This window comes from Myotis daubentonii, chromosome 21 (genome assembly GCF_963259705.1).
Source record: "Myotis daubentonii chromosome 21, mMyoDau2.1, whole genome shotgun sequence".
In the NCBI taxonomy this organism is placed as follows: Eukaryota; Metazoa; Chordata; class Mammalia; order Chiroptera; family Vespertilionidae; genus Myotis; species Myotis daubentonii.
This window is the reverse complement of record NC_081860.1, coordinates 10,769,342-10,908,225: the sequence shown is the minus strand read 5'-3', so window position 1 is coordinate 10,908,225 and position 138,884 is coordinate 10,769,342. Positions and strand designations below refer to the sequence as shown.

Genomic DNA, 138,884 nt, shown 5'->3' with positions numbered 1-138,884 from the left:
TACAGGCAGTTCCTCCCCAGCCTGCAGCGCGCCCTCTGGGCTGGGCGCCTGTTGGCCACCCTTGCAAACAAGGGCCGGCATTCACCAGCCCACAGAAGAGTTTCCAAGCTTCTCCTCCCTTTGAGGCAGACATGGCCTGGCAACGTGACTTTGGAATGAGACATCGTTAGAGCTAGGAGGGGACTGTGTCCCCAGGTTGGCTCAGGGGATAGAGTGTCGGCCTGAGGACCGAAGGGTCCCGGGTTCGAATCCGTCAAGGGCACCTATCTCGGTTGCAGGCTCCTTCCTGGCCCGGGCCCTGGTCGGGGCGCGTGCAAGAGGCAACCAATCAATGTGTTTCTCTCACATCGATATTTCTCTCTGTCTTTCCCTCTCTCTTCCCCTCTCTCTAAAAATCAATGGAAAAATATCTTTGGGTGAAGATTTAAAAGAGAGAGAGAGAGAGAGAGAGAGAGAGAGAGAGAGAGAGAGAGAGAACACTGGGGCCCAGAGGTTAGGGAACTTGGCCAAGAGGACATATCACATACACAGCCCTGAGCGGGAGGCTGGCCAATCTTGGCTGCTCACGTATTCGTCGAATGAGCAAACCCAGGCCGACACACGTCTGCCCTCAGGGCCCCGCTCTGCATGTTTCTGAGGGATTTGTGTTTGTGTTCGAGGGGTGGCGGCGGTCGCAGGGATACCCCCTTAGAAACTGTTCCAGCGGAAGAGGCAGGAGAGAGAACGGACTCGGGCATGAACAGGCCGCCCTGTGTGCGTGTGCCAGGTCCCTGCACAAGGGCCCAGGGCTGGGAAGGCTGAACGGCCGTGCACTGCTGGCCAAGCCACGGTGTGTGCAACCAGCCAGGCAGGGACTCGTCCTCGTTAAGAGCCTATACGCCGTGTCCTGGGGGTGGGAGGCGGCACCTGCCCCACCACGGACCATTTGGCAACTTATCACCATGTCATGCCCTAGCCCAGTGGTTGGCAAACCGCGGCTCGCGAGCCACCTGCGGCTCTTTGGCCCCTTGAGTGTGGCTCTTCCACAAAATACCACGTGAGGGCGCGCACATACAGTGCGAAGTTGACTTAAAACTTTAAGTAGCCGAAACCGGTTTGGCTCAGTAGATAGAGCATCGGCCTGCGGACTGAAAGGCCCCAGGTTCGGTTCCGGTCAAGGGCATGTACCTGGGTTGTGGGCACATCCCCAGTGGGAGATGTGCAGGAGGCAGCTGATCGATGTTTCTCTCTCATCGATGTTTCTAACTCTCTATCTCTCTCCCTTCCTCTCTGTAAAAAATCAATAAAATATATTAAGAAAAAAAAAACTTTAAGTAAAGTTTATTAAGTTAATTTTAGGGAACGCTGTGGAGTAAAAGATGTAGTGTCGAAGATGGAGAAAGGTGTGTGGAGATGGTTTGGACATACAGAGAGGATGAACGAAAGGAGATAGACGAAACAAGTATACAAGCGAGTGTGGATGGGAGAGTTGGAAGGGGTCGACCTCAGCGAACATACCTCCATCAGATTGAGGACGTTTTTAGCAAAGGCCAGCTTAGGAGCACCCTAATTAAGTGTATAACAATGTACCTACCTGTATAGTTCAAGTTTAAAAAATGTGGCTCTCAAAAGAATTTTCAATTGTTGTACTGTTGATATTTGGCTCTGTTGACTAATGAGTTTGCTCAGTGGATAGAGCAACGGCCTGCGGACTGAAGGGTCCCGGGTTCGATTCCACTCAAGGGCGGATACCGGTTGCAGCCACATGCGGAAGGCAATCAGTCGATGTATCTCCCTCACATCGATGTTTCTCTCTTTCTCTCCCCTTCCTTTCCATTCCCTCTAAAAATCAATGGAAAAATATCCTGGGATGAGGATTAACAAAAAACAAACAAACAAACAAAACAAAAGTCACCAATGCCCCTGGGTTTGTCTCAGCAATCCCCCTCCTGGGAATGTATCCGACGGATACACTCACACTGTTGAGAACTGACTTCTGTTCACGGTTAGTTTGTAAAAGGCAAAGGTTGTGCCCGCTCCGGTTTGGCTCAGGGGATAGAGCATCGGCCTGTGGACCGAAGGGTCCCGGGTTCGATTCCAGTCAAGGGCACGTACCTCGGTTGCGGGCTTCTTCCCGTCCCGGGCCCTGGTCGGGCTCATGCAGCAGGCAACCAATCCATGTGTCTCTCTCACATCGATGTTTCTCTCTGTCTCTCCCTCTCTCTTGCACTCCCTCTAAAAATCAATGGAAAAATATCCTTAGGTGAGAATAAAAAAAAAAAAAGGCAAAGGTTGAAACAATACTATGAAGCTGATAAAAGGAGGGAGAAATCAGAACTCCCGTTTGCACTGGCTTGTTGATGTATGAAGACACTCGACAGCAGTTCTCAACCTGTGGGTCGCGACCCCTTTGGCGGTCGAACGACCCTTTCGCAGGGGTCGCCTAAGACCATCCTGCATATCAGATATTGACATGACGATTCATCACAGTCGCAACATGGCAGTGATGAAGTAGCCACGAAAATAATGTTATGGTGGGGTCACCACATGAGGAACTGTGTTTAAAGGGCCAGAAGGTTGAGAACCACTGCTCTAGAAGGATACCTGAGAGATGGGGAACAGTTATTGTCTTTTTAGGGATCATGAGAACAGATGGGGGACACGGACAGGAAGGGGACCTCCCTGCCGATGTGACTTTCGTCCTGGGTGAAAGTATTACCTGTTCAGACAAGTTAAACGCCGACGATCTTCAGTGCGGTCGGCGATGCGGTCCATGCTTACATAGAGGCTCGCACCAGGTCCTGCCCGCTCAGCTGGTCCCGGTTGTTTCAAGGGCACACGCCCACCCCAGTGGGCACACACTCTCGTACCCGGTGCCCACGAGACGGCACCACGGTGGCCTGTCTGTGGGAGCTGAGGCGCTGTCCCAGGTCCTCACACCCCCCGTGGCCATGTCCCCGCCCCTCACGGTGGCTCTGAGTGGCACAACCCCTTCCTTGTGCCACTGTGGGGTGCAGGACCGGGAACGTGAGCCCCGGCTGTTCTGTCATGTGGGGTTAGACCCGGCTGTACGTGAACCACAGCCGGATGGCTGGGACCTGCCTAAACGGATACAGAGTCGTTCACCCCCCAGGGCAAGGGGGCGGAGGGTGGTCCCCGGCTGGCACGGAGGCTCAGTGACATCAGGGAATGGGTTTGGCATCTCTGGTAGCCCCGGGACTTGAACCTCAGGCTCTCTCTTCGTTTTGTTATTTTAATATATTTTTGTTGATTTGAGAGAGGAAGGGAGAGGGAGAGAGCGATAGAAACATCCATGATGAGAGAGAATCATGGATCGGCTGCCTCCCGCCCAGCCCCTATTGGGGATCGAGCCTGCAACCCGGGCACGTGGCCTTGACCGGAATCGAACCCAGGACCCTTCAGTCCGCAGGCTGATGCTCTATCCACTGAGCCAAACCAGCTAGGGCTTAATTTTTTTTTTTCAATCCTCACCCAAGTTTACGTTTATTGATTTGAGAGAGAAAGACAGACAGACATCAATGTGAGAGAAACACCCACCGGCTGCCTCCATGCACATCCCAAGTGGGGATGGAGACACCGAAACCTTTTGCTGTTCAGGACGGGATGATGCTCCAACCCACTGAGCCACACCAGCCAGGTGAACCCCAGGCTCTCTCTCTCTTTTTTAATTTATCTCTTTTCCCTCTTTTTTTTTTAAAAAAATACATTTTATTGATTTTTTCCAGAGAGGAAGGGAGAGGGATAGAGAGTTAGAAACATCGATGAGAGAGAAACATCGACCAGCTGCCTCCTGCACACTCCCCACTGGGGATGTGCCCACAACCAAGGTACATGGCCTTGACCGGAATCGAACCTGGGACCCTTCAGTCCCCAGGCCGACGCTCTATCCACTGAGCCAAACTGGTCAGGGCAACCCCAGGCTCTCGTAATGCCGTCCCCTCAACACGCTCACCCACGCCTTCAGGAAAAAGCACCAGTGACCCCTGACCCCGGCCACCCTGGCACCACACAGGCTTCGGAAGGCGGCCTGGCTGAGGCGGGGACTGTGGCTCCCATGGCTCCCAGATGGCCTCCCTCCCCCCATGTCCCCCCCAACCCCCCTCCCCGGCCTCGCCCGGAGGAGAAGGGAGGGGAACCCCCCCCCGCATTCCAGGACAGGGGTAGGAGGGGGGTCAGGCCCCCCAGCCCGTTCCCATCCTCCCCAGGAGGCATGAATGCAGGGCCGCTCAGAGTCACAATCGCCAAATGAGGCCGGGAAACACCTCCCGGCTGAAAGGGGGCGTCTGGGGCAGCAGACATCTTCATTCACAGGGTCTGCAGCTCCGTCTGGAGACGCACAAAGCGCCGCGCTCAGCCGGCCGGGCAGCCTTTATGTCGTCCCCCTTTCATCTGGCAGCCAAAGTGTACAGGCCGCCCGGCGCCTCCCATCCCGGGGCCCCCACAGAGGCAGCGCGGCACGCAGCGGCCTCCTGGGGGCTTTACCTCCCGGGGAGACGGGGGTGCCTCACCCAGCGCCAGCCCCTCCCCTCCTGCCAGCCTGGCTGGGACAGCCGCTGGGGGTGGGGGGTGGGTTCCCGGCTCACCCTGAGACAGGGTGGCCCCAGGCAGTCAGGTCTCAGCGGGTGGGTGCACCTGAGGCAGAAGAAGAGGGAAGCTTGCCCTGGCCGGTGTGGCTCAGTGGCTAGAGCGTCGGCCTGTGGACTGAAGGGTCCCGGGTTCGAGTCTGGTCAAGGGCACATGCCTGGATTTTGGGCTTGGTCCCAGTAGGGGGGCGTGCAGTAGGCAGCCCATCGTTGATTCTCTCTCACCATTGATGTTTCTAACTCTCTCCCTCTTCCTTCCTCTCTGAAATCACTAAAAATATATTTTTTTAAAAGGAGGAAAAGAAAGAAACATAGTGTACAGCCCTGGCTGGTGTGGCTCAGTGGATAGAGCGTCGGCCTGCGGACTGAAGAGTCCCGGGTTGGATTCTGGTCAAGGGCACATGCCTGGGGTTGCGGGCTCGATCACGTACAGCAGGCAGCTGATCAATGAGTCTCATCATTGATGTTTCTATTTCTCTCCCCCTCTCCCTTCCTTTCTCTCTAAAAATCAATAAAAAATATTTTTTTTAAAAAATAGTGTACAGCCCTGACTGGTGTTGGTTGGAGCATCATCTAATACTCCAAGGTTCAAGTTCAATCCCCGGTCAGGGCACATACAAGAATCCACCAATGAATGCATAAAAAAGTAGAACAACAAGTTTCTCTCTCTCTCTCTCATAAAAAAAAGCAATAAAAAAAGAAATAAGACTATCCCAAGAAGAATAAGGTGATCATATGCCTGACCCTTTGCAATTATGTTGTTAGTTTCATAAAATTCTCCCGCAATTGTTATATCTAGGATCATAACAAAGCCGGCCTAAATTATATGTAATTATGTGAATTATACCTAAAACCCCACCGCGTTTCAGTATTTGATGGGAAGACTCGATACTGTCAAGATGTCAATCCTCTCTAAATTAAAACACCCAGTCGACGCCGTGCCGTTGAGACGGAATTCAGATGCCGATTCTAAAGTTCATTTGGAAGAGCAAACGTGAAAAGTTAACCAAGAACATTTTGAGCGGGAAGACATGTTCTCAGGAGGCGCAAACACACAAATAAAAGGACGTATTGCCCTGGCCGGTTTGGCTCAGTGGATAGAGCATTGGCCTGCGGACTAATGGGTCCCAGGTTCAATTCCAGCCAAGGGCACATGCCCCGGTTGCGGGCTAGATCCCCCCAGTAGTGGACGTGCAGGAGGCAGCCAATGATTCTATCTCATCATTAATGTTTCTATCTTTCTCCTTTCCTCTCTGAAATCAGTAAACAGTATATATATTAAAAGAAAGGACATAATTTTTTAAAACTTTTTTTAAAATTTTTTATATATTTTTTTACAGAGTCAGAAACATCGATGAGAGAGAAATATCTATCAGCTGCCTCCTGCACATCTCCTACTGGGGATGCGCCCGCAACCCAGGTACATGCCCTTGACCGGAATCGAACCCGGGACCTTTCAGTCCGCAGGCTGACGCTCTCTTCACTGAGCCAAACCGGCTTCGGCAGAAAGGACATATTGTAGCACATGTTTTTGTTGCTGTTTGTTTTTTAAATATTTTTAATTGATTTTAGAAAGAGAGGAAGGGAGAGGGTGAGAAACATCGATGTGAGAGAGAAACAGCCATCCGTTGCTTCCTATAACCGGGACTGAACCCAGAACCTGGGCATGTGCCCAGACTGAGAATTGAACCGGCGACCTTTCGGTGCACAGGGACCAACTGGGCCACATCGGCCAGGGCTGTAGCGCAGGTTTCAATGACACGGAATTGGAAACACCCTGAAGTTCCCTCTCCAGGGGAATTGTTAAGTAACACAGAGGGATGGGTCTCAAACTGGAGCCAGCACTGGGGGCTGGGGAGGAAGGACTCCAGGATTGTGCGTTTTTAACAAGTTGCCAAGTGATGGCGGTGCGGCTGCTCCGGACCACACTTTGCGAACCACAGATTTAGAGCAAGCATGTCAAACTCCAAGGCTAACACGGGCCAAACAAACAAGGTTTACGTTTACGTGGGCCGCCAAAAAACACAAGCTTCAATTTTCTTTTTTTCAAAAAAATATATTTAATTGATTTTTTAAAAAATATATTTTATTGATTTTTTACAGAGAGGAAGGGAGAGGGATAGAGAGCCAGAAACATCGATGAGAGAGAAACATCGATCAGCTGCCTCCTGCACACCCCCTACTGGGGATGTGCCCGCAACCGAGGTACATGCCCCAGGCCGGCATCGAACCCGGGACCCTTCAGTCCGCAGGCCGACGCTCTATCCACTGAACCAAACCGGCTAGAGCTTCAATTTTCATAGAAATCTAGGTTTATTTAGAAAAGTATAGCATAAAATAGAACAAGAGCAATGATAAAATTCGTGTTTTCTGACATACCGTTATATTGGCTGGGCCGCAAAAATATTTGTTGTGGGCTGCAGGCGGCCCGCGGGCCGAGAGTTTGACACGCTTGATTTAGCGATTCTGTTAGCAAATACTCCGAAGCCGATCCCAGGACAAGGCGGATGAGCTGCAAAACCACAGCGTGCAGCCCTGAGGGTCCCCTCCCCGGGCCATCTGCATCCTCCGTGCCTCATGCACCCCGGGGCGGACTGTCAGCTCTGCTCGGAGGAAGGGACTGACTCATGATGGGCGGAGGATCCGATAGAGCTGGATTCCTACTTCTGCTTCTCGCCAACTGGCTGTGTGTCCTTGAGCAAGTCGCCGAGCCTCTCTGGGCCTCACTTTCTCCATCTGCGCAATGGGAAGCCCAGTCCCCGCCTCCCAGGGCTGCTGTCCAGCTTCGTGAGCTGCTGGCTGTGCACAAAGGACAGAGTCGCGTGGCTGGGCCTGGTCCCTGTGGGGAGGCCAGGAGACTGGTGAGAACTTTCTCGCATCCCGAGTCCCCGCGGGCTGTGGCTCTTCCCCCCAGGACCTTGTCACTCCAGTACCTCCCGGGCTGCTCCCACCCTGTCCCATCCTCAGCCCGGCCCCCGTGGGCCCAGGCACGGGCACAGAGAGCTGCCCACTTCACCCTGAAGGAACCTGGCGGCCACCGCTCTGTCCTCTCTTGGGGTCCTCGCTTCCTTCCCCATCCTTCATCTTTTTTTGTTGTTGTTAAATCTCACCAGAGGATATTTTCCCATTGATTTTAAGAGAGAGTGGGAGGGAGGGGAAAAGAGAGAGAGAAAGAGAGAGAGAGAGAAATATCGATGTGTCCCACATCGACTGGTTGCCTCCCACACAAGGCCCAACCAGGGCCGGGGATGGAGCCTGCAACCGAGGTACATGCCCTTGACCGGACCCGAACCTGGACCCTTCCGTCCACAGGCGCCGCTCTGTCCACGGAGCCAAACCAGCCAGGGTCCCCGTCCTTTGTCTTAATAGGCCCTTAAGGACATCCCAGAGCACACCCCCCCAGCTGGAACTTTCTGGAATGCGTGGGGAAAAGCCCCACACTGGGGGGAGGATTCCCAAGGCCCGGGCGCCCGCACCCTCGGCACCTGCACCCCCAGCCTGCCCGCTCCGGGGAGAAAGGTCCCGGTACCTCCCGTTTTCCCAGCCAGGAGGCCTGCGGTTCCCACATTATCACATGAATGGAGCACAAGCCCCCTGTCCACTCGAGCAAACAATTTGGCTAGCAAATTGACATAATTACGAGAGACAGAGGGGGGAGAGCGCCCCCCCCGGGGGCCCCCCCAGCCGGCGGCTCCCCGCAGCGCTCCTCCCGGCCTTTGTGGGCCGGGCGCCCCAGCCGATGAGCAGTCTTGTGGCCTTTTCAAGAGCCCTAAGTGATGGGCCCCCTTAATCTGATTACAATTTGCAGAGCCCTTCCAGCCGGCGCTAAAGGGCCGCTCTCAAGCACCCGGCTCCATGGTGCGTGCACAAGAGCTCACACACACACACACACACACACACACACACACACACACACACACGGCACCCACTCAGCCAGCAGGTGGAGGCCTGCCTCTTTCCTCCACACGCCTGGGACTTCTGAGCGGCCCCCGTCGCTGCCCTAAGGCTCCGCGCCCCTCAAGACGGGGTCCTAGCCCAGCCGGTGTGGCTCAGTGGTTGAGCGTCGACCCAGGAACCGAGAGGTCACCGGTTCCATCCCCGTTCAGGGCACAGGTCCCAGTAGGGGGCGCGCAGGAGGCAGCGATGTTTCTCTCTCATCCATGTTTCTAACCCTCCATCCCTCTCCCTCTCTTTCTAAAAAAAATCAATAAACACATTTTTTTAAAAGGGAGGCTTTAAACCTCAGATACAGGCAGGGGCTGACGCCGCCCCTCGCACCCTGGGTCACCCACGGAGGGAGACACACCGCCCAGGCCAGGGGCCCAGGGGCGCACTCACACCCCTGGGCACACCTCCCCGCCTCCCAGCCCTCCTCAGGGCCGCCCCCCTCAACACCCCAGCGCCCCCCCCCCCCAGCAGCCCTCTCCCCACAGCAGCCTCATTTCAGGGGCCTCTCTGGCGGCAGCTCCCAGGGGATTAGGCCCGGCAGGCGGCCTGTCCTAGACAGGGCTCCGGCTGCTAGGACCAGCCCCCCTGGGAACGCACGCAAGGGCTGCCCCGCCTCCTTATCCATTTTGTAGCTCTTAATCCCCAGGATCAGCCGCAGTGGCCCTGTTTGCCATCCTCGCTTCTGGGGCGCAGGCCCCGGCCCGGCCCCCGCACCCCGAACGGAGGCCTTCAGCTCCGGATGAGAGTGGGGTGGGGGCAGATCTGGGGCAACGCACACAGGGGCAGAAGAGGGGGCTGTGTTAGCTAAGCACCCCCACCCCAGTGACCCCAGCCGGACCTGGGTGTGTATGATGCTCCCCCCCGGGGGCGCTGGGAGGTGAGGGCACAGGGCAGGGCAGGCACCCAGCGTGGCACCCAGCGCATCCTTTGAGTGGGCAACGGAGGGGACTTGGCGGGCAGCCGACAAACAGGCACATGGGGGGCAGTCTGGGGGTGCCCCCTGCAGCCCTGCGGGCAACTCCAGGCTCAGCAACGCTCCGTGAGGCCCTTCACAGCCGCTTTGCCAAGACAAGCTTCCCAGTTGCCAGCATTTTAAAGACTTCATCCCCCACCCTGGCCGGGGTGACTCAGTGGTTGAGCGTGGACTTATGAACCAGGGGGTCACGGTTGCTGGCTTGACCCCCAGTAGGTGGCGAGCAGGAGGCAGCCCATCAGCGATTCTCTCTCATCATGGATGTTTCTACCTCTCTCTCCCTCTCCCTCTCTGAAATCAATTAAAATATTTTATTTTTATTTTTTTAAAAATATATTTTATTGATTTTTTACAGAGAGGAAGGGAGAGAGATAGAGAGTCAGAAACATCGATGAGAGAGAAACATCGATCAGCTGCCTCCTGCACATCTCCCACTGGGGATGTGCCCGCAACCCAGGTACATGCCCTTGACCGGAATCGAACCTGGGACCCTTCAGTCCGCAGGCCGACGCTCTATCCACTGAGCCAAACTGGTTTCGGCAATTAAAATATTTTTAAAAATAAATGAATAAAGACCTCACCCCCGATCACGTGGCCCATAGAGAGTCTGGGCAACAGGGTGAGCCCAGATCAGTCTCAACATAGAGGGGAGGTGACTGCTGGCCCTGCCCTGGGTGCCCTCCCTGCATGGCCCCCAGACCCAGGGCACATAATGGGGGGAAGACCCCCCCTCCTCCCCGCCCCGCAGCCTGGTCTGAGGTTGAGCCTCGTGCTGCTGTCAGGGAGACTGCTGGCTGCCCTGGCATGCGGGCTGGGGGCACCTCCTCCCCCCTGCACCCCTCCTCTCCCCCTGGTCCACAGGCCCCTCCTCCGCCCTCCTGGGCGTGCCTGGAGCCCTATCAGCTGAAATCAAAGCGCCGGCCCCTCCCGGGCGCGCACCCCACGGCGCACCCCGCTGCGCCAGGCGCACCTCCTCCTTTGTCACAATGTTTTTCACTCCGCGGAGCAAACTGTCCAATTAGAGCCGGGCCCTCCGGCTTCCATCTTCGCCGACGTTTAATTAACATGCTCCTCTTGGCAGCTGCTGACAAGTTCCAGAAACAGGTTGTGACGGGTTTTTGTCTTCCCCAGCGTGGAAAATGAGGGTGTTCCTCGCCGGAACATGAATAGGTTGCGTTCCGGCTCCCTCCTCTTCTCCTCCTCCTCCTCCTCCCCCCCCCCCCTTTGGCAAGGGGAGTGAACGCCTGAGTGTGTGTGTGTGTGTGTGTGTGTGTGTGTGTGTGTGAATTGTGATGGGGCAGGGAGGGCGGATTTGCCGGCAAGAGAGACCCTCTCCGCCCTTTCCCCTCACCCCTTCTTTGGGGTCTTTGCGCCTCAAAAGGATCTGGATTCTGCTTCTTAGTCGCCAGCTGCCACACTTTTGCCTCACCTCTCTTTCCCTCCATTCCCATCCCTGAGTCTCTCTCCATGCTGTCGCTTTGCCAGCCTTCTGGTAAACTCCTATTCAGCCTCCAAAACCCTACTCAGGTGACCCACTCTGGGAAGCCACCGGGGCACAGGAGGCATGGCCGTTTCACATGGGTGTGTTTCTGGCATGGCTAATGTGAAGTAAGAAGGGGCCCTTGGGGAAATACCCAAGCCCCCAAGCTGAGCCTTGCCAGGGGGCTCCGGGCAGGGGCCGGCTGCAGCACCCCCAAATTCTTCCCTGGAAGCCTGGGGTAATTTCCCTTGCAGCATAGATGGCAGCTTGGGGTGGGCGGTCACAGGACTGGGGCTGGAAGCCAGTTCTCTGCATCCTGTTCTCCCTCAAACTGTTGCAGTGTTTGCACCCATTTTACAAAGAACACCTAGAACTTTTATTCACAGAGGCCGCCATGGGCGTATGGCACAGAGAGGTCTGGGTGGGGTGGGGCGGGGGCAGGGAGCATGGGTCGTGCAGGCCGAGAACCCAGCAGCTGGGGGCTGGCAGTCAAGTTGTCGCCCGGGAGGGCTTGGGTCCCCTTCCAGGCTCAGCCCCGCTCCTGCCTGAGTGAGGCCACTGGGACCCCTGGTGGCCGGCTTCCTGCAGCCGGAACCTGGCCTGTCCGCCCACTTTGTCTACTCCTCCTCCTTCTCCATGTCCAGGCAGCGAAGGGGAGCGAGGGTGGCGGCACCCTGGGCCATGCCAGCAGGCGGGGTGCTGCTCCCCTTGCCCTTGCGTGCCCAGCTTGGCTAGCACCAGCTCCTGGGCGCCGGGACTGTCTGTGGAGCCTGCAGGGAGAGAGCCGAGAGGAGGGGCCACGGTCAGGTCCTGCTTAGCCTTGTCGGGCACCGAAGCCACTGGTCACAGCCTGGCCTTTCTCTTTCCTTAAACCCCCACGTCCTCTCCTGCCCCAAGTTCATCCACTTGTGAGCTGTGTGACCCAGGAACTCAGAACCTCTCTGAGTCTTAACTCCTTCGTCTATTCAAGGGAGGAGAGGCCCTGGCCGGTTTGGCTCAGTGGGTAGAGCGTCGGCCTGCGGACCGAAGGATCCCAGGTTCAAGTCCGGTTAAGGGCAGGTACCATGGCTGCAGGCAGGTGTAGGAGGCAACCAGTCAATGTGTTTCTCTCACATCGATGTTTCTCTCTGTCTTCCCCTCTCTCTTCCACGCTCTCTGAAAACCAATGGGAAGATTTCCGCAGGTGAGGAAAGATAAGTAAGTAAATAAAAGAATGGAGGGGAGTAATTGCACCCGTTTTGTGGGGGTCTCTGGAGGGATGGATGCAGAAGGCTGGAGAAACGGCTCGGTGCCTCCCCAGAGGGGCAAGGAAATGTGAGTTGACAGAAAGTGGGAAGGAAGGGGGGGGCTTACTCCAGTTGATGGATTGAATAGAGCCAGTCCTGTCCTCCCCACTTTTATAAATGAGACTCAGGCCCGGCCGGCATGGCTCAGTGGTTGAGCGTCGACCTATGAACCAGGAGGTCAAGTTCGCCTCCCAGTCAGGGCACGTGCCTGGGTTGCAGGCTCGATCCCCAGTAGGAGGTGTAAGGAGGCAGCCGATTCATGATTCTCTCTCATCATTGATGTTTCCATTTCTCCCTTCCTCTCTGAAATCAATAAAAATATATTTAAAAATAAAAGTAAGTGAGACTGAGTCCCCAGAGAGAGGAGAACCTCAAAGGCAATCGGCTGTGAAGCAGCAAAGCCATCATTCATTCCAGTCCCGGGCACCTAGCCCACATCCCCGTGTGTGCCACGCGGTCTGACCCCGAGCGTCTCTCCCACCAACGCCAGCGTGCCCACTCCAGGCAGGAGGGCTCTATCCTATTTCTTTGATGCTTTCTCTTTGCCCCTTAGCTGGTGGTATCTGAATCCCAGGGCTGGGCCCCCACTGGGAGAACTGCCCATCCATCCCCCACTGACAAGCCACGCTCCCCTTACCTGCTTCTCACCTGCCCTGGGAGCTCAGGGTTCTGGTGCCTTGAGGGTAGAGTCCTCATGATGGGAGGCAGCATTCTTGGGCTCCTCGGGCACCTGCAGAGAGAGGAGGCAGCTCGGAGGAGGACCCAGAGGGCGGGTGACCCCCATGGAACTAGAACAGCCTGGGCAAGTCGGGAGCCGCAAATGGTGTGTGGCGGGCGCCACCTACTGGTCATCGTGTGGATTGCACGTCGAGGAGCAGGGCAGTCTTGACTGTGCATCACGCCCCTAGGTCACGTCCGCCACTGTCCAGGGTGCTGGGCACTCCAGGACGAGACAGAGCGATGGGAAGGCATTCGAGTGTCCTACATGCACACGAGAGGCTGATAACCCGGCCTGGGGGGATTCCGGTGGTGCCGAACCCACTTGTGTGCTCGGTGAGAGGCAAGACAGCGTGATAAGCTCCCGGAACTGCAGGCAGCTCCAAAAGTGCGGTGAGGGCCCTAGCCAGTTTGGCTCAGGAGATAGATAGAGTGTCAGCCTGCAGACTGAAGGGTTCCAGGTTCGATTCCTGTCAAAGGCATGTAGCTTGGTTGCAGGCTCAATCCCTGGTCAGGGCATGTGTGGGAGGCAACCAATCGATGTGTCTCTTTCACATTGATGTTTCTCTCTCTTGCACTCTCTCTCCCTCCCACTCTCTCTAAAAATCAATGGAAAAGTAAAAAACATATATATACTAAAAAATATATTACTAAATAAATACAAATAAAATAAAATAATTCAATGGAAAAAATATCCTTGGGTGAGGATTAACAAACAAACAAACAAACAAAAAAGTAAGGTGGGGGAGGCCAGAAGTGGATCCGTCAGTTGTGTGGGGTGAAGAGGGCCAGCCCTGCCTTAGGATTTAATCCTAAAGACTGCTATCTCCCCCCTCCCTCTGGGAAGTCATATTCTAGATTAACCTCCCAAAGTCCAGCCCCACAGTGGCTCACTTCCTCGGGCACAGGATTCTACTGAGTGCGGCTGAAGGGTATACAGCAGGGAAAAGGTGTGAACTTAGAGTCCTATATAATAAAAGGCTAATATGCAAATCGACTGAACGGTGGAACAACCAGTCGCTCTGACGTGCACTGACCACCAGGGGGCAGACACTCAATGCAGGAGCTCCCCCCTGGTGGTCAGTGGGGGAGCCTCTCCCACCTCTGCAGCAGTCGGACATCCCCCGGGGGCTCCCGGACTGCGAGAAGGTGCAGCCCGAGCTGAGGGCCCCACCCCCACCCCCAGTGCACGAATTTCATGCACCAAGCCTCTAGTAAATTATAAATATCAAAACAGAGCCTGGAGCGAACATTGATGGTGTTTTTTTAGTTTGTCTCATTAGCATTAAATCCATGTGGGTTGTAACTGTGGTGTCTAAAATAGTTTAAGTTCTGACTTTAAATATGAAGCGAAAATAATTATGCTGCTAAAACAGAGAGTTTAGTAAGAATGAATGAAACCGAACACTTCTGGTGAGAGATAAAGAGAAGGAGCAGGGAACCAAATTGGGTGTATAATACCATCTCGGCTGTGCAAGAAAAATCTAGGCAAATCATAAAAAAAAAAAAAAAAAAAAAAAAAGACTTGAGCCCTAGCCAGTTTGGCTCAGTGGCTAGAGCGTCGGCCTGCGGACTGAAGGGTCCCGGGTTCGATTCCGGTCAAGGGCACATGCCTGGGTTTCGGGCTTGATCCCCAGTAGGTGTTGTGCAGGAGGCAACTGATCAGTGATTCTCTTTTATCTTTGATGTTTCTCTCTCTCTCCCTCTCCCTTCTTCTCTGAAATCAATAAAAATATATTTTAAAAATACAGAACCAAACGAAAGGCCATCATGGGCCGACCCTCATATCAGGGGCCACACACACAGGCTAGGTCCCCGTCTTTGTCATGAGGGGAAGCACAGGCGACAAGGAGGGGCCCCAGCCATCCTCATCATCTAACAAACACAGGTAAACACCTCCCATATGATTCCTGGGGAGGAAGGCCTGTCCAAAGTCACAGGGAGCCCACACCATGGCAGGTTTTAAAAGACATCCCATGACCTTCAGCTTCTAGATTCTAGAATGATGTTTGCAGGTTGGGTTTCTGCACAGGCACCCACAGCAGCCCTGGCAGGAGCTGGGAGGGAGCTTCCCCCGTAGAGGCAGCCCTGCTTCTGGGGGGCAGGGGGCGGGGTCTGCCTTGGGGAACAGGCTCTGGAGGCAGACATGCTCCCCCTGAGTTTCGGATTCAGGAGGGACAAGTTCTCAGGGGATGCTGATCGGGACCCCACTCTCGGATTCTTTGCTCTAGACCAGTGGTCCCCAACCTTCCTGTGGCCACGCCCCACCTAAGCATTTCTAACATCCTGATGCCCCCCCCTCCCCCATGATATAGAATTCTCATTATTCAAACACTGAGCTCCTATTCATGTGGAAGAAGCCTCAAAGGCCGTGAGCTTGGTCTAAACAAGCTTCCAAAGAACATGGCATCCATGACAGAGAAAAATGAAAGAACGGAAGGACAGTTGAAGTACCGAGGAAGAAATCGCTAAGAAATTTTTGGGAAAATACTAGTAAGAATAATATGAAAAACTAGCATATAAAGTTTTAAAACATAGAATAGAGGCTGAAATGCATAAATATATCACAATATATATTTATAGACTGTACATGAGGCCCCTAGAACCAGAAGAAATGCAAAAAGTTCACTGTTTTTTAGTTTTTTATGTAATATATTTTTATTGATTTCAGAGAGGAAGGGAGAGGGAGAAAGATAGAACATCAATGAAGAGAGAGAATCACTGATCAGTTGCCTCCTGCACACCCCCTACTGGGGATCGAGCCCACTACCCAGGCAAGTACCCTTGACCGGAATCGAACCCGGGACCCTTCAGTCCCCAGGCCGACGCTCTATCCACTGAGCCACACCGGCTCCGGCAAAAGTTCACTGTTAATAACTCATTCTCGAATTGCCCCCCTTAAAAATCAAATTGCTCCCCTATGGGGCATGTGCCCCATGTTGGCAACCACTGCTCTAGATGAAAGCCTTCAAGCCCAGGAGACACAGCCTCCGGGGGGAAGGAGCAGGTAGTGTGGGCTCTGTCCCCACCCCTCAGTGCCAGGCTCCCCAGGCCCCAGCTCAGGGGAGAAGGGAGACAGCATCTTGGTGCCGGGGGTGGGGCTTGGGGCGAGACAAGTCCGCAGAACTCACCTCCCAGTAGATCGCATCCTCAAAGCAGTTCTCATCAGAAGCTTGGCCCCAGATGGGAAATTTCAAAATGCCTCCTAAGAAAAGTCAGAGGTCACAAGAGGTCAGGACCCACTTCCTCTCGGCCTAACCGGACCTCTAAATTCTTGGGCTCCCCGACCACCAAGCGTCACAACGGCCCCGCCTCCCCTGGCCCAGCCACTCCCACTCACCCACAATGAGGCCGCCCACCAGGGCCATGGCCAGGGACACGAAGATGCCTGCGGCCTGGAAACTGCCCTGCAGGCTCGCGGACCATTCAGTCTTGAAACCGTCAAGGTTAAAGGCGTGGGCAAGCCTGGGGTGGAGACAGGAGGCAGGTCAGGGCCCCTCAGGGAGGCCACGGAACCCCGTGCTGCCACTCCACAGATGTGAGCGGGCGCCACTGTTCCACAAGCCCCGGGCCTCAGCCTTGCCATCTGCAAAATGGGGACATGGGAGCGATCAGACGGTCTCAGACGTTTCTGGAAGGACAGAGCTTGGGGAGAGAGACCCGTGAAAAAGAGGCGTCCCGTTGGGGAAGGACCAGAAGAGAGACAGTCTTGGTCCCCTGCATCTCCTCCATCTGTACCCTTCATATTTTTTAAAAATATATTTTATTGATTTTTTTACAGAGAGGAAGGGAGAGAGATAGAGAGTTAGAAACATTGATGAGAGAAACATCGATCAGCTGCCTCCTGCACATCTCCCACTGGGGATGTGCCCGCAACCCAGGTACATGCCCTTGACCGCAATCGAACCTGGGACCTTTCAGTCCGCAGGCCAACACTCTATCCACTGAGCCAAACCGGTTTCGGCTGTACCCTTCATTTTTTAAAAATACATTTTTATTGATTTCAGAGAGGAAGGGAGAGGGAGAGAGATGGAAACATAAGTGATGAGAGAGAATCATGGATCGGCTGCCTCCTGCACGCCCCCTACTGGGGATCGAGCCCGCAACCCGGGCATGTGCCCTGACAGGGAATCAAACCGTGACCTCCTGGTTCATAGGTCAACGCTCAACCACTGAGGGAGGTCAGGGCCATACGTACCCTTCCTGTCCATAAACTTGACTGTTGGCACAGGCCGCAGTCACAGCACCCACGATGCCGCCTATGACGCCGGGCATGCCATGCAGGTTGTGGATGCCACATGTGTCCTGGATCCGTAGGCGGGACTCCAGGAATGGCTGGGGAGGGGGAGGGGTGCTGCTCAGGCCGAGAGCTAAGGCTGGGGGCGGGGAGGCCAGGATTCTGGAGGTCTGAATACAGAGACCCAGGATTCCCCATCCCCCCCTTGCATCCCCCCCTCCGCTCCTAGCCTCACCGTCAGGTACACAAAGCCCAGCGTGGAGACGATGCCGCAGATGAAGCCGACAATGAGGGAGCCGTAAGGCATGAGCATCATCTCGGCGGCGGTGCCCACGGCCACCCCTCCGGCCAGCGTGGCGTTCTGGATGTGCACCTGGGCAGGGCGGGCAGGGCGGGCGGGACGTCAGGCCTCCCGCACGCAGAGCTCTGCGGAAAACCAGCTATGCAATCGGGACAGCTCCTTTCTCTCTGCGCCTCAGTTTCTTCATCCGCGCAATGGGTACAACGATCCTTACGCTGCCTGCCTCACAGAGTCCTTGGCAGGGACTGGGGATGTGTGCCCACCAGGCATAGGAGGTTGGAGCTGCACCCCTCCCCAGGTCCCCACGGCCTCCCCCCCCCCCGCCCCCTGCTCACCATGTCCAGCTTGCCCTTCTTGTGCAGGGCGCTGGACAGCGCCACCGCGGTCAGCACGCAGGCTGCCAACGAGCAGTAGGTGTTGATGGCGGCTCGGTGCTGGGCGTCTCCGTGGTTGGACACAGCCGAGTTGAAGCTGGGCCAGTACATCCAGAGGAAGAGGGTGCCTGGCCAGACCAGATGGGGCCGGGGGCGGGAGAAGAGGCGTTAGATGGGTGGGCCATGCCCAGCTGTCTCCCGTCCCTGTCTCTGTACTCCTGCTGGGGCTTTTCTTAAAGGCCCCCCCCCCCCCGCCCGCACCCGCCTACCTTCCTCTCTGCCCCAGGAAGTCTACCCCATCCTTGACTGAGCTACCTGTCCCCCACCTGCTCCCACCACACCACCATGGGGAAGTCTTTCTCTCCCTGGATGGGGGAGGTTATCTCTTCCATGACACTGTGAGGCACTCCCTGAATGCAGGGCTAGGTTTTTGTTGTAGTTGTTGCTAATCCTCACCCGAGGATATTTTTCCGTTGATTTTTAGGGAGAGTGGAAAGGAAGGAGAGAGACAGAGAGAAAGATCGATGTGAGAGAAACACATCGATTGGTTGCCTCCTGTCTGAGCTCTGATGAGGGCCTGGGCGGGGGAGGAGCCTGCAACCGAGGTACATGCCCTTGACTGGAATTGAACCCAGGACCCTTCGGTCCGCAGGTCGACGCTCTATCCACTGAGCCACACTGGCTAGGTTTTAAGAGACCAGAGTGGGTGGCGGACATGTGTGTTCTATGGAATGAATGGGCACAGGGAGGAGATGGAGCACCCCACCTTGGCCCCAGGATGGGAACCACGGTGTCGGCCCCGGGGCAGCCTGGGGAAAGCACAGGGTGGCTGCCCAAAGCATCGGGGATTCTGGAAGGGTCCGTGAGCACCCTCCCTCCCCCCACGGGGAACCGGCAGCGACCACCATGTGGAGATCAGTGTGCCCACAGCGGCCCTCAGGCATCACGTGGGCCCTCAGTCCCTGTGGCAGCCTCACCGATCATGGCAAAGAGGTCCGAGTGGTACACGGCGCTCTGTCTGGCCTTGCTCTGGTACAGGTTGGGCCGGTAGAGGACCCAGGTCACTGTGAGCCCAAAGTAGGCGCCGAATGTGTGGATGGTCATGGAGCCCCCTGCGTCCTTCACCTTGGGAACAAGAGGCCAGTCACGCTCGGATGTCCTCTCCCCCATTCTCCCCCCCCCCCCCCCCCGCACGCCCTCGCCAAGCCACGCACAGACAATGCCCAGCTGTCTCTGACTTCATGAGCCTGGGACTCCCACAGACCAATGCACTGAGCTCAGGCTGTACGCATGCCCGATATATGCCACTGCTCCCACTTTAGATAGAGTTCAGGGGGTTAAGAGACGTGCCAAGGTCGAACGGAATCCAGATGGCATGTCTCCCCAGGCCTCTCTCTCGCTACCCCTCTGCGGTCTCCTCAAGTGTCCCCTCCACCTTCACCCCCATTCCGACCCCTGCTCACATTGAGCAGGCTGAGGAGGATGAACTCATTCACTGAGAACAGGGTCACTTGGAAGAGAGTCATGATGAGCAGCTGGACAGGGCTGACTTTGCCCAGGATTGCCCCGAAGGCCACGCAGACAGAGCCCACGCAGAAGTCGGCGTTGATGAGGCTGTGGGGAGACGGGTCCGGGAGGGGCTCAGGGGCTGCGGTGTCAGGACGAAGGACCCAGTCCCCGGCCCTGGAAGGGAGCCGCTGAGGTGTCCCCGCAGCCTCAGACTTAGAGGGAGGGGGAGGGAGACACCCTTAGAACACCCAGCCATCCTGGAGACTCTCTGATCCGGAAGCAGAGTGTGTGTGTGTGCGCGCACGTGTGGTGTCTGTCACAGGCTCCAGGCTCGGGGTACCCAGGTTGGATGATGAGGAGTGGGCTCAAAGCACCCGAACTCCGAGGCCCCACCCCCGGGCCCACCCTCACCCAGACACCGCCCCTGGACCTGCCTCTTACACAGGCCCCGCCCCATCCCGCCCCTCCCTCAGGCCCCGCCCCCAGCCTGCCCCACCACCCAGACACCGCCCCTGGGCCCGCCTCTCACCCAGGCCCCGCCCCTCCCAGGGGCCCCGCCCCTCACCCAGTTCCACCACTCAGACCCCTGGGCCCGCCTTTCACATGGCCCCGCCCCCAACCGGCCCCTCACCCAGGCCCCGCCCCCAGCCTGCCCACCACCCAGACACCGCCCCTGGGCCCGCCTCTCCCAGAGGCCCCGCCCCTCACCCAGCTCCACCACTCAGACCCCTGGGCCCGCCTTTCACATGGCCCCGCCCCCATCCGGCCCCTCACCCAGGCCCCGCCCCCAGCCTGCCCCACCACCCAGACACCGCCCCTGAGCCCGCCTCTCGCCCGGGCCCCGCCCCTCGTGAGGCCCCGCCCCTCGCCCGCCGGGCCCCGCCCCCGCCGCACTCACTTCTCCACGCCCACGAGAATGTAGCCGTCGTGGAAGGAGTGAAACCAGCCCTGCATCAGCAGCGCCCACTGGATGCCGAAGGCCGCCAGCAGGAAGTTGAAGCCCACGGAGCTGTAGCCATAGCGCTGCAGGAAGGTCATGAGGAAGCCGAAGCCCACGAAGATCATCACGTGCACGTCCTGGAAGCCTGCGGGGGGAGTGCAGCCGCGGGTGACCCAGTTCTCGCTCGTCAGTGACGTTTCTCTCTCTCCCTTCCTCTCGGAAATCAATAAAAATACATTTTTATTTTTATTTTTTATTATTTTTTTAAATGTATTTTATTGATTTTTTACAGAGAGGAAGGGAGAGGGACAGAGAGTCAGAAACATCGATGAGAGAGAAACATCGACCAGCCGCCTCCTGCACACCTCCTACTGGGGATGTGCCCGCAACCCAGGTACATGCCCTTGACCGGAATCGAACCTGGGACCCTTCAGTCCGCAGGCTGATGCTCTATCCACTGAGCCAAACCGGTCTGGCAAAAAATACATTTTTAAAAAATAAAGGCGGCTCTCTCTCTCAGGACACCCCTCTTCTTTCTTGTCTCGTTCTCATTACAATTTGCAGGCCCACGCTCGCTGTGTTCTCTCTGGTGTTCCCCAGCACCTAAGAAAGTGCCACGAAGACTCTCCATAAATATCCATGAATGGCGGGCGTGGCTCAGCGGTTGAGCGTCGACCTCTGAACCAGCAGGTCACGGTTCGATTCCCGATCAGGGCACAGGCCTGGATTGTGGGCTCGCGCCCCAGTGTGGGGCGTGCAGGAGGCAACCGATCCATGATTCTCATCATGGATGTTTCTGTCTCTCTCTCCTCCCTTCCTCTGAAGTCAATATTTAAAAACAAATAAATAGTCCTAACCGGTTTGGCTCGGCGGATAGAGTGTCAGCCTGCGGACTCAAGGGTCCCAGGTTCGATTCCGGTCAAGGGCATGTACCTTGGTTGCAGGCACATCCCCAGTGGGGAGTGTGCAGAAGGCAGCTGATCGATGTTTCTCTCTCGTGGATGTTGCTAACTCTCTATCCCTCTCCCTTCCTCTCTGTGAAAAATCAATAAAACATATTTTTTTAAAAAAACAAATAAATAAATATCCATGAATGGAGTGGTTGTGGTGGGTCCCTCAACAGCACCCAGATGTGCCCGCTGGGCAGAGAAACCCAGGTGGGAGTTCACAGGCAGGTGAGGCAGCAGCCCCGTAAAGGCGGAGAGGCCCTGGTGCCCACTGCAGCCTGGCCACGGCGAGGGGCAGCCACAGGGAACAGGCACACTGCAGGGTAGGGGCAGGGGAGCGGGCACGCAAGCTGATGCAGGAGAGCTGTGGGGCTCTGAGCTCTGAGCTTCTGTGTGCAGACCTGAGTGAGCTTCCACAGATGGCAGCTCGCCCCCCCGTTCACAGCGCCTGCCTCTGACTCCGTGTCTTGCCGCATTTCATGGGTCATCATGTTTCCAACTGCGGTGGGGACACTGAGTTAATGTGTGTGAAGCAGTGTGCCTGGCACTGTGGTTATTCTTGGGAAGGACAGATGGGATGGGTGACAGACCGGAGGAGAGGTGTGAGGCAGGGGGAGGTGACATCTTCAGACCACAGCTCAGGGAGGGGAGCTCGCGGGGCTGTTGATAAACACAGGGAAGTGGGAAGAGGTTGCGGGGTGGGAGGGAGTGCTGGGTCTGGTGCTGGCTGTGGGGGTTGGAGATGACCCCGGGCCGATGGTAGGGGTGGTGAGGGATGGGCAGGGTGGCATGAAGGAGTGGGGGCCTGCTGCGAGGGTGGGAGCTGGGGTCTGAGATTGGGCAGCCTGCAAATAGAGCTGTGAGTCAGAAAGTGAAAGCGATGAGGGGGAGACAGAAGCTGAGAACTGGCAGGGAGGTGGAAGGAACAGAATCTGGGGGCCTTTGGAGGAGAGGGGTGTCAGCTGTCTTGTGGTATGAGGACCCTGGGGGCAGGGGCAAGGCTGAAGAGGAAGGGGGGATGGGGAACCCCACTGGATACGTGTGTGGCTTGAGAGCAGGGACAGGGAGCCCTCTGCTTCCCATGCTTCCCCCTGCCTGTCCCCCTCTCTCCTGTCCTTCTCCCTGCCTCTGTGGGTGCCCTGACCTCCCCCAGACCCTGTCTGGGGCTGTCTGTTCTCTCCCTCCCTCAAGCACATGGAGGCCAGCTCCCCTCCCCCTCTGCCTTGGATACCTCCTCAATTCATTCTCTTGCTCCCTTTCTCTTTACCTCCCAAACTGGTCCTAATTTACAACCCAAACCTACCAGTTTATTAATGTATCTATACTAATAAAAGGGTAATATGCTAATTAGACCAGACATCTTCTGGATGTCCTTTTGGACAAAGTCACGGTGGCCGGGGTTGAGGCAGAGGCGGTTAGGGGCAACCAGGCCAGCAGTTAGGGGTGACCAGACTGGCAGGGGAGGGCAGTTAGGGGTGACCAGGCAGGCAGGCAGAGCGATTAGGGGTGATCAGGCAGGCGAGCAGGCAGGTGAGCGGTTAGGAACCAGCGGGCCCGGATTGTGAGACATCTGGGCCGTCAGACATCCCCAAGGGGTCCTGGAATGGAGAGGGTGCAGGCCAGGCTGAGGGACTCCCCCCCGCCCCCTGTGCACGAATTTTGTGCACTGGGCCTCTAGTGTTTCATAAAGCTTGCAGCTACCTAAAATGTTTTTATCTTTATTTTTGTTTAATCTATATCTTTATTAATTTCAGAGAGGAAGGGAGAGGGAAAGAGAGATAGAAACATCAATGATGAGAGACAATCATTGATTGGCTGCCTCCTCCATGTCCCCTACAGAGGATCAGCTGACAACCCAGGCATGTGCTCTTGACCGGAATTGAACCTGGGACCCTTCAGTCCTTAGGCTGACGCTCTATCCATTGAGCCAAACCAGTTAGGGCTAAAATGCTTTTAATAGCAATGGTTTAAGCCCTGGCCTGTGTGGCTCAGTTGGTTGGACGTTGTCCTGTGCACTGAGAGGTTCCTGGTTCGATTTGGTTCATGGGCACATGCCTGGTTGTGGGCTCCATCCCCAGGAGGGGGCGTGCAGTAGGCAGCTGATCGGTGACGTTTCTCATTGACGTTTCTATCTCTCTCCCTCTCCCTTCCTCTCTCTCTCTAAAACAAAATCAGTTAAAAAATAGTAATGGTTTGAAAGTTCAGTCTGTACGACCTTCAAGGACATAACCTCTGATCTGCTGTGTCTTTCCCCGTAACATGGGGAGTCGTGGCGGAGCTCAGGTAGGGCTCACTGCTCGGGTTTTGGGAGCACATTTAGTGAGGTGATCCAACCAGCGTCCAGACATAAGCCTGGCTCTTCAGCAGTTGCTCAATCCTGTTAGCTACTGTTTCTCTTTTCGTCTTTCAGGACTGACCAGCTTTGCACTCATTGAGTTCGCGACTTGCTGAAGGTCAGCGGAAGTTGGTAAGACACCCCTAATGCCCACTCTTTCCCCATCGGGGGGAAGGGGGAGTGGCGGGAGACTCAGGCAGCCCCGCCCAGAACCCATTCTCTCAACCTGGGGTCCCTGTGGGGCAGGGTGGCACGCTGGCTGCCATTTTGAGAGCTGCCACCAGGGGGCACCAATACACAGCTGCTCTCACTCCGCGTACGCACCAGCTTCCTAGCTCACTCTTCCCACCCGGGATAGTTCTCAGAAATCTCCAAAATCTGAAGACAGAGTTGCCCACCCCAATGGGCCACGGCAGCCCCGTGGCGCCCCAAAGCTCTGCAGGCCAGCCCAGCCTAAACTGCTCTCTTTGGGGACTGCTGGCCCGTCCCTCAGTTCCCCAAAGCTCTGTGCCCATCTCTCCCACACTCAGGGCCACCCGCCGAATCATGCCATTGCTGCAAAATCTCTTGAGGACGTAGCCAGGGGCTGGCAATGCCACAGAGTATGGGGGGAGGGAAGCAGGTGGGCTGTGGGAGGGTGGGGGTGGGCGTGGCTCCATCCCTGCAGGTGCCACTGACCAGTTGAGAGCTTTGGGCAAATCTCTAAGCTCCGTTTCCTGCACCACCACAAAGGAACAAATGCCACACCAGGGAGCATTTACAATGCAAAAGACAGCCCAAAGGAAGTGCAATGCTATGAGTTGAAACCAATATTCAGGGAGCTATGCCTTGGTTACCTCTCGAAAGAGATGTTGAGCCTCCATTTAAATACAGTCAGCGACGGAGCACTCACTCCCTTATTGAGGACACGCGATACCAGCATTTATTGTCCTCTCACTTGGTGCCATGAGATGTGCCCTACGAGGCACCTGCCACCTTCCTAAAGGACCTGTGCATTCAATAACATGCCCATTTCACAGATGGGCATGCTGAGGCTCAGAGTGGCTCAGAGTGGCTGGGGAATGGGCTCACTCCATGTAGTGATGGGCCCAGATCTGTTTCATTCCCAAGTGCAGGCCATACTGCCCTCTGTTCGTGGGACAGCTTGAATGGGGGCAGTCCTCCCAACTCCTGTGTTGAGTGCTTTTCTGGTAATTTTCCATCGTGAAGTGAAGATTCCATGCCCGGCACTGTCCCACCAGCCTCACCCCTCCCCTGGAAGGCCGGTCGGTCTGATTTGTCATCCTCATTCCACAGGTGAGGACATTTGCCTAAAAAGCCACCCATCTGGGGAATGGCAGAGGCCGTGCTAGCAGTGAGGTCTGGTGATGCCAAGGCAGGCTCTTAACCTCGGCACTTGGGTACCTGAGAATTCGGGGGTGCTCCTTCTCCCTCTCCCAGCCAAAGAGGGCGGGGCCACGGACCCACACACCTCTCCTCTCTCCCAGCAGGAGGCCTGGCAGGCCAAGGAGCCATCCCTGTGGCCCTATACAAGGACAGGATGGCACAGCTGGGCAAGGGAGCCGGGGTCACCCCCTGGCTGGTGACCAAGATGGGGCTCGTGTCTTTTGGGGACATCAGGCGGGGCTCTCTAACAAGGAGGTTGGGGGGCGCCTGGATCTGGGGGTTCCCTATAGAGTGGAAGAGAGAGACATCCATGTGAGAGAAACACATGGATTGGTTGCCTCCTCCATGCACCCTGAACAGAGCCCCTCTGGGGAGGAGCCTGCCATCGAGGTACGTTCCCTTGGCCGGAATCGAACCTGGGACCCTTCCATCCGCAGGCCGACGCTCTATCCGCTGAGCCAAACCGGCGAGGGCCCCTATTACCTTTGCCACAGGGAAAAAGGAGGTTGTGCACATCTGGCCAGTTCTCTAGCGTGATTCCCAGAGAGGGGCGAGCGCCTGAGCGGAGCGGGGCCCCGACTGTGAGCGGCATCTCCCGCGCGCTCGCCCTGGTTCCCAGCGCCCGAGCTCTGGGCCGGGTGGGGACCGGCCGGGATGCGCTGGCTCTGGGCCTCCGGGGCGGCGGCACTTACTGGGATAGCGATAGTAGAATTCGTTCTCCAGGTCGCTGGACCGGTTCCCCGGCTCCTTCCCCTCGATCCAATGGGCGTCGGCCTCGGGGCTGTAGCGCACGAACACGCCAAAGAGGACCACCATGGCTACCTGTAGCAGCAGGCAGGTGAGCGGCAGCCGCCAGCGCATGTTGGTGTTCCAGGCCATGTTGCGGGGATCCCTGGGCGCGGCGGGAACCCCTGGCCGGGCGCTGCGGGGACCCCTGGGCGCTGCGGGGACTGGGGCCGGGCGCGCTGCGGCCGGAATCGGGCGCTCGGAGGCGGACCGGCTTATAAAACCCGCGCAGGGTCTGGGCGGGGCGGCCCCAGCGAGTTGTGGAACGGCTGACCCAGGTGCCGCCCCGATCGCTGGCGCCCAGCCGGGGAGGGGACCCGCGGCCCGGATCCCGCCTTCCCCCGCCCTGGCCTCCCCACCCGGGGCCCAGAGGCGCCGGCGCTGGGAAAAGGAACAGCAGGGTAAGCAGGGCCCACGGGGCAATGGGTAGGGGCGCCCTGACCTCTGTGGGGACCCCTTCACATGCCTTCTGGGGTACCCCCCCCTTTTAAATATATATATATTTTTATTGACTTCAGAGAGGAAGGAAGAGGGAGAGAGAGATAGAAACATCAATGATGAGAAAGAATCATGGATCGGCTGCCTCCTGCTCACACCCCACTGGGGACGGAGCCAGCAAACCAGGCATGTGGCCCGACCAGGAACTGAACTAGGACCTCCTAGCCAGCCATGCTGGCCAGGCTAAAAAATTATTTTATAAACAAATCCTCAGATGAGGACTTTTATTTCATTATTTTTTAAAAATATATATATATTTTATTGATTTTTCACAGAGAGGAAGGGAGAGAGATAGAGAGTCAGAAACATCGATGAGAGAGAAACGTCAATCAGCTGCCTCTTGCACTCTCCCCACTGGGGATGTGCCCGCAACCAAGGTACATGCCCTTGACCGGAATCGAACGTGAGACCCTTGAGTCCGCAGGCCCCGCACTGGGGATCAAGCCCACAACCCAGGCATGTGCCCTTGAGCCAGAATCGAACCTGGGACCCTTCAGTCCGCAGGCCAACGCTCTATCCACTGAGCCAAGCCGGCCAGGGCTACACATCGTTTTAAATGGCAGCATAGACCATGCTCTATGGAGCCAATGCCTGGTGTTGGACAGTGAGGTTGTTTTTTATTTGATTGGGATGAGAAATGTCGCTGTCATGAACATCCGGGTACACAAGTCTTCGCACAGGCTTCAGTGAATTCCTAGAGGCAGGCTTCTTTTGAGGCAAATCGTTACATGTCCCCCCAAACAAAGCATGCACCTCATGGCTCAGGTGTGAGAGTGGTACCCATGCCCCCTCGCCGATGCTGGATTTGGAAAAATAAAATTGTTGCCAGTTTGGATCCCAGATTTGTAAAAGCCACCAATGCCACATACAATGCCTGGAGCTGAGCGCCTGACCAGTGTGCTGGGGGCTGGACCGTGGCCCACTGCACCAGCACAGGGGACTGGGGTGTCCCCTCTCCTGTCCCAGGAGAAGCAGCCTGCTTCAAGACACAGCCAGCCCCAGCCAGTTTGGCTCAGTGGATAGAGCATCGGCCTGTGGCCTGAGGGGTCCTGGGTTCGATTCCGGTCAGGGGCACAGGCCCGGGTTGTGGGCTCGATCCCCAGAGAGGAGGTGTGTAGGAAGGAGTCAATCCATGATTCTCTCTCATCATTGATGTTTCTCTCTCTCTCTCCCTCTCCCTTCCTCTCTGAAATCAATAACAATATATTATACTGGAGGCCTGGTGCATGAAATTTGTGCACTTGGGGGGGGTGGGCAAGGCCAAGGGACCCCATCGGTGCATGATCAGGGCCGGGGAGGGACACGGGAGGTTGGCCAGCCGAGGAAGGACCACGGGAGGGCTCCAGGGCATGTCCAGCCCATCTCACTCAGTCCTGATCAGCCGGACTCCAGCAGCAAGCTAACCTACCAGTCAGAGCATCTGCCCACCGGTGGTCAGTGCAGGTCATAGAGAGCAGTTGAGTGGCAATAGCATATCGTTAGCATATTACCCTTTGATTGGTTGAACAGCCCACCCGATGACTGGACACTTAGCATATTAGGCTTTTATGATATAGGATATTTTTTAAAGAGACACAGCCAGACACCACAGAAACAATGCCAGCCAGAGGGGCTAATTATTACATCTTCTTCTATAACAATGAAAGCGTAATATTCAAATCGACATCCACTGGCGCCAGGCCAGCCAAGGCGGGTGTGATGCGATTGGTGGGGGACGTGGGGGGGGGCCATGATCGCCCGCAGAGGGAGGCCCAGGCCACGGGCCAGTGGGGCAATCAATGGTCAATGGGTGGGGGTGGGGAGGACGCTGCAACCGCTCCCAAGTGGCCAGTGGGCGGGGCCTCCCTCTGCAGGGCAATCCATCTTGTGCGCGGGGCCTCTAGTATTCCAATGATCAGCAACCCTTGCAGGGCGTACATTGGAGCCCATCCTGCAGATGAAGAAACTGAGTTCCCAGAGAGGCCAGGGATCATGCTGGAGTCCGACACTGGGCCGTATGCTCTCACTACACAGCGTAGCCCCTCTGGGCAGAGGCAGAAAGAAGGTCCGACTTCAGGTATGAAAAACATCTGAGCGCACAGCAAGGGGAGCGGATGGAGGGCAGGGAGGCAAGGGCTGGACCTTTGGGGGTGCAGTGGGTGGGAGCACACAGGCCTCTGGAGTCACCCACTCCCAGGGGCGCCAGGAGCTGCTTTAGGATAGAGGCGATGTCTTATTTTTTTAAATATATTTATTATTGATTTCAAAAATGAAGGGTGCCGGAAGCCAGTTCCAGCTTGTCATAATGGCAAGAGTTTCATTGAAAGGTTGATGGAACCTGGGGGCTCAACAAGGGCTGGGTCACCTATGTTGTTACCTGTTGGGAATGGCTGAGGGCATTTCCCCAAACCTGGAAAGGGATGATTGCTTGCTGCCAGGCAGCTCAGGGCGTCTTAATCTACATGGTATTGCCTCCTACTGGCCAGACACCTGAACAGCCGCAGGCGAATTCTTCCATTCTGACAATGGACTGTGTGCTGTATATGAAACCCTACCCTTTGAAGTGTATAGCTCCACCTCGCCTCAGCACAAATTGTGTTCATAGAAAGCAAGGGGTCCTGAGGCGAGATCTTAGTTTCTTTGGCTAAGCTCCTCTGACTCCCTATAATGCCTTTCAAAATTATATTTCGAAGGGGGGGGGGGAGAGAAACAGAGAGAGAGAGAGAGAGAGAGAGAGAAACATCAATGACGAGAGAGAATCATGGACCGGCTGCCTCCTGCCCGCCCCAACACTAGGGATCGCGCCCGCAACCTGGGCATGTGCCCTGACTGGGAATCAAACCGTGACCTCCTGGTTCATAGATCAACCCTCAACCACTGAGCCATGCCAGCCGGGCAGGAATGACATCTCATTTATAACTCTCTTCCCTGCAGACAGCACAGTGCAGGTGAGGAACAGGCACTCAGGGCATGTTCTGGAAGGGTGAAGGAAGGGGTGAATGATGTTCTGTGAGCACCTACTATGTGCCAGGCCTGTTCTCGGTGCTGGGATATACCAGTGAGCAAAAGAGGCAAAATGCCTGTCACCATGGAACTTGCATTCATTTTGTGTGTGAGTGGCTGGGGGAGGGAGGGTGACAGAAAGCCAACAGATGGCTAAGTCAAGTATGTAGTATGTTAGAGGGTGACAAGAACAAGGCACAAGTAATTTACACCAGTGGTTAAAGCAGAAGCAAGCATTTTCCTAGGTCGTTGAGGGCTTGGGGGTTGGGGGGGCATGGGGTGATCAAGGTGGGCTTCATGGAAGAGGTGAGTTGATCTGGGCTTTGCAGAGCAGTTAAGAGGTCGACCTTTCCCCTTTGCCCTCTGGCTTTGTTCTCTCTCATCCACCTCCCACTCGAGGATTCTAGGCCACCCTCCCCACCCCAGCCCCATGATTCTCCTGACCATCAGGAGGCTGGAGTTCTGGGTTTGTCCTCTGAGACCGGGGTTCAAGAAACTGGTTGCTCAGGTTAATGAGGCCAGACAGGTGTTTCCCCGGGAAGCCAGCCACTTCCTCCCAAACGTGGGTGCCTAAATGAGCAAGGGGCAGGGCATCACAGCCATATTGACAGACAAGGGGGTTGCGGGGGGGGGGAGGGGCTGTGGGTTGAGAGTCAGGGGATTCAGATTATCATGCTTTGAGGGGAGTCTTCCCACTCCAGGCCTGGTGGCCATAATGAAGTGGACACACAGGGACAGTCACTGTGTCATCCTCCCCTCTGTCCACCCCTCTTGTTAGATGACCCTTAGCATCCGTGGCCTCAGTCCTGGGAGCAGCTGGAGGTGGTGACAGGACTCTAGGCCAGAACTCACAAGTTTTGGGGGTGGCCCTAGCATCACAGATTTGGTCAGAATGCCTAACCTCTCTGGGTTTTATTTCCTCTGTCTGCAAATGACTGTTCCTAGCGGGCCCTGCCCACTGCCCTGATCTGCCATGAGACTCCAAGGAGAACATGGGCCCTGGCCGGTGTGGCTCAGAGGATAGAGCGTCGGCCCGCAGACTGAAGGGTCCCGGGTTCGATTCTGGTCAAGGGCACATACCTCGGTGGCAGTCTCCTCCCCGGCCCGGGCTCTGGTCGGGGTTCGTACAGGAGGCAACCAATCGATGTGTTTTTCTCACATCGATATTTCTCCCTGTCTCTCCCTTTCTCTTCCACTCTCCTCGGGTGATGATGATGAAGAAGAAGGAGGAGGAGGAGGAGGAGGAGGAGAGGAGGAGGAGGAGGGGGAGGAGGGGGAGGAGGAGGGGGAGGAGGAGGGAGAGGAGGAGGAGAACATGGTATGTAGTAATGTAGTACCTGGACACAGAGGCTCTAAGGAGCCAGGGTTCAAGCCCCAGCTCTGCTGGGTGAGCTTGGGCAAGCTGCTTAACCTCTCTGGGCCTCCATTCCCTCATTCATACCATGGCGTGACAGCGGCATCCCCACCTTAGGAGGGATGTGCAGGCTAGGTGACTCTGAGGCAGCTCATGGGCGTGACGCCCAGCTCACGGAATGGATGACTTCATCACCAGTGGGTGCTTTGAGGAATTGGCCGCTCTTATTTGCATGTGGGAATGCATGGGCACGTCCTCGGGAAGGTGTCATAAATAGAACTGGGCTTGTTTCCATGCTGTAGACCGGAGGTTTTCAACCGGCATGTCACAAGAGCCTTTACAACGTGCAGTACCTGACTATGGAGTCAGGGGCCCTGACCTCTTTTCCCTCAGTCAGGGGTGGGGAACATCAGGCCCGCGGGCCGTATCGTTTGGTCTGGCCCTGCCCAGGCAACTGCAGGCGGGACTCGAAATTCAATAAATCCGGGAGCTTTTTTCATAGCAACGTAATTTTAAAAGAATATGTTTTTATTGATTTCAGAGAGGAAGGGAGAGGGGGAGAGAGAGAGAAACATCAATGATGGAGAGAGAGTCATTGACCGGCTGCCTCCTGCATGCCCTACATTGGGGATCGAGCCTGCAACCCGGCATGTGCCCTTGATGGGAATCGAACCCGGGACCTTTCAGTCCGCAAGCCAATGCTCTATCCACTGAGCCATACTGGCTAGGGCCTCATTGATTTTTAGAGAGAGTGGAAGGAAAGGGAGGGAGGGGGAGAGGGAGAGAGAGAAACGTTGATGTGAGAGAGACACATCGATTGGTTGCCTCCTGCACATGCCCAACCGGGCTGGGGAATCTAACATGCAACCCAGGTACGTGCCCTTGACCAGGAATCAGACCCAGGACGCCTGGTGCACAGCTGACACTCTAACCATTGAGGAACACTGGCCAGGGCCAGATCACAGCTTTTTAGAAGAATTATGGAGCAAAGAGACCAGTTTTCTCACCAGTTCTTTCTTCCTTCCTTCTTTCTTCCTTCCTTCCTTCCTTCCTTCTTTCTTTCTTTCTTTCTTTCTTTCTTTCTTTCTTTCTTTCTTTCTTTCTTTCTTCCTTCCTTCCTTCCTTCCTTCCTTCCTTCCTTCCTTCCTTCCTTTCTTTCTTTATTAAATATATTTTTATTGATTTCAGAGAGGAAGGGAGAGGGGGAGAGAGAGGTAGAAACATCAATGATGAGAGAGAATCATGTATCGCTGCCTCCTGCACGCCCCCTACTGGGGATGGAGCCTGCAACCCGGGCCTGTGCCCTTGACGGGGGAATGGAACCCGGGACCCTTCAGTCTGCAGGCCAACGCTCTATCCACTGGACCAAACTGGCTAGGGCAGTGATGGCGAACCTTTTGAGCTCGGCGTGTCAGCATTTTGAAAAACCCTAACTTAACCCTGGTGCCGTGTCACATATAGCCATTTTTTGATCTTTGCAACCATAGTAAAACAAAGATTTATATTTTTGATACTTATTTTATATATTTAAATGCCATTTAACAAAGACATATCAACCCAAAAAAATGAGTTCGCCTGTCACCTCTGACACGCATGTCATAGGTTCGCCATCCCTGGAATAGGGCCTCACCAGTTTTTGCAAACCCTGGGGAGAAATCAAAGGACACTGGGTGCAATGCAGCAGGAAGATCTGGGTTCCAAAGAAGGAAGAAATGAGGGTGAGAACCACGGAGCCTGGGCATGGCCTGGCAGACACAGTTGGGTGAACCCCTGCGGAAATCCTAAACACAAGCACAGACCCTGAATCAGCCGCGTCTATGGGGTGGGCCCGAGCCCAGCCCTGCACTAGAGGCTGCTGCCCGTATAGGACCAGGCAGGCTGGGCGGCCAGGGAGGCAACGGCACACGATGGTCCGGGTGTTACCCCAGCCAAGGCCGACTTCCTGGAGGGCGGGTTCCGTGGAGCAGGAGGGCCGGTCAGGACCTGCTGCAGCAACAGACTTGCCCGTGAGGATTGAGCTCTTGTCCATTTTCTGTTTTTCTTAAAATATATTTTGATTGCCGAAACCGGTTTGGCTTGGTGGATAGAGCGTCGGCCTGCGGACTGAGGGGTCCCAGGTTCAATTCCGGTCAAGAGCATGTACCTGGGTTGCGGGCACATCCCCAGTGGGAGATGTGCAGGAGGCAGCTGATCGATGTTTCTAGCTCTCTATCTCTCTCCCTTCCTCTCTGTAGAAAATCAATAAAATATATTAAATATATATATATATATTTTTTGATTGATTTCAGAGAGGAAGGGAGAGGGAGAGAGAGACAGAAACAGTAATGATGAGAGAGAAACATGGATCGGCTGCCTCCTGCACGCCCCCGGCTAGGGATGGAGCCCGCAACTTGGCCACGTGCCCTGACTGGGAAGTTAACCGAGACCTCCTGGTTCGTAGGTCGATGCTCAGCCACTGAGCCACACCGGCCAGGCCGGGCTCTGCTCTTATGCGTCCTCCTTGGTGGGGGTACCTACTGCTCAGGCCTCCTGGGTTTCACCTGTTCTCCAATCCTGGCCTTCCAGCCTCTCTCAGCTCTGTGAACCCTAAAAGCTGTTGACCCCACAAAGAATATACCTGTCAGCAAGGACTGCTTGTGGGTAACTGGGCCCTAATTCATAATCAGAGTCTTATAGCTGTTGTTTACAGGGACCCCTCATGCACCCTGCGCGGGGCTGCCAGGCCTTCTGCACCAGGTCCCCGCTGTCTGAGCTGACCCTTATAAAGGTGCTCCTGGGATTGTATTTCGACCAATGGGCTGAGACCTACCTGCCTCATCCAATGGGAGCTGCACAGCTTCACCCTCATTTGCATCTTTACTGATCAATCAGAGCGGCTCCATCATGACCAGTCAGGGCTCAAGATTCTGACCAATCAGGACAGTGCGAATCGGACCAATCAAACGATGCACATTTGGATCCTTCATTTGCATTGAAATGGACCAATCAGGGACCAGGGCAGACATGTGCTCTGTATTATCGGGACTCCCCTTTGTCTCAGGGGAACACACTTTCAGTTTCCTGTGGAGGCTTCATTTCCTCGATGTGCAGACTGTTCACACGAATTAAGTGTCTCTCCAGATCGGGGACTCCTGTTGGCTTGATGGCAGTGACCTTTTGTGAACAAGGCCTTTCAAAAACGTTTGCTTAAGCCAGCGGTTCTCAACCTGTGGGTCAGGACCCCTTTGGCGGTCGAACGACCCTTTCGCAGGGGTCGCCTAAGACCATCCTGCATATCAGATATTGACATGACGATTCATCACAGTAGCAACATGACAGTGATGAAGTAGCCACGAAAATAATTTTATGGTTGGGTCACAACATGAGGAACTGTATTTAAAGGGCCAGAAGGTTGAGAACCATTGGCTTAAGCTAACCAGAGCCAGCCTCTGGAGTTCATGAGCAAGAACCCTAACTGATAAAAGCCCCAATTTACATACAAATTTGTGAAGGGGGGATGTCACGTCCTATTTCCCCAAGAAGGCCTCGGTATCTTCCATCCCCCCTGCTAATCTACATGGAAGCTACTCCTTCCATGGAGAAGTAGGTCTACGTCCCCTCTCGGATCTGGGCAGGCTTCCAGAAATAGAGTGTGGCGGAAGTGATGTTATGTGACTTCTAAAATCAGGTCTAGCCCTAACCGGTTTGGCTCAGTGGATAGAGTGTCAGCCTGCAGACTCAAAGGTCCCAGGTTCAATTCCGGTCAAGGGCATGTACCTTGGTTGCGGGCACATCCCCAGTAGGGGGTGTGCAGGAGGCAGCTGGTCAATGTTTTTCTCTCATTGATGTCTCTAACTCTCTATCCCTCTCTCCTCCTCTCTATAAAAAAAAATCAATAAAATATATATTTTTAAAAATAAAACCAGGTCCAAGAGCCCATGAAGCTTTGGCCTGGCCCCTTGAGATGCTTGCTCTGGTGGGGAAGTCAGCCCGCACGTAAGAAATTCAATGCCTCCATGCTGCACAGGCACCGGTAGGTGGTCCGGTTGACAGCCCCAGGCTCCGCCCAGCCGACAACCAGTATCAGCTGCCAGATGAGTGAGTGTGTCTTCTTGGATATCCAGCCCAGTCGAGCCTTCGGATGATGGCAGCCCCACCCAACAACTGCCTGGGAACCCCCCAGCGAGCCCTGCCCAGGTAAGCCTTCCCAAATTTTCGACCCACAAAACCGTGAACGAGAAACTGATTGTTTTAAGATGCTGAATTTTGAGATTACTTGTTTCTTGGCAATAGAAACTAGACACTCTTGCTTGCTTACTTATCTTATCCCACAGAAAGCGATATTTTCTCAGCAAGAGGAAAGATAACAGGTTAAAAGGCAATGAAACCTACATTTATTGAGGCCTACCCTGTACGGATCCTTTTCATGTACCACCTCATATAAAACGCTGATGAGTCTGTGACTTGGGGACAGTTATCCCTTGGCTGAAAAGAGGAATTGGGGGGCCCGGCCGGTGTGGCTCAGTGGTTGAGCATCGACCTATGAACCAGGAGGTCACGGTTGGATTCCGGTCAGGCCACAAGCCCAGGTTGTGGGCTCGATCCCCAGTGTGGGGTGTGCAGGAGGCACCCCATCAATGATTCTCTCTCATCATTGATGTTGCTATCTCTCTCTCCCTCTCCCTTCCTCTCTGAAATCAATGAAAACATATATTTAAAAAGAAATAAAAGAGGAATTGCGGCCCAGTGGGAGACAGGCAGCTAGACAAGTGTTAGCCTGCAGAGCAGGCGTCTTTTCTGCTGGCACAAAGCTCCCAAACGCAAGGATAAAGGAGCAAGTGAGGGAAGAAAGTTTAACAACATGATGTTGTTGTGAGAGTCAAGATGACTGAGCTCTGGGATTAAAGTGTCCACATTGCTTTGCCCCACGCATTAGTCAGATGACAGATGGATCATGTTGCCCGTGAGGTGGGGCTGAGGAATGGGAGCGTTCACAGAACCTTCCTGGTGCACAGTGTCACCAAGCGTGACCTAAGTGACCTCGGGTGCTTATAAACCCCCTCCTTTAATATATATTTTATTGATTTTTTTTTTTTTTTTTACAGAGAGGAAGGGAGAGCAACAGAGAATTAGAAACATCGATGAGAGAGAAACATCAACCAGGTGCCTCCTGCACACCCCCTACTGGGGATGTGCCCGCAACCAAGGTACATGCCCTTGACCAGAATCGAACCTGGGACCCTTCAGTCCGCAGGCCGGCGCTGCATCCACTGAGCCAAACCGGTCAGGGCAAACCCCCTCCTTTAGTTCCCACACCAGCCAGCACGTGGTTCGCCTTGAGATGTAGAGACAAAATGCATTCACATGAAGATGGGAACCAGGTGGCTTAGTAATACCGTGGGGCCCGGCCGGTGTGGCTCAGTGGTTGAGCATCGACCTCTGAACCAGGAGGTCACGGTTCGATTCCCGGTCAGGGCACATGCCCAGGTTGTGGGCTTGATCCCCAGTAGGGGGCATGCAGGAGGCGGCTGATGGATGATTCTCTCTCATCATTGATGTTTCTCTCTCTCTCTCTCTCTATTCCTCTCTGAAGTCAATAAAAATATATTTTTAAAAAAGCAAACAAACAAGACAAAGTAGTACCTCAGTGAGTTCCTGTGAGGAGCCAAGCACTGTATGACATTTCCCTAATCCTGCGAGATTGGCTGTCCCAGGGTGAGAAGTGGTGACACAGTTGCAGGGTATGAAGTTATGTGTCTCCAACATCAGCCAGTGAGGAAGTGCGGGTTGAAGGAGGGTCCCTCTGGGGTGGAGAAGGCAGGGTGGCAGGCGGGGACAGGCAGGGATTCAAGCCAAGGGCCCCCGTGAGCTGTGGGCACAGAGACCAGGCCCTGGAAGAAGAACCAGCAGAAGGTGGGGTCCCCAGAGGCCATGGAGTCAAAGCTGCCGAGGAAGGATCCATGTCCTCCCCCACCTATGGACACCCCACGGACCCACGTCTCACCTTCATTAACTCCCCCTAGAAGGGCACATCTATTCAACCTCTTTTTTTTCATAAGTTTTATTTTTTAAAATAAATTTGTATTGATTTCAGAGAGGAAGGGAGAAAGAGAGAGAGATAGAAACATCAATGATGAGAGAGAATCACTGATCGGCTGCCTCCTGCATGCCCCCTACTGGGGATCGAGCCTGCAACTCGGGCATGTGTCCTGACTGGGACTCGAACCGTGACCTCCTGGTTCATAGGTTGATGCTCAATCACTGAGCCACGCCAGCCGGGCCAACCTCTTCCACTTAGACGAGGCACCTGCAGCCAGAGAGGACTTGCCTAAGGCCCCCAGGTGTCAGCTCCCGACTCCTGGACCAGTCCCCTTTAGAGTCACCTTCCTTTGGTTCTGGGGATCAAACTTGGGCTATCGCCAGGGTGACCCTTTAATGTGTCATCCATACCGGAGCGAGAGGGGGCATTATTAATAATTACACCAGGACAGCAGGTGTACACAGGGCTGCCCTGGGCTAATGGGACGGATGGTCACCCTAGCGTGACAGCTGAGTGCCACCCGCCTGCCCACCAGGAGGGCCTCTCTGTGGCCGAAGGGACCTGAGACCTCGTCAGCAGCCTCCACACCTGGTGAGGGGCTGGGGGACACAGCAGCCGTGAGGGTCCCACCTTCCCCGGGGGGTTCAGGGTGCTCAGGACTGGCCGCTCTGTAACTGGACTCCCTCCCCGCCTGGGGCTGTGTATGCACAAACAGAGCCTGTGTGTATGGTCCCCACCCATCAGGGGCCCCGTGTCCCGCCCAACCCCTAGAGCTCCGGTTTCGGGTGCTTCCCTCTGGTGCTGGCCACTGACCCGGAGCTGTCCCCACCACAGCGCTGTGACACGGGCCGGCCGTGGGCCACAGGGCGTCCGTCTCTCCCGGCCTGGTAGCCGGGTCCCAGCAGAAGCTTCTAGGATGCCGGGGCCTGGGCTAGCTGTGCCCTTTGCTCCCCCTCCCTCCCACCTCTGCCCTCTCCTAAGAGTCACAAGCACCGCAGACTTCAGGGGTCTTGTGAAATGGCAGGTCCGGTCCTAACCGGTTTGGCTCAGTGGATAGAGCATCGGCCTGCGGACTGAAAGGTCCCAGGTTCAGTTCCGGTCAAGGGCATGTACCTTGGTTGCAGGCACATCCCCAGTAGAGGGTGTGCAGGAGGCAGCAGATCGATGTTTCTCTCTCATCGATGTTTCTAACTCTCTATCCCTTTCCCTTCCTCTCTGTAAAAAATTCAATAAAATATATATTTTTAAAAAAATGGCAGGTCCGGCTCCTGCCAGCCTGGATCGGGGCCCAGTGGCTGCCTTTCTAAGGAGTCCCAGGCAATGCCAATGCTGCCATTGCAGGGACCACTTTTCTTTTTTAAAACATTTTTTACAAATATATTTTATTGATTTTTTACAGAGAGGAAGGGAGAGGGATAGGGAGTTCGAAACATCCATGAGAGAGAAACATCCATCAGCTGCCTCCTGCACACTCCCTACTGGAGATGTGCCCGCAACCAAGGTACATGCCCTTGACCGGAATCGAACCTGGGACCCTTGAGTCCGCAGGCTGACGCTCTAGCCATTGAGCCAAACCGGTTAGGGCTTTAAAACATATTTTTATTGATTTTTAGAGAGAAAGGAAGGGAGTGAGAGACAGAAATTTGTTGTTCCACTTGTTGATGCATTTATTGGGTGCTTTTTACAAAATATATTCTTATTGATTTCAGAGAGAAAGGGAGAGTGAGAGAGAGAGAGAGAAACATCAATGATGAGAGAGAATCATGGATCGGCTGCCTCCTGCACGCCCCACACTGGGGATCAAGCCAGCAACCCGGGCATGTGCCCTTGACCTCCTGGTTCATAGGTCGACGCTCAACCACTGAGCCACACCGGCCGGGCTGGTTGCTTCTTATATGTGCCCTGACCAGGCACCTAACCCAAAACCTTGGCGTACTGGGATGATGATCTAACTAACTGAGCTGCCGGCCAGGGCCAAGACTTCCCATTTCAGAGGCTGCGGGATTCTGTGCCCTGTCAAAGCCAAACCCAGGGGTTCCTGCTCCCCACTCCGCTCTCCTCCTCTCTCCTCAGCTATTGGTTTCGTCTTGATCTTCCCTTCCTCCTCTCAGCGGAACGGTCAGTGGGACTCTTTCCTGACTGGGGACAGGGCTGCCAGTATTTTTTTTAAAAAATATATTTCTTTATTGATTTTAGAGAGGAAGGGAGAAGGAGAGAGAGAGATAGAAACATCAGCCAAAACTGGTTTGGCTCAGTGGATAGAGCGTCGGCCTGCGGACTGAAGGGTCCCAGGTTCGATTCCGGTCAAGGGCATGTGCCTGGGTTGCGGGCACATCTCCAGTGGGGAATGTGCAGGAGGCAGCTGATTGATGTTTCTCTCTCATTGATGTTTCTGACTATCTCTCTCCCTTCCTCTCTGTAAAAAATCAATAAAATATATTAAAAAAAAAAAAAAAAGAAAGAAACATCAATGATGAGAGAGAATCATTGATCGGCTGCCTCCTGCACACCCCCTACTGGGGATCGAGCCTGCAACCTGGGCATGTGCCCTTGGCCGGAATCGAACTTGGGACCCTTCAGTCCGCAGGCTGACGCTCTATCCACTGAGCCAAGCTGGCCAGGGCCTGCCAGTATTTCTAATAAAAGAAAAAAGAAATGCTTACATAGACCCCTGTCACAAACCTGACACTCCAACCAGGACACCCCCTCCTGGAAGGCAAGGATCTCGGGGAGTGTCTGGCCCAGCCCCCCTCTTTCCAGATGAGGAACCTGAGGCCCAGAATGAGGGCGGGACTGGCCCAAGGTTCCCAGCGAATGAGGCTCAGAGCCTGGGACGGAACACGCCCCTTCTGGTCCCAAGCCCATCATGGTCCCTTCCCCGTCCCCTTCCCCCTGACTCGGTTCCCTGGGGTGGGAAGGAGAGGACTCCAGGCAAGGACCTGGCTCTTTAAAACCCTCCCCCATGTCCAGGCCGAGCAGAAGGGGGCTGTGCAACGAGCCAGCCCTGGAGGTGACCTTGGTGGGGTGGGGGTGGGGGGAGGCATGGCAGCAGAGATTCGATGCCCGAGATAAGGGAGATCTGCGGGGGAGGGGAGGCAGCCAGCTGAGACTATCGCTGGGCACAGCAGCCAGCCCTGTTCCCAACCACCTACCCACCCAAGGGGGTAGAGAGAGGAGGGTGGGGTGGGGAGGGAAGGGGAAGGCATGGGGCAAGGACCAGTAAATGCATATCGCCTTCCCAGGCCTCCCCACCGCAGGGGTCCTGGGCTCACAGAGAAGGTGACCAAGTGAAATCATAGTGCTGCCTGCCTCTGGCTCCCTCCCACCTCCCTAACCCCCCTCCCCCCCTCCAATGACACCACCGCCTTCCCAAGATGCCTGTTTTGTTGTGGTGTTTCTCAAACTTCATCGTGTGTTCGCGTCCCTGGGGCTGGTATTAAACGCAGATTCCGATGTGGCAGGTGTGGGCTGGGCCTGAGGGTCTGCCTGTCCCATGATTCCATGCTGCTGGGCCAAGGGCCACACTTGTACTTTTATTTTTAATTTTTTAAAATATATTTTTATTGATTTCAGAGAGGAAGGGAGACAGAGAGAGAGATAGGAACATCAATGATGAGAGATAATGACTGATTGGCTTGCCTTCTGCACGCCCCCTACTGGGAATTGAGCCCACCACCCGGGCATGTGCCCTTGACTGGAATCGAACCTGGGACCCTTCAGTCCTCAGGCTGACGCTCTATCCACTGAGCCAAACCGGTTGGGGCTACATTTTATTTTATTACTAGGGACCCAGCACATGAAATCGTGTGAGACCCAGACCCGGCGCCCTGTGGGACACAGTGTCAAGTCCCCGCCCACCCACACCCGCCTTGCTGTGCACGCAGCCTCCTGGTGACCAGTCTTGGGTCGTTACAGTGTGACGGCATGACAACCAAGGAGTTTATATAATAGAGATCATGTTTTGTTTTGTTTTTTGTTTTTAATATATTTTATTGATTTTATACAGAGAGGAAGGGACAGGGATAGAGCGTTAGAAACATCGATGAGAGAGAAACATCGATCAGCTGCTTCCTGCACACCCCCCACTGGGGATGTGCCCGCAACCAAGGTACATGCCCTTGACCAGGAATCGAACCTGGGACCCTTTAGTCCGCAGGCCGACGCTCTATCCAGTGAGCCAAACCGGTTATGGAAAGATTATGTTTTGTGTGTTTTTAAAATATATTTTATTGGTTTTTCACAGAGAGGAAGGGAGAGGGATAGAAAGCCAGAAACATCGATGAGAGAGAAACATCGATCAGCCGCCTCTTGCTTGCCCCCCACTGGGGATGTGCCCGCAACCAAGGTACATGCCCTTGACCGGAATCAAACCCGGGACCCTTCGGTCCACAGGCCAACACTCTATCCACTGAGCCAAACCAGTCAGGGCAAGAGATTATGTTTTTTAAACCTATTTTTATTGATTTCAGAGAGGAAGGGAGAGGGAGAGAGAGAAATATCCATGATGACAGAGAATCACTGATCAGCTGCCTCCTGCACACCCCACACTAGGGATCGAGCCCGCAACCGGGGCATGCGCCCTGAGCAGGAATCAAACCGTGACCTCCCGGTTCATAGGTTGATGCTCAACCACTGAGCCACGCCGGCCGGGCAATCTATGCGTAATTCTCAGCACAGTGCTTAGCACATGGGAAGCACCATCTAAGCTTCATTGACTGTAACGAAGTTATTATTTTCTGCCTCTAAGCCACGGGGTGACACCTGAGTTTCAGGATGGCTGGCTGCTGAGCTCACATGTACCTGGACAGTCAAGTTCCTGGTTCAAGTCCAAGAGGAAGGCAGGAACGTGGCCAGGTGCCTCAGGAGAAGGTTGGGCCAGGTGAGCTGGAACGCGTAGTCACTGGGCATGGACACCGTCCTCTTCCTCTCACCCTGTGCTCTGGGCGGATGGCGGGGCTCGAGGCTGCACACAGCTTTATCCCTTCAGCATGATCCAGAGAGTGAGTCAGAGAGCGGTGTTTGGACACGGCTGCGATCTATCATTTGGCTCATGGATTGGGAGAACTCTGTGTGCTCTTTCTTAATATCCTGAGTCTACCTGTGGGTGTGTGTGGCTGGTCTGTTTCCTCTCTCTCTTTCCTCGCCCATATCCACAGCACTTAGTCTCTGGGAATCTTGAGGATCAAAGAATCATGGGGTGAACCAGGAGGTCACGGTTCCATTCCCGGTCAGGGCACATGCCCGGGTTGTGGGCTCCATCCCCAGTAGGGGGGCAGGCAGGAGGCAGCTGATCCATGATTCTCTCTCATCGTGGATGTTTCTTTTTAAAAAATATGTATTTTTATTGAGTTCAGAGAGAAAGGGAGAGGGAGAGAGCGAGAGAGAAACATCCATGATGAGAGAGAATCATGGATCGGCTGCCTCCTGCACGCCCCCTACTGGGGATCGAGCCCACAACCTGGGCATGTGCCCTGACCGGGAATCAAACAGTGACCTCCTGGTTCATAGGTTGATGTTCAACCACTGAGCCACACCGGCTGGGCTCATCATTGATGTTTCTATCTCTCTCTCCCTCTCTGAAATCAATAAACAAAATATATTTTTTAAAAAATCGGGGGGTCAAGGGGATCCTACCCACTGAACTCTGGGAGCATCGGAAAGAAATTTTCATCATCGGAGATTTTAAGTTTCCAGGGGCTTGAGGGAAGACTCGCTGGGCTGGCTTGGCAGTAGTTCAGCTCTCATTAGTCTGATCTGATTCATGCAAATAAGGCCTCCGTGAGTTTCAGGCAAACGCAGGTGCCTTCAAGGGCCAGGCAGGTAAATTAGGGACTGAAATGAGCAGATGGAAGGGCACACAGGAGACCACGGACGGGCGGATGGACGGACGGACGGACAACCGGAGCAGCCGCTGCACGGAGCCTGATGTTTCCGTTTGGAAACACGGTCCCAGTGGCCGGCCAGACCCTCTGAGGGTTCCAGACAAGCCAGAGCTCAGGGGTTTTTTTCATGAAATCTCCGGATGTTACCGTGTTTGCTCTCTGCCCTGCTCAGCGGCCGGCCGGGCCCCCATCTGCCTTGGCTCCAGCTCCTCCCCGGCTTCCTCAGGAGCCTGGGCTGCCTCCCCGGGGGACCTTCCTTTTGTCCTTGGGTTCCCACGTCAGTGAATGGACCCAGTGTTCCAGGCCGTGTCCCCAGGGCCCAGGTGAGGGGTTTCTGGGCTCTGTGTAGTCCTGATAAGGCAGGTCTGGGCCACGCCTCGCTGGCTGCAGCCGCAGCTCGGCTCTCCCAGGCAGAAAAGGGAGGGCAGTTCTGCTGGCTGTGGGGTTGCTGTGGCCCAGTGGTCGGCAAACTGTGGCTCGCGAGCCACAGGTGGCTCTTTGGCCCCTTGAGTGTGGCTCTTCCACAAAATACCACGTGTGGGCGCGCATGTACAGTGCGATTGAAACTTCGTGGCCCATGCGCAGAAGTCGGTATTTGGTGGAAGAGCCACACTCAAGGGGCCAAAGAGCCGCAGGTGGCTCGCGAGCCGCCGGAGTCTGCCGACCACTGCTCTGGCCTCAGACACGGGGAGCCCTGCTGGTGGGCGTGGAGTGGAGTAGGCCTCAGGCTAACAGGGGTCAGAGATGAGGGAGGTGGTGGGGGGTGAGGGGGGTGGGGGGGAAGCAAGCACCGCCCAGCCTTTTCCCTACATTTTTTTCTTTTAAAGCTTGGAAGAATCATAGCTCCCTTTTTTTTTTTTTTTAAAAATATTGTTATTGATGTCAGAGAGGAAGGGAGAGGGAAAGAGAAATAGAAAAATCAATAAGAGAGAATCATTGATCAGCTGCCTCCTGCACGCCCCCCCTACTGGGGATCAAGCCCACAAATCTGGGCATGTGCCCTTGACTGGAATCGAACCCAGGACCCTGCAGTCTGCAGGCCAACACTCTATCCACTGAGCCAAACCAGTTTGGTCTCTATCTCTGAACCTAGCCCTGCACCTCCAGTAAGCAGAGGGATGTCCAGCAACTTAACCTCTCTGAGCTGTAAAAATGGGGATTTCTGCCCTAACTGGTTTGGCTCAGTGGATAGAGCGTCGGCCTGCGGACTGAAGGGCTCCAGGTTTGATTCCGGTCAAGGGCATGTACCTTGGTTGCGGGCACGTCCCCAGTGGGGGGTGTGCAGGAGGCAGCTGATCGATGTTTCTCTCGTATCCATGTTTCTAGCTCTCTATCCCTCTCCCTTCCTCTCTTTAAAAAATCAATAAAATATTTATTTTTTTAAAATGGTGATTTAAAAAACCAAAAGACCCAGAAGGGTTTGGGGTAATTAAGTCTGGACGCTTTTACCGCCATGGGAGACCCCAAGACAGTGTGTGGTAAACATTCTCTCCCTTTCTGCTTGCTTCTCTGTGGCAGCTTCCTACCCGTGGCTGTGGCTCCATCAAGGAAGCCAGGCGCGCACGGGGAGTCCCCAGGTGGGCGGAGAAGCCACTCTTGTCTCTTTGTGCCCAGAAACCCTGCCCCACATGCATAGCTTCCCCCAGGGGCCACCAGGTAACAGCGCAGTCCTGAGAGCTTGGGCTCCGGCTGTGGGCTCCCCAGTGGGGTGCGTGCAGGAGGCGGCTGATCCGCGATTCTCTCTCATCATGGATGTTTCTATCTCTCTCCCGCTCCCTTCTTCTCTGAAATCAATAAAAAAATATATATATATTTTTATTTTATTTTATTTTATTTTTAAAATATATTTTATTGATTTTTTACAGAGAGGAAGGGAGAGCGATAGAGAGTTAGAAACATCGATGAGAGAGAAACATCGATCAGCTGCCTCCTGCACATCCCCCACTGGGGAAGTGCCCGCAACCCAGGTACATGCCCTTGACCGGAATCGAACCTGGGACCCTTCAGTCCACAGGCCGACGCTCTATCCACTGAGCCAAACCGGTTTCGGCATTAATAATAAAAATATATTTTAAAAAATAAAACAAAGGAGGGGAAGGACATCTTCATTGCCATCGTCCCCCTCAAACGGAAGCCAGAGTCCTAGATCTGGAGGGAGTTGACTCATGTGCCCACCTGCTCCCCTCTCCCCCATCCGGCGCTGTTAGATCCTTGGGGGGTGGGGCCAGCTTTGGGTGTGATTGAAAGACTCCCGATGCCTCTAATGTGTAACCAGGGTTAAGAACGACTGGTCTAGTCCAGCCTCCTCATTGTGGAGATGAAAACACAACCCCAGGAAGATGGAAAGAAAGATTTAAAGAGACAGAGTCTAATGCAGAGTCTAAGTGCCCCAAGAGGGGGGGCTATTGTGATGTCATTATTCATTATTTCTCTCATCGCTCTATTAGGGTCGATGCTCTGTGGGCATCTAACATTTTTTTAAACAAGGAGTCCCATGTTTTCACTTTGTCCTGGGCCCTGCAAGTGATGGAGCTGGTCCTGGCCCTACGCCAGTGACGGCGAACCTTTTGAGCTCGGCGTGTCGGCATTTTGAAAAACCCTAAGTTCACTCTGGTGACGTGTCACCTATAGAAATTTTTTGATCTTTGCAGCCATAGTAAAACAGAGATTTATATTTTTGATATTTATTTTATATATTTCAATGCCATTTAACAAAGAAAAATCAACCAAAAAAAATGAGTTCGCGTGTCACCTCTGACACGCGTGTCATAGGTTCGCCATCACTGCCCTAAGCAGAGTGGGTTATCACCCCATTAAAGAAAGAGGAGGGGTGCCCGGCTGGTGTGGCTCAGTGGTTGAGCACTGACCTATAAACCAGAAGGTCATGGGCTCAAACCCCAGTGGGAGGCGTGCAGGAGGCAGCCAATCAGTGATTCTCATAATGGATGTTTCCTTTTTTTTTTTTTTTGATTTTTAATATATTTTCATTGATTGCAGAGATGAAGGGAGGTGGAGAGAGAGAAAGAAACATCAATGATGAGAGAGAATCATTGATTGACTGCCTCCTGTAAGCCTCCTACTGGGGATCCAGCCTGCAACCCAGGCATGTGCCCTTGACAGGAATCGAACCCGGGACCCTCAGTCTGCAGACCGACACTCTATCCACTGAGCCACACCAGCCAGGGCGATGTTTCTTTCTTTTTTATTTATTTATATTTTATTGATTTCAGAGAGGAAGGGAGAGTGAGAGAGAGACAGAAACATCAATGATGAGAGAATCATTGACCAGCTGCTTCCTGTACGCCACCCACTGGGTTTCGAGCCTACAACCCGGGCATGTGCCCTGACGGGGAATCAAACCCTGATCTCCTGGCTCATAGGTCCATGCTCAACCACTGAGCCATGCCGGCCGGCGGGCATCATCATCGATGTTTCCATCTCTCTTTCCCTCTCCCTTCCTCTCTGAAATCAATAAAAATATATTTTAAAAAAGAAAAGAAAGATGAGGGACATACTCAGGACCCAGAGGCCTGCTGGATGTGGGCTGGGCTGGCCTGGCCCTCCATTGCCCAAGGGGGAGGGGGCTCTCCTCACTTCTCCCGAGAAGCAGTGCAGAACGTTGGGCTCCCTCTTCCTAGCTGTGAGGGGCCCTCTGAGCCTCAGTTTCCCCATCTGTAAAGGGGCGGATATAATGCCTGCCCTGCAGAATTGCTGTGAAGCGTGCATGGACTCATGGCTGTCCCACTAGTGCGCGAAATATGTATCTTCCTCCTTTTTTTTTATTGGGGAGAGAGGGAAGCATCCTTCTCCAAAAGAATGGGCCCTAGCCAGTTTGGCTCAGTGGATAAAGCGTTGGCCTGTGGTCTGAAGCGTCCCGGGTTCGATTCCCCCATCAGGGCACATGGTGGGGTTTTGGGCTTAGTCCCCAGCAGGGGGCGTGCAGGAGGCAGCCAATCAATGATTCTCTCTCATCATTGTTGTTGCTATGTCTCTCTCCCTCTCCCTTCCTCTCTGAAATCAATAAAAAATATATTTAAAAAAAAGAATGGGACCCTTTGCTCCAGGTGCAGCCTTGTCAGACACCCCAAGGACATTGGTCTCCATGGGAGGCCCAACTATAATAAGTTCCCAGACGTCTGCTTTTCTCACCCAAACTAAGGACAAGCTGTGGGGTGGGCAGGTTTCATTGTGAGTGGGACGTATAGGCATCGGAGCCCTTCAGTGCAGGTGAGCTACTGCCCTCTGGTGGTGACTCACCTGTACCTGCACCAAGTCCTGAAATCCTTCTGGGGAAGAGATGCTGGGTAACATGAGACAATGCGATTTTAAAAAATAATTTATGGCTACGCTGCTAGGCAGGAAGGATACAGAGACAGATAAAGCACCGTTCTTGCCCTCTCGGAACTCACGGTTGAGAAAATAAAGCAAAAGTCTTAAAGAGGTGGCTTGCGTCCCGCACAACGTGCTAAGCTATCACACAAACAATGCAAACAGAATGGCATGGATGCACTTATGCCTGCTCTCCCCACTAAGGAAAGCGACGAACCCCCCGACAAGTCTGGAAGGAGACTGGGAAGTTGAGGAGTCTTCACTTTGCAGCAAGATGATTCTTTTTATTCATTAAGGATATCCCCCCCCCCCCCACACACTGTAATATAAAAATACAGAATTGTAGAAAACTTAGGAAATTCAGAAAGTGTAAAATCAAAATTTTTAAAAAATCATCATCATCTTACCACCCCAAGACAATAGCAGACAAGTTTCGTGCACAGATTAACGTAGCAGTTTAGAAATATACAAATGGACACAAAATCGGGAGATCTCACTGCATGTGCTGTTACATACAGTTTCTTTTTTAATGTAACATTATAAAAAATATTATTTTAAAAAGCTACCCACAACGTTCTTTCTCCTAGGGTGCCATTCCCATTCGAGTTGTTTCCAATTTTTCTCAAGTTAAAGCCACTCGATGGATCTGATTGCCTCATTCAGAGAAACTCAGCTCTGAGTTAACTTGGCCAAAGGGAGTGAACTTTTCTATTTTCATAACTTAACTTAAATTTCAGAAAATTAAAGTCCTCGCATTTGATTCTACCCCATAGACAGCCCAGGGTGGCTTCAACCCAGACGGATTCCCGGCGGGCCGGCCGCCGCGCACCTGCGCACAATCGCCCAAACGCACACCTCCTTCCCAGGGGGAACTTTACAAGACGCCGTCCTAGCACCACCTCTTTAAATTTTAAAACGAAGGCCCTGGCCAATCAGCGTTAAGTTCTTCCCCGGAACACAGGGCCCGCCTACAGGCACGCCCTCCACCAATCGAGCCGAGGAATTCCCCAACGCTCTTCCAATCAGCGCCGAGGAGGGCGGACGCTCACGTGAATTACGTAAGGCCAGGGACCAATAAGAGCTGTGATTGGGAGCTGGCTCCGCCAATAGTGGTGTTTCCTGGAGAGCGCGGGAGCCTTTTGAGCAGGGTCCCCGGGAGCGTGAATGGCGCTGGTTCCCTGAAGCGGGGTCTGGGGGAGCCCGAGCCCCCCGGCGGCGGCGGCGGCCATGGCCTGTTGTCACAACGTCATGCTGCTGCTGGACACGGCGGGCGGCGCCGCTGGCCGGAGCCCGGTCCGGCGGGCCGCCCTGCGCCTGCTCCTCTACCTCAGCTGCCGGTTCGGCCTGGCGAGGGTCCGCTGGGCCTTCCGGTTCTTCGACTCTCAGGGGGCGCGGGGCCGGCCGGCCCGCGTGTCCGACTTCCGCGAGCTGGGCGCCCGCTCCTGGGAGGACTTCGAGGAGGAGCTGGAGGCCCGGCTCGGGGACGGCGCTGCCGGCGCCCACCTGCCCGGCCCGGCGCCCAGGGCGGCGCACACGCACGGCGCCCTGATGGAGACGCTGCTCGACTACCAGTGGGACCGGCCCGAGATCACGTCGCCCACCAAGCCGGCGCTGCGCCGCCGCGGGAGGCGGCTGCTGGACGCGGAGAGCGAGGCCGCGGAGGCCGGCGCGGCGCGCGGGGGCTTCGGGAACGCCGTCTTCCTGCTGGGCCCCTGCCCGCGCTCGCAGAGGGAGCTGGTGCAGTTCGTGTCCGGCTGCGAGGCCCAGGCCCAGGGCCCGCCGCCCACCCCGAAGCAGGTGATGGAGAAGTTGCTGCCCAGGAGGGTCCAGGAAGTCATGGTCACCCGGAAGGTCACCTTGTACTGGGTGGACACCACCGAGCGGTCCAAGGTGAGAGGGTCGGGAGCTCAGACTTAGGGCGCCGTGCCCTCGGGGTTCACCAGACTGGGCAGCCTACACCATACACTAGGCAGGGCCCCGGAACCGGCCAAGTCCAAGTGTGGGCGCCCCAGACCCGCACCAGGTGTGACACCCTCGGAGTCGGACCCCGGCTCAGCAAACTCAGTAGGTACTTGAGTTCTGCTGAGAAAAATTCAGCCCGGCCGGTGTGGCTCAGTGGTTGAGCATGGACCTGTGAACCAGGAGGTCACGGTTCAATTCCGGGTCAGGGCACATGCGCGGGTTGTGGGCTCGATCCCCAGGAGGGGGCGTGCAGGAGGCAGGCGATCAATGATTCTCATCATTGAGTTTCTCGCTCCCCTCCGTTCCTCTCTGATGAAGTCAATAAAAATATGTTTAAGAAAGAAGAAAAAAAAAGGGAAAAATAGAATCCAGAGCCAAGACTCGGGTTTATTTAGAAAGTCACAGAGGTGGAAGAAGTGAGCGGAGAAGGGTACGTACAGGTGTCCCGTCTGGGGGAGAGCATGTCAGGCCCTCTGTCCTCAGTGCTTTCAATTTCAAGGGGGCGATTTTAGGGGCGGTCCCAGCGGGAGGGTCTCAGTAGAAGATTCGGCTGCGTTTCCAGGTGTGTCCTTTCAGGGTCCTGGTCTCCTCTTATTGGTGGGCGCCGGGGGTCATTATTCAGTGCAGCTGGTCTGAGGCCAGCCATGGCATCGCTTCTCTGGTTTGGCTGCTTTTCTGGGCCTGGAGCTGAAACGCTACTGAGGCCTAGATCAGTGGTTCTCAACCTTCTGGCCCTTTAAATAAGGTTCCTCATGTTGGGGTGACCCCCAACCATACAGTTATTTTCGTGGCTACTTCATCACTGTCATGTTGCTACTGTTATGAATCGTCATGTAAATATCTGATATGCAGGATGGTCTTAGGCGACCCCTGTGAAAGGGTCGTTCGACCGGCGGTCGCGACCCACAGGTTGAGAACCACTGGCCTAGATGTTATTCCTAAGGGTTAGTGCCTAAGGGAGTTGGGGGGGGGGGCCCTTGTTCCCCCTCCAAGGGGTTCTACCCCAGGCCTACTGACATGCCAGGGGAGGAAAGGTCACGGGGCATCCAACTAGCCATATGAAAGGTCAAGGGGTCAAGCTGCCTGACCAGCGACATGCCAGGGGAGGAAAGATTATCCTTGGGGCAAGGTCCTTGCTTTGCCAGTTTTGCCCGTCGCCAGGCACCTGGGGCTTTCCACCCTGGCGACCTTCCGTGCCTGCCTGTGGCCCTATCTCTGCTCGAGTCTGACTGCCTGCCTACCACGAAGCGTTTAAGGTCCTTCACAATTTGGGCCCTGTCTGCCTTCCCCGACTTTACGTGTCCTACGCGCGACCCATATTCCCGCATATTGCAGCCCAGTCTAGCTGGACAGCGGGTCTGGCTGCTTGTTTGGTTGGTCACCAGGAATTCCAGTCCCAGCCTCACTCTTTAAGGCCCTGCCCAGATGGCAGCTACTCGGTGTCAGCGTCTGAGTTCCATACTTTTGCGGCACTCGTCCCTTCTCATTCTGTGTTCTAGTTGTGCGGCTTCCCCTCCCACGTGGTCTAGAGAGACCTTTTTTTAAATTTTTTTAAAATATATTTTATTGATTTCTTACAGAGAGGAAGGGAGAGGGATAGAGAGTTAGAAACATCGATGAGAGAGAAACATCCATCAGCTGCCTCCTGCACACCCCCTACTGGGTATGTGCCTGCAACCAAGGTACATGCCCTTGACCGGAATCGAACCTGGGACCCCTGAGTCCGCAGGCCGACGCTCTATCCATTGAGCCAAACTGGTTAGGGCTAGAAAGACCTTAATAAAGGCGGGCACAGGCATCTTTTATCCCCTGCAGATGTGTGTTGAGCACTGTGGTTGTTCAGTATTTGTTAGCTAAATTAATTCTGACGTACTTCGAATTCACCTTCCTGAAGGGCTAGTTTGGATTTTTGCTGAGGCAGTGGGGCCCTGGCCCCAGTTAAGTGCTATAATTAAAAAAAGTGTGTGTGGCCCTAACCGGTTTGGCTCAGTGGACAGAGCGGCTGCCTGTGAACTGAAGGGTCCCAGGTTCGATTCCCGTCAAGGGCATGTACCTTGGTTTCGGGCACATCCCCAGTAGGGGGTGTGTAGGAGGCAGCTGATCGATGTTTCTTTCTTATTGATGTTTCTAATTCTCTATCCCTCTCCCTTCCTCTCTGTAAAAAATCAATAAAAATATATATTTAAAATTAAAAAAAAAAGTGTGTGGGTGGGTGGGCACCATTTCTTCCTGTCACTTAATTTAGACAATAAATAGTCCCTGAGAAGCTACCAAATTGAGTCCCTACTACACAGTTTTTGCTGCTGGGGACGAGGTGGCCAGCCAAAGTGGAATTTTCCTTCTAGGGCAGCGGTTCTCAACCTGTGGGTCACGACCCCTTTGGGCAGGGATGGCGAACCTTTTGAGTTCGGGGCGTGTCAGCATTTTGAAAACCCTAACTTAACTCTGGTGCCGTGTCACATATAGAAATTTTTTGATATTTGCAACCATAGTAAAACAAAGGTTTATATTTTTGATATTTATTTTATATATTTAAATGCCATTTAACAAAGAAAAATCAACCAAAAAAATGAGTTTGCGTGTTACCTCTGACACGCGTGTCATAGGTTCGTCATCACTGCCTTTGGAGGTCGAAAGACCCTTTCACAGGGGTCGCCTAAGACCATCGGAAAACACATATATAATTACATATTGTATTTTTGTGATTAATCACTATGCTTTAATTATGTTCAATTTGTAACAATGAAATTGGGGTTCACCACAACATGAGGAACCGTATTAAAGGGTCGCGGCATTAGGAAGGTTGAGAACCACTGTTCCAGGGGGAATTATATAGGTGAGACTGACAGATGATATAGCTGAGCAAGTCAGCCATAGGATTTCAAATAGTGCTCTGAAGAAAATACTAAAGCTGGGGAAGGGGTGTGGCAGAGGAGTGTGTGTGGATGTGCACAGTAGGGCGGCAGTCAGGGAAGGCCTCTTGGAACAGGATTGAATGGTGAAGGAGAATTGTGAAGGTTGGGAAAGGACATTCCAGGCAGAGAGAAGAGCTGATGTACAGATCTGAGCAAGAGATGAGTTTAGTTCCTTTGTTGGGAGTCGAGAGAGGAAGTCAGGAAAGAGGAGAGGCTTATCTCTGTAGGCCCAAGGTCGGAAGGTCGAGTTTTGTTCTAATTGATGGGAAGGTGTGGTTTAACCAGATGGACGGTGATTCCAGTTTGTGGAAACGCATGTTGCTAAACTAGCAGTGGGTTAAATTGTAAGATTACAGATGGAGAATGAGCCCTAGCCAGTTTGGCTCAGTGGATAGAGAGTCGGCCTGCGGGACTGAAAGGTTCCAGGTTCGATTTTGGCCAAGGGCACATGCCTGGGTTGCGGGCTCGATCCCCAGTAGGGGGAGTGCAGGAGGCAGCTGGTCAATGATTTTCTCTCATCATTGATGTTTCTCTCTCTCTCTTCCTTTCTCTCTGAAATCAATAAAGAAATTTTTTTTTTTTAAAAAAAGGAGAATGAGCAGATATTTAAATAATGACATAGTATGTTAAAATTTTCAACAACTTTCACATACAAAGCCCACCCAAGGTGTAGCAAAATGCAAAACAAGGCAGCAGGCTTGTCAAAGAAAAGGGAAGGACAGAAGTGCTTAAGGGGATGGTAGACATTTGGTGGGGAAAATGGAAACCTAGGACTTAACATTTGTTCAGGCAGCAAAGCAAAAGTTGGGCACAGCACACAACACAGAAGTGCTTGATTTGGGATAATATCAAATCATATCAAATACTGACTAGAACTACATCTTTGCAGGTGGTGCCTGGAGATTCTTTTTCTTGCTTTCAGAATAATATTAAAATAACTAGGTTGACAGGATATTTTTCTTTTTTAAAATTTTGTTTTATTGCTTAAAGCAGTGGTTCTCAACCTGTGGGTCGCGACCCCTTTGGGGGTTGAACAACCCTTTCACAGGGGTCGCCTAAGACCTTCGGAAAACACATAGATAATTACATATTGTTTTTGTGATTAATCACTGTGCTTTAATTATGTTCAATTTGTAACAATGAAACTACATCCTGTATATCAGATATTTACATTACGATTCATAACAGCAGCAACATGACAGTTGTGAAGTAGCAACGAAAATAATTTTATGGTTGGGGGTCACCACAACATGAACTGTATTAAAGGGTCGCGGCATTAGGAAGGTTGAGAACCACTGGCTTAAAGTATTACAAAGAGTTATTACATATGTCTCCTTTTTTTTTTCCCCTTGACCTTCCCCGGCCACCCCTACCCCCCAGTGTCTTGTGTCCATTGGTTGTGCTTATTTGCATGCATACAAGTCCTTCGGTTGATCTCTTACCGCCCCCCCCCCACCCCCCAACCCTCCCCAGCCTTCCCACTGTAGTTTGACAGTCTGTTCGATGCTGCTCTGCCTCTGTATCTATTTTTGTTCATCAGTTTATAATGGTCTTTATTATCTAAAATGAATGAGATCATGTGGTATTTTTCCTTCATTGACTGGCTTATTTCACTTAGCATAATGCTCTCCAGTTCCATCCATGCTGTTGCAAATGGTAAGAATTCCTTCTTTTTTACAGCAGCGTAGTATTCCATCGTGTAGATGTACCGCAATTTTCTAATCCATTCATCTGCTGATGGGCACTTAGGTTGTTTCCAAATCTTAGCTATGGTGAATTGTGCTGCTGTGAACATAGGGATGCATATATCCTTTCTGATTGGTATTTCTGGTTTCTTGGGATATATTCCTAGAAGTGGGATCACAGGGTCAAATGGGAGTTCCATTTTCAGTTTTTTAAGGAAACTCCATACTGTCTTCCACAGTGGCTGCACCAGTCTGCATTCCCACCAGCAGTGCACGAGTGTTCCTTTTTCTCCACATCCTCTCCAGCACTTGTCATTTGTTGATTTGTTAATGATAGCCATTCTGACAGGTGTGAGATGGTACCTCGTTGTTTTGATTTGCATCTCTCGGATGATTAGTGACTTTGAGCATGTTTTCATATGTCTCTTGGCTTTCTGAATGTCCTCTTTCGCAAAGTGTCTATTTAGGTCCTTTGCCCATTTTTTCATTGGATTGTTTATCTTCCTTTTGTTAAGTTGTATGAGTTCCCTAGAAATGTTGGAGATTAAACCCTTATCGGTGATAACATTGGCAAATATGTTCACCCATGCAGTGGGCTTTCTTGTTTTGTTGATGGTTTCTTTTGCTGTGCAGAAGCTTTTAATTTTGAGGTAGCCCCATTTGTTTATTTTCTCTTTAGTTTCCAATGCCCTAGGACAGTGGTTGGCAAACTGTGGCCCGGCAAACCTTGGCTCGCGAGCCACATGGGGCCCTTTGGCCCCTTCAGGGTGGCTCTTCCACAAAATACCACATGCGCACGTACAGTGTGATTGAAACTTTGTGGCCCATACACAGAAGTCGGTATTTTGTGGAAGAGCCGCACTCAAGGGGCCAAAGAGCCGCTAGTGGCTTGCGAGCCGCGGTTTGCTGACCACGGCCCTAGGAGCTGTATCGGTGAAGAAATTGCTTCGACATATGTCTGAGATTTTGTTGCCTTTGGATTCCTCTAGTATTTGTATGGTTTCCCGTCTTACATTTAAGTCCTTTATCCATTTTGAGTTTATTTTTGTGTATGGTGTAAGTTGGTGGTCTAGTTTCATTTTTTTGCATGTATCTGTCCAATTTTCCCAACACCATTTATTGAAGAGACTGTCTTGACTCCATTGTATGTTCTTGCCTCCTTTGTCCAATAATAATTGAGCATATTGGTTCGGGTCGATTTCTGGGTTTTCTATTCTATTCCATTGATCTGTTTGTCTGTTCTTGTGCCAGTACCAGGCAGTTTTGAGAACAGTGGCTTTGTAATACAGCTTGATATCTGGTATTGAGATCCCACCTACTTTGTTCTTCTTTGTCAGGATCGCTGCAGCTATTTGGGGCCTTTTTTTATTCCAGATGAATTTTTGGAGAGTTTGTTCTATGTCTGTGAAATATGCCATTGATATTTTAATGGGGAGTGCATTGAATTTATAGATGGCTTTGGGTAGTATGGACATTTTATTTTTTATTTTTTTAAAAACATATTTTATTGATTTTTTACAGAGCTGAAGGGAGAGGGATAGAGAGTTAGAAACATCGATGAGAGAGAAACATCGATCAGCTGCCTCCTGCACACTCCTCACTGGGGATGTGCCCGCAACCAAGGTACATGCCCCGGACCGGAATCGAACCCGGGACCCTTGAGTCCACAGGCTGGTGCTCTATCCACTGAACTAAACCAGTTAGGACAGTATGGACATTTTAATGATGTTGATTCTACCAATCCATGAACATGGTATGTTCTTCCATCTGTTTATGTCTTCCTCTATCTCTTTTTTCAACGTCCTGTAGTTTTCTGAGTAGAGATCTTTTACCTCTTTAGTTAAGTTTATTCCTAGGTATCTTAATTTTTTTGGTGTGGTGGTAAATGGGATTGCCTTTTTAGTCTCTCTTTCTGCAAGTTCACTATTGGTGTATAGAAATGCCATAGATTTCTTGGTGTTAATTTTGTGTCCTGCTACACTGCCAAATTCATTTATTAAGTCTAATAGTTTTGTGTGTTTTTTTAAGTTCAGATAATTTTATTTTATTTTTTTAAATATATTTTATTGATTTTTTACAGAGAGGAAGAGAGATAGTTAGAAACATCAATGAGAGAGAAACATCCGTTCAGCTACCTCCTGCACATCCCCTACTGGGGATGTGCCCACAACCAAGGTACATGCCCTTGACTGGAATCGAACCTGGGACCCTTCAGTCCACAGGCCGACACTGTATCCACTGAGCCACACCAGTCAGGGCAAAAGTTCAGATAATTTTAAAGTTGTTTTCCCGGCCTCCTGTCTTCTCAGAAAGGAAGAGCTTAAATAATTTTTAAAAACCAAAAAAAAAAAAAAATGTTTTTAATTCTCCCATTTTTCTCTAACTGTATAAACATATTGGCTTTAATATAAAATTACATGATAGAAGGGCCCATTTTTAAGGGCACTAAATTTTTCTTGTGGGACAATAAGAAAGTGTCAATATATCAGTGCTTTAAAAAAAGTGAGATAGAAAATCAGGGCTCTGTTGGGGTCAGGCCCCAGCAGGTCCAGGGGTTCCCCAAGGTGTGGATGGAGTCGACGAAGAGGGAATGACACGGAGACAGCGTTCAGTCGATCATCATAGCAAGGTTCTCCCTCCAGGATCTCCAGCCAGGTTCTGTAGCCATGTTCTCTCGCTAGGTTCTCCAGCCAGGTTCTATAGCCATGTTCTCTCGCTAGGTTCTCCAGCCAGGTTCTCCAGATTCTCCAGCCAGGTTTGGTCGCCAGGTTCTGTCTCCTAATAGTTTTTTGATGGAGTCTTTAGGGCAGGGGTCCTCAAACTTTTTAAACAGGGGGCCAGTTCACTGCCCCTCAGACCGTTGGAGGGCCGGACTATAGTTTAAAAAAAACAACAGTCGGCTGCTAAGCAACAGGCAGCGGCAGCAAAAACACCTGGCGGGCCGGATAAATGTTTTCGGCGGGCCACATGTGGCCCACGGGCCGTAGTTTGAGGACCCCTGCTTTAGGGTTTTTTATATACCATATCATGTCATCTGCGAATAAGGACAGTTTTACTTCTTCTTTTCCAATTTGGATGCCTTTATTTCTTCTTCTTGTCTAATCGCAATGGCTAATACTTCCAGTACTATGTTGAACAGGAGTGGTGAGAGTGGGCATCCCTGTCTTGTTCCTGTTCTTAGAAGAAATGGTTTTAGTTTTTGCCCATTGAGTATGATGTTGGCTGTGGGTTTGTCAATTGATGCAGAAAAATGCTTTTTCTGCATCAATTGATATGACTGTGGTTTTTTTTCTCTCAATTTGTTTATGTGATGTATCACGTTTATTGATTTGCGGATATTGTACCATCCTTGCATCCCTGGGATAAATCCTACTTGGTCATGGTGTATGATCTTTCTGATGTACTGCTGGATCCGATTTGCTAGGATTTTGTTGAGGATTTTGGCATCTATGTTCATGAGGGATATTGGCCTGTAATTCTCTTTCATTGTGTTGTCTTTATCTGGTTTTGGGATTAGGGTGATGTTGGCTTCATAGAATGAGCTGGGAAGTGCTCCTTCCTCTTGGATCTTTTGACATGGTCTGAGGAGGATAGGTTTTAGGTCTTCCTTGAATGTTTGGTAAAACTCCCCTGTGAAGCCATCTGGCCCCGGGCTTTTGTTTGCTGGAAGCTTTTTGATGACTGCTTCAATTTCTTCCATAGTTATTGGCCCATTGAGATTTTTAGATTCTTCCTGATTGAGTTTTGGAAGGTTGTATATTTCTAGGAATATGTCCATTTCTTCCAGGTTGTCCAGTTTGTTGGAATAGAGTTGTTCATAGTATTTTTTAACAATTCTTTGTATTTCTGTGGGGTCTGTTGTTATTGTTCCTCTTTCATTTCTGATTTTGTTTATTTGGGTCCTCTCTCTTTGCTTTTGGTGAGCCTGGCTAGAGGTTCATCAATCTTGTTTATCCTTTCAAAAAACCAGCGCTTGGTTTTGTTGATCTTTTGTATTGTTTTTTTGGTCTCTATGTCATTTATCTCTGCTCTGATCTTTATTATTTCCTTCCTTCTGCTTACACTGGGCTTTTCTTGTTCTCTTTCTAAGTCTTTGAGTTGTAGAGTTAGGTAATTTATTCTCATTGTTTCTTGTTTCTTGCAGTAGGCTTGTAGAGCTATGAACTTCCCTTTCAAGACTGCTTTCGCTGTGTCCCATAGGTTTTGGATTGTTGTGTTTTCATTGTCGTTTGTTGCCATTGTGTTTTTTATTTCTTCTTTGATCTCTCTGGTAACCCAGTCATGGTTTAATAGCATACTATTCAGCTTCCAAGTGTTTGAGTTTTTTGGATTGTTTTTTATTGTAATTTATTTCCAGTTTTATGTCATTGTGATCTGAGAAGATGCTTGATGTGATTTCTATCTTCTTGAATTTGAAGAGACTTTGCCTGTGACCCAATATATGGTCTATCTTTGAAAATGACCCATGTGCACTTGAGAAGAATGTATATTCTGTGGCTTTGGGGTGAAATGTTCTGAAGATGTCAATTAGTTCCATCTGATCTAGTGAGTCATTTAGGATTGATGTTTCTTTGCTGATTTTTTGTTTAGAGGATTTGCCCAATGGTGATAGTGGGGTGTTAAAGTCCCCTTCTATGATTGTATTGTTGTCAATCTCTTTCTTGATATCCTCCAGAAGTTTTTCTTATGTATTTGGGTGCTCCCGTATTGGGTGCATATATGTTTACCAGAGTTATTGCTTCTTGTTGGATTGCTCCCTTTAGTATTATGAAGTGGTCTTCCTTATCTCTTTTTATGTCCTTCACTTTGAGATCTAATTTGTCAGATGTAAGTATTGCTACCCCAGCCTTTTTTTTCATTTCCATTCGCCTGAAAAACCTTTTTCCATCCCTTCACCATCAGTCTGTGTGTGTCATTTTTCTGAGGTGGGTTTCCTGTAGGCAGCAGATATATGGGTCATGTTTTCTTATCCACTCAGTTACCCTATGTCTTTTGATTGGGGCATTTAATCCATGTACATTTAAAGTTATTATTGATAGAAACTTGTTAGTCGCCATTTTTGTTCTTTACCGCTGCGTTCCTTCTTTGTTTCCTATTTTTTCTATTTACAGCAGACCCTTTAGCATTTCTTGCATTGCTGGTTTGGTGGTAATGAACTCCCTTAGTCCTTTTTTGTCTGTCAAGCTCCTGATTTCATCCTCAATTTTGATTGATAGCCTTGCTGGGTACAGTATTCTTGAATTTAGACCCTTGCTTTGTATATTTCATTCCATTCCCTTCTTGCCTGATGTGTTTCTGTTGAGAAATCAGTCGCTAGTCTGATGGGGGATCCTTTGTAGGTAACTTTCTGTCTCTCTCTGGCTGCTTTTAAGATTCTTACTTTGTCGTTGGTGTTTGCCAATTATAATGTGCCTTGGCGTCGGTCTATTGGGGTTCATTTTTTGGGGGACTCTGTGAGCTTCTTGGATTTGTGTGAGTTTTTTCTTCCCTATATCAGGGAAGTTTTCTGTCATTATTTCTTCAAACAGGTTTTCTATTTCTTGCTCAGTTTCCTCTCCTTCTGGCACCCCTATTATGCGGATGTTGTTTCGTTTTGTATTGTCCCAAAGTTCTCTTAGGCTCTCCTCCTGCTTTTTAATTTTTTTTTTTTCTAGAAGCTGCTCTGCTTGGGTATTTTTTTCTACTTTGTCTTCTAGCTCATTGATGCGGTCCTCTGCTTCTTCTAGTCTACTGTTGGTGCTTTCTATTGAGTTCTTTATAGCAGTGATGTCATTTTTCATTTCTTCTTGGTTCTTCTTCATTTCCTCTTGGTTCTTACACATATTGTTGAATTTGTCTTCCATTCTTTTCATCCACCTTATGACCATTTCTCTGAATTCTTTCTCTGACAGGTTGCTTGCCTCCATTTCGTTTACTTCCTTTTCGGGTGATGCCTGTTTTTCCTTCAAATGCGAGCTGTTTCTTTGTCTCCCCATGATCTCTCTTCTCCGGGTGTCTGGTTATGTAGTTCTCTCCTTATCCCAGGCGAAATCTGACCTTTCCATGAGGGGGTACAGAGCTCCTCCGAATCCACGTGCTTGTGCCGCTTGGGGACCGGTGTTTCTGGGTTCACAGCTGTTCGCTGGGTGCCGTTGTTGTAGATTCCTGGGATTTTCAGGCTTCCGATAACATCCACTCTCCCCTTCAAGATGGCGTGGTCTCCGCGTCAGAGCTGGTCGCTCCGGGAGGGATCCCAGCAGCAGTGGAAGCTGCCCGGTCAGGGGAACCCTATCCGGCAATCCCCCACAGTCCCCTGGAGTATAGCTGTCCCTCAACTCACAAACAAACACTCCCCGTGCGACCACACACTCTCCCTTTGTTCTCTCACTCACGCACTATCTTGCAGTCTGCCTTCCCGTAGGCAACCATCTTCCTTCTATCTCAACAGGATCTTTATAAAGCTCCCTTCCAGTTCTGATATTCTACCATCTGAAGCTTCTCGCATCTGTTAGGTTGTTTCCTATAAGAAAATTTGAGTCAGATAATCTTAAGCTTTTCTGGAAAATTTTTTTTTTTCCCTGCTGATGCTCTGTCTTTTCCCTGTTCAAAAGCCTCTAGCCAGCCATACTGTGGAGGCAGAAGGGAGCCCTGGGCTCTGTCCTTGGGGCATTCTCTCCACAGGGGTAGGAGAGGGAAGAAGAGAAAAGGCAGAAAAGTCATATGGGGAAACACAGCCTGGACTTACGGGGGGGGGGGGGGTGTCCCAAGCTCACAGAACTCTGTACAGTTGGAGGATGCAGGGAAGTAGAGTGGACCCTGACACTGGATTATGCCTCTGTATTATTCAGTACATATTATTACATACCTGCTTGGTGTGCTGGTGAGCCAGACAGGTTACCCTATCATATGCATAAAAATGAAAAATTTAACCATACTCTATATCCTGTTTGTGGGTTTTTTTTTAAAAATGTGCATATATTATTTTTGTTGTTGTTAGTCCTCACCTGAGGATAGTCTTCCATTGATTTTTAGAGAGAATGGGAGGGAGAGGGAGAGATAGAAACATCCATGTAAGAGAGACACATTGATTGGTTGCCTACTGCATGCACCCCCACCAGGGCAGGGGAACCTGCAACCAAGGTACGTGCCCTTGACTGGAATCGAACCCAGGACCCTTCAGTCTGCGGGCTGACGCTCTATCCACTGAACCAAACCGGCCAGGGCCATATATTACTTTTTAATCAAAAGTTAATGTTCTTTCAACGCTTATTGAAGTTTTACCTTTCATTTGATAAGCAGTCGTGTGCCTCCCACCCCCACCCCGATACCTCTGGCTGAAACAATTGGAACATATTTTCTATTCAGGTTTTTTTCTTTAATGTTTATTATAAACCAGGCAATTGATTCATCAAAGGATCCATCTAAGACCATCAAAGGGCCCCACTTTCATTTTAAAGAGCACGATGCAAGATAGTCCCGGGTTTAGACTGGTCTTTCACTGCCTTGCCGTGACCTTGGGCGCTCTTCTGCCCCCTTTGAACTTGAATGGAAAGTTTGGCGATGACCTAGAGGGCCTCACCTGCACCTACCGATTCATGGTCTCCAGTTGTCCCTGTGGAGTAGGAATCCAGCGTGATGATCATTTCCCAGGGTAGATGCTCCTTCCTGTTCCCTTCGTTCCTGAACATCATCATGTTCTATTGTGAGGCTGAGTTAAATATTACACGTTGTTGCTGTTTTATCACCCTTATCCCAGCTTGAAGATTCTAGAAGGCAGGGAATACGTCTTGCTAGATCTCAGCACATAAAGGCTGCTCAGTAAAAGTTTGTTGAATGAAGAGTTGGCTCTGTGTGAAGGAGTGAGGAACGGCTTTTACAGAGAAAGCAGGATTTGAGCTAGATGGAAGTACTGTAATTAACATCCAGTTGGTGAGCAAGGTAGGGGAGGGTACAGGAAACAGAATCAGCAGAAACATGGAAGCATTATAAACTATGGCATGTTCAGCAAACAGCAATGATTCAGAAGGTAGGGATGGAGGTGGGAAAGATCATGTGTTTGGAAAGGTTTAGGGTTAGGTTGTGAAGGGTTTTTCTTTTAAAAAAAAATTAATTTTAGAGAAGCATCGATTTGTTCCACTTATTGATGCATTCATTGGTTGCTTCTTGTATGTGCCCTGACGGGGAATGGAACCCGAACCTTGGGGTGTGGGGATGATGCTCTAGTCCAGCGGTCGCCAACCTTTCAGACCTCACGGACCACTGGTTGGCGACGGCTGCTCTAGCCAACTGAGCTACCTGGCCAGGGCTTTATGGCTGTGCTGGAGTTACTTTATCATGGAGGCCGTGGGAAGAAGTTTTTAGAGAAGTAGCAGGCTCCAGATGTGTGCTCAGAAGAATACTTCTTAGAGCCACAGGGAGAGGAGATTAGAAGCAGGGCACAGGCTTTATAGGCTACGGTAGAGTCCAGGCGAGAGGTGACGAGGGATTTGGTGAAGGTAGAATTAAAGGACCTATTTGGTCCCCACACAGTGCTGTGGGGCTGTGTGATTACCCTCCAGGAGGTTCACCTGCCTCATTCCTGTGATACCTGGCCATTGTTGTGTGGGACAGAATTATGTATTAACGTATCATGGTTTTGTGTTCCTTCTGACTCTTAACATTTTATGATGTATCCCCAGTGATTTGCTCCACTTCTGTTTGACAGAAAACAGAATTGAAGTTGTCTTTTCACTAAATGGCCACTATCTTGAAGGCGTATTATATAGTAACTAGAGGCCCGGTGCACGAAAATTCTTGCACTGGGAGGGGGAGGGGGTCCCTCAGCCTGGCCTGTGCCCTCTCGCACAGGAGCCCTCGGGGGGATGTCTGCGGAGTGGGCCTAAGCACAGTCTGGCCTCCTTCTCCGGGAGGCGACTGGCAGGCCCCACCCCCAATCACCCCTCTGCCACCATCCCCTCTCTTTGCCCGCTGGCACCTTCTTTGGCTGGCCTGGCGCTGCCCGCTTGCCGGCCCTGCCCCTCGCCCATTGGTCGTTCCACCGTTCAGTCAATTTGCATATTAGGCTTTTATTATATAGGATTACATTCTTGGACTGTATGGTAATAGGATGCTGGCCATTTTCTGTGTTGGGTCCAAGAAATACATTATTGTGCCATTTGATCATTTGGTGTAGCAATCACCTTTCCTTCCTCCTGATTTCCCTTAGATTTGTTTCTGAATGCCTCCTTTAGAATAACTTGAGGTTCTTTGTCATTCCATTTTAGCTGTGGGAGTCCCCAGACCACCTTGGATACTGGACAGTATGTGAACTGCTCCAGCACCTGGGGGGCACCGTCTTGCCGTTGGAGACTTTGAGCCCGGATGGTACGAAAGCTGGGGAGACCCTGTTCTCACGTGAGCCTCACCTCTCCTCATGGGTGTCAGCTCTGCCGACAGACTCCATCTTAAACTGTGTGCTCTATAATTCTCCTGAGTATGAAGCCTCGTTTCCACGGACAGAAGGAACGTTATTTCTCCCTGTTGAAGGTAAGCAAATAATGTTTGGGGGAGGGGGGGCTGTGGTGTCAATTATATTCATTTCTTTAAGGCAGGCCTATGCTTTCAAATTCTCTAGAATTTCCACAGCCCGGGCACTCAGTGTTTGTAATTAAAGTATGTCTGAGCCAAGTCAGGTGCCACAGGGAAGGATGGAACTCAGGTGTGGTACACCTGCCAGTGTTGTGTAAGAAGGCGAGCGAGTGACTTCAAAGAGCTGCTCAGCTGTGTGCAAAGAAAATAATATTGCCCAGGTGCCCAAGCAAATGGGTGGTGAGGTTTCATTGCCTCCTGGAAGAGATTGATGAAGTGGGAGACCACGGTGAGACTATGATTGATAACAGGTTAGTCAAAGGGAGCTGAAAGTGTTATCAGGAAGAGCCAGCATGTGGAATCTTCCTAACTTTCCTTTGCCGTATTATTCACTATTTAGCGAGTCTCATTTCTGAATCATTCTCACAGAAGTAATACTATATAGAGATGTATACATAAAACTACATTAGACATTATTTGCAGTTTAAGAAATTTTTTAAAAATATATTTTTATTGATTTCAGAGAGGAATGGCGAGAGAGAGAAAAATCAATAATGAGAGAGAATCATTGATCAGCTGCCTCTTGCATGCCTCTTACTGGAGATCAAGCCCACAACCCGGGCATATGCCTTTGACTGGAATCAAACCCGGGACCCTTCAGTCCGCAGGTCAACACTCTATCCACTGAGCCAAACCGGCTAGGGCTAAGGAAATTTCAAGAGTAGCTTGGTTTAAGCAGTTTCATCTTTAGAATTTAATCTCCTCATAAGATATGTTGTGTACTGTATGTTATGGATTTAAGAAGTGATGTCTTATTCTAGCTGGTTTGGCTCAGTGGATAGAGTGTCAGCCTGTGGACTGAGGGTCCCAGATTTGATTTCAGTCAAGGGCACACACCTCGGTTGCAGGCTTCTGGCCTTGGTCGGAGAGTGTGCGGGAGACAACCAATTGATGTCTTTCTCACATCTGTGTTTCTGTGTCTTTCCCTCTGTCTTCCACTCTCTCTGAAAATCAATAGAAAAATATCCTTGGGTAAGGATTAAAAAATAAGTAAAATACTATTAAGTCTACTTTTAGTAACTGTTTATTACATTCCGATTTTAATGTTCATTTCTAACAGGTAAAGAGACTCAAGAAGCATGGACAGTCATCCTAGAGCCCTTGGCCATGCATCAGAGACATTTTCAGAAACCAGTCAGAATTTTCCTGAAAGGCACGGCCACCCAGTGGTCTCTCCCCACGAGTGGCACTTTGGGCACTGATAGCTGGATGCTCCAGAGTCCAGAGGAGAATAAGTCAGCCCACGGGACATTGTTTCAGCAGCTGGTCCACAGGCTGACTGCCGAAGAGTTACATCTGGTAGGTCTCTGCCACACCCTATGTCATCCTTGTTAATACAGTGGTCGCCAGCTGGTGGCCCTCGGACCACTGGCGGCCGGTGATGTCCGAGAGGTTGGCAACCGCTGGTTTAAGGAAACCTTTGGAGCAGTGGTCGCCAACCGGTGGTCCGTGGACCACTGGTGGTCCGTAAGACCAGTGGTTGGTGACCACTGGTTAAAATCATTGGTAAAGGGGAATAAGTGTGTTTGTGAAACACCCAGGGTTGTCCTCTATAATATCATCTCAGTGAAACAGGTGATGCTTTTGTAAATAATATTAATATTGTCTACATTGTAGATCACAACAGTGCTCATCAGTGAAGAAACAGTTTATAACATTGCATGTACCTGGAATCCCATTAAGCTAAATTATATTCACATAAGAAAAAGGGGCGTGGGCCAAATGCAGTGACTGTATTAGGGTGGTGAAGTGATGGGACAGTACCCCCCTTATCCACGGCTTCACTTTCCACGGTCAAATGCAGTCTGAAATATTAAATGGAAAATTCCAGAAATAAACAGTTCATCCAGTTTTTTCTTTTGTTTGTTTTGTTTTAATATATCATTGATTTCAGAGAGGAAGGGAAAGGCAGAGAGAGATAGAAACATCAATGATGAGAGAGAATCATTGATTGGCTGCCTCCTGCACACCCCCTATTGGGGATCAAGCTCGCAACCCAGGCATGTGCCCTTGACCGGAATCGAACCCAGGACTCTTCAGTTCACAGGCTGACACTCTATCCACTGAGCCAAACCGGCTAGGGCAACAGTTCATATGTTTTAAATTGGTTGCTGTTCTGAGTAACGTGATGAACTCTCCAGAAGTCCTGCCTGGGACTCGAATCATCCCCTGCCCAGCGTCTCCATGCTGTGTACAGCCCCACCCATTAGTTTAGCAGCCAGTTCGGTCATCAGATCGACTGTCTCGTGTCACAGTGCTTGCGTTTTAGTGACCCTGATTTTAATAATGGTCCCAAAGTGTAAGGCTAGTGATGGCGACAAATCAGAAATGCCAAAGAGAAACCAAAAAGCGCTTCCTTCAAGTGAACAGGTGAGGACAGTGCAGTGAGGTATTTTGATATAGAGAGAGCATTCACATAACTTTTATTGCAGTATATTGTTGTAAGTGTTCTATTGTTAGTTATTGCTGTTAAGCTATTACTGTGCCTAATTTATAAATTAAACTTTATCAGAGTGGTTGAGAGGATTCAGTGGATTATAATAAATACATAATACATGCTCAATAGGCCTGGCTGGAATGGCTCAGTGGTTGAGTGTGGACCTGTTAACTAGGAGGTCACGGCTCAATTCTCGGTCAGGCCACATGCCTAGGTTGCGGGCTCGATCCCCAGTAGGGGGCGTGCAGGAGGCAGCCGATCAATGATTCTCTCTCATCATTGATGTTTTTATCTCTCTCTCCCGCTCCCTTCCTCTCTGAAATCAATAAAATAAAATTAAAAAAAAATATATGCTCAATAATTATTCCTAGTATATTTAGCCTTTTCTTAGTTGTAAATCGAGGAGTTAGGGTTACATAATCAGTAAGTTCAGTTCTTGCACTAATATCCACCAAGCCTGTGTCTTCCATAGGTTTTTATATTAATAAGCATCTGGGGAAACTGTCATTGCCTTTCACTGCTGCGTTCTCCTTTACGCACGTCAGCAATGTTCTCAACCAGCTGGAACTTCTCCTGTAGGTCGCCAGCGTGGACCCTGGTGACGGCTGGCCCCCCGTCACAGGCGTCATTTCCCCGCTCTCTACCAACACTACGGTTCTCACCGTGTTCCGCATCGAGGAGGCTGCATTTCAAAGGCATTTTCTCCAAACAGCTGTGGCCGAGAACCCTCTGGACACCGCGTCCCTTTGCTCCGATGTTATGGGTGTCATATTGAGTCCAACCTCTGGTTTACTGGGAGACCCTACCACCTCCGGTAAGTTTGCAACCAGCAGTTGACACTCCAGGGTGGTGGCTGCAGGACTTCCCCCCTGCCCCCCATCTGCTCTCAGTAGAACCCCAGTATCTGTTATAAAACAGGTGAAAGCAAACTAGTACTTCAGGCAATTTAAATCGTCATTATTTATTTATTTATTTATTTAAATATATTTTATTGATTTTTTACAGAGAGGAAGGGAGAGAGATAGAGAGTTAGAAACATCGATGAAAGAGAAACATCGATCAGTTGCCTCCTGCACATCTCCCACTGGGGATGTGCCCGCAACCCAGGTACATGCCCTTGACCGGAATCGAACCCGGGACCTTTCAGTCCGCAGGCCGACGCTCTATCCACTGAGCCAAACCGGTTTCGGCTAAATCGTCATTATTGATAGAATCCTGAAGCGGTTGGAGGAGGCCAAAGGCTCTGTGGAACCGCTTTGAAATTAGAGAATAAGATGAAACCTGGTTTTTAACGTATTTACTAAAGACTGCACGTGAACCTGTCATGATTCTGTCTGCCTTCCAGCTCATGGCATTGTCACGCTAGGTAGATGAAAATGCAGTTACCTTGGTATTTCTTCCATTTGTTCATTTATTCAACAGATTTAGCTAGTGCCTGCTGCATGTCAGGCGCTGTTCTATGTATTGGGAATAACACACCAGTGAACAGAGTAGACAAAGCTCTCGTTCTCACGGAGTTTACCATTCAGTCGGAAGACAGTACAATAAACTAAATAAGGGAATTATATAGGATATTTGAAAGCGATAAATGCTATATAATAAATAGGAAAAAGGGAATGGGGTAAGAAGGGTGCCATTTTAAGCAGGCCTGGTTGGAAAGCCATTGAGCACACCCTGCAGCGTGCGCCTGCTGTGCTTGGGGCGCAGCGAGGAAGTGTGCGCTTGTGCGTTGTCAGAGCAGCAGTTTTCCTAGACACAGGCCCGTGGGAGTGGGTGCAGATGAAGGAGGTCGCTAATGCTGCGTTTTGTATGTCCTTGGTGAGACGGTGGTCAGTCCTTGGCAGGCGCAAGAACGGGGATGTCCGCTTTGGTTCTCATGCCTCTTTTCCTCCCATCTCTGCTCCGTCCCTGCAGCTCCTCCCTGTCCGGAGTGGGCCCAGCAGGAGCTCGGCCGCACCGCGCCCTGGAGAGCTGCTGTTGCCGAGAGCTGGTTTCCCTGCTCCAACCTCAGTGGCGCCAGTTCGAATTTGATGGAGTCATTTTGGTAAAACTCCTTTTATTTCTCTGGGAATTGATCATTGAAATCAGCTCTCAGTTATCTCAATAGGAGTGGTGTGTTTTTTTTTATAATAGACACATTTTATGGGTATAGTTCAATAACATTAAAAAGTAATTACATAACTATGTATGGTGCCAGGTGTGTACTAACTAGACACTTTGTAAATCATATAAATGTCTAATTGCTATGCTGTACACCTGAAGCTAATATAAAATACTGAGTGTCAACTGTAATTGGGGGAAAAAAACAATTCTGAAAAGCAAATTTAAAACCAGTAGGATCATATTAAAAACCACTTCTACTGAAATTAATTTCTAGCTAAAAAAATAAATAAATGAAAACTAATTACAAATGGAGAGTGTTGTTTAATGGGTGTATAGTTTCAGTTTTACAAGATGAAGAGAGTGCTGGAGATGGATGGGGTGATGGTAGCACAACATGAATATACCTAATACCTATTTATTTGCACATGAAAGTATATTGAGTACAATCAAAATTGCAAAAGGATGGTATAGTATATTTTTAAATAATTTACAACATAAAATAGCAGGTTTTGCTGGTTTTAATCCATATGTTGTATGTCTCTATAAATAAGACACAAATTTAGAAATTAGACTTTCAGCTTTACACCAGCCTTCTTGACTTGTTCACAGGCTGCTGCAGGCTGCCTCGCCCACTAAGGAAGAGTCTTCCAAGACTGAGAGTGAGTTAACACGCCGCCTGGCCGAGCTCTACCTGAGAAGGTCTCGCGAGGAACCTGCCGTGGCTAACCAGGAAGACAGCAGAAAGAAACGTATGCTCATATCAACGAGGTTCTTGAGTGTTTTTTGAGATTGTATGTTTTATAAAGAGTTAATTCTCCCTAAAATGAGGTTGAAATGGTAACCGAATAAACAAGGACATGTTCTTCTATTTCAAATTTCAAAATAATTACGTTAGTACAATAGTGATTAAAATATCAGCCATAGCCCTGGCCCGTGTGGCTCAGGGGTTAGAGTGTTGGCCTGTGCACTGAAGGGTCTCAGGTTTGATTCTGGTGTGGCATGTACCTGGGTTGCAGGTTCGATCCCTGGCCCTGGTTGAGGGGTTGTGTGCGGGAGGCATCCAACCAATCTTTCTCACGTTGATGTTTCTCTTTCTCTCCCTCCCTCCCCCCCGTCTTTCCACTCTAAAACTCCATGGAAAAATTATATTTCAGTGAGGATTAACAAAATAATAAAAAATGGAGCTGCAATTTTACCTTCTTAATAAACCATTTTCATTTTTAGTTATAACAAATTTAAATACAACTTTGCATGTTGTTTACAGGATTAATTTGTTCATCTCCTACCTTTCCTTTTCAGTTACTATTCCACCTCACTACTTAACAAAATTTACAGAATTCTTTTGTTGTTGAATATTTCAATTGCTTTCATTATAAATCAGGGGTCCTCAAACTACGGCCAGTGGGCCACATGCAAATACAAATATTGTATTTGTTCCCGTTTTGTTTTTTTACTTCAAAATAAGATATGTGCAGTGTGCATAAGAATTTGTTCATAGTTTTTTTTTAAACTGTAGTCCGGCCCTCCAACGGTCTGAGGGACAGTGAACTGGCCCCCTGTTTAAAAAGTTTGAGGACCCCTGTTATAAATGATACCGTAGTGTACATCATGAGTATGATTTGATTTGTTCTTTAGTGATTTCGTTAGCATAAGCTTCTAGGAAAATTTTTTGCATTATAAAGTGGGAAAAGTAGCTCTTAGTACAGAATTAAAACAGTGGGGTTTTTTGGTAACTGAAGTAGTTCTTGGTCCACGGGGGTAAAATTTCTTTTACTTTCCCTCCCACGATGGTTGGTAGGAGGCGTCCCTCGTACGCCAGTGCGGCAGAAGATGAAGACCATGTGCCGCTCCTTAAAGATGTTGAACGTCGCAAGGCTGAACGTCAAGGCTCAGAAGCTGCATCCAGACGGCAGTCCAGAGGCCGCTGGGGACAGGGGGACCCAGCAGACAGCGGGCGGGAGAACGGCGGGTAGATTGGAGCACAGAGGAAGGACACGAAGAAGTGCCAAACCTAAAGGTACTCCTCACTTCAGCATTCAGTGTCTGAGTGCCTGTGTACCCTTTCATACCCTCTCGGGAGGCCCGGTGCACGAATTCGTGAATGGGTGGTCTCTCTGGGTACCCTGCGGGGATGGGGCCGAAACCCACAGTCCAATGCCGCCTGCAGCTCCTATCTGCTGCTCCCTCTTATTCCTACCCTGATCGGGAGAGGCTGGTTCCGCAGCAGCACTCACCAGCCATGAGCCCTGCTTCTGGCGCCCTCCTGAGGGGAGTGGCTTGCGGGATCGGGCCAAAACCGGCTCTCTTACATCCCCTGAGGGGTCCTGGATTGCGAGAGGGCGCAGGCCAGGTCGAGGGACCTTACCAGTGTAAGATCGGGGCCAGGGAGGGACCGCAGGAGGGCTCCAGGGTGTTTCAGGCCCATCTCGCACAGTCCTGATCGGCCAGATCCCAGCAGCAAGCTAACCTACTGGTCAGAGTGTCTGCCCCCTGGTGGTCAGCACATGTCATAGCGAGCGGTTGACCACCTTAGCATATCATTAGCATATTAAGCTTTGATTGGTTGAAAAGTCGATTGGTCACCAGAGGACCGGACACTTAGCATAATAAGCTTTTATTATATAGGATATTTTTATGCATTTCAGTCATATTCCTCAGGCAAGCACTGCCTTTACCCACTCTGCCATCTTTACTGGAAGTCCTCAGTTTAACTTTTTTTTTTTTTTTTTACAGATTTTCAAACTGAAGAGGAGCTACAATCTTACATACATGAAAATTACCAAAAGACTATGGCCACAAGAGAAACCATGTTGTATTCATGTGCTCAGAGCATGATCTCAACCATTAAAGCATTTCTCAAGTCCAAAGGCACCAAGGACTTAGAGGTAAGAGCGTCCCGATGAATGCTATTGGCATCCATCATTGCTTATTGGCGGGTTTGGTTCACGTGTTTGTATGCGGGGCATGATTCATACATGATGAGGGGAGCGAGGAGGTGAGCGGTGAGCTCAGTTCCAGGTCTTTCTAAGAAGGCAGAAACGAGGGCATGGGTTAGGCCGGTAATGCGATGTGCTCTCCTCTGTCCTAATCTGAGCTGCGTGTGAGCCGCATGAATTAAGCCAGTGGTCCTCAGTCCTGCCTGGACTGTAGAGTCTCCTGCAACGTTTTTGCTTGTTTGTTTTTTTGTAAATCCTCACCTGAGGACATTTTTTTCATTGGTTTTCAGAGAAAGGGAGAGAGAAACATAGGTGTGAGAGAGACACATTGATGTGAGAGACACGTTGACTGGTTGCCTTCCACACACATCCCAACGGGGGAGCAAACCTGCAACCCAGGTGTGTGCCCTTGACTGGGACCCGAACCCGTGACCCTTTGGTGTGCGGGCCAATGCTCTAACCACTGATCAACACTGTCTGGGGCACGTGGGACATTTTTTAGTACCTGATGCCTGCCTTCCTCCAGACGCAGTGAAGCAGATGTCTGCATGTTGCGACCTGGGTATCTACATACTAAAAGCTTCTTACGTGACCCTTATGCACAGGGATGTTGTAAGCCACTGTTTTAGACCAGTTATTGCTTCTATTCAAGGCTAGTGAAGCCAGACTCTTCTTAAGTGAACAGGGGTTGTTTATAGTATGTAGACATCTCAGTCACTACTGTATGGAATCTTCCTTTTAAGAAAGGTCAAGTCCTGGCCGGTGTGGTCCAGTGGTCAGAGCGTTGGCCTGCACACTGAAGGGTCATGGGTTCAATTCCTAGTCAAGAGTGCAAACCTGGGTTGCTTGTTTGCTCCCCATCCTTGGTTGGGGCCTGGGTTGGAAGCAGGTAGTCAATGTGTCTCTCTCACATCAGTATTTCTCTTTCTCTCCCTCCATCCCTTCCTCTCTCTCTGAAAAGCAATGGAAAAAATATCCTCAGGTGGGGACTAAAAAAAAAAGGTCAAATCTGCAGGCTTGAAGATAGAAAAGAAGAACATTTATCTCACCATTTTTTCATTAAAGTGAAAGAAAGGGCCCTGACCAGTTTGGCTCAGTGGATAGAGCGTCGGCCTGCGGACTGAAAGGTCCCAGGTTCAATTCCGGTCAAGGGCATGTGCCTTGGTTGCGGGCATATCCCCAGTGGGGAGTGTGCAGGAGGCGGCTGATCGATGTTTCTCTCTCATTGATGTTTCTGACTCTCTATCCCTCTCTCTTCCTCTCTGTAAAAAATCAATAAAATATATTTTTTTAAAAAATAAAGTGAAAGTGAAAGAAGAGGGAGTGTGTAAAGGAATGTACTTCCCTTTGGCATTTGTCAGCCGTGAAGAAATTAGAAATGACAAGGAATGTCACATTTTCCCATGTGATACTTTTGCATTTTCAGATGAGCTGCCTGCATCAAGTCAAAAATAACCTCTTAAAAACTAGCAAAAGTCTTAGACAAGACATGGGAGAAAACCGGGATAAAGAGGACAAAATCAGAGAGTAAGTAACCTTTTTTGTTTGTTTTTTAACCATTGCTCCAAAACAAACTCTAAGACTTGCTTGTAGCCATTTAGAACGGATGGCGAATTGCTCAGAGAGGCTTTTGTGGCTGATTCTTTTTTTTTTTTTAATTCTTTATTAGGTGAGGTATTACAAATGTGTCCTTATCCCCCCATTAACACGCCCCCCCTCCCCCCGGGTTCTTTATAATCTAATGCAGTTTGAGTCACCTGTTTACCTGATAACCATGTCGGCAGAGCAGCGGTCACCAACCTTTTGGACCTCACGGACCACCGGTCGGCGACCGCTGATTTAGAGAAAGCCACGGTTCTCGTTTTGTTGTTTTGTATATAAGTAGATCTATGACTGAGGAAGGGGCCTCAAGTTTAGTGACCTTCAGAGTAGCTATAACCTAGTGCAGCGGTTCTCAACCTGTGGGTCGCGACCCCTTTGGGGGGTCAAACCACCCTTTCACAGGGGTCGCCTAAGACCATCGGAAAACACATATAGAATTACCTATTGTTTTTGTGATTAATCACTATGCTTCAATTATGTTCAATTTGTAACCATGAAATTGGGGGTCACCACAACATGAGGAACTGTATTAAAGGGTTGCGGCACTAGGAAGGTTGAGAACCACTGACTAGTGTTTCTCCCTTTCAAGGTGCCAGCTGCAGGTGTTTCTCCGTTTGGAGATGTGTGTGCAGTGCCCGTCGATACGTGACAGCATAGATGACGTGGAGCAGCTGGTGGAGGAGGTAAGTATATCGCTCGGGGCCGTTTGGAATGTGCTAGAAGCTCTCAGCGTCCCGCAGAGGCGTGTAGTCATCTGAGAATCTCCTTCAGGTGGCGGATTTGCTGCGCATGGTGTGTTTAACCGAGGACTCGGCCTACCTGGCGACGTTTCTGGAAGAAATTCTGGCATTGTAAGTTTGAGGACTGCGTATGGCGTTGTTTCAGAATCCTGGAACTGGAGGGACCGTTCCTCATGCAGGGCGAGGAGGGGATGGAGGGGCCCCCTGACGGCTGTTCCACATGTAGCCGACCTGCCCACAGGTACATTGACTCCGTCCCGAAGACGCTGGGGCAGCTGTACGACAGCCTGGGCATTGTGGTTCCTCAGAAGCTGGCGGGGGTCCTGCCGACAGACTTCTTCAGCGACGACTCCGTGACACAGGAGAGCAAGTCGCCGCTTTCCTCTGCGCCCCTCATGGCCAGCGGCAGCAGGTCAGCGCGGGGCGGCACGGACTCCGACCGGCTGGAGGAGCTGCGAACCCGGTCGGCTAAGAAGAGAAGGTAGGAGGGCGTTGGGAATTGAAGGTGGTCCTTGTATACTCCAGTTCTCACAGAGAGGGTGTTTAATAATTATTTTTTAAATCTTCACCCAAAGGTATCTTTCCCAGAGAGTGAAAGGGAGGGAGGGACGGAGGGAGGGAGGGAGGGAGGGAGGGAGGGAGGGAGGGAGGGAGGAAGGGAGGAATGGGGAAAGAGAGAGAGAAACACTGATGTGAGAGAGACATCAACTGATTGCCTCCTTCACAAACCCCAACCTGGGGTGGGAAGCAAACCCACAACCTAGTTACATGCCCTTGACCGGGAATTGAACCCGGGACTCTTCAGTCCGCAGGCCGACGCTCTGATCACTGAACAAAACTGGCTAGGGCCGGAGGGTGTGATTAAACCACAGTCTAGTAGTGTGTGTTTGTCATTCATCGACTCCCTTGTGCCCTCCTGTCTGAATCACAGAAGCCAGTCCGGAGTTTCTGCTCTGGTTCCTGGGTGTTCGGAAGAGTGTCAGGAGCACGTGACACTTATCCAGGGAACACACAGTATTTGCCACTGAGTCCCCAGAGCCCTTGACTGTCCGTGGGGTGTCCGGGAACTAGGAGCCTTGTAGGAGATGAGCTTAGGGTTTCAGCTTGCTTTGTAAGTTTTCCTTTGATGCTTTTCATTGTTTGTAACTAGTTGAATTTATAGTACTTACTTTTGGAAATTCTGGGATTGACTTGCTTTGCTTTAAGTTCTGTCCAATACCAAGATCACTGACCTTTATCTAAAGAATGTTTTAGCCCTAGCCGGTTTGGTTCAGTGGATAGAGCGGTGGCCTGTGGACTGAAGGGTCCCGGGTTGGATTCCGGTCAAGGGCACATGCTCGGGTTGCAGGCTCAATCCCCAGTGGGGGGCATGCAGGAGGCTGCTGAGCAATGATTCTCTACCATCATTGATGTTTCTACCTCTCTCTCCCTCTCCCTCTCTGAAATAAATAGAAATATATATTTTTAAAAAGAATGTTTTATTTTGCACTGTAGCTTCCATCTAATTTAACTACATGTAACTGCTATTGAGTGTACGTTGTCTGTTTCTTTCTCTTTCCAAAAGGAAAAATGCATTAATAAGACACAAAAGCATTGCGGAGGTCTCACAGAATCGTCGACAAATTGAAATCCCCAAAGTGTCCCAGAGACCCGCGAGAAACGTAAGTCGTTTCCCAGAGACAGGAAATGGCGCCAGAGACCTAGTCCTTCTGCGCGAGCCACGGGAGAACATAACGGAGGGCGGTGTCTGCGGTGGGGAGTGGACGTGGCGCTCACAGAAGTCAAATCAGATGTTTGTTGTTGTTTTAATTCTCACCTGAGGCTATTTTTCCATCGATTTTTAGAGAGAGCGGAAGAGACAGGGAAAGACAGAAATATGGATGTGAGAGAAACGCACATGGATTGGTTGCCTCCTGCACTCGCCCTAACCAGGGCCTGGGAGGAGCCCTTGACTGGACTCGAACCCCGGACCCCTCCGTCCACATGCTGATGCTCTATCCACTGAGCCAAACAGCCTAGGGCGAGATGTTTTTATGAATGTGTGTGCAACTATAATCCATGGACTAAAGAAATATACATGTGTTACATATTAACCCTTTTCCCCAAAAGTGTGACAGAGGTAATGTAAATAAAACAGCAAGCCCAAGTTAGGAAGGAATGAGTTCATTTAAAATCTTTAATGTAGATGAGAATTCTCCTAAATACTGACTAACATAAGCCAAGAGGTCTTTGAACAATGGTGGGCAAGCATAAAGGGAATCTGGCTGCGTGCCAATATGTATGTTTTATTTCCATAAGACGTTAAAGAAGTGTGGGGTGGGTGGCTGGTGCTGTTGTCCGACGGTAACTGGGTTGTGGCAGGTGTAAGGACTTGAGGTTTGTTGGCGGCAGAGAAGAAACCCAGGTGGAGTCTGTTTACTGAGTAGAATGAATGCCTTGCTAAGAATTCGGTGAAACTTGTGAACTGCACAGATTATTGAGAAGCGTTAAGAGTCTATGAGAACTTGCCCTGGCCGGTTTGGCTCACTGGATAGAGCGTCGGCCTGCGGACCGAAGAGTCCCGGGTTCAATTCCGGTCAAGGGCACATGCCTGGGTTTCAGGCTTGGTCCAACGTGAGGAGGCAGCCAGTCAATGATTTCCTCTTGTCATTGATGTTTCTCTCCCTCTCCTTTCCTCTCTGAAATCAATAAAAATATATTTAAAAACAAGTGTATGAGAACTAGCTTTAGAAGCATTAATCATTACAGTGGTGGTTTGCTGTCTATTTATCGAGATTTGTAACTGTCCTTTGGAATCTGAAGTGGGATTTCTGTTAAAGAGGTAGTGTCTTCACTTGTCCTTACTCGAGGATATTTTTTCCATTGACTCCCCCCCCCCCCCCCCCCCAATGCAAAAGCAAAGAGTCTTTATTCGAGCTAGCTCGGTTCCCCGACCACACCCAACGACGCAGTGGCAAGAGGCAAAGAGAGAGGGATTATATTTGTAATATTATCTATGTGGAGAGGGATTTTATAGGGGGGTTGGAGTAAGGGGAGGAGAGAGGACTGTGGGCCCTGCTGATTGGCCGGGGCTTTTTTTTTTTTTAAGAGAGACTAGAAGGCGGGGGAGAGACACACACATCCGTTGATTGCCTCCCATACTTGCAGACCGGGGTGGGATGAACCTGCAACCAAGTATGTGCCCTTGACCAGGAATCAAACTCTCGACCCTTTGATCCACAGGCCAACATTCTGACCATTGAGAGAAACTGGCCAGGGCTGTGCTCACCTTCTCAGTAGACCTTACTATGTGAATAAGATGCGAATCTGATGTGTCTTGGCGTCCTGATTGGAGAGGGGGAAATCCCAAAGTGGACGGCCCGGAGTGTCAGGCCGCCCTCAATAGACCTGAGGACGATTTGTCGTCATTCATCACTGTGTGTAACTGGTCCTTCTAAAGCTGCTGCTCATGGGACTGAGCCTTCATTCCAGACCAGTCAGGAAAGCTTACTCCTTTAAAACTAGATTTACTGAGGTTGTTTGTTTTTTTTCCTATTCTGCATTTGGCCTTTTCCCATTGTGGACCTCTTTCTGTGTTAGAATATCCAGGTCTTCCTTCCTTCTCTATTCTTACACGCCTTCCTAATTCTGTTAATATCTGCATTGGATGGATGAGCCACCATTTATTTGTTTCCCTCTTTATGGATAGTTAGGGAGTTTCTTATTTTGTATTATTATTGCAGCCTTCAGTGTCCTTGGATCATGTATCTATTTTTGTGCGTTTTGCAACCATTTGTTATGGATTCCCGTAAGGAGAACTGTCAGGGTCAAAGGGTTCCATGTGGAATTTTATTCCTTTATTTTAAATGCATATCTGTTTTCTTACTGGGTCTTCTCATCTTTCAGGAGAACTCTCGCCCCACTCTCCCGCAGCCCTCACTCCCAGTGAAAGATCCAGTACAAGGTATACTCTGTTCTCTCGGCACCTGTTCATTGACTAGCGACACATTTATTCACTTGCATGTATTTAAGCAGCTGCCTAGTTATGGGCAGTTGTTGGTTAGTGACATATGTCCAGATAGCATGTACTAGGAGAATGAGGTGTTCAGGCGGTCTCAAAATGCTGCACTCTGCAAAATAACTGGCCTGAAATCTTTTTTTTTTTTTGGTAAAGCATTTCTTTTTTTCTTTTTTCTTTTTTTTTTAAATATATTTTATTGATTTTTTACAGAGAGGAAGGGAGAGAGATAGAGAGTTAGAAACATCGATGAGAGAGAAACATCGATCAGCTGCCTCCTGCACATCCCCCACTGGGGATATGCCCGCAACCCAGGTACATGCCCTTGACCGGAATCGAACCTGGGACCTTTCAGTCCGCAGGCCGACGCTCTATCCACTGAGCCAAACCGGTTTCGGCAGCATTTCTTTTTAAAAAAATATATATTTTTATTGATTTCAGAGGAGAAAGGAGAGATAGAAACATCAGTGATGAGAGAGAATCATGAATCATTTGCCTCCTGCACGCCCCACACAGGTGATCGAGCCCACCACCTGGGAATCGAATCGTGACTTCCTGGGTCATAGGCATGTGCCCTCGTACCCAGGAGACATGGGACTGAGGAGTCTCGTGTCTGCCTTTCCTCTAGGGTGTGAGGGTGGGAAATTGTACAAATGGGGGGGCACGAATGTCGACAGTGCGTGAATTTTAGCAACGACTGTTTATTGTGTTATTCTTTGAAGTTTTCTATAGATATTAAATTTTCCAAAAACTGGGGAGAAACAGAAAGTAGCACGTCCAGGTTAGCTGTCAGGTCGCAAATCAGGTTCGTAGACAGCCTCCGGCAGCGAGCAGGGCCCTTAGTGGAGCTGGAGGAACCTTTTTTACACTTTGCTGTGCAATTGGGGTCCTTGGGTTACTGTGTATATCACTGATGGGAAGGCGTCAGGGGGCCTCCCAGTGTGTGGGCCTGCTTCCTGTGGTTTTCTTTCAATGACTGGCTCTTAGAAGACTTTACGGCAATTATCGCATAGCCTCCAGGAGGCCACCCTAAGATTAAGAAGCTGTTTTCCTCGCATTGCCAAGTGTTTCTTGACTCTTCAGCTTCCCCCCCTAACTTTGAATTTAGATGGTCACAGCTTTCATGCTGTTGAGTGAGGAAGGGCATTTAAAACAACCCAGAAATTTAGTAAAATATTTGTAAGAAGATTAAATCTTTGAAGTTGAAAGAACAGTTTCTACTTGAGGCTGAGCTGAATACACAGCAGCGAAAAAGGGAGGACCATCCTAACTCTAGGGTGTGTTGAGAGGCCCGTGCTCTGACTTAGGGTTATGTCCATTCTTCAGCGAGCAAAGCTTCCAGGGTAAGTGTTGTGGGCCTTCCGTGTGTTCCTGAAGGTTGAGTTTACATTGAATTTATAAAAGTAAATAATTTTAGTCCCGGCCCGTGTGACTCAGTTGATTGGGCTTCGTCTGTGCACCAAAAGGTTGCCAGTTCGATTCCCAGTCAGGGCACATGCCCAGGTTTCTGGCTCAATTCCCAGTAGGTGGTGTGCAGGAGGCTGCTGACCAATGTTTCACTCTCACATTGATGTTTCTCTCTCCCTTTCCCTTCCTCTCTCTCTAAAAATCAACTTAAAATAACTTTAATGTACCATGTGAGTGTAGTAGTTAAGGAAATTCCCCAGTAAGTGTCTACTAGCATATAGTAGTCAGTCTGTAGGATAGTTTCCTTAAGCAGCTTCTCTCTGTTGTGGATAACTTTCTTTCCCCAGATACGGCATTTATAAGTGATAATATTTGTCTTTTATGATGTTTTCAGAAGTGACCAAAGTTCGAAGAAATCTCTTCACCCAGGAAATTTCTCCTTCAAAGGGACCGGCGAAGCGGGGGCTGCCGAGGAGCCACTCCGTGTCGGCCGTGGAAGGCCTGCAGCGCAAGCTGGACAGCATGGGCAGGACCCGAGGTAACTTCACAGCGACCCGGGCAAGGGCGGCTCGCGCCAACCAGTCCCGAGACCCGCTTTACGGCAGGAGCTCATGCATCTCCCGTTTTCCCCTTCTCTGTGGCTGCCTCCAGCTGCTCTTCCCCTCGGGGTCGCTCCAGCTGGGATGGAAATTAATCCTGGTCTCTCTCAGCCTCCCTTCCCAGTTACCCCTGCAGACACGCATCTATTTTATAAAACCAGGTATAAAACACAGTTAAAAAGAAATGAAGAGTAGTGATTAAATAGTTTTCTTAGTGTTTTGTTTTGGGGGAGGGGGCTGTATTTTTGTTGTTATTGTTATTTTTAGATGATTGAGAGATCATTCATGTATTGAAGTATGTGATTCAGAGGTTTCGGTATCTTCCAGGCCGTTTTCATCGCTCCAGAAAGAACCTCACACCCATTAGCAGGCACTCTGTCCTCTCTTTCATTTCTGATTTTGTAGGTTGAGTCTCTTTTTTTGTCAGACTAGCTAAAGGTTTGTCAATGATTAATTTTTTCAAAGAATCAACTTGGTTTCCTTTTTATTTTTTTAAATATATTTTTGTTGATTTCCATCCTATTCCTCTCTGATGTCATTACTAATGACATCTTTATAAATTATGTGCCCATTAACGCAGATTTATAATTATTGTTTCATGCATTTGCCTTTTAAATCACATAGGGAAAAAAGAGAGGTTGCAAACCGAAGTACCACGCTACTGGCTAATGTACACGTGTGCAGTTACCTTTTCCGTGTTCATTTCTTCTTCCAGCTTCCAGTCACTGTCTAGTGTCCTTTCATTTCAACCTGAAGCGCTGCTCCTATATAGTTACATTTCCCACCCTTTCCTTTTTCTGTTGTCATACAAGTTACATCTTTATACATTGTCTGCCTTTTGATACAAATTTATAATCATTGCTTTATATTTTAACTCACAGGAGAAAAAAAACAGTTACAAAAAATGGTTTTACACTGTCTTCTGTATTTATTTACGCAGTTACCTTTCCCAGAGCCCTTTCCTCCTGTGGATGCGAGTTACTCTCTAGTGCCCTTTCCTTTCAGCCTGAGGACTCCCTTTAGTTTTACTTATGGGGCAGGTTTGCTGGTGACGGTTTCTATAGGGTTAGGGGGGGCTTGTTTTTATAATCAGGGAATGTGCTCATTTCTCCTTTGGTTTTGAATAATAGTTTTGCTGGATACTGAATTGTTGATTGACTCTTTCTTCTTTTGACACTTTGGATATGTCATCACACTGCCTGATGAGAAATCAGCTGTAGATCTTACCCAGGATCCCTTGTAGCTGATAAATCGCTGTATATCAACATTGTCACATACTTTATTTAATCGTAAACACAAGAGCCACCAACTAGGTGCACAGATGTGTTAGTGGCAATCGGTGAGCAGGACTGCTTATTGGGGGAACATTTCACACTTCCATTGGCTTCCGTGCTCTGTAGCCTCTGACAGTGGTGAGAAGCCGTACGTTGGGCCCCGGGGTTAGGCCTCCGTCCACAGCCCCGCGGTCCCTGCGGCTGAGGGACCGGCCGTGTCTGAGGGACCCTGTGCTGCTCGCCTTGCAGGGCATCCCAGGCTGCTGACCAGGACTGTGGCCGAGACCCCGGAGCACAAGCAGGTCTCGGGGCGGCTGCTGCACCGGCAGATCAAGGGCAGGTGAGTGACACCCGTGCGGCCGCCCCACCCCCCCAGACAGCTCTCCCTGCTCCGTGGGCTTCGTGACTCAGGTCCCACTGTTTCTTACAGCCAGAGGGCACCCTGTCGGCTCCGAGGGCCCAGAACCCGCGGGAGGGGCTCTGTCTGGCCTCGCGCACCTGGCGAGTGGTTTTGAGATTTACCCGTGGTGTTCCCGTGTCAGTTCATCCCTTTCTGTTACTGAGCAGTATGCTGCTGAATGGATATTCCACATCTTTTTTATTGATTTCAGAGGGGAAGGGAGAGGGGAAGAGAGAGATGGAAACAGCAGTGATGAGAATCATGGGTCAGCTGCCTCCCCGCACTGGGGATCGAGCCCACAACCCAGGCATGTGCCTTGACCGGGAATCGAACCCTGATCTTCTGGTTCATGGGTTGACGCTCAACCATTGAGACACACCAGCTGGGCTGGCTATTTCACAATCTTAAAATCCATGTGCTGACACGGGGAAGGAGAGGTGGGTCTTCATTATGGCCAGGCAGGGCTGGGGTCTAGGGTCCCAGCTTCCTGTGCTGAGGGGCTGTTCCCTGGCAGCTGCCTGGGCAGAGCAGGTCTCCCGGTTCTGGAGGGCAGTTCTGGCCGCACCTCTGAGTGTGTTCAGGGTGTCGGCCTCTCCAGTACCCGTGGGACCTGAGGAGCAAAAAGGAACTTCCGGGTGCTCACTGCCCGTCTCTGGGTCCTGAGTCCCAGCCAGGGGCCCTGCTCTCCGCCCTTGTCCTCACAGCTGCTGCATGTGACGCACAGGAAGACTAGGGAGGAGCACGTGTGTGTCTTGTCAAGGCCCTGTCTTGTCATTACTGGTGTTTGGGTTTCACATAACTTGTGCCAGTTTTTCTACAGAATAAATGGTAAGAAGTGAAGTTTGTAGGTATTAGAGAGAGTGGAAGAGACGGGGGGAGAGATTGCTTGCCTCCCACACATGCCATTAGCTGGGCCGGGGTCAAACCTGCAACCCAGGTACGTGCCACTGACCCTTTGGTGTGCGGGCTGACGCTTTAACCACTGAGAAACAGCGGCCAGGGCAGAAGTATACATCTTTAGTTAATTTTGAACTTGTAAAGAAATGTTTTAAGTCCTAGCTGGTTTGGCTCAGTGGATAGAGCATCGGCCTGTGGATGAAGGGTCCCAGGTTCTATTACCGTCAAGGGCACATGCCCGGGTTGCGGGCTCAGTCCCCAGTAGGGGGCGTGCAGGAGGCATCCAGTCAATGATTCTTATCATTGTGGTTTCCATCTCTCACACCCTCTCTCAGGAATATTTTTTAAAAATGTTTTAACTCTGATAGTGTGAGAGGGCTGGCCAACGGCAGTGCTATCAGACTTGCGGGGGAGAGGCTGTATCTCCTTAGTGTGTTCACTGTGAATTAATTCGTGATTCTGACTAATCCTTGTGCTCTTGGTTCCTTGAGGTCCTCTGACCCTGGTCCTGAAATCGACGTGGTTGAGGAGTCCCCGGAGAAAGGTAACTACTGCCTTTGGGTGGGAGTTTCACCTCCTTTCTGTGGAAACCTCATGCCCTGGGCCGCTCAGCCTCTCACCCCGAGACAGGGATGGGGAAGGTCAGGCCTGTGAAATCATTTGTTTGGCCCTGCCAAGGCCCTAGGGGTGAAGTTGATAGTTTTGTATGGGCCCCACATGATCGTTATTATAAATAGCCAAATGGCCCCTGGCCGGAAAAGGTCCCCCACCCCTATTCTAAGCTGGTCACAGGTAGGTGACAGTGCTGCACACACCAGCAATCCTGAGTGGTGAGTGGCTTTTTAAAGGTATATGTGGTGGAGTTTCCCAAGATTGACTTGGTGTTTTTTTTAATCAAGATTCATGTTTATTGTCGAAAAATCAGAAAAAAATAGAAAAGCCAAAATTTCGATAGTCACTTGGTAATCCCATAACTCTGAAATACTGTTAATAGTATAATATATGTGATATACGCATAAACTGCAATTTTTAAATTTAAACATTTTTACAAGCGTGACTACACATATTTCTCACTCCCCATTGTGCTTCACGGTGGCTGGTCATGACCCTGAGGTGACAGGCTGGGGCCACATAGCACACGCCTCTTATCTTTGCTACAACAATGAAGGCTCAGCCAGTGGCGTGTCGGGCTCCTGTCTGCATTTGGTGAGACGTGAGTGTGGCTCACGTGCACGTGGGAGGTCAGGTGGCGTGCCTCCCTGCTGACGGCTGTGGCTCTGCTTCTGCAGAGGTGAGTCTGAGAAGAAGCCCGCGCATCAAGCAGCTGGCGCTGGGCAGGACGAAATCTGGTCCCTTCTATTCTGCGTCTCACCCACAGCCTCGGAGCGTGCAGAGGGTTCACTCGTCTCAGCAAAGCCGGTCAGGTAACGTGCCTGCCCCGCGTCCACTTGGTGGGGAGTATTTTTGGGAAAAGCAGTGAAATGGGGCCGTGATGTGGGAGAAGTAGAGCCGGTGAGTGTATTTGAGGTTCGGGTGAGGAGCGATCCGGGATCTTTATGATCCGCATCATCCCTTCGGAGTCTGACAGCAGCTGCCCACACCATTCCCGTGAGGAATGCATCCCCTGCAGAGCGTGACCGTGATTCCCAGCCTGTGCTCACGTCCTACACGCGTCCCAGGGGAAGGCGGTATCTGTGTGTATCCTTTGCTCTTATAATTACACATGACAGTGTTTCCTACCATAGGGCCTGGGTTAACTGCAGTCTCATTAACACTCGGGGAGGGAGCATGATCGTAGTGGTTGCTGACGTCATCCCCCTCCTGTTCGACTGGTGGTGGAGGGATGAGACGCTGTCCCTGTTCTCGCCTTGCAGACCAGAGAGGATCGCCTCCCCTCCCGAGGATTCGGTCTCCGAAGACGCTGCTTTTTGGGGCCGTGTCCGAGGTGATCAGGCCCTCGGAGGAGGGCGCGGCTCGACGTACAGGGCCTTCCGGAGACACGGTGGCCTCTGAGATGCCGACAGCTTACCAGGTAGGACACGTCTATCGTGTTTAAAACCGTCTCGGGGAGCAGACAGATGGCCAGGGAGACACTGCGCAGTGACGGGGAGGCTCACGGTGCTGAGTCGCCTTTCTTCGTGACCAGCTGAGGTGAAAATTCCAACAGGCAGCGTTAGGTTGGCAAAACGTTGGACCCGCCTTTAAAACTTTTATTTAAAGTTGGAGATTGTCCATATTTCATTGCCCCAGCGTTTAGTCCTGAGAGCAAGTCCGGTCAGTGAAGAGGTCAGCCTCAGTGCACCAGGCGGGCTCCCACAGTGAGGCCCGCCGTGTGAGCAGCCATGTGCGTCTGCAAAACAAAAGGCCCTTTAGATCAGGGACAGTGTGTAGGAGAAAGAATACTGACAGAGCGCAGAGAGAGAGGAGAGGCAGGTAAAAGAAGTGAGAAGAATGAAATCAGGGAGGAAAATGAGTTCTGAGAAAGAGAGGGAGATGGGAGATTGAAAGGGGGATGAGGGGGGTCAGAGTAAGAGATAATTTATGAACGAGAAGAGTAGGATAAGAGAGGGAGTGAGAAATGTAAGGCAGAAGATAGGACAAAAAATTAGAGAAGAGTGAGGCAAAGAAAGAGTAGCAAGAGATCAGAGAGAGAAGAGAGGGAGATGTGGGATAAGAGAAAGTAGAGGGCGCTCAGAGAGGGAAAAGAGGGAATGATGCAGATCAGAGGGAGAGTGAAAGGAATGATTGAGAGAAGGGGTAGGAGAGAGGGGAGTAAGAAATAGAAGATAGAGTTCAGAGAAGACAGATCAGAGGGAGAGGTAGATTTGGAAGAGACAAGTGGGAGCTCAGAATGGAGGGAAATGGAGATGAGATATCGATGCAAGTGAGTTCAGAGATAGAGGAGAGAGAGAAGAGTGGGTAAAGAGAAAGAGTGTAGAGAGCTGAGAGAGATATCGAGTGAGATCAGAGGGGAGAGCCAGAAGTGAGATGTGGGATGAGATAAGAGAAATAGTAGAGGAAGCTCAGAGAGAGAAAAGATAGATGAGCAATGGAGTTCAGAGAGGAAGAAGAGAGAGAGGGAGAGGATGGAGGGAGTAAGAAATGAGAAACAGATCACGGAGGACAGGGAAGAGATTGAAAGCAGAGCAGGAGAAGAAAAGTGTAGAGAGAGTAATGAAACCAGAGAGACAGAAGAGGGGGAGTTCAGAGAAAGTGGAGAGATAAGAGAGAGCCATCAGAGAAGTGATCAAAAGGAGCATGGGGAGAGTGAGCGCAGAGAGATGAGACAAAAGAGGCACATCAGACAGAAAATAGGGAGATGTGAGAAGAGTAAGATCAAAGAGAGAGATGAGAGCCATATCAGAGAGAGAAGACAGGGCGATACGTGAGAGGAGATGGGGCAGGAAGAGATGAGAGTGAGTTCTGAGAAGGAGGAAGGGTGCACAGAAAGTAGGAAGAGAAAAGAGCATGAGATCGATCAGGGAGTGAAGAGGAGTTTAGCGGGAATGAGAGAGTTGGAGATCTGAGTGTGGGAGAGAAAAGATAGGGAGATAAAGGGAAAGAGTAGAGGGAGCTCAGAGAGAGGGCGAGAGGGAGAGTGAAAGAAATGATTGAGAGACAGAAGGGAAAGCAGACAGAAGAATGAGTTCAGAGAGAGGAGATTTATCGAGAGAAGAGGCAAGTGAAGTGAGAAGAATGAGATCAGAGAGAAGTGAGTAAGATCAAAGAGAATGGGGGAGAGTGAAGAGTGGGAGGAAGGAGATGAGAGAAAAGGGAATGGAGGAGATCAGAGCGAGAATTGATGGAAATTAGAGAAGGGAGTTCAAAGAGAGAAGATGATGATAGGGGGGAAGGGGAGAGCTCAGAGAGGAGGAAGAGATCAGAGAAGAATGAGTCCGAGAGAGTAGAAGAGATATATCGAGAGGTGAGAGAGTTCAGGGAGAGAGATCAGGGAGATGAGAGGTCTCAGCGAGAAGAGCCTGAGATTGATCGGGAGAGAGGAAAGGCGGAAGAATGAGTTCTGAGAAGGGGAGAGGACGAGGAGTGGGGGAATAGAGGGGAGTTAGAAAAGGGTTCATGAGGAGAGAAGGAGGGAGCTCAGAGAGAAATTGGATAGAGGAGAGAGACGACTGGGTAAGAGAAAGTAAAGGGAGCTCAGAGAGTGGAAGAGTAAGAAATGAAAGACAGCGTACAACTCAGAGAAATCAGGGAGTTCAGGGAAGAGAGTGAGAGAAAGAGGTTTAGATAAAAGAGTAGGAGTGGAGAGAGATGAGGCCGGGCAAAGATAGAAGAGAAGTGAGAAGAATGAAATCAGAGGAGGAAGAGAGGGGAGTAAGAAGTGAGGGGGGAAGAGATTGAGATCACAGTGGAGGAGGAGAAAGAGTGTCAAGAGGTGTTGAGAAAATTTATGAGAACGAAGGGAGAGTTCAGAGAGACAGATGGGGGAGAAGTGAGAGTGAAGAGGCAGGTCAAATAAGAGAGGAAGGTCAGTGAGAGAGTGTGGAGAGAGAAATGAAACGCAGAAGATAGATCTCAGAGATGGAAATCAGGGTTCAAAGACAAGAACATAGAAGAGAGTTCAGAGGGAGAAAGAAGTGACAAGAAGAAATCAGAAGAGTGGGAGTTTTGAGTAGGAGGAAGAAGATTAGGGGCAAAGAAAGGGTAGCAAGAGATCAGAGAGCGAGAGCTTGATGAGGGAGTTGAGAGAGTTGGAGGTCCCAGTGTGGGAGAGAAATGATAGGGTGATGTGGGAGAAGAGAAAGAGTGGAGAGTTCAGAGAGAGGGAGAGTAAAAGAAATGACTGAGAGAGAAGGGAAAGCAGACACGAGGAGGAGAGAGGGAGCGTTCAGAGGGAAGAGAGATGAGAGAGAGAAGATGCTAGTCAAAAATAGAGTGAAATGAGAAGAATGAGATTAGAGAGAAGGTTAGAAATGAGGGAATGGAGGAGGTCAGAGTGAGGGAGAGAATAGAGGGAAATTAGAGGAGGGAGTTCAAAGGGAGAAGAGATTGAGCTCAGAGAAATAGAGGAGAGCAAGAGATGAGAGGGAAGACAGATCAGAGGGAGAGGTCACTGAGAGGTGAGAGAGTTCAGACAGAAAGAAGACAGAGTTATGGAGAGAAGCAGACAAGAGAGGTCTCAGAGAGGGAGGGAGATCAGATAGAGGAGAGAAGAGTGGGGTCAGAGTGAGGGATGAGGAGAGAAAGGAAAGACGGAAATCAGAGTTCAGAGAGAAGAAAGGGAGAACAGTGGGCAGAGAGAAGAGATACATTGAGAGAGGCCACAGAGAATTCAAGAGGGAGAGCAGAAGGGGAGCAAGAAGACGGGGAAAGAGCAGGATCAAAGAGAAAAGGAGTTCTGAGAGGGGAGAAGAGTGGGGGAAAGAAGGTAACGAGAGATCAAAGAGAGAAATGAGAGAGCAGGGGAACAGAGGGAAGAGAGAAGAGCGTGAGCTCAATCAAGCAGTGAAGAAGAAGAGATCAGAGAGGGATCAAAAAGAGAAGAGTTCATGACGAGAGGAGGAGGGAGCTCAGAGAGGAGGGGGAATTGGATAGAGGAGAGGGAATTGGATAGAGGAGAGACGATTAGGATAAGAGAAAGTAGAGGGAGCTGGGGGCGTAAGAAATGAACAAACATACAATTCAGAGAGAGATGAGGGAGTTCAGAGATGAGAGAGAAAGAGGTTGAGATAAAAGAGTAGGAGTAGAGAGAGCGAGAGAAGATATATTGAGAGAGAAAGTTCACAGAGGGAGGGAGAAGAGAGAAAGAAGAGTGGGAGCTCAGAGAAAGAGGGGAGATGTGTGAGAAGAGTGGGGGGAGAGATATGAGGGAGGTCAGAGAGAGTCGGAGTTCAGAGTGAGGGAGAGAAAAGACATCAGAGAGGAGATGAGTGAGATCAGAGAGGAGATGAGTGAGGAGAGAATGCAGAGACAATAAAGGGATAAGGGATGTGAGATTGAGCTCAGAGAAACACAGAAGAGCCGGAGATCAGAGCAAGAATAAGTGCAGAGAGGGAGATGCCCAGAGAGAAGAGGCGTCAGGGAGATGAGCAGAGAGAATAGAGGGAAATTAGAGAGAAACGAAAGGCAGAAGAGGTAGAGAGGGAAGAGTGGGATAAGGGAAAGAGTAGAGTGAGCTCAGAGATTAAAGAGGAAATGTGGCAGATCAGAGGGAGTGAGAGAGAAACGAGGGAAGACAGAGATGAGAAGAGTGGGAAGGGGAGAGTAGATATTGAGATTAGAGAGAAGAGAGGGCTGAGACATTGATGTTCAAGAGGAGAAAGTGTTCACAGATAGAGAAGAGACATATCGAGGGAGATCAGAGGGGAGTGAGAGACAGAGATGTGAGTCCGATATTGACAGAGGTCACCAAGAGAGGTGAGAGAGACAGAGAGACAGGAGAGTGGGAGTTGAGAGAGCGAGAGAATAGAGGGAAATTAGAGCGAGAAATGGAAGGCAGAAATGGGTCATCAGAGATTAGAAAACAACGAAGAGAGAGGAGAGAAGGAAAAGAAAGGGAGAGCTCAGAGATGATCAAAGAGGAGGAGAAGAAAGTGTTAAGAGAGGTGATGAGAGAATTTATGAGAAAGAAGATAGAATTCAGAGTCAGATGGGGAGAGAAATGAGAGTGACATCAGAGAGAAGAGCAGGTCAAATAGGGAGTGAGGAGAGAGAAAGGAAAGGCAGAAGATAGATCTCAGAGGTGGAAATCGGGGTGCAGGGACAAGGAATTAGAAAAGAACGTAGAAGAGTGAGGACAACGAAGAATGAGAGTAGAAGAAAGAGTGGACAGAGGGTCAGAGGGAGAAAGAAGTGACAAGAATGAAATCAGACACAAGAGTGGGAGCTCAGAGAGAGAGCAGGGCAATATGTGAGAAGAGACAGGGAGAGGAAAGTGAGTTAAGAGGGAAAGTGAGTTCTGAGAAAGGAGGAAGGAGAGGGGAGAGGAAGAAGAGTGGGGGCAAATAAAACGCAGCATGAGATCAGGGAGAAGAGAGAAGAGCAGGAGTTTAGCGGGAATGAGGGAGTTGGAGATCACAGGGTGGGAGAAGAAAGAGTAGAGGGAGCTCAGAGAGAGGGAAAAGGGAATGATGCAGATCAGAGGGAGAGTGAAAGAAACGATTGAGAGAGAAGGGGCAGCAGACAGGAGGAGAGAGGGGAGTAAGGAATAGAAGAGAGTGAGATTACAGAGGTGATCAGAGAAAGAGAGGAGGAGGATGGAGGGAGTAAGAAATGAGAAACAGATCACGGAGGACAGGGAAGAGATTGGAAGCAGAGCAGGAGAAGAAAGAGTAGAGAGAGAGTTCACAGAGGCAGAGAGGAGTGAGAAGAATGAAACCAGAGAGAAGAGTGGGAGTTCAGTGAGAGAGCTATCAGAGGTGATCAAAGGGAGCACGGGGAGATAGAGAAGAGAAAGTTTGGAAAGAGTGAGCGCAGAGAGATGAGACAAAAGAGGCACATCAGACAGAAAATAGGGAGATGTGAGAAGAGTAAGATCAAAGAGTGAAAAGTGAGTTCTGAGAAGGGGAGAGAGAAGTGAGAAGAATGAAATCAGAGACGAAGAGTGGGAGCACAGAGAGAGAGCGGACAGGGCGATATGTGAGAAGATATGGGGCAGGGAGAGATGAGAGAGGTCTCAGAGAGAAAATGAGTTCACAGAGGGAGGCAGAGTGAGGGGTGAGGAGGGAAAGGAAAGACAGAAGATAGATTTCAGGGAGGGAGAAGAGAGTGACATCAGAGGGGGAGAGAAGAATGAAATCAGACAGGAGTGGGAGCTCAGAGAAAGCAGAGGGAGAGCAAAAAGACAGGGAAAGCGCAGGATCAAAGAGAAAATGAGTTCTCAGAAGGGGAGAGGGATAGAGGGGAGTTAGAGGAGTAAAGGAGGAGAGGTCAGAGGGTCAAAGAGAAAGAGTTTGTGAGAGAAGGAGGGAGCTCAGCAGGGGGAGTGAGAAATGAAAGACAGCATACAATTCAGAGAGCGATCGGGGAGTTCAGGGAAGAGAGTGAGAGAAAGATTGAGATAAAAGTAGGGAGTGGAGAGAGCAAGAGAAGATATATGGAGAGAGATGAGATAAAAGAATAGAGTGACATCAGAAAGAAGAGGCAGGTCAAAGATAGTAGAGAGAAGTGAGAAGAATGAAATCAGAGAGAGAAGAGAGAGCTCAGAGAGAGGAGAGATGTGTGAGGAGAGACAGGGCCGAGAGTAAGATCAAAGAGAGAAAAATGAGTTCTGAGGAGAGAAGAATGGGGGGAGAGGTACGAGGGAGGTGAGAGGGGAGAGAGAGTCAGAGTTCAGAGTGAAGGAGCGGAAAGGGAGACGTCAGAGAGGAGATGAGGGAGGAAAGAATTTAGAGCCAGTAGAGGGATGTGAGATTGAGCTCAGAGAAATAAAAAGCCGGAGATCAGAGAAAGAATAAGTGCAGAGAAGGAGATGCGCAGAGAGAAGAGGCGTCAGAGAGATGGGAGAGGATAGAGGGAAATTAGAAAGAGAAATGAAAGGCAAAAGATTTCAGAGGTATGAGGGAGAAGAGTGGGATTAGAGAAAGTTGAGAGGAGAGAAATGAGGGAAGATAGAGAAGAGTGGGAAAGGGGGAGAGTAGGTATTGAGAGAAGAGAGGGCTGAGACATTGATGCTAGAGAGAGGAGAAAGTGCTCACAGATAGAGAAGGGATATATCGAGGGAGCTCAGAGGGGGGAGATGTGAGGCTGATTAGAGAGTCCATGGGAAGGAGAGAGAAGAGTGGGGTAAGAGAAAGAGCAGAGGGGCCTCGGAAAGAAGAGAGTGGCATTACGGAGATGACAGATGCAGAGAGGGGAGTAAGAAATAAGAGAGGAGACTGTGATCAGAGAGTAGGAGAAGGAAGAATATATAGTGAGAAGAGCTATATTGACAGCGGTCACCGAGAGAGGTGAGAGACGAGTTCACAGAGGCAGAGAGAGCAAAGTGAGAGAAAAGTGATCAAAGAGACAGAGAAAGTTGAGAGGGAGAGTGGGAAGGGTACAGAGAGAAATGAGTTCTGAGAAAGGGGGGATGGGGATCTGAGAGAGAAGCAGGGAGCAGAAAAGAGAGATCAGGGAGATGAGAGACTAGAGGGCAATTGGAGAAGGGATTTCAAAGGGAGAGGCCAGATCAGAGAAAGTTGAGAGAGAAGAGTGAGTTTAGAGCGGGAGGTGAACAGAGAGAAGAGACGTCAGAGAAGACAGGGAGATGGGAGAGAATAGAGGAAAGTTGGGAAGAGAAATGAAAGGCTGAAGATCGATATGAGGAAACAGAGAGAGGAAAGCGGATCAGAGAGAAACAAGAGACAGAGGAGAGGGAGGGGGGAGAGTGTAGAGAGAAAGATGAGACCAAGGAGAGAAGACAGGAGATGTGGGATAGGAGTGAATTCATGGAGGGAGAGGAGGGAGAAGAATGAAATCAGAGACAGAGTGACTGCAGAGAGACTAGATGGGAGAGACATCTGAGGTGATCGAAGAGAGATCTGAGAGAGGAGAGCAGGGGAAGGTCGGGAAGATGAAAGGGCGATGAGAGATGTGTGAGGAGAGAAGAGGGGGCTCCGAGCTGAGACAAACCAGAGAGGCCACTCACCTGCTTTCTGCTCACCTGCAGCGAGTGGATTTCCTTGTCTCCACAGCGTAGATTTTTCAGATTTGGGGGTGGCATTCACAGTTCACCATTTTTATTTCAAACTAGGCTGAGACCCAACATTAGAACATTTTCTTGCTTACCTGTCTTTTGTCTCTGAACCTCTTGGGGAGCAAGAGCGGGATATTAAAGGTTTTTTGTTTTTTTACCTTTACTCATAATTTTTTATACCCACAGTTCCCTCCCACCCCCAAATCCTTTTTTAACCCAATATATCTTTATTGATTTCAGAGAGGAAGGGTGAGGGAGGGAGAAATAGAAACATCAATCACGAGAGAGAATCATCCATTGACTGCCTCCTGCACACCCCCTACTGGGGATGGAGTCCACAACCCGGGCTTGTGCCCTGACCCGGAATCCAACCGTGACCTCCTGGTTCACAGGTCGATGCTCAACCACTGAGCCACACCAGCTGGGCTCCTGTCACCTGTTGATACTCTTTCTTGGGTATCCCCCCTGATCCCGCCCCAACCCCGGCCTCCATTGGTCTAACAGCGAGCTGTCCTGCAGCTCCCTCTGGCCCCGTGCAGGCTCCTGACATTGCATTAGCCACACGCGCTGTCCCGTCCACCCCCCCATGAGCACCCGACCAGCAGGCAGTGTTCCCATCAGGGTGCAGTGTGGGAGGCGTGTGGGCTCCTGACCTGTGGGTCTGCAGGCTCTTGCCATGCGGGGAGTCATTTCCTGTCTGGTGCCCTCTGTGTGTGTCCCACGCTCCCCCACCCCAAACTCACACATACACACACGCATTGCCTGGCGCACAGTAGGTGCTCAGTGATCACCTGGTGGCCGTGGGTGTGCGGCCGGTGGTGTGACAGCAGAGGCTGCCTCAGGGACCGGTGTCCTGCAGGAGGAAGGCTAGCTGAGCTATGCAAACGCTGAGATGACTGGGCTCAGGGAGACGGGCTGGCTGTGCGCTTGGCGTTAGGAAACGTGGCCAAGCAGCGGCGACTCCTGCTGTGGCCGTGGACTCGCGTCATTGCCAAGATCGTGCCTTCGGCAGCCTGTCGATCTCCCACTCGCCTTTCTAATCGCCCCAGAGGTTCCTAGAGAGTGTGGGTTACCGCGTTCAACCACTAAACTCAGTTTTCCTTGCAGACGCCTAAGAAGAGTTCCTGGAAGCCTCCCTGCTCTCCGAGAGCTACGCCCCGAAGGCCCCCTCATGCCCCTCGCACGCCACAGACTCCCCTGTGCTCCCCCCAGAGGCGGCAGAAGCCCTGTGCAGCCCGGACACCCGCCAGGCAGGGGCTGTTCCAGTCCCCTAAGGACTCCGCGCCCCATGGCCGCCCCTCAGCTTCTCCGTCCCCAGCCTCTCTGCTCGGACGCCCCCTGCCCGATGGCGGCGCCTCTCCCCTGGGAACGAGCCCGCGAACTCCCCGAAGGCCGGGCGGCCAGCCCCTGCAGCTTCTGCAGAGCCCCCCCTGGCTGCCCTCAGTGGCTTCCAGTCCAGAAAGCACCCCGCATCCGGCAGCCTGGGGGGCGCCCAGAGAAACTGCCCGCGTGGCTGCACCTCCGACTCAGAAGCCCCAGCACCCCCACCACCTCGGAGCCTCTTGGGGCGAGGAGCCGGCACAGAGAGGGAGAGTGAACCCCGGCAGAACCCCGACAAGACCAGGGGACACAGCCGAGCCCGCTTCCCCACTGGCGTCTCCTCTCGCCTCCCCTGCGGGTGGCTTTCCCGAGAGTCCCCCCAGGACAGCCTCGGCCGAGTCCCCTTACCCTGGACAACTGGACGGGAGAGAGCCCCCCAGGACCTCAGGGCGAGCCAAGCCTGACGCCAGCCACAGCCCCCTCCCTGCTCCTGAAGGGTGGACGAGGCTGGGAAACACCTCCAGTCCCGAGAGGGGCTCCCTGGAGGGCCAGCCCCGTCCCTGCACCGCTCCTGCCCACGGCACAGACACCAGGAGGCAGCAGCAGGAGGGGGGCCCCTCTCCGCCCTCTGAAGGGCACGGCGACCCCGGGCCTGGCTGCAGGACCGGCTGGCACACGTCCTCCCCTGCGCTCACTGCAAGTGACACGGAGCCCCTCCCTGTCCCGGGCGAAGCCGAGGACGGGAACAGCCACAGTGCTCCCCTGGGAGACGGCGAGGGGTTAAGGCCGGCGGTTGCCGGGGAGCAGCCTTCTGACCCTGGGACTCCTCCCTCTGCGCCCCGCTCTCCCCGGACACCCCCTGGCGCCCTGCACTGTGCGGCCCCGCTCCAGCGCCTGCCAGTGTCTGCTCAGCTGTCGGAGGGCCCTGCCCACCCCCAGGCCTACGAGGTGGAGCTGGACGTGCAGGCTGGGGGGCTGCCCAAGCTTCAAATCAAGGTGGACACCAGCCCGGGGCCAGACACCGAGCCGCTGAGAAGGGACCCAAGTGTCCCCCCCGGCCTGGCCTTGCCCAGGGGCAGCAAGGCCTCGAGACCCGACACCTACACGTCCCCCCCCTGCCTTCGCCCCGCGCACAGCAGCCCCGGCAAGAACGGCGGACAGACCTACATCTGTCAGTCCTGCACCCCCACCCGCTGCCCCTCGAGCACCCCCAGCCCGTTCCAGGCAGACACTGGGGTTCCTTGGACACCATCTCCCAAGCACAGCGGGAAGACAACCCCGGACACGATCAAGGACTGGCCGCGGAGGAAGCGGGCGGTGGACGGCAGCCTGGGCGCCCCTGCGGGCAGGGCCGACGTGGGCACAGACCTTGGTGCGGGCGGGTCGCTGCTGCGGCCGGAGGGCACAGAGCTGGGCCTGGAGCTTGGCCTCCACAAGACTCGCATCCTGGGGGACTTTGAGCTCGAGGGGGTGTGTCAGCTGCCAGACCAGTCCCCTCCCGGAGCCGGAGATGGGGTGCCGGCCTCCGAGGATGCCTCCCCCTGGGGGCCGTCCGGGCGGGGCCCCAGGAAGAGGCTGCTCTCTGCTGAGGACGCCGAGTGTGAAGCCAAGAGAGCCTGCGGCCAGCGGAGCGAGGACCCGGAGCCTCGGGGTGAGGCCAGGTCTCCGGGGCCGGGCCTCCAGCCGCTCCCGTCCGCCGGCGACGACGACCCGTGGGTCTCGGGTGAGTGGTGACCGCGCTGGGCCTGGCTTGGGCTCTGGGGCACCCCGGGCCGTGCTGACCGCCCGCCGTTGCTGTAGGTTCCACGCCCCCTCCCGGCCGTGCCATGCGCAGCAGCCTCTCCGCCCGCGGGCTCCAGGCCCTGACGCAGTCCCCGCTGCTGTTCCACGGGAAGACGCTCGCCTCGCAGGGCAAGGACGCCCCGGGTAAGTCGTGGGAGGGCCCACCCGTGGGGTGCCCTGGGCTGAGCACAGGCCTGCCGGGCAGCTGCGTTTTGCAGGAGGCGTAGGGACAGTGCCCACCCAGGGAACCCACAGTCCTACCAAACACTCGAGGTTCCTGAAAGCGGTGGCAGGCGGCGCACGGGGCAGTCCCTGGGGGCTGAGCCGTTCCTCCCGTGTCTGCGAGGCCGTGACAGGGCCGCCCGCAGCCTCGGAAAGCGCTGAGCCTGTGCTGCAGGTTAGACGGTTCCTCCGCGCTGGTCAGGGGAGCAGGAGGGGCCGTCCGTGGTCCCGCCCCTGAGGCCACGGCAGCCTACGAGACCCCACGGACCTGAGACAAAGCAGAGCCGGTGCAGGCGGGGCGGCAGGGACTCTTCTGCGCCCTCAGCTGCCCGTCTGCCTGGGTCTAGATGAGGACTCGGATGTGTTTCCCGCCACGGAGGACTCCCCATTCAGCCGAGCCTTTTCCAGGACCCGCCCCGTCAGCAGGACGTACTCGCGGAAGAAGCTGATCAGCTAGAGGGGACCGGCAGGGCCTCGAACCAGACACTACAGAGCTGCCCGGCCCCTCCCTGGGCGCGCCCGCTGTCTGCCCGGGGAGCAGGTCCCACAGGTGCCCGTGGGCACCAAGGAGCTGGGGGCTGGGTCCCAGCCTCCACCTCCCAGGCCCTGGGCTGCCCCTGAGGCTGCCTGGGGGTCCGGAGCCCATTCCAGGCCCGCGGCTTCCCTTGTCTTCAAGGGAAGGACCCCAGGACAGGCCGGGGCGGCGCTTCCCTTCCCTCTGACAATAAAGTTACCTCTGTACTTGGTGTGGCGTCTGTGAATGTTCCCGCCGGCGCCTCACTGACCTGCCCTGAGCTTCCTGGGCAGCCACGCAGGGGTCTGGCTCTGTGCCCCAGAGCCGTCCCGCACCCAGGCCTCGCGCCACTGGGGAGACGCACCACACCGCGTCTCGGGCGCGCGGAGTCACAGCGTCCCGAGCCTGACTCGCTTCCGAGCTGCTGTGTCCCCAGCTGCTTCCTACCGCTTCCATCACACTCCACGGGGAAACCCCCGGTTCTCAAGCCGTTGCTCTCATTTATTATAAAATGGTTTCACAAAATTCTACAAAACGTACCCCCATTTTCCCAGGTCCGTGTGCCCATCTAGACACGGCCGTCCTGTGGCCGGTGCAGGTCCCGGAACGGGCCAGAGGTGGCGTGGGCCCCGCACTTGGGGGGGGGGGGGGTGGCCGGGTCCGCCTTAGAGGCACTGAGGCCAGTCCACGCGGCTGGTGGTCATGGTGAGGCGGACGCACGCGGCACCGTACCTGTCAGGCCCGGCCCCAAGGCGCGGCGGGACTACAGCGGGTGCCTCCGCACGTCGATCATGCCGGGGCTGGCCCTCCGCCGCTCCCGCCGGGGCCTGGCCAGGGGCCCGAGGTTCCAGGGCGGCCCCGCCTCCCCCCCAGGGAGCACTCGCCCCAGGGGGGGCTCCGCGGCCTCCGGGGCGCCCTGCTCCTCCCCGCCCAGGCTGGAGCGCTTCCACGTCAGCGGGAGCGGGGCGTGCACCAGGTCCCGCGCCTCCTCCCGGGCTCGGGGGGCGCCCTCCGCGAGGGGGGGCTGCCAGAGCTCGTCTTCGTTTCCAGGTGGCTGGCGGTTCTCCGGGCACAGGGCCTTCTCCCCACCTGTCACGGACGACACCCTCGTTAGAAAGGGGGTGGCAGCCCCTCCTCAGCCCCAGCTCCCGCGCCCAAAATGACCCGGGAGAGCTGGCACCAAAGCGGGGGGGGGGGGGCGGGGGGGGACAGGGGGACGACCCACCATGGGCAAGGCCCCGAGCGCTCACCCCAGCTCTGGCCTGCGGCGCTGCCCCCGCTCAGCCTCTGCCTCAGCTCCTGGTTCGCCCACACGTGGCGGCCCAGCTCCCGCTCCAGGGCCTGGATCCTGCCCTCGTACTGCCGCCTGCTGTCGGCCAGCCCCTCGCCCAGGTGGTCTGGGGGCACAGAGGGGAGGGGAGGGTGGCGGGTGGTCTGGGGGGACAGAGGGGAGGGGAGGGGAGGGGAGGGGAGGGTGGCGGGTGGTCTGGGGGGACAGAGGGGAGGGGAGGGTGGCGGGCGCTGGCTGGGGGCGGGGGCGCGGGCGCGGGCGCGGGGCTGGGAGGCGCCTCACCTCGGCTCTGCTGCAGGAGCAGCTGCACCTTCTGCTCGTGCTCCTTCTGCTGCAGCGTCAGCTGGCGGTCGGTCTCCAGGCGCTGCCGCTCCAGCGCCGCCTCCAGCCAGAACACCAGCCGCTGCTGCTCCTCCAGCTGCATCTCCAGCTCCGAGAAGGCCACCTGCTGCTGGTGCTGCTCCTCGCGCAGCGTCACCACCTGCCGAGGCCGCCGCCCAGGCTCAGATCCAGGCGCCCTCGCCCAGGGGCAGTGCCCACCGCTAACAGATTCTGAGAAACCACGGGCCTCAGCCGCCCCCTCACAGCTCCAGGCAGCGATTCCCGTCAGGAGTGTCACTGGCCGTCCCCACCTCCACCCTTAGGGCTTCGGGGGCCAGGATTTCCGCCTCCACACGGACATGTGAGCCTGTCCCGTGTGTGGCAGGAAGCTGAGCAGCACCCCTGGCCGCTGCCCCTACTGTTGTGACCAAGCCCCCCAGACACCTGTCCCCGGGGCCGGCAAACTCATCCCGCTGAGAGCCAGTGGCGGGCAAAGGCCACCCTGAAGGTGCCAATCAGGCGGGGAGGGGAGGGGAGGGGAGGGGAGGGAAGGGGAGGGGAGGGGAGGTGGGGGTGGAGGAGACGGTCGGTCTCACTAAATAGAACAGGCTTTGCAGCGGTTCTCAACCTGTGGGTCGCGACCCCTTTGGCGGTCGGACGACCCTTTCACAGGGGTCCCCTAAGCCCATCCTGCATATCAGATATTTCCATGACGATTCATCACAGTAGCAACATGACAGTGATGAAGTAGCCACGGAAATAATGTTATGGTTGGGCCACACCATGAGGAACTGTATTTAAAGGCCAGAAGGTTGAGAACCACTGCTTTAGAGAGAGACCGAGGTGGCCGGGCTCCGGGAGGAGCGGGCTGGCGCTGACCCACCTTGTCGAAGTACTTGCAGAGGAGGGCCCTGGTCTCGGAGGACGAGAGGTAGCTGAGCTTGGCCATGAGGTTCATCTCGCACTGGGACAGCAGGGAGGCCGAGGCCCGCAGCACCCGCTGCCGGGAGGTGATGGCCTCGTTCTTGTACTCGATGGCCGCGTCCAGGGCCTCAATGGCCTCGTCCAGCTGGAACAGCGTCCGCTCCTCCTGCGGGGACGTGGCATGCACGGGGTGGGGGTGACCTCCGGGGTCGTGGCATGTGCGGGGGGGGGTTCCCCATTTCCTAAACTAAGTGCTAGCACACAGCCACAACTGACCCCTAAGTGCCCCCTTGCCCTGGGCTGTCACAGCCAGACCCCTGGGGAGGCTGGGGCTCTGCCTCTGGGGGGGCTCTGCACTCGGGAGCTGGGAGTACCCTACACTGAGGGAGGGCCTGGCAGGACCCCTCGGTCCGGACACTCATGCCCACAGGGGAGCTGAGAGGTGGGGGAGCTGAGAGGTGGGGGAGCTGAGAGGTGGGGGAGCTGAGAGGTGGGGGAGCTGGGATGTGGGGCGGCCCAGTCACGCAGGATGCGGGGTCCGGTGCAGATGGAGGGAACGAAGGGCGGCAGCCCCGGCCGTGTCCCCGACCAGGGCTAGAGCAGGGCCTCCGGTCCGCGCTCCAGCCCCGCCCTGTGGGCTGCCGCCCGGGGCGCCGTGTCCCCCAGCAGCGCGGCCGGCGTACCTCCGGCGACAGCAGGCCGCCCTGCCGCAGCTTGCCGTCGATCTCCAGGCGCTGCTTCAGCAGCAAGTCCTTCTCCTGGCGCAGGGCGTCGATCTCCCCGCGGATCTGCTGCTGGCTCTGGGCGCTGCCCTGGCGCAGCTGCCCGCTCTTCTCCGACAGCTCCCGCTCCAGGTGCTCCAGCCGGCTGGACACGCGCACGATGTCCTCGGTCAGGGCCTGGGCGGCACCGGGGCGTCAGGGGAGGGGCCACCTGTCGGATGCTAAGCAGGCCTCTCGGTCCTGCAGAAGCTGGGGTGGGGGCGGGGACGGGGGTGGGGGGCAGAGATGGCCAGGAGGGTGTGGACGAGCGGAGGACAAGGCCCTCCTTACAGGGACACATGGGTCGAGGCAGAGCAGGGGGTGGGTGGCCCCTCACTGAGGTGACTTGAATTTGTGATGGGAATTATGGGAAATTAGGGGCCAAACCCCAAAGGCCTTTCCGGGAGCCTGAAGTGGGAGGAAGCGAGGGCTCGAAGGACCACAGGACACGGATAACCCAGCAGCACCCTCAGCCCTGCACCAGGAGTGCCGCCTGCACGCGCTGCTGGGACAGGCTCAGGGCTCTGCGTCTGACACCCCTCAAATCCCACGGCAACGTGAAGGGGGCCCAGGAGCCTCCTACCCGCCCCCCACCCCAGAACCAGGAAGCCTGGGGGCCAGGGCACTGCCTCCTTGGGCCCCTCAGCACCCGCCCTGTCTACCTGCTGCTCCTTCTGCCTGGGCAGTCCCCGAGCCTGAGTTACAAAGGGGGAACAGCCATGGCCGGTTTGGCTCAGTGGATAGAGCGTCGGCCTGCAGACTGAAGGGTCCCGGGTTCGATTCTGGTCAAGGGCACATGCCCAGGTTGTGGGCTCGATCCGTAGCAGAGGTCGTGCAGGAGGCAGCCAATCAATGATTCTCTCTCATCCTTGATATTTCTCTCTCTCTCCCTCCCTCTCTCTTCTTCTCTGAAATCAATTTTTAAAAATATTTTTTAAAAAAGGCCCAACCGGTTTGGCTCAGTGGATAGAGCGTCGGCCTGTGGACTGGAGGGTCCCAGGTTCAATTCCGGTCAAGGGCATGTGCCTTGGTTGCGGGCACATCCCCAGTAGGGGGTATGCAGGAGGCAGCTGATCGATGTTTCTCTCTCATTGATGTTTCTAACTCTCCCTCTCCCTCTTTGTAAAAAAAAAAAATCAATGAAATATAAATATTTTTTAAAAAGTTAAAAAAAGAAAAAGGAGGGGAACAAATTGTGGGGAGGGTACTTGGAGAGGTTCCACCCTGGCAGCAGAACCTGCAGGATCCATAGGCTTATACAGCCCAGCAGGGCGGGCCCCCACCTGCCCGGACCTGGGGGGGCGGGTCCCCAGCTGCCCGGACCTCGGGGGGCGGGTCCCCACCCGCCCGGACTCAGGGGCGGCCCCCACCTGGCTGGACCGCAGGCGCTTGCTCTCCAGCCCCGTCTTCTCCTGCACCAGGGCCTCCTTCTTGGCCAGGATGGCCTCCCGCTTGCGCAGCTCCTCCCCCAGCTCCTCCAGCGCCCGCCGCTGCTGCAGCACCTTCTCCATCTCCTGGTCCAGCCACTTCTTCTGCTCCTCGATCTTCTGAGGGGAATGGAGGGGCGGGGCGGGCGCTCAGCGCTCACGCCTGCTGTGCGGGCAGCGCCCACTCCCCTGGTGCGGCTGTGGGTGCCCGGCGCCCACCTGCTGCTGCTCCAGGGTGAACACCGAGCCGCTGCTGCCGCTGCGCCGCTTCCGCTGGAACGCCGCGATCTCCTCCGTCTTGATGCGCAGGATCTTCTGCTGCTGCTCGTGCTTCAGCTCCAGCTCCTGCGGCGCGCAGGGGAGAGGCTGGGGGCGCGCAGGGGAGGGGCTGGGGTGCACAGGGGAGAGACTCGGGGAGCACAGGGGAGGGGCTGGGGGCAAGCAGGGGAGGGGCTGGGGGCGCACAGGGGAGAGACTAGGGAGCGCAGGGGAGAGACTAGGGAGCGCAGGGGAGGGGCTGGGGGCAAGCAGGGGAGGGGCTGGGGGCACACAGGGGAGGGGCTGGGGGCAAGCAGGGGAGGGGCTGGGGGCACACAGGGGAGAGACTCGGGGCGCGCAGGGGAGGGGCTGGGGGCACAGGGGAGGGGCTGGGGGCGCAGGGGAGAGGCTGGGGGCGCGCAGGGGAGGGGCTGGGGGCACACAGGGGAGAGACTCGGGGCGCACAGGGGAGGGGCTGGGGGCGCGCAGGGGAGAGACTCAGGGTCTGCAGGGGAGAGACTCGGGCGTGCAGGAGCACGCGCAGGGGTGGGCGCACAGATGGGGCGCGCAGGGGAGGGGCTGGGGAGAGGGCAGGGCCAGCTTCTGGCCGGAGCCTAGGTGCTCCTGCCCCTCCGGACGCAGCCCTGCACAGCCCCCTGGCCTCACACCCCCGTCCCGTGTCGCTGGGACCAGCGCACGAAGCAAACACGGGCAGGGCTCCGACAAGGTGAGGTGCCCGCAGCCTACAGGGCTGGTGACACTGGCCTTGACTTTCCTGTAAACCGCCCCCCCCCCCCCTTTCCAGGGAGAGACCCTCGGGAGGGCCCGACCTTGACGCGGTGCTGCCGCTTGCTCATCTCCGTCTCCAGGCGCCGCTTCTGCTCCGTCTCCTCGCGCAGCCGCCGCTGCAGCTGGCCCTGCTGCTGCCGCATGAGCTGCACGTTGCGCTCCAGCTCCCGCAGCCGCTTCTCGCTCTGGGCCGACAGCGCCGCCAGCCGCTCGGTCGCCTGCCGCTTCTCCCGCAGCACCTGCGCCCAGCACAGCCGCCGTGGGCCGGGCGCCCCGCTCAACAAGGGGCAGGACCCAGGGAGAGGAGCGGGCGGAGGGACAGACAGACGGGAAAGCGGGAGGATGGGCCCAGCCGGTGTGGCTCAGTGGATAGAGCAACGGCCTGCGGACTGAAGGGTCCTGGGTTCGATTCCCGTCCAGGGCACATGCCCGGGTTGTGGGCTCGACCCCCAGTAGGGGGCGTGCAGGAGGCAGCTGATCAATGATTCTCATCATTGATGTTTCTCTCCCTCTCCTTTCCTCTCTAAAATCAATTTAAAAATATTTTTAAAAAAGGAACTCAGGAAAATAAAAACAGGAAGATGGATGTTTACTACGTGCCAGCCTAAGTGCTCTGTGCATGCTCAGTGACTAACAGTCCTACCGAGGACCATGAACCGGCAGCCCCGTTAACAGATTAGGGAACGGAGGCCCAGAGAGCTGGCATTCAAACCCAAACCCCTCCCAGAGCCCGTGCCCTTGACCACTCTACTGATGGTGTCCTGGCTGCCCGACTGAGCAAAGAAAGAATGAACGGTGACATTCAGCTGCATAATGGAGGGACCGCAGGGTGGATGGACAGAAGGGTGGATGGGACGGACCATGGAAAGATGAAAACCAGGATGCAGGGATGGACGGAAGGGAACAGAAAGGGGGAAAGGTGAAGGGGTAAATGCACGGTTAGTCACATCAGCTGATAAGCACGGATTAGAGCAGGCATGTCAAACTCGTGGCCCGCGGGCCGCATGTGGCTCACGATGAGTATTTCTGCGGCCCAGCCAATGTATGTAAGAAATGATTTAATAAAAATTTCACAACTTAATTTTCACAGTATCCTGTTATACATGATTTTTAATGACGACCTACCCAATGATTGGTTACTATTATCGTGTTGCATTCATTTCCCTAACGCGCCTTCCGCAAAGGCGCACCATTTCTCCAGCAGCGGATATTTTAGCCGCCGATGGGCACCTCATTAGTCCTGGACGGCCGTGCTTGGTGTGCGCCACAGGAAATGTCTCGCGCTCGGAGAACAAGAAAAATAGGTTTATGTGCGTGACAAGCGTGACAATTGTGCAGTTACTCAGTGTCTGATAAGCTCATGTTCAAGAAAAATGTTAATTTTTATTAAAATGTTCTATTGTATAACGATGATTCATTTATCTCAGCCCTTTGCGTTCAGCGTGCCTCTATCGAAATAAACCCACGTTTGTATGAACACGGAAGCTTCTGTGGTTTTGCGGCCACATCCACGCAAACCTTGTTTATGGGGCCCGTGTGAGCCTGTGAGTTTGACATGCTTGGATTAGCGGGACGCAGGCTGCGGGGGGACAGAGGGAAGATGGGCGGAGAGGAAAGGGAATGGGAGCTGGAAGGACAGACAGACGGACGAGGGCAGGGAGGGGAGGCTGCATGAGGAGGGTCCGCGTTCTTCCCGCGCCCACCGCCCTCCCTCCGGGTGGTGGTGGTGGGGGGGTGTCAGCAGGACCCGCCTCCCCCCTCCCCTCCTCAGCTCTGCCTAAGGCTGAGCCAACCCCTGGCGCTGCGGCCCCGACACAACACCAGCCTCAGCCTGGGGGGCCGGCAGGGCGTCGGCACCGCAGCCCAGGACCCGCACGAGCCTGGCCCCCACCGCTGCCCCCCGGTCCCGCACGGACCTGCACCTGGCTCTGGGCGGCGGCCACCCGCCGGCGGAACTCCTGCAGCCGCGACCGCTCGCCCGCGTCCTGGGGCTCCCGGCCCTCCAGCTCCCGCAGCTGCCGCTGCCCCTCGCTCAGCTCGGCCCGCACCCGCTCGGCCTCCTGCTCCAGCTCCCGGATGCGCTGGCTGTGCTGGCGGTTCAGGGCCTGGGCCGCCTTCCCTGGGGGGGGGGGGGGGGGTCAGCACGGGCTCCCGTCCCGTCCCCCACCGGACCGTCCGCTGGGTCCCCTGGGAGGCTCCCCCGACCCGTCAGCCACGGACACACACCCGGGGGGTTGCCCAGCCTTTGATCCACCAAAACCATGATCTACTCAGGATTTTGCTTTACACTGACTCACCTTTAATTTTTTTTTTAAATATATATATATATATTTTTTTAAAAAATATATATTTTATTGATTTTTTACAGAGAGGAAGGGAGAGAGATAGAGAGTTAGAAACATCGATGAGAGAGAAACATCGATCAGCTGCCTCCTGCACATCTCCCACTGGGGATGTGCCCGCAACCCAGGTACATGCCCTTGACCGGAATCGAACCTGGGACCTTTCAGCCCGCAGGCCGACGCTCTATCCACTGAGCCAAACCGGTTCCGGCTTTTAAATATATTTTATTGATTTCAGAGAGGAAGGGAGAGAGAGAGAGAGCCAGAAACATCGATGAGAGAGAAACATCGATCAGCTGCCTCCTGCACATCTCCCACTGGGGATGTGCCCGCAACCCAGGTACATGCCCTTGACCGGAATCGAACCCGGGACCCTTCAGTCCGCAGGCCGACGCTCTATCCACCGAGCCAAACCGGTTTCGGCAAACCTTTAATTTTTTAAAAATATTTTTTTATTGATTTCAGAGAGGAAGGGAGAGGGAGAGAGAGAGAAACATCAATGATGAGAGAGAATCCCTGATCGGCTGCCTCCTGCACGCCCCCTACTGGGGATGGAGCACAGAACCCGGGCATGTGCCCCAACGGGAATTGAACCGTGACCTCCTGGTTTCATAGGTCCGCGCTCAACCACTGAGCCACACCAGCCCGGCTCGACTCACCTTTTAAATCAGCCTCATCCATAACAGTGACCCGGGGACATTGTGGATGAACTAGCATTTTTGGCAACAACGTGCTAAAATAAATACACACGGGAGCCTGCACACACTTAAGCCTCTAAAACGAACTTCATGGGCAGGGAGTGTGGAGGATGAAGGGCAGGGCAGGTGACACCACGGGGCAGCAATCCATCCCCGGGATATTGGGGTTGGCAGCACCCCACAGCGCGGCTGAGGGGTGAGAGGAAGGGAACGCCGCAGGCCTGACCAGCAGACGGGAGGCGGGGAGCACCTCTGGAGCCGGAGCCAAGCTGCCAGCGAGCGGCACACGGACGAGGCTGAACGACGGAGGACGTGTGCTTACGCCCCGGGCACCGAGGCCACGGCTCTGAACGAGGTGCGAATGGCACTCGGTTCAGAAAAAAAGAAACGCCCCCCAAAAAGCTGAAAGCTGTGGCCCGAGGTGACACGTCTGGGGTTGGCTTCACGGTATTTCGGGGGATGACGTCAGCATGGCAGCGGAGTGAGAAGACTCCAGGGTTTATTTTATAAATTTATTTTATTTTATAAAATATGTTTGTATTGATTTCAGAGAGGAAGGGAGAGGGAGAGAGAGAAAGAAACATCAGTGATGAGGGAGAATCAATGATCGGCTGCCTCCTGCACACCCCTCACTGGGGATCGAGCCGGTAACCAGGGCGTGTGCCCTGACCGGGAATTGAACCTTGACCTCCTGGTTCATAGGTCAATGCTCAACCACTGAGCCACACCGGCCGGGCTCGCCCTTAAATTTACAAGTTGGACAATTAGAGCTCAATGAAGGACCCTCTGTTCAACACACGAGCGTGCCTGACACATCCCTGCGCTGGGACGACGGGAGGTGGGCGTTGGGAACCAGCAGTGGGGGCGGGAGACACCAGGCCGCGCCCTCACACCACGGCCTGGAGCCGAAGTCGGGCAGGGCAGTTTCCCCAGAGAAAAGGCATCTCTCTTCCCGCCTCCCATCTCCCCGCACAAGGAAAAGGGAAAAAACACGCCTCCATCCGCCCAAAGCACAACACAGGTTCCCGGCAATCCCTACAGCTCCAGTCACAAACACCCCCCTGGCGTTTTTCAAAGAAACAGAACAAAAAATCTGCAAATTCATATGGAACCACATGAGACCCGGAATAGCCAAAAAAACCAAAAAAACCCTGGAAAAGAGAAGAAATGAGCGCGGCAGGCGTGGCTCGGTGGTTGAGCATCGACCTAGGAACCAGGAGGTCATGGTTGGATTCTCGGTCGGGGCACATGCCCAGGTTTCGGGCTCCATCCTGTGTGGGGTGTGCAGGAGGCAGCCGATCAATGATTCTCTCTCATCATTGATGTTTCTATCTTTCTTTCTCTCTCCCTTCCTCTCTGAAATCAATAAAAATATATTTTAAAAAAAGAAGAAGCAAGTGAAGTTATTAAACTCCTGACTTCAAACTACTCTACAAAGTTATAGTCATTGAAACAGCATGGCATGGCAGAGAAACAGGCACACAGACCAACGGGACAGAACTGAGAGTCCGGGGGAAACCCACGTGGATACGGGCAACTGGTTTCCCATGAAGGAGTCAAATCATGCAATGGGGCAAGCGAGGCATCGTCAGCAAACAGTGCTGGGAGACCGGGGAAACCACCCACAAAGGCATGAAGCCAGCCGGCGTCCGGCACCACACACACATGTGCGTGCACATGGAGACCAGACGTGTTCAAAGAGAGAGGGCTGTGGCAGGTGTGAAAGTTTCTTTTTCGTAAACGTAATGGGAACTACACACACAAAAACCAACACTGAGACACAGAGCTTAAAAAAAGAGGAAACAGAGGAGAGAAGTGTGGAATACCACCCAACAGAAACAGGCGGGCACACACAGGAAAAGAACCGACGCAGCCCGGCCAGCGTGGCTCAGGGGTTCAGCGTTGACCGGTGAACCAGGAGGTCACGATTCCATTCCCGGTCAGGACACATGCCCGGGTTGCGGGCTCGATCCCCAGTGGAGGGCGTGCAGGAGGCCGTTGATCAAGGATTCTCTCTCCTCATCGATGTTTCTATCCCCATTCCCTTTTCCCTCCCTCTCGGAAATCAATAAATCCTATATAATAAAAGGCTGATATGCAAATTGTCCCCTGGACCAGGAGTTCGACCAGGGGGCGGGGCTGGCCGGTCAACCTCCTGGGTCCCCTCCCCAGGGCTGGCCTGGCCCGATTGGCCCCAATCCGAACGGGGCGGGCCAGCCGGACCCCGGCCGTGCACGAATTCATGCACTGGGCCTCTAGTATGTATATAAAACAAAAAGCAAACACACAGAACCAATGGAGGCACCAAGCTTCCGGAAAACAAAGGATAAACTGGGCATAGCAAGTCCTCATAATCACTAATTACTCTAAATGTAAATGAACAATTCACCATAAAGAGGCAGAGAGTAGCAGATTGGATCAAAAAACAAAACCCAACCATACGCTGCCTACGAGAGACGCCTCTCAGCTGCAAAGACGAAGGCAGAGCCAAATTGGAAGGGTGGGAAACGATTTCCTAAGCCAGGGGTGGGGAACGCCTGGCCCGCGGGAAGATATGGCTCCGGATATCATTTGGTCTGGCCCTGCCCAGGCATTAGGGACGAGTTCATTAAATGTTTGACCGAGTAGCGCAGGCTAATTTTTAAGTTGACAATTCTGTTTTGGCCCACAAACGATGTTATCCATAGCCAAACGGCCCTTGGGAAGAAAGGTCTCCCACCCCGGCTATAAGCAAAGAACATCCACAGGAAAGTAGGTGTAGCCACACTCATATCTGACAAAATGGATTTCCAGACAACAGGAGGCAAAGGTGAATATCTATGTATATAAAAGGCTAATATGCAAAGTGTCCCCTCCGGAGTTCGACCGGGAGACCGGGAGTTTGATCACTCGCTATGACGTGCGCTGACCACCAGGGGGAGGCACGGAACGAAGGAAGGCCCCGGCCGGCAGCTGGCAGCTGGGGAAGGAAGGCCCCGATCGGCCCTGATCACCGGCCAGGCCTAGGGACCCTACCTGTGCACGAATTTCGTGCACCGGGCCTCTAGTTTTATAGCGATAACAGGGACACTACAGCAAGAAAACGTAACACTTCTTAACACATATGCATCCCACCAGGGAGCATGGAAATATATGAAAAACTACTCACAGAACTAAAGGGAGAAACAGATCAAGACACAGTCATAGCTGGGGACCCTAACACTCCACTGGCAGCTCTACACAGATGATCCAAACAGAAAACCAGTAAGGAAATAGCAGCCTTTGATGACACCTTCAATCAGCCTCCATTACACCAAATGGACATACAGTGGGGCCTTGACTTACGAATGTCCCGACTAACGAGTTTTTCGAGATATGAGCATCTCTCGGCTGATTTTTTGCTTTGAGTTGCGAGCTAAAATTCGGGTTACGAGCCAGCTTCAGATACCCCACCGCTAGTTGGCGCAGCGAGCGTCACAGTGAACGCCACATCAGCCCAGCATCACGTGTCTCACTCGTTCACTTTGTGATTTGACATACGAGTAATTTGAGTTATGAGCTCCGTCACGGAACGAATTAAACTCGTAAGTCAAGGCCCCACTGTACTTGACATTTACAGAACCTCGCATCCCAGAACGTCAGATTATACCTTCTTCTCCAGCCCACATGGGACATTCGCAAGGACAGACCATATGTTGGGTCACAAACTAGTCTCCACAAATTCAAGAAGATTGAAATTATACCTTGAGCCCTAGCCGGTTTGGCTCAGCGGATAGAGCATTGATTCCGGTCAAGGGCACATGCCCGGGTTGTGGGCTGATCCCCAGTGTGGGGCGTGCAGGAGGCAGCCGATCCATGATTCTCTCTCATCATTGATGTTTCTATCTCTCTCCCCCTCTCCCTTCCTTTCGGAAATCAATAAAAATATATTAAAAAAAAGAAATTCTACCTTGAAATTAAAAATCAGCCATAGCTGGTTTGGCTCAGTATCAGCCTGTGGACTGAAGGGTCCCAGGTTCAATTTTGGTCAAGGGCACATGCCCGGGTTGCGGGCTCGATCCCCAGTGGGGGGCGTGCAGGAGGCAGCTAATCAATGATACTCTCTCATCATTGATGTTTCTATCTATCTCTCCCTCTTCCTTCCTCTCTGAAATCAATAAAAATATATTTAAAAAAATAATAAAATAAAAATAAAAACAAAATGCAAAAAGGAAGTAAAGAAACCCACAAATACGTGGAGATTAAACTCCATACGACTAAGAAGTGATCAGATCAAAGAAGAAAAAAAAGGTGAGATCAAAAGGTATACAGAGACACATGAGCAGGACAACACAACATATCAAAACCTCTGGGATGCAGCAAAAGCAGCCACAAGGGGAAGGTTTATATCATTACAGGCTTATCTCAAGAAACAAAAGAAATCCCAAGGTAGAACCAGAATTACATCTTAAAGAACTAGAAAAAGAAGAATAGTAGCAACCCAACGTCGGCAGAAGACAGGAAATCATAAAAACTAGAGACTTGTGCGAGAGAACAAAAGGACGATAGAAAACATTAATACAACACAGAGCTGGTTCTTTGAAAAGATGAATAAAATTGACAAACCCCTGGCTAGACTCACTGGAAAAAAGAGAAAAGATTCACATAAACAAATTCAGAAATAGAGAGAACCAAGATGGCGGCATAGGTTAACGCCGGAGTTTGCTGCTTTGAACAACTACTTCAAAAGTGAAACTAAAACACGGAACGGACATCACCCAGAACCACAGGAACGCTGGCTGAGTGGAAGTCCTACAACTAGGAGGAAAGAGAAACGCATACGGACACTCAGAGGAGGCGCAGTGCTGAAGTCAAATTCTGAGGTGCGGAGTGCGCGGAGCGGGCTGGGGGCGGAGGGCGCGGTTGGCGTTTTCAATCGGGAGGGAGTCGCAGACTCTGAGCACCAGATCCGGGCGAGTCTTTAGGGACCCAGACTCAAAGGGAGAAGCGGGACTGTCTGGCTTCGGTCAGAGCGAGTGCAGCTTTCTCTCCGAGCTTTGCAGCGGGTGCTGGGACTCAGAGAGGCAGAGCCCCTGGGGACAGGACTGAGAGCCGCCATAACTGCTCTCTCCGGCCCACCCTGTTGATCCTGTGCGACCCGCCCCGCCCAAGCCCTGCACAGAGGCATTTACCGGATAGCCTCAGGCAAAGGCTAGATTAGCACCTCCCTAGAGGACAGAAGTTCTCTCACTGCTGACACAGCTGATTCTCATAGCCACTTGGCCTGGAGGTCAAACCCTCCCTGGAATTAGCTACAACAATCAAGATTTATCTATAAGACTGCGAACAAAGACCACTAGGGGGTGCACCAAGGAAGCATAACAAAATGGGGAGACAAAGAAACAGGACAAAATTGTCAATGGAAGATATAGAGTTCAGAACCACACTTTTAAGGTCTCTCAAGAACTGTTTAGAAGCCGCCGATAAACTTAATGAGATCTACAAGAAAACTAATAAGACCCTCGATCTTATATTGGGGAACCAACTAGAAATTAAGCACACACGGACTGAAATAACGAATATTATACAGACGCCCGACAGCAGACCAGAGGAGCGCAAGAATCAAGTCAATGATTTGAAATGAGAGGAAGCAAAAAACATCCAACCGGAAAAGCAAAATGAAAAAAGAATCCAAAAATGCGAGGATAGTGTAAGGAGCCTCTGGGACAGCTTCAAGCGTACCAACATCAGAATTATAGGGGTGCCAGAAGATGAGAGAGAGCAAGATATTGAAAACCTATTTGAAGAAATAATGACAGAAAACTTCCCCCACCTGGTGAAAGAAATGGACTTACAGGTCCAAGAAGCGCGGAGAACCCCAAACAAAAGGAATCCAAAGAGGACCACACCAAGACACATCATAATTAAAATGCCAAGAGCAAAAGATAAAGAGAGAATCTTAAAAACAGCAAGAGAAAGAAACTCAGTTACCTACAAGGGAATACCCATACGACTGTCAGCTGATTTCTCAACAGAAACTTTGCAGGCCAGAAGGGAGTGGCAAGAAATATTCAAAGTGATGAATACCAAGAACCTACAACCAAGATTACTTTATCCAGCAAAGCTATCATTCAGAATTGAAGGTCAGATAAAGAGCTTCACAGATAAGGAAAAGCTAAAGGAGTTCATCACCACCAAACCAGGATTATATGAAATGCTGAAAGGTATCCTTTAAGAAGAGGAAGAGGAAGAAAAAGGTAAAGATACAAATTATGAACAACAAATATGCATCTATCAACAAGTGAATCTAAGAATCAAGTGAATAAATAATCTGATGAACAGAATGAACTGTTGATTATAATAGAATCAGGGACATAGAAAGGGAATGGACTGACTATTCTTGGGGGGGAAAGGGGTGTGGGAGATTCGGGAAGAGACTGGACAAAAATCGTGCACCTATGGATGAGGACAGTGGGTGGGGAGTGAGGGCGGAGGGTGGGGCGGGAACTGGGAGGAGGGGAGTTATGGGGGGGAAAAAAAAAGGAACAAATATAATAATCTGAACAATAAAGATTTAATTTAAAAAAAAAAAATTCAGAAATAAACACATTACCACAGACATTACAGATACACATCATATAAGAACACTAGGGCAGACGAGATGCCACCAAATTCAGTGACCTAGAAGAAATAGATACCTTCTTTGAATCGTGAAGAACTGGAAAATCTAAATAGACTGATCAGCAGTGAGGAAATCATAAAAAACGACACATCAAAAAACATCCCAAAGCCCAGCCAATGTGGCTCAGTGGTTGAGCGTCAGTCAACCCATGAACCAGGAAGTCACGGTTCGATTCCTGGTCAGAGCACATGCCCGGGTTGTGGGCTCGATCCCCAGTAGGGGGCGTGCAGGAGGCAGCGATCAATGATTCTCTCTCATTACTGACACAGAGCAGATTAGCCTGGCCCCTGTGCAAGGGTGACACGCAAATCCGTGAAGTGTTCCATCTATAATAATAAAAGCATTATATGCTAATTAGACCGGGCATCCTTCCAGACGTCCTTCCTTCCAGACAAAGCCGTGGCGAGCGGGGGCCAAGGCAGAGGTGGCCACCGTGGCAGTGGGGGGCCAAGGCCCTTGCACAAATTTCGTGCATCAGGCCTCTAGTATTTCAGAATTAACATCATTAAAATGCCCATACGACGCAAAGCAATCTACAGATTCAACTCAGCCCCTATTAAATACCAACGGCATATTTCGAGACCTAGAATATTACAAATACTTCTATGGAACCAAGGACCCCGAATAGTTGCAGCAATCTTGAGAAAGAAGAACAAAGTTGGAGGGATCACAATACCAGGTATCAAACTATATGACAAAGCCATTATAATCAAAACAGCCTGGTACTGGCACAAGAACAGGCATGTAGATCAATGGAACAGAACAGAGACCCCAGAAATCCACCCACGCCAAGAGGGTCAATTAGTATTTGACAAAGGAGGCAAGAGCATACAATGGAGTCAAGGCAGTCTCTTCAATTCATGGCGCTGGGAAAACTGGACAGATTATGCAAAAAAAATGCAACGACACCACCAACTGACACCATACACAAGAATAAACTCACAATGGATAAGAGAGTTCAATATAAGTCATGAAACCATAAAAATCCTAGAATAAAACATAAGCAGTAAAATCTCAGGCATCTTATGTAGCGGTCTTTTCACCAATACATCGCCTAGGGCAGTGGTCGGCAAACTGCGGCTCGCGAGCCACATGCGGCTCTTTGGCCCCTTGAGTGTGGCTCTTCCTAAGCCTTAGGAGTCCCCTAATTAAGTTAATAACAATGTACCTACCTATATAGTTTAAGTTTAAAAAATGTGGCTCTCAAAAGAAATTTCAATCGTCGTACTGTTGATATTTGGCTCAGTTGACTAGTGAGTTTGCCGACCACTGGCCTAGGGCCAGAGAAACAAAGGAAAAGATAAACAAATGGGACCACGTCCAACTAAAAAGTTTCTGCAAAAGAAACCATCGACAAAATGAAAGGGAGACCTCCCCTGCACCAGGGCACACATCCGCCAGTGACACATCTGGTAAGGGGTGAGCTTTGAAAATACAAAAAGAACTCATACAACTCAACACCAGGAAGACAACCCAATTAAAATGGGCAAAGGCTGCCGAAACCGGTTTGGCTCAATGGATAGAGCACCGGCCTGCGGACTGAAGGGTCCTGGGTTCGATTCCGGTCAAGGGCACACGCCCCGATTGTGGGCTCGAGGGGGCATGCAGGAGGCAGCCGATCAATGATTCTCTCTCATCAGTGATGTTTCTAGCTCTCCCTCTCCCTTCCTCTCTGAAATCAATAAAAATATATATTTTAAAAATTCAACTGGTCACCACCTACAGTCACCCCCTACCCTGTCACACACATCACCAGCAGACACAGCACGATTTAGGGACGCTGTGCCCGCACACGGCAGGCAATGGATAAATCACAACACGTAACGCTTCCTGGGAAGCAGCCTGAGCCCTTTGCCTGAATTAACTCATTTCATCCTCAGAGCAAACCTAGAAGCAGGTGCAACTGCTGCTCCCATTTCAGGAAGGAAAACGGCGGCACAGAGAGGTTACTCCACTTGCTCGAGGCCACACAGCCGCAGAGGCTGAGCCGGGCATCACGCCGCCGGCGCCCGCCACTCACCGGTGCGGACCAGCTCGCCGATGAGCTCCTCCTTCATGCGGATGTTGATGGCCAGTTCCCGGATCTTCTGCTGGGCCTGGGCCAGCCGCCACTCGGAGGCCGCGGCCCCGGGGGCCTGGGCCTTGCCCCCCTGGACCACTGGACAAGGCCAGCTGTCAAGGCTGAGGCCCCACGGACAGAGTGGGGAGACAGGGGGTGGAGGGGGTAGTCTGGGGGTGGAGGGGGTAGTCTGGGGGTGGAGGGGAGAGGCAGGGGGTGGAGGAGGCAGACACGGGGGTGGAGGGGGGAGTCTGGGGGTGGAGGGGAGAGGCAGGGGGTGGAGGAGGCAGACACGGGGGTGGAGGGGGGAGTCTGGGGGTGGAGGGGAGAGGCAGGGGGATGGAGGAGGCAGGCAGGGGGTGGAGGAGGAGGAAGCTTGTCAGGGCAGCCAGGGTCGGAGTGTGGACTGTCCAGGGTGGCCAGTGAGGACCAGGGAGGGAGGAGGGGTCGGGTCCTCTCTGTGTCCCACTGAGCTCACCTCTGGGCTCGGGGACGGCTGCACCCAGCTCCTCAAGGCGAAGCTCCGGGCCCTTCCTGCTCGGGGGGCTCCCTGGGCCGGCCTCCACCCGCTGGCTGCACTTGCTGATCCCGTTTCTGGGGGGCAGAGCAGATGCCTGTACCCCTCCCCGCCCCCGCCCCCCCCTCCCACCCCCCCCCCCTCCCAGGCCAGAGGCAGGAAGACAGGTCGCTGCCTTCCATCCCATCATCGCTGGCACCTCTCGGTCCAGCAGATCCTGGGGCCCGGGGCCAAGCTGAGGGGTGCAGGGGAGGAGGGGGCACAGCTCCCATCTGCTCCCTCGGAGGCTGGCAGGGGCGAGGCGGGTGAGGGCACCGAGACCACAGGTCCTCTTCGGCCGCAATGGGCCACTCACCGGCGCAGGGGCAGGGTCCTCCGGGGCGGCTCTCCCTCCCCCTCCTCCTCCTCCTCCTCCTCCTCCTCCTCTGATGCAGCGGAAGAGCCACTGTCCAGCCCATCTTCCTCCTCCTGCAGCTTGGCTCCCGCCGCCCCGCCATCGGGCACCTGCCACGGGCACCAGGGTTTCAGGCCAGGAAGCCTCCCGGGCGCCCTCTAGGGGCCACTCCCGGCACCAAGTCTCTGCGTCCTCCTAGCCCAGGGGTCGGCAAACTCATTAGTCAACAGAGCCCAATATCAACAGTACGACGATTGAAATCTCTTTTGAGAGCCAAATTTTTTAAACTGAAACTATATCGGTAGGTACATTGTAGTTAACTTAATTAGGGTGCTCCTAAGGCTTACGAAGAGCCACACTCAAGGGGCCAAAGAGCCGCATGTGGCTCGCGAGCCGCGGTTTGCCGACCACTGGCCTATGCCCTGCCCTGCCCTGGGCGCCCACCCACGTCTCTGCCTCCAGCCCTACCTCACCTCCAAGACCCAGCTCAGTGACGCCTGGGGGAGCCAGAGCGGGAGCCGCCCCCCCTGCACCACCCCCTCCCCTGCCCCCAAAGCACCCAGAACGCTCAGGTCACGTGACCATTTCTCTCTGGTACACAGGACACCTGCACCCGAGTCTCATCTTGCCAACCTTGCCGGCCAGAGTGGAGGCTGAGTGACAGGCCTCTGCCGACCCCCCCCGCCCCGCCCCCTCTCCCCAGGCCCTCAGGGCTGCAGGGCTGAGAGGACCCCGAGTTTTCGGGCAGATGCCGGCGCAGCCTGTGTCCAAAAGGCCCCACGTGACAGAACCAGAAGCAGAGACCCGGTTCAGGGGAAAGGAAACTTGCAAAGAGAGGGGGCGGCCTCACAGGTGATGAGCTCCCCGTCCCTGGAGGTATGCACGCTTCCCATCCAGCGCTGGAAGCCAGAACCCCCTCTGCAAGCCCCAAGCAGCCCCCAGATACACCGGAGATTCCCAGCAGCACCCCCACCCCCCAGCCCATGGCTCTGAGGTCGAGCGTCAACCTATGAACCAGGAAGACACAGTTCTATTCCCAGTCAGGGCACATGCCCATGTTTTGAGCTCAATCCCCAGTGGGGGGCGTGCAGGAGGCAGCCGATCCATGATTCTCATCATTGATGTTGCTCTCTCCCCCTCTCCCTTCCACTCTGAAATCAATATATATACTTATTGATTTCAGAGTGGAAATCAATAAATCAATATATATTTTAATAGCACCACCCCTCTGAGAGGGCCCCGTCACCCAATCTTGGCCCTTCCTCTACGGACACGAGAGCCTGGGGTGAGGGGCACACTGTCCGGCACTGCCCAGTCCAACAGGCCCAGCGGGCACGGGTCTCGCCACCTCCTCACCTCTCCCCAGTTCTCGGGGCCAACTTCATCTCCAGGAAGGCACGCGGGGGGCACCATGCCCAGCACGTGGGCGTGCGCATCCGCCAGGGGGGCTGTGTGAGGCCGGGGCACAAAGGACCCCGGAGGCAGGCCCTGCAGGAGCCCTGGGCCCCCCCAGCCTGGCCGCACCAGCTCCAGCCGCAGCCGCAGCTCCTCCATCTCCTGCTGCTGCTCCCGCAGCCGGTCGCTCTGCAAGACAAGGTCCAGGTGCTGAGGGGGGACGTGCGTGGGGCTGTGCGACAGCGATGCCGACGGGAAGAAGTGCAGGCCACCTCAGGGTCGCCCCCCTATCTCTCTCTCTCTCTTTCTCTCTCTCTCTCTCTCTCTCTCTCTCTCTCTCACACACACACACACACACACACACACACACACACACACACACACACTCGGCACTAGTCAGGCTCAAGCTCTCACCCCACCCTGCCTGCCCTCCACGTCCATGCCAATCATCGCCACCAGAGGGCGCCAGGAGCAATGCTGACCGGCTACCTTGGGACAAAAGGACCCGTCTGGCTCCAATGCCCCATCCTGCCCCCCACCCCACCCGCCACCCACCCGCACTGCTCCTCACCCGCACGCTTGTGCTCATCTGTGCCTGCCCCCATCTCTGCCCGCCGCCAGAACCCACCCACCCCGGCTGGTTTCCTCTCCTCTGGGGAAACCGAGGCAGCCCACCTGCAGCTTGTACTGCTCCATGGCGTCCTCCAGGGCGGCCAGGAAGTCTCGGTTCTCCTCCTCCAGGCGGGCCACCTGGCTCTGCAGGGCCAGCAGCGCCCCCTCATCGTCCTGTGGGGCAGGGAGCCGGGCTTCAGGGCCAGGGGCTGGCAGGGCGAGCCTGTCTGTCCCTGGGACCCAGGGTGCCCCATCGACCCCGCCAGGGTTCCCCCAGCCCAGAGCTACTCTGCGCCCACGGGGTTCCCCCAGCCCCAGCGCTGCTCTGCTCCCACGGGGTCCCCCCAGCCCAGCGCTGCTCTGCTCCCACGGGGTCCCCCCAGCCCAGCGCTGCTCTGCTCCCACGGGGTTCCCCCAGCCCAGCGCTGCTCTGCTCCCACGGGGTTCTCCCAGCCCCAGCGCTGCTCTGCTCCAAGTCCTACCTGCATCCCCTCTGCAAGCCATTTGGGCCACCTCTTGCAATAACCAATCCTTCTTTAAATTAGCAATAAGAACATCGCCACTATTATTACAAACAACTTGCTGAGCCTTCACTGCCTGCTGGGCCCGTGTTACACCCTCAGCCCTTACATCCCCCCCAGGAGGTAATGCCAGTGTCACCCCTACTTTACAGGCGGAGCGCCCGAGGCCCAGCGGGAGACCTTATGGAACGTGGCCACGGTCACCAGCAGCCGCGTCTTTGAATGGAATGGACGGGGCAGGGGCACTGCTGTCTGACCTCCGGCCCCTTCCCGCCCTTCCCCAGGCCACTCCCGGCCCTCGGCCACCTTTCTGCCACCCGGTCCCTGCGTGGCCTGCTCCTCGGGGGCGGCGGAGGCGCTCTCGATGCCGCTGTCCGGCCCGGAGGCGGAGCTCAGGGCGCTGCGCTCGCCCTCGACGGCGCACAGCCAGTCCCGCACCTTGCGGGCGGCGGCGCAGGGCAGCCCGGGCTCGGCCTGCAGCTCGCGCAGGAGGCTGTAGGCGGCGTCGGTGCGGGCCCGGTAGCGCGCGCACTCGGCGCCCAGGCGGGCTGCGGCCACGGCGGGGGCGGCGGGGGGGCCCGGGCCCCGGCGGCCCCGGTGGATGATGCGCGTCTCCGAGCGGTGCCGCGGGGGACCCCGCGCCCCGGCCGCCTCCTCGGGCGCCCGCTCGGGCTCGGGCCGCCAGTTGACGGTGGCGCGGTTGCAGATGTTCTGCGCGCGGCTGGCGTAGTTGAGGGTGTTGAGGGTCTCGTCGAAGTCGGAGGACGAGGGGCTGACGCAGGCGATCATCACCGTCTTGGCGTTCCCGCCCAGCGAGTCTTTGAGGATCCTGAGGGAGCCAGGGGGGCGCGTCAGGGACCCCGGGGCGCCAGGATCGGGGTCCCAACCCCCCATCAGACCTGAGGCTCGGGCTGCATGGTGCGCGCCCCCTTCCCCCGGGCTCACCGGGTGATCTTGGAGTCCCGGTAGGGGATGTGGCTGCCGCGCCGCTGCGGGTCGCCCAGCGCGCTGATGACGTTGCCGAGGGCCAGGAGGCTGCTGTTGATCTGGATGCTCTCCTTGAACCGCTCGCCGGTGCTGCCCGTCTTCAGCACCCGCTCGGAGCCCGCCAGGTCCACGAAGTGGAACTTGGAGACCAGCAGCTGGGCGGCGGCGGGGCGCGGCAGGCGGCTGGGGGCGCGCCCCCGCTGCTCCAGGGTCACGGTGAAGACCGTGTGCGAGCGGCTGGACAGGCGGTTGAGGTGCGTGGCCCCCGTGTGCCGCGCCGCGTTGCCCATCTCCAGGACGCTCAGCACCTCGTCCAGGCCCTCCACGTCCACCTCCTTCACCCCGCACAGCACTGCGGGCGCACGGGGCCGTGAGCGCAGGGCAGGGGCGCCCCTCCAGCCCTCCCCGACCCAGGGGCCCCCATCCCCCATGCCCGGGGCTCCTGCCCATCTTGGTTTGGGCTGGGGGGCTCCAGCTTCCCCCGTGCCCACCTCAAAGCCGGTGCAGACAGAGGGAATCAAAGCAGAACTTTCCAGAGCGTGGGTTTCCCCTCCAGCCAGGCGCCCCCTCCCCGCCAGGGCCCCGGGGTCTCCTCACCGACGTTCCCACGCTGGTCCTCGCGGAGCTGGATGTCGCGGCTGGCGGTGCCCACCTCCAGCAGGTCCCGGAACTCCTCCTTGTACACCTCCAGGTAGGACACGTGCACCAGACAGTCCAGCAGGTCGTTCTCATCGATGAGCTTGAAGGCCTCGGCCATGACCCGCGGGATGATGCCCTGCTGGTCCTCGTGGAGGGAGGCTGGGGAGACACGCGGGGCCTCCTGCCACGTGCCGCCAGCTGGGTCTCCGAGGCCCCCCCAGCAGCTGGAGGATGGGGAGCCAGGCCGAGCACCAGGGTGGTCAGGCGGAACCATAAAACTTCAGAGCTGGAAGCTACCTCTCAGGGGTGAGCCAACCCCTTTCCTGATATAAGCACCGCCCCCTACATTCCTGCCAGGTCACCAGACACCCTTGCTTGATTACCCCGTGCGACAGGGAGCTCATTACCACAGTCTATGCTCAGTTACCTAAAGTACCTCCTATATTTATCCCAAAGTAATAAGAGGGTGTTCAGAGCAGCACTTGTCTTCATAACTTAAAAAAAAAACAAAAAACAAACATCCTAAGCATCCATTTCAAGATCCATAGGGGCTCTGGTTACATAAATTACCTTACCTTATAGTCACAATGGAATGCCAGGCAGCCAGGAAAAAAATCAGATTGAAAAATACTTAATGATGTAAAGACCTGTTCATGGTATTTGTTAAGAAAATAAAAATAGGATGTCAAAGGTTGGGTACAGTATAATGCCGTTTTCTTTAAAAGGATAGTCAATTCCGCAGAGAAAGAAACTGGAACCCTAACAAGATGCGTGATTTCTGAAAGGCAGTTTTATTTCTGTGTGTTTTTCTGAATTTTCCTAACTTTTTATGATAAACATATACTTATATAACCGAAGAGAAAACATTTGTATGACCTAACATGGGGCAGTTCCGGCCCTGGCTGGTTTGGCTCAGGGGATAGAGCGTCAGCCTGTGGACTGAAGGGTCCCAGGTTGGATTCCGGTCAAGGGCACATGCCCAGGTTGTGGGCTCGATCCCCAGTAGGGAGCGTGCAGGAGGCAGCCGATGAATGATTCTCCCTCATCATTGATGTCTTTCTCTCTCTCTCTCCCTCTCCCTTCTTCTCTGAAATCAATCAAAAAATAGATTTAAAATGGGGCCCTAACCGGTTTGGCTCAGTGGATAGAGCATCGGCCTGCGGACTCAAGGGTCCCGGGTTCGATTCCGGTCAAGGGCATGTACCTTGGTTGCGGGCACATCCCCATTAGGAGATGTGCAGGAGGCAGCTGATCGATGTTTCTCTCTCGTCGATGTTTCTAACTCTCTATCTCTCTCCCTTCCTCTCTGTAAAAAAATCAATAAAATATATTTGAAAAAAAAATGGGGCAGTTCCCTTCATTGGCCTGAAAGTCTCTCTCCCCAAATCTGCTCTAGCGCCTCCTGGAACCAGCCGGGCCCAGCTACGAGGCAGCCCGAGTGTGTCTCTCCCAGGACAGTCCCCACCCCGACCACCCGACCGGCACACGGGCTCCTCCCCCTAGCCAGCCAGCCAGCCGGACACCCTGCAGAGACAGGCCAGCTCCCCCTGCGCCCCAGAACCAGACGGCCTGGCCCCATCCCCATGGAGTGGAGAAGGCAGCTCACCTCCCAGGCCCATCGGCCTCGCCCTGCCCAGCCCCCCACCCAGCTGGCCGCACCCTGGGCTGCAGACCTGCTCAGGACATTGCTGTCGCTCCCCAGGCCCCACCTCCAACAGGGAGCAGCAGCAAGAGGCAGGGGACCCAACGCAGGAGCCGCTAAGCGCCCCCCGCCCCCCACAGGCAGGCACTCACCCACGCTGGCCTCCCCCATGGTGTAGGTCTTCCCGGAGCCCGTCTGACCGTAGGCGAAGACGGTGGCATTGAACCCCTCGAAGAAGGCCTCCAGCAGGGGCTGCACGCAGGCCTGGTACACGACCTCCTGCCCGGCGGCCTCGTCCAGCACCACGTGGAAGCCGAAGCTGCGGTCCCGGCCCAGGGTCACCCGGCCGAGCTCCGGCTCCACCCGCAGGCAGCTCTGGTGCCCGTGCAGCAGCTCCTTGGGCAGCAGCGGGCGGACTCGCAGGGCCACCCTCACGGGGGCCGCCTCGGCCCCTGGCGGCCTCTGGGCCTCCAGCCCCATGGTGAGGGCGGGCTGCTCCAGGGGCCCTGTGGAGAGGAAGAGGCCCCCAGTCAGCACCTGTGCCCCAGGGGCTGGGCTCCCCCTGGGAGGGATGGAGGGGAGGGAGGTCAAAGTTCAGAGCATCCTCTGTGCCCCAGCCTGGGGCCCAAATGCTGCCAGGGCCACAGGCAGCCCCACACGGCACGTCCCGGCTCTCATCACTGCAAGCAAGGCCCGAACTCTGCCACCTGCCCCCAAGCGCCTGTGTTCGAGCGACACCCTCCTCTGTGCCCACCTCCTAGAAAACACACACAACACACACACGCACGCACACAGGACACACACACACACACACGACACATGCACACTGAGGTTTCCAGTCTCTGCCTTGTCACATCACACCCCACCTGCCCCACCTTCTTCAAAAGTCAACAGATCTTGCCCGGCCGGTGTGGCTCAGTGGTTGAGCATCAACCTATGAACCAGGAGGTCACGGTTCGAATCCCGGTCAGGGCACATGCCAGCTGCAGGCTTGATCCCTGGTGGGGGTCATGCGGAGGCAGCCGATCAATGATTCTCTCTCATTATTGATGCTTCTCTCTCTCCCTCTCCCTTCCTCTCTGAAATCAATAAAAATGTATATTTTAAAAAGTCAACAGATTCGTTCCAAGACCCCCCTACCCGAGGATAGTACCAAACTCTCTCTCTCTCTCTCTCTCTCTCTATATATATATATATATATATAGTTTTTTCCCTATATATACATACCTATGATAAAGTATAATTTATAACTTAAGCACAGTAAGAGATTAGCAACAATACCTAACAATGAAATATGCAATTATAGCCCTGGCTGGGTTTGCTCAGTGGATAGAGCGTCGGCCTGCAGACTGAAGGGTGCTGAGTTCGATTCCGGTCCAGGGCACATGCCTGGGTTGTGGGCTCGATCCCCAGTTCGGGGCGTGCAGGAGGCAGCCGATCAGTGATTCTCTCATCATTGATGTTTCTCTCTCTCTCTCTTTCTCCTTCTCCTTTCCTGCCTGACATGAATAAAAATATACTTTAAAAAAGAAATAGCCAAAACCGGTTTGGCTCAGTGGATAGAGCGTCAGCCTGTGGACTGAAAAGTCCCAGGTTCGATTCCGGTCAAGGGCATGTACCTGGGTTGCGGGCACATCCCCAGTAGGAGGTGTGCAGGAGGCGGCTGATCGATATTTCTCTCCCATCAATGTTTCTAACTCTCTATCCCTTCCTCTCTGTAAAAAATCAATAAAATATATTTTAAAAAAATAAATAAATAAACAATTATCACAATAAAAGTGATGTGAATGTAGCCCCTCGTTCGTTTCAGGGGGCCCTGGCTGAAGTCCTCGCAGAAGCTCAATGCTTTATGCCCAGCACGCTGCCGTCAGTGGGAAGGTGCTTTCTGTCCGGGTCTCCCACCCACACGTCATGCCTCTTCCACCGTAACCAACACTCATCACACGCGAGGGCCATAACTTCTGCAGTTTGAGGCGCGACAGCAAATTTCTTTTTCCTCCACAATTTCACAGAAGATTCGATCTTACTGCAGATCTTCCCAGCCCAGTATTCAGACATGTTTTCCCTGTCCTGGTGAAGCAGGTAATTCCCCTGTTCACTGCACGGAACACTTCCCTCCCGGCTTCTCCCGGCCAGATCCAAATGGCCAGCATCGCTGGGGGCCATTGTTAAGTAAAGCAAGGGAGACCTGAACGCAGCCTGATACTGGCTCTGGGGGGGAGCGCCTGCCGCGTGCGGGCAATTTGCCACTTTACTGCGCCTCACAGGTGTTGCTTGCTTTTAATTTCAATTTTTTGTTGTTAATCCTCACCCGAATATATGTTTCCGTTGATTTTTAGAGAGAAACATCGATGTGAGAAACACATCCATTGGTTGCCTCCTGAACGTGCCCTGACCAGGGTCCGGGCCGAGGAGAAGCCTGCAACCGAGGTACATGCCCTTGACCGGAATTGAACCCAGGACCTTTCAGTCCGCAGGCTGTCTCGCTATCCACTGAGGCACAGGTGTTGCATTTTTTACAAACTCATTCCCTTCCAGGGCAGGAAGAAGACATCAAGAGATTTCATCGCACTACTCGGCACACATTAAAACTTACGAATAATTTCTGGAAGTTTCCATTTAATATTTGCGCCCACACTTAACCGGGGGTAGGTGAAAATGTGGAAAGTGAAACCATAGTAGAGTGGGGGCCGTGCCCGTATGTCTCTGGTTCACCTGCGTCTCCTCAGCCTGTGCCAAAGGCCTAGTCCCGGCCGCTGGTGGCCTGACAGGGTGACCTTTGCCAGGCCCTAGAGCAGTGGTTCTCAACCTCCCTAATGCCTCGACCCTTTCCTACAGTTCCTCATGTTGTGGTGACCCCCAACCATAAAATTATTTTCGTTGCTACTTCATCACTGTCATGTTGCTACTGTGATGAATCGTCATGTAAATATCTGATAGGCAGGATGGTCTTAGGCGGCCCCTGTGAAAGGGTCGTTCGACCGCCAAAGGGGTCGCGACCCACAGGTTGAGAACCGCTGCCCTAGGGGGTGTGTCCCTGCTCCTCCTACAGGGCAACTGGGGCATCTTTCAAAAATGCAAACTCTTGCCCTAGCAAACACCATCTTTTTTTTTTTTTAAATATATTTTATTGATTTTTTACAGAGAGGAAGGAAGAGAGATAGAGAGAAACATCGATGAGAGAGAAACATCGATCAGCTGCCTCCTGCACATCTCCTACTGGGGATGTGCCCGAAACCCAGGCACATGCCCTTGACCGGAATCGAACCCGGGACCTTTCAGTCCGCAGGCCGACGCTCTATCCACTGAGCCAAACCGGTTTCGGCGCAAACACCATCTTAAACCGGCCTTAAAAGAAGCAGCTGGGAGGCAGGGACCCCTGACTGCTGCCCAGTAGGGACGCATAACATTTATCCAAGGAACTTCCCCATCGTCCTCCTCCCTCATCACAGCCCTCCCCGCCCGCCCGCCCGCCCGTGACTCACTTTATTGATCACAGGTTTACCTCCTTTATTGGGCTTTGCTTTATTGCACTTCACAGGTGTTGCCTTTCCTTTTTTTCCCCACAAACTGAAGGCAAGACCTTCCCCCAGCCAAGATCACAGCGGCTTCACCGCACGCACAGGTCACAAGGCGGTGATGCTGGGGGAGGTGAGCCTCCTGCGCCGCCAGGCACAGAAAATACACCGCACACAGGACCGCACCGTCCTGGTCACCATAAACGCCTACGGGACGCTTTGTTCATTCACTCGCTGTACTTTTCATCGTTTCTACTTATGTTTTTTCAAAAAGTTGGCTGTGAAACAGTCCCGTGTCTCCCGATTGAAACCTTTTCTCCCGTGTTTGGTTTTATCTCATTTTTGCTTTTTTTTTTTTTTTTTTTGGTCAATCCTCACCCCCCAAGGATATGTTCCCATTGATTTTTAGAGAGAGAGGAAGGGAGCGGGAGAGCCAGAGAGGAACATCGATGTGAGAAAGACACGTCCATTGGCTGCCTCCTGCACGCACCCCGAACTAGGACCTGGGAACCTGCAACTGAGGCCCTTGACCGGAATCGAACCCGGGGCCCTTCAGTTCGCAGGCAGACGCTCTACCCACTGAGCAACACCGGCCAGGGCTTATCTCGTGTTCTGTTCCCTGTCACGCTGTGCCGGCCCGTGGCCCAGGCTGCGTGCACCCATCCAGGCGTGCGGTGCGCCCCGTGCGTTTGGCGCGCCTACCATCCACTTCTCTCAGCGCCGGTAACGGTTTTTGTTCACGAAACCATTCCGTCCCCGCGGGGTGTCCGGCGCCGGGGACACAGCGGTCCCCGCCCCGCTCACCCTGAACTTTTCCAGCCCCTGGCGCTCCCGCTTCTCCGCGCCCCAAAGGATCCCAGAACCGTGCGCCGGGGCGGGCGGGAGCGCGCAGGGGGCGGGCGCCGGGGAAGTTCGGAAAAGCGGTCAGAGATGCGGAGGCGACCCTCGCAGCCGGGCGGGCGCCTCTCCCCGCGGCCAGGCCCGGGGTGTCGGCCTCCGGCCCCGGACGTAAGGAAGGGGGGCCGCGCGCCCCGGTAAGAGCCCTCCGGAGGCTGGTCAGCCAGGATGGGCTCCCCAGGGTGGCGGCTCCCAGTGCGCCCCGCCGGCCTGCGCAGGGGGCGAGCGCGCCTCCCGCCCGCCCTGTCCTCGCCCTGCACCCCCCTCCCGGCCCCCACTCACCCGCAGGGGTGCAGCCAGCCTCCGAGCCCTAACGCCGCGCGCTCTGATGCCGTCACCACGACCCCCGCCCCCTAAATAATCCCGCCTTCCCCCCCGCAACCCCGCCCGCCCGGGCTCGTGGGGGCTGAGGCACTGGCGGGGCGGCGCCGCCAAGTCTGTCCGCAGGCGAGACGGGGGGCGGGGGCGAGGGGCGGGGTGTGGGCGTGGCACCGTCTGATGTGGGCGTGGTCTCTGGGCGGGGCCGCGTCTGGGGGCGGGGCCACGTGTCCCTGGTACCTCGACGCCGCCGGGGGGTCGCCGGCGTTGCTCCCTGATCCCAGCACAGACTCATCAAACTCTGGGGACACAGCGACCCGAGAAGCCGGCCTGATGGCCAGTTGTAACGCGTAAGATGGCGAAAATTAACTAGGGGCCTCCCCCCGCGCGATGGAGGGCGGATTTCCCAGCTTCGTTCGTTGATTCAGGTGTAGACCTGCCCTCCTCCCACCGCCGCATCCCCCTCTCTGCACGCCCCGCCCCCGCAAGGCTCTCCCTCCCCGGGCGCCGGGAGCCTCCACCTCTCTTCTCTCCTAGGATTTCACGACCCTTCTAAGGCTGAGAGGATTCAGCCCCCATGACTTTCAGCGTTGGGCTGGGGGCGCGCTTCTCCCGGGGGGTCGGGACCCTGGCTGCACCAGGAAGTCATCGCTGTGCCCCTTCTCTCTGCCCCAGACCCAGGGTGGCCACGCATGAAGCCACCGGGATGAGGTCTGACCCCTGAGTCAGCCACCCCCCAGGGCAGGCGCTGACAAGGCCTGGCCCACGGCTCTGGCTGGAAAGTACCCCACCTGCACCCCTCCACCCCCGCCTTTGCAAAGGGCATGGGATCCATGGGTCCATTGGTAGATTCCACTGCCAGCAGCGTCGACTTCTTGGGGGGGACCACTGCCCCCAGGAGAAGCCACTGGGGGGTGAGGGTTGCTATGGAGATCTTAGCCCACCCACCTACCCTGGCTATTCTGTGGGAAAAGGTCCGTGGGAGCCTTTCAGAGGAGTTCATCCTACACCTGCCTGGGCAGGTGCTATCCAGGTGCTCCCTCCCACCCCGTCACTCGAACATCCTAGACCAGTGGCTCTCAACCTTGGCTGCACATTCGAATCACCTGGGAATCTTTTTAAAATCCTGACTTCTGGACCTCATCCTCCGGAAATTCTGTTTCTTTGTTACTCATGTTGTGGCCCCACCCCATAACAAAGAAACAGAATTTCCGGAGGACGAGGCCCAGAAATCAGGATTTTAAAAAGATTCCCAGGTGATTCTAATGTGCAGCCAAAGTTGAGAACCACTGTTCTAGACACTCTTCTCATATGCACCCCCAAGCCCTGATTTGCCTCCCACAGTAGCTTCCAGTCCAGGCAAGTGTCTTTGCAAACCCCACAGCCTCTCACCCTCGCCCGTCTCTGGCCTGGGTGGGTGCGGAGCCTCCTGGCTGGTCTCTTCCTGCCCCTGTAACACAGGCAAAAAAAAAAAAAAAAAAGCCCTGGCCGGTTTGGCCCAGTGGATAGAGCATCGGCCTGTGGACCTGGTTCAATTCCAGGTCAGGGCACAGGCCCGGGTTGTGGGCTCGATCCCCAGAGTCTCGCTCATCATTGATGTTCCTATCTCTCCTTCGCCCTTCCTCTCTGATATCAACAAAAACATATTTTTTTTAAAAGTCAGAATAAAAACAGCTCTGATTAGTAGCAACATTTAATTCATTTTGGATACAGGCGATTTCTACAGAGAGGCTGTCAAAATTGCCAAGACTCTGGCTGCATCTGCATAAGGAAACCCTCAGCCTCAAGGAACAGAAGTCACTACATGAAGCGGCTTGAATTAAGTCACCTGACACCTCGGCGAAGAGAGAGACCAGAGGAGGCGGCAGGCTGAGACGGGGACGCTGTGACAGAGCACCTGGCCTTTCCATGTCTCCTCCGCCATCACCTTCAGACAGAAAACACCCGGGAAGGAAGGGAGCGAGCACTTAATTAGCTGTGCAGCTGCAGATGGAAATAATGAGAACAGAGCCTGGTTTGGAAGCCTACTGTTAGCAGTACCTAACAATTTTAAAACATAGATACCCTTTCGCTCAGCCGGCGTGGCTCAGTGGTTGAGCGTCAAGCTATGAACCAAGAGGTCACAGTTTGATTTCCGGTCAGGGCACATGCCTCGGTTGTGGGGCATGCAGGAAGCAGCCAATCAATAATTCTCTCTCATTATTGATGTTTCTATCTCCTTCTCTGAAATCAATAAAATCCTATATAACAAAAGGCTAATATGCAAATAGACTGAACAATCGGTCGCTATGACATGCACTGACCACCAGGGGGCATGTGCGGAACATGGTGGTGCTTTGGTGGCGGCGGGGGAGTGGAGCAGGTGAGTGGGGGCACCAGACCAGGGCGGGGCGCCAGTCGCTGTCATCGGGGCAAGCCTCTGGTAGTTACTGAAAATTCTTTGCTCCTGTGCACGCTGCGGTCCTTCCTGATGCTCGCACCCACTGCCGGTGCCCAGCGCTGGTACTGATCACTTGGCGCCATCAGTGGGTGTGAGCAGCAGCTGCCAGCCCCAATCACCCCTGAGGTCTTCTCCACCTCCCCCTGCTCCTTAGGGGCAATCAGGGCTCGCACCCACTGTTGGGACAGCCCCACTCACACCAGCTGCTGGCACCGGCCCCAATTGCTCCACTCTGTCAAGGGGAGCGAGCAGGATGGCACCATCAGCGCGTGGGAGTGGCGGCGGAGGGAGTGGGGCTGCCAGCACACAGGGGACCAGGGACCCCAGTGGGAGGGCCTGGGCAGGGGTGTGGAGGGTGGGCCGAGACCCACCCCTGTGCCCACTGCAGCTTCGTGGCCCACAGTTCCTTTCAAGGTGCACGAATTCATGCACTGGGCCCCAGTATATATATATATATATATATATATATATATATATATATATATATATATATATATAAAACAATAATAACAACATAGATACCCTTTTGCCCATCAAGTCACGGTTCCAAGGGATAAGTTCCCCCTAAAGATACATCCACACGTGTACACAGACATGCTGTATAAGGACATTTATTGCGGTACTGTCTGCAGTAGCAAAAAAATGGCAACAACCTCAAAGCCCTTCGTCAGGGAACCAGTTACATCAATGACGCTATGAGGCACTTACTATGTGGCCACTGAAAGGAGCCGGGGGAACTTACGATGTCTAAGGTGAACCGTGAGGTGAGAAGAGGCAAGTACAGCATCTCACGGCTGTGGAAGCGTGGGAAGTATGCACACACGTGCCCGCACTAGCGCAGCCGGCAGCTGGACGGATACAGGAGGCTGGCACCGAGGCTGTCTTTGTGAGAGGGAACCCGGGACCTCAAGTTGGGGAGACCCGCACCCTCTTGCAGTGTTTGAATTTTAAATTATACGTGCTCACTTCTTAGATGTACCAGATATTAACATTTTCAAAACGTGAACTTGGAACGCTCTAATAGTGCAAACTTTCTACCCGCTGTGGTCCCCGCACACCAGGGCGCCAGCAGCCCAAACGGGACCAGCAGGATGAATGAATGAATGAATGAATGAATGAATGCGCATGTGCAGGCCAGGCGGGAAGGCTGCAAAGGGGTGTGTTTTGAGCCAGAAGGTGGCAGTACGAGCGCGGCAGGACACAGTCTGCGAGACGCAGTGTACTAGGTGCGCAATATGACGCTGATATTTCATAGACACACACGAGAGCTTTCACACCTGATCACTCCTTCACAGCAGCCTCCCGGGAAGCTCACGGGCAGGAATCTCTGGGCTTAAACCGTGCCCGGGCCTTCTGCCGGTTGGAGCTGCAGGGTAGCGGCCTGTAACTCACTGGTGGCAAATACTTGTCTCCAGCGGAGGCATCTAATCTTAGAAACAATCTAACGTCCTTTGGCTGCAAGTTGGCTTAAAGAGTGAGACATCAAGTGAGGCAATTCACCTTTTAGTAAAAAAACAAGACAGGCCCTGGCCGGTGTGGCTCAGTGGATAGAGCCCCGGCCTGCGGACCGAAGGGTCCCAGGTTCCATTCCCGTCAAGGGCACGTGCTTTGGTTGCAGGCTCCTCCCTGGCCCCCCGCCCTGCGTGCAGGAGGGGACCAACCCATGTGTTTCTCTCTCCCAGATGTTTCTGTCTTTCCCTCTCTCTTCTCTCCCTAAAAATCAATGGAAAAATATCCTCAGATGAGGATTAACAAAACAAAAGAGAATCAAAGCAGGTAGCTGCTCTGATTTTTCTTAAAAATTGCAGACTAAGCCCCAAAAGGATGCTCAAAAGATGGGGTGCGGGGCTCCGGGTGCCAGGGCTGCTTTGAAGAAGTCCACGCTCTCGGACGCGGAGGTTCTTACGCGCTGGCGCCGCGGGCTCCCGGTGCGGCGGGTGGCGCTCAGCTCTTCTTGCGCAGCTGGTTGTACTGCGCGCGGCCCAGGATGGGCTCCATGTGGCTGGGCCGGAAGAAGCTGTCGCTGACCCTGCGCGCCTTCTCGCGGGGCACGGCGGGGAACGTGTTGCTCAGCGCCGTGGGCAGGTCCCCTCTGTCCTCCAGGCCCGGCCCCCTGGCGCTGCGCAGGCTGCCCCGGTGCTGCGCCGGGCGCTGTGCGGGCTCCGGGCAGGTGGGCGCCGCCGATGCCCTGCGCTTCAACTCCTCGATTTCCCGGAATTCGCTCTCGGGTTCCATCAGGGACAACCTGGGGAGCTGAGACCAGGCAGCCGCCTCAGGGCCCCGTTTGGTCTCGCCTTGAGCCTCTGACCCACCCCCGCGGCCCCCCCTCCCAGGAGCAGCCATCAGCAGGGCACAGGCTGGGCGTGGGCCAGGGCCTGTGGTGCAGGGGCACGGGGTGCGCTGCACCCAGGCAAGGCAGACCCTCCTAAGGTTTCTAGACCCCTGGTGCCTCCTCCAGGCCCTCTCAGTGGGAGGCCAGTGGCTTTCCTGACCCGTCCTGGGGCCTGAATTGTAGGCCAAGCACGGCCCACACACTGCCTGGTTCTGATCTGGCCCAAGGGAGCCGAGCTGGCTGCCAAGAGCCCTGCCACACCTCGTGGTGGGAGTGACTGACCGGTGACCCCAGGTCCTGCAGGTGGGAGCTAAGGGGTGAGGGCCAGGCCACAAGGACCCCCATTCTGACTGGGAGGAGGGAGGTGGCGGAAGGTCTCAGGCCAGGGCACCAGGTCTCTCTATTCCTGGGGCCCCAGGAGGTCAGCATGTTGCCCGGGCCCTGAGGGGAGGGGGGTTGGCGGGTGTGACTCACCGGCACATAGTGCACCACCGTGTCCACCACGTTGTCCGTGACCCCCTTCAGGGCGTCTGACAGCGACATGGCCCTGCTCTTGGTCGAGGTGGCCGCGGGGGCCGACGTGAGGTGCAGCATCCTCCCTGCCGTGCCCAGCACAGCGGCGGGCGCCCACAGCATGACCGAGATGGTGCCCTGGACAGCCTTCTGCAGGGTGTGCACCGCGCTGCCCAGGAGGCCCTGTGGGCGCGCCAGGTCTGCTGCCTGGGGACCAGAGCAAGGTCAGGGCCTCCCGCAGCACCCCTGGCCCTTCCCCTCCCCCAGAACAGGCCCAGAGGAGAAAGAACATGGCCCCCTGGCCCGGCTGCTGTGTGGTCTTGGGCAGGTCACTTGCACTCTCTGAACCCGACTATGCTCCGAGCAGGGCATGGAGGTCCTGGAGGCTGGGTCTCTGCTTCTCACCCCCCCGGCTGTGCACCCCTCAGCTCCCTCTCACCTCGCTGAGCTGCTCCTCCGTCTCTGAGTCCGAGTCCTCCTTCTCTTTCTCCTTGGCCTCGTCCCCCTCGCTGTCTGTCTGCTCATCGTGGTTCGCCTCGCGGGCGGCGGCGGCGGCGGCGGCCAGGTTGTGCAGCCAGGGCACCCGCACCTCGCTCGGCCGCCGGATCACCACCTGCGAGGCCGCTGACGCTCCCCACTGGGCCAGGCTGCTCTGCGGGTGCCAAGGCGGAGGGGGGGGGCTCTGGCATCACAGCCCCGCAGCCAACGGGCCTCCCCCCTCCCCGGGTCAGGGAGGGGAGGTCACAGGGCCTACCCCAGGGGACTGTTCTTAGAACTTCTCACTGAGGCAAGTGACACACAGGGCACACGCCTGTGTGATCAGCGCAGGTCAAGACGGAGACCACTCTCAACAGCCCAGGGCGCTCCCGTGACCCCCGCCCGGTCAGTACCCCGAGGGTGACCTTCTGCCCTCTCACCAGGCACTGGTTCTGCCTATTTCTGAACGTCACCTAAATGGACTCCTACTGCGTGTTTTCAGGAAGAGCTTCTTCGGTTCGACACTATGTTGTGAGGTTTACGCATGCTCTGCAGGCCCAAGTGGGCACCTTTTTCTCTCCTGTGTAATACTCCACTGTCGAAATGGGCCACATTTGCCCATTCTGCTGTTGGCGGCCATGGGAGTTGTTCTCAGTTCGCGGCCAAGGGTACAGCTGAGGGGATATCGGCTCTCATTCTGCTGGCGGGATTGCCAGGTCTCCGGGGAGGTGTGTGTTTAACTCTAGTAAGTGGTTGCAGATCTTTACAGAGTGACAAAATCAGGTGGGCCAGAGTCCCATGGGAGGAGACCAGCAGGCCCCACTGGTAAATGGCCCCGCGGTGCCTTCCTACTGGAGCCGCAGATCCCAGCGCACAGTAGGTTCTCAGCTTGAATGAATGGACCAGGTCTGGCAATGCTTTCGAAAGGATCACCTGAATGATGGCTGAAATATGTTTGCTGACCTTGATGCTTTAATACTGCCTTTATTTCCTTTTCGGCCTTAGTTTCTTAATAAAGTTCCCTATGAAAAAATCCAGCCCAGCTGGTGTGGCTCAGTGGATAGAGCGTCGGCCTGCGGACTGAAGGGTCCCAGGTTCGATTCCGGTCAAGGGCATGTACCTGGATTGCGGGCACATCCCCGGTGGGGGATGTGCAGGAGGCGGCTGATGGATGTTTCTCTCTCATCGGTATTTCTGACTCTCTCTCTCTCTCCCTTCCTCTCTGAAAGCAGTACAAACATGTTTTTAACAATCCAGCCCGTCTGTGCTGAAACACACAGAGAGACGGGGGAAGAGAAGCTCCCCTCGCTGGGCCTAGGGAAGCGGCTCTACCTCGGGTGCAGGGGGTGCAAATCGGACGCCTCCAGAGGGGAACCCGAGACCTGGGAGCAGGCGGACGCCGCCCAGCTAGAGCTTCCCCCACAGAATGGATTGTGCCTTGTTTATTGACACGCCCTAGTGCCTGGACAGCAGCTGTGTGTGTGTGGGGGGGGGTTGGGGGGGGTTCTGCTCCCTCACAGGTGGGAGGGCCCACAGCGAGAGGCCCAATTGGAAATGAAGGGGGATGGGACCCAGTGGGAGAACGGGTGGTGGGGCACCACCCTCAGCTTGCGTCCTGGCCTTTCCTCTTGTCCTTAGGCCTAAAGTCCCAGCCCAGGCTGTGGGGAGCAGGGGGGGGCAGTCAGAGCTCAGGGCAGACACTCACCAGGGGCGCCACCCCGGGGATCCACATGGCCAGGGCGTGGCCCTGCTTCAGCACCTGCTTTGTGGTCTGGAAGGTGTGCTGAGAGACGGTGTTGGCCAGGTTCCCCACCCGGCTCATGAGGCTGCGATTGGTCTTGGGAGGCTTCTGGGCCTGCTGGCGTCCCGGAACGGGGGCTGGGGAGGAGTTGGGGGGAGAGAAGGGAGAGTGAATCAGAGGCGCAGGGAAAGCTGGGCTGGGTTAGGGCTGCCGCTGCTGCCCCAGCTGCACAGGCTCATGGGGACCTGGGCCCCCCACTTTCCCTGCTTGCCAATGGGAGACGGGCTAAGCGAGGATGGGCGCATGGGAAACCCCGCGGGGTCTCCCCTGCTCCGGAGCAGGGGCTGGATGAGCCCTTGCCCCCTTTGCTCATTTCCAGGGGCCAACTCACTCCCCCGGGGAGGGACTGGCAGTCCCTGCGGGCAGATACCTGACTCGTCCTTGGCTGGAGGGATGAGGAACTCCACCACCTTCTCCATACCACCCACGGCCAGCTCGGCGCCCCCGGAGGCCAGCCGGCCGACTCGGGTTTTGGCGGCGTACTCCGCAGTGTCTTTGGCCACCCCCAAGGCGAGCTCGCAGCTGGCCAGGGCGGCCCCCAGGACCTTGTCCGACGTGCTGGCGATGGGCACACTGATGCTATTCCGGGCGCTGCGGAGGCGGGTGGAGATGGTGCCCTTCAGCTCGGAGGCGATCTGGGGAGAGGGGAGGAGGGTCGGGTGCGTGAAAGGCCCAGGGGAGCCCGGCCGGCGTGGCTCAGTGGTTGAGCATCGACCTATGAACCTGGAGGTCACGGTTTGACCTCCAGTCACGGCACATGCCCAAGTTGTGGGTTTGATCCCCAAGAGGGGGCATGCAGGAGGCAGCCGATCCATGGTTCTCTCTCATCATTGATGTTTCTCTCTCCCTCTCCCCTCCTCTCTGAAATCAATAAAAAAATATTTTTAAAAAATTAAAAAAAAAAATTAAGGCCCAGGGGACTGGCACCAATATTCGGGCCCTGGATTACGCAGGGCTTAAGAGGGGAATGGCTCTAACCCTGCCCTGCCAACCGCCCCGATCACCAGGCTTCTTTGCACCGGTGCTGCCTACTGGGACCCTAACCCCTCTGGGGGTGCCCCAGGCCCGCCCTGATGCCCTGTGCACACAGACGTCTGTCCTTCCAAACTCCTCCGTCTGCTCTGACCTCCCTTCAGAGCGCTGCTCACAGCCCGGCTGCATCTACAGGGATTTATGGATGGGGCTGAGCTTCCTGCACGTTCTGCAATGAAAGAGCGTGTCTCACCCTAGCCGGTTTGGCTCAGTGGATAGAGCGTCGGCCTGCAGACCAAAGGGTCCCGGGTTTGATTCCGGTCAAGGGCACGGACCTCCGTTGCAGGCTCCTCCCTGGCCCAGGCTGGTTGGGGCTCGTGCAGGAGGCAACCAATCGATGTGTTTCTCTCACATCCATGTTTCTCTCTGTATTTCCCTCTCTCTTCCACTCTCCCTAAAAATCAATGGAATTATATCCTCGGGTGAGAATTAAAAAAAAAAAAAAAAAAGAATGTGTCTCTCCCATTAGCCTGAGACCTCCTTTGTGACAAAGATGTTGCCCTTCATCTGGAAAAAAGAACACAGCAGAGCACAGGCCTGGGAGCCAAACAGACCCGATCTCAGGGCCTCCCCGGAGGCTGTGAGACCAGCGGGAAGTCACCAGTTTTTCCATCTGTAAAATGGGGACAAGCACTCATCCCCAGGACTGACAGGAGGGTGACATGAGACAGCTCTAGAAATCACGCATTGCGGCCCTGGTGCAGGGCAGGGGCGGGGGTGGGGGTCAGTAACTGTCTGTGGGGTGGATAAGTGGTTGGTCAGTGAGATGGGAGAGGTCAGAGACTTACTCCCCCAAAGCACCTGACATGGGCGTTACCATAACAAATACCCAGCAACTATATCCAGGGGCGGTGCCTCCTCAGCCTCAGGCCCATACGGGGCTGATCTGGAGGACAGGGGCCTGCAATCCTGGGATCCGTGGGTGTGACCAGGATCTTAGGTGGCTGCGGACACCACTGGGTCCAATGCAGGCCCCTGGGGGGTCTCGGGGGGGTGGGGGGTGTTGGGATTAGGGGACCCACCCTGTACCTGCTGGTGCCAGAAAGCCTGCCTTCCTTCGGCTCCACGGGGCCAGGAAGGAGCGCAGTGCGTGGCCTGAGGGGCAGGCAGCGCCCCCAGCCTGGGAAGGCGCTCGCCACAGAAATGGACGACTCCCAGTCAGGGCATCCAGGGTCTGCACCCCCCTCCCCTGAGAGAAGAGAGAGGGGCTCACCTTCTCAGGGGGGTACTGGAGGGCCGGGATCTTCTCCTCCAGGGTGTCCAGGCCTCGGCAGGCCAGCTCATTAGCAGCTGTGACTGGAAGCAAAGGGCAATGTGACAACCTTGCGGTGGCCTCTGTGCCAAGCAAGGCGCCTGGAGCCCTCAGACCCGCCAGCCCTGCTCCCTCCAGAGCATCTCGGGGCCCGAGGGCCTCTGTCCCCTCCAGCCCCCGTCTGCCGTGACCTCTGGAGACTGGCCGGCTCCTGCCCTCTGTGTGAGCCCTGGAGTCAGGCAGACCTGCACTCGCATCTGCAGTGAGTGACTCCGGGCAAGTCACAGCCTGCCTGGCCCCAGGTTCCTCACTGTCAGTGAGGATTAACGGTGCCTGCCTGGCGGGGTGGGGGTGGCAGGGAGAAAGGGAGGGAAACTGTGTGAATCAGCGGCTAAGACCGGTGGGAGCAGAGGTGGGAGAGGGGGCAGCAGGGCCAGGCCTGGCGCTACCCAGAGGCGACAGGCTCCCAGTCACAGCCCGTCCAGGCCCCAGTCTGTCCCCAGCCCTCCTTTGAGCCTCTAGGAGTGAGAGGTCAACAGTGCACAGGGCAGAGAAAGGAGAGGCGCCCGGGGCGGGGCAGGTGCCCGAGGAGGCACAGGCACGGGAGACCCTGCCCAGGGACAGGGGGACCAGCTCTGCCATTGGCCATGGAGATGGTTTGTTGTTGTTGTTTTTATTTGTTTGTTAATCCTCACCCAAGGGCATTTTTTTCCATTGATCTTTCAGAGAGAGTGGAAGAGAGAGGGAGAGACAGAGAGAAACATCAATGTGCGAGAAACACATTGATTGGTTGCCTCCCGCACGTGCCCCGACCAGTTCCGTGCCCTTGACCGGAATCGAACCCGGGACCCTTCGGTCCGCAGGCCGACACTCTATCCACTGAGCCACACTGGCCAGGGCTGGAGATGGGTTTTATATGTACCCTTTCATATGCTCTTACGCCAGGTATCTTATTTCTCTTTACAAAGATTTTAGTAGAGAGCCAGATGACCTGACCGTCTTCTGACTGGGCAAAAGGAAACCCAAGGGATTATCTGAGGAGCATGTAGGGGGGAAGCAGCCGGGGCCTGGGTCCTCCTCACCCCTGTGCTCTCCTGCTTGCTGTACGGACTCCTCAGACCCTGTGATTCTCTAATCAGGATGGTGGAAAGTTCCAGGCTTCCTGGTATTGCTGGGGTTTCCCTCACTCCCCATCTCTACCCCCCCACCCAGGGCTGGGCCTGGGAGGCAGGTTTACATGGGGGCAGGACACTGATCAGGGGCAGGTCTGGGAAGGCGCAGGGAGGGGTGCCCTGCCCCTCTAGGGCCCTGGCTGGCAGCTCTCTGCTGCCCCCGTGTGTCACGAGCTGGTACCACCAGCGGCTGAGCCCTGAGGGCTTCCCTGACCTCCGCTCTCCACAGCCCTGGCAGGCCAGCCTGGTGCCCGCCGCCCCTGCCTCTGTGCCGGGCTCTGCTAGTTCCTGTGGCTGCATCTGGAGCTGAAGTGGGAGTCTGACCGGCCACGGGCCCACTCCCACCACCGCCCACAGCTGTGCCCACGCCTCCTGCCAATTCCTTGGCCCCCTCACTGTTATCCTAGGAAAATGCCAGCTGGGCATCTATCGACAAGAAGAGCTATATCTATATCCATCTCTCCATCTCCATAGCTCCATGATCCATATCTATAGATGAGAAGGCTATGCAATGAGTCAGACACACATATAAGCAGACAGCGCAGCAAGCTGTGACGTAATCAGACAGACTGACGGTGGACACACAGACTGGAAGGCAGGCAGGGAGCATGCGAGAGGAGGCGGGCGGCCCACGTGCCACGGGGACTCACACTGGGTGGACAGCCTGCGGACCACGGGCTCCATGCTCCAGGCGGCCAGGCTGCTGGCGCCCTGCACGCCCTTCTCGTAGGCGTTGCACACGGAGGCCACCAGCGGGTGGGCCTCCTTGGTGCTGGTGTAGGTCTTCTGGACGCACTCGCAGGTGCCGCTCACCACCGGCAGCTGCAGGACGCGCTGCAGCACGTTCTCCTGCTCCTGGCGTGGGAGGAAGACAGGCTAAGGTGTGCGAGTGGTCGCACCTCCCTCTCCACCCCTGCACTCCCCCAGGGCCACAGAGCCCACTGGCGAGGCCAGCCTGGGTCCAGTGACCTAGCAGGAAGCCAGGTCTCAGTGGTCTCTGCACCCCCCACAGGGAAACGGGCCACAGCCCAGCTCTGCAGGGCTCCCAGGGCACGGTGCCCCCCAAGCTCCAGCCCACCCACTGACACCGTCGGGCGCAAAGCTTCTGTCCATGTCGGTTTGGGGGCTTTATCTAAACACTAGAAGCCTGGTGCACGAAATTTGTGCACTGTGTGGGAGTCCTTCAGCCTGGCCTGCGCCCTCTCACAGTCCAGGAGCCCTTGGGGGCAGTCGGGTAGCCTTAGCGCTGCCACGGAGGCGGGGAGAGGCTCCTGCCACTGCCACTGAGCTCGCCAGCCATGAGCTCAGCTCAGGGGTTCTGGCTGAGCCGTGCTCACCGGGGGCAGCTCCTGTGTTGTGTATCTGCCCTCTGGTGTGTGTCATAGCAACTTGTCATTCCACCGTTTGGTCAGTTTGCATATTAGCCTTTTATTATATAGCTGGTTTGGCTCAGTGGATAGAGCAGACTAAAGGGTCCCGGGTTCGATTCCCGGTCAAGGACACATGCCCGGATTGCACGCTTGATCCCCAGTACAGGGCGTGCAGGAGGCAGCCGATCCATGATTCTCTCCTATCATTGATGTTTCTATCTCTTTCTCCCTCTCCCTTCCTCTCTGAAATCAATAAAAATATACTTTTTTAAAAAAGGAAAAGAAGAAAGGCCCCCAGCTCTAACTCGCTTTGAATTTGCCACTGGTACATGGTTCTGCTGGGAGGCAAGCTCCCAGCCGTGTCCGCGGGTGGCAGGCTGAGCGACAGACCCACCCAGAAGGTGTGAGCGTCCACTAGATCCAGGCTACAGTCTCTGAGCTTCCTGTCCTGCAGGTGAGTTTGAAATCTGAGCCAGAAAAGGATTATGACTGACAACAGCGAACCTTTTCTTTCATGTTTTGGACAGAGTCCTCAGGGGTTCTTTCAGGCAAAGCCAAGGAAGAGAGAGGTCCTGGGAAGAAAATACGCCCCCTACACACACATTAGGATGGCTTCACTGTGCACCTGACCAGCTTGAGCCTCTGTGTGCTCCACGATCAACACAAAACTTAACACGGCGATTCCCAGGGCAAAGGGTGAGTGAAGCTAATTTGGGACAAGGTGAGTATGGTGTGGCTTCGTCATTTTTTCATTTCAAAATTTTTAAAAATATATCTTTATTGATTTCAGAGGGGAATGGAGAGGGAGAGAGAGATAGAAACATCAATGATGAGAACCATCAATCACTGACTGGCTGCCTCCTGCATGCCCCACACTGGGGATGGAGCCCGCAACCCGGGCATGTGCCCTGACCGGGAATCAATCTGTAACGCCCCCCCACCCCCCAGGCTCATAGGTCGGCTCTCAGTCGCTGAGCCACACCGGCTGGGCAGTTTCACTATTTGAACTGTCTAAATCCGAGAGGCTTGGTCAGGAGATTAGCAGGTACATCCAAACATGTCAAACCATCCCAGATCACATGGGAACCAGCTGGACACAGCCCTGGACACGCGCCCCTCCCCTGTCCCACATGCAGCAGTGCAGGCTGTGCCCTGTGTGACTGCGAGGCGCCACGGTCACAGACCAGGGCAGGAACAACGCCTGGTTACAGCGCGCAGTGGCTCCTACTGCAGGGACCTCCGCCTGGGCGGACGGAGCGTGGGCCTCCATGCCCGGGTTTAGAATACAGTGGTTCTGTCCGGCCGGTGTGGCTCAGTGGTTGAGCATCAACCTAGGAACCAGGAGGTCACGGTTCGATTCCTGGTCAAGGGCACATGCCTGGTTGTGGGCTCCATCCCCAGTGGGGGGTGTGCAGGAGGCAGCCGATCTATGATTCTCTCTAATCACTGATGTTTCTGTCTCTCTCTCCCTTTCCCTTCCTCTCTGAAATCAATACAAATATTTTTTTTAAAAAAAGAAAGAATACAGCAGGTCCCTTCTCTTCTCCCTCCCAGCTGGCATTTCTGTCCTTTCTCCAAAGTCCTTTGTTTTAAATGGCACCTTCCCTGTCCCCCCTCCCCCCCGATCCTCTAACAGTCCTCTGCAGAATGAAGTGAGAGCAAGAATAACTAAGACCTAACAGTCAATGAACGCCAGTGTCCGCAGACCACTGGTGGTCTGTGAGGTCTGAAAGGTTGGTGACTGCCGCTCTCCACGCATCTTGCCCCACGTACCCTGAGCCTCCCTCACGGGTCCACCCCACCGCATGCGCCCAGGTTACTTACGGGGCAGTCTCCGTCCATCAGGGTGGGGCTCTTGTTCACGGCCATCGTAGCTCTTCACGCTGCAAAGCAGAAGGCCCCGGTGCATCAGCAACCCCTCAGCTGCAGACGCCCAGGGCCAGTCCCTCCCTCTCGGGCCTCCAGCAGGGCCCAGGCTGCCTGGGAGCTGGGGTGCCCTGAACAGGAGGCACTAGGCTGGAGGGCGGATGGCACAGACAAGCAGCCACTCCTGGGGTCCCACTGGGATGAGGTGCCCACAGCCTGCTTGTCAAGACTGGTGTTTCTGCCCGGCTGTGGTGGCTCAGTGCCGTCCCATGGACCAAGGGGTCCCGGGTTCGATTCCCAGTCAGGGCACATGCCCGGGTTGCGGGCTTGATCCCCAGGAGGGGGCTTGCAGGAGGCAGCCAATCCATGAGTCTCTTTCATTATTGATGTTTCTATCTCTCTCTTTCTCTCTCCCTTCCTCTCTGAAATCAATAAAAATATATTTTTAAAAAAGAAAAAGATTGGTGTTTCTTACAAGGATGCAGGGTAAGAAGTAAAAAAATGAAGGTCACTTTAAGAGTTAAAAGGTTCTCTGCCCTGGCTGGTTTGGCTCAGTGGGTAGAGCGTCAGCCTGCGGACTGAAGGGTCCTGGGTTCGATTCCCGGTCAAGGGCACATGCCCAGGTTGTGCGCTCGATCCCCAGTGGGGGTGTGCAGGAGGCAGCCGGTCCATGATTCTCTCTCATCATTGATGTTTCTCTCTCCCTCTCCCTTCCTCTCTGAAATCAATAAAAATATATTTTAAAAAATTTAAAAAAAAAAAAGAGTTAAGAGGTTCTGCC

At 53.6% G+C, this 138,884-nt stretch overlaps 4 protein-coding genes, 1 long non-coding RNA gene and 1 pseudogene across 9 annotated transcripts in view; 3 read left to right on the top strand and 3 right to left on the bottom strand.

Annotated features, from left to right (window-relative positions):
• Nucleotides 1-12,887: 12,887 nt before the first annotated feature.
• RHCG (Rh family C glycoprotein) lies at nucleotides 12,888-26,006 on the bottom strand. 2 transcript variants are annotated; one of them, XM_059678070.1, is made up of 11 exons: nucleotides 25,939-25,964; nucleotides 25,709-25,896; nucleotides 20,307-20,493; nucleotides 19,363-19,513; nucleotides 18,877-19,024; nucleotides 17,861-18,027; nucleotides 17,460-17,597; nucleotides 17,186-17,322; nucleotides 16,328-16,452; nucleotides 16,119-16,192; nucleotides 12,888-13,000 (listed from the first exon to the last, which is right to left on the bottom strand). In XM_059678070.1, the coding sequence occupies exons 2-11, from the start codon at nucleotides 25,893-25,895 to the stop codon at nucleotides 12,932-12,934; spliced, it is 1,383 nt and encodes a 460-aa protein (XP_059534053.1). In that variant the 5' UTR covers nucleotide 25,896; nucleotides 25,939-25,964; the 3' UTR covers nucleotides 12,888-12,931. The 2 variants fall into 2 exon arrangements, with proteins under 2 accessions (XP_059534053.1, XP_059534052.1); XM_059678069.1 differs by having other exon boundaries at nucleotides 25,709-26,006.
• An 8,361-nt stretch (nucleotides 26,007-34,367) lies between these two features.
• Nucleotides 34,368-41,755, top strand: LOC132222845 (uncharacterized). The gene is made up of 2 exons (XR_009450319.1): nucleotides 34,368-34,812; nucleotides 41,403-41,755. It is a non-coding gene; the product is annotated as an uncharacterized LOC132222845 (long non-coding RNA).
• A 6,232-nt stretch (nucleotides 41,756-47,987) lies between these two features.
• TICRR (TOPBP1 interacting checkpoint and replication regulator) lies at nucleotides 47,988-94,890 on the top strand. The gene is made up of 22 exons (XM_059678396.1): nucleotides 47,988-48,756; nucleotides 62,671-62,932; nucleotides 64,095-64,333; nucleotides 66,051-66,285; nucleotides 67,386-67,515; nucleotides 68,184-68,323; nucleotides 69,373-69,591; nucleotides 70,308-70,459; nucleotides 71,937-72,037; nucleotides 72,702-72,795; nucleotides 72,884-72,963; nucleotides 73,094-73,333; nucleotides 74,417-74,513; nucleotides 76,738-76,795; nucleotides 78,651-78,794; nucleotides 80,379-80,469; nucleotides 81,918-81,970; nucleotides 82,716-82,850; nucleotides 83,301-83,458; nucleotides 92,168-94,103; nucleotides 94,181-94,306; nucleotides 94,732-94,890. Exons 1-22 carry the CDS (start codon nucleotides 48,094-48,096, stop codon nucleotides 94,839-94,841), a joined length of 5,463 nt encoding a protein of 1,820 aa, XP_059534379.1. The 5' UTR covers nucleotides 47,988-48,093; the 3' UTR covers nucleotides 94,842-94,890.
• A 488-nt stretch (nucleotides 94,891-95,378) lies between these two features.
• Nucleotides 95,379-123,981, bottom strand: KIF7 (kinesin family member 7). 3 transcript variants are annotated; one of them, XM_059677916.1, is made up of 19 exons: nucleotides 123,813-123,981; nucleotides 119,268-119,621; nucleotides 117,432-117,632; nucleotides 116,793-117,186; nucleotides 116,154-116,676; nucleotides 115,390-115,500; nucleotides 114,676-114,903; nucleotides 113,281-113,429; nucleotides 112,887-113,002; nucleotides 112,370-112,507; nucleotides 102,586-102,788; nucleotides 100,711-100,908; nucleotides 99,842-99,967; nucleotides 99,566-99,742; nucleotides 98,118-98,333; nucleotides 97,394-97,600; nucleotides 96,472-96,670; nucleotides 96,149-96,295; nucleotides 95,379-95,987 (listed from the first exon to the last, which is right to left on the bottom strand). In XM_059677916.1, the coding sequence occupies exons 2-19, from the start codon at nucleotides 119,593-119,595 to the stop codon at nucleotides 95,662-95,664; spliced, it is 3,987 nt and encodes a 1,328-aa protein (XP_059533899.1). In that variant the 5' UTR covers nucleotides 119,596-119,621; nucleotides 123,813-123,981; the 3' UTR covers nucleotides 95,379-95,661. The 3 variants fall into 3 exon arrangements, with proteins under 3 accessions (XP_059533899.1, XP_059533900.1, XP_059533901.1); XM_059677917.1 differs by having other exon boundaries at nucleotides 99,566-99,739; XM_059677918.1 differs by having other exon boundaries at nucleotides 116,286-116,676.
• On the top strand, nucleotides 110,588-110,681 carry LOC132223144 (U6 spliceosomal RNA; annotated as a pseudogene).
• Nucleotides 123,982-126,883: 2,902 nt separating the features above from the next.
• PLIN1 (perilipin 1) overlaps nucleotides 126,884-138,884 on the bottom strand; it is a 21,197-nt gene continuing 9,196 nt past the window's right edge. For both annotated transcript variants that reach the window (XM_059678276.1, XM_059678277.1), the window contains exons 3-10: nucleotides 138,062-138,120; nucleotides 135,518-135,722; nucleotides 133,657-133,739; nucleotides 131,782-132,046; nucleotides 131,316-131,488; nucleotides 129,573-129,785; nucleotides 129,095-129,340; nucleotides 126,884-128,541 (exon numbers count right to left, since the gene is read on the bottom strand). In XM_059678276.1, the coding sequence (XP_059534259.1) occupies nucleotides 128,233-128,541; nucleotides 129,095-129,340; nucleotides 129,573-129,785; nucleotides 131,316-131,488; nucleotides 131,782-132,046; nucleotides 133,657-133,739; nucleotides 135,518-135,722; nucleotides 138,062-138,106 (1,539 nt within the window). In that variant the 5' untranslated portion in view covers nucleotides 138,107-138,120 and the 3' untranslated portion in view covers nucleotides 126,884-128,232. The remainder of the gene's footprint in view (nucleotides 128,542-129,094; nucleotides 129,341-129,572; nucleotides 129,786-131,315; nucleotides 131,489-131,781; nucleotides 132,047-133,656; nucleotides 133,740-135,517; nucleotides 135,723-138,061; nucleotides 138,121-138,884) is intronic.

Excerpts from the sequence above, each read along its gene's own strand:
- RHCG (XM_059678069.1), bottom strand. The coding sequence starts at position 25,895 with ATGGCCTGGAACACCAACATGCGCTGGCGGCTGCCGCTCACCTGCCTG. Across the intron at positions 20,494-25,708 it reads ATTCTACTATCGCTATCCCA|GCTTCCAGGACGTGCACGTG; the intron begins GTAAGTGCCGCC and ends CTCCCCCCGCAG. Across the intron at positions 13,001-16,118 it reads AGGATGCGATCTACTGGGAG|GTGCCCGAGGAGCCCAAGAA; the intron begins GTGAGTTCTGCG and ends CTCTCTCTGCAG.
- TICRR (XM_059678396.1), top strand. The coding sequence starts at position 48,094 with ATGGCCTGTTGTCACAACGTCATGCTGCTGCTGGACACGGCGGGCGGC. Across the intron at positions 64,334-66,050 it reads CTGCCGAAGAGTTACATCTG|GTCGCCAGCGTGGACCCTGG; the intron begins GTAGGTCTCTGC and ends CTTCTCCTGTAG. Across the intron at positions 68,324-69,372 it reads GGAAGACAGCAGAAAGAAAC|GAGGCGTCCCTCGTACGCCA; the intron begins GTATGCTCATAT and ends GATGGTTGGTAG.
- KIF7 (XM_059677916.1), bottom strand. The coding sequence starts at position 119,595 with ATGGGGCTGGAGGCCCAGAGGCCGCCAGGGGCCGAGGCGGCCCCCGTG. Across the intron at positions 117,633-119,267 it reads CATGGGGGAGGCCAGCGTGG|CCTCCCTCCACGAGGACCAG; the intron begins GTGAGTGCCTGC and ends GTGTCTCCCCAG. Across the intron at positions 99,968-100,710 it reads AGCGGCAGCACCGCGTCAAG|GAGCTGGAGCTGAAGCACGA; the intron begins GTCGGGCCCTCC and ends TGCGCGCCGCAG.